Source organism: Xenopus tropicalis, chromosome 7 (assembly GCF_000004195.4).
Source record: "Xenopus tropicalis strain Nigerian chromosome 7, UCB_Xtro_10.0, whole genome shotgun sequence".
Taxonomy (NCBI): Eukaryota; Metazoa; Chordata; class Amphibia; order Anura; family Pipidae; genus Xenopus; species Xenopus tropicalis.
The window spans coordinates 9452401-9560123 of record NC_030683.2 but is presented as its reverse complement, the minus strand read 5'-3'; the positions used below and the strand labels follow the sequence as shown (position 1 = coordinate 9560123).

Here is a 107723-nt window from a genome sequence, read left to right as displayed (position 1 = left end):
CTGGGTGGGAAGATTATATGAGCTGCAGGAAGGCAGGTACAACCTTCCAGTGATAGCGGCAGCACCAAGCCAATAAATAATGGACACGCTATGTATTTTTAATAGATGGTTTCAGAGATTGTGCACTGATCATTTTTCTGTTTTTATCTGTTAGATCTAGATTCTAGAAGTCTTTGCTCTGCAGTTTTAGTCACAAATACTCTTCCACCATATATTTAATGCCTAGAAACTCATGACAGCAGAAGATATTTTACAACCATTTGCCCTCCCACTTGTCCACACTCGGGCAGATGAGATAAACGTTTTTTCTTTTGTACTGTGTGTACTCTTCTATGTCTCAGCTCCGATAGTTCTTTGAGCCCTAGACCGGATTTTTGGACGAATTTCGAGAAGCACAGTAGCAAAATTGGATCGCTACAATGGGTGAGTTCTATAGTCTTTTGTCTTATGCATTTTGCAGGTACTGACCTACAGTCTACAGTCCTACTGACCTACAGTCTATTCCGTCATTTCCTTCCTAAGGCTTGCTGAGACATAATAAAGTATATAAATTGCATAAAGACAGTGATATACAGTTCACTAAAATATGTGTTTGTACCCCATATAGCAGGGGTGCTTTTAAAATCCAAAGAAGCATACAGAGGTTTTAGGGGACCCTGTTACCTCTGCTATCACGGGTGACAAATATCCCTTGAATTCCTTCCCATCTCCAATAAAGTGAATCGCTGGTGGCAAGGCATCACTGCACTTCGTTTTCCAAAGTCCCCCTAAGTTTCCTGCGCAGGAACCATTGGGCGACTTTGGGAATCGAACCGCTGTGTGTGTTTTGCCATGGGCGATTCACCTTATCACTGGTGGGAAGGCATTCATGGGAGATTTGTCACCCATGGCAGCAGAGATTTAACCGCAGGCTACAAATCTCCCTATGTCCCACTGCCGCTAGCGTAGAGTTGGTGTTCTGCCCTGTTAACAGCAATACCAAAATACAGGTATAGGACCCATTATCCAGAATGCTCGGGACCATAATTTGGATCTCCATACCTTAAGTCTACTAAAAAATCAATAAAATATTAATTAAACCCCATAGGATTGTTTTGTATTCAATAAGGGGTAATTATATCTTAGTTGGGATCAAGTACAGGTACTGTTTTATTATTACAGAGAAAAGGGAATCATTTAACCATTAAATAAACCCAAAGGGCTGTTCTGCCTCCAATAAGGGGTAATTATATCTTAGTTGGGATCAAGTACAGGTACTGTTTTATTATTACAGAGAAAGGGGAATCATTTAACCATTAAATAAACCCAATAGGGCTGTTCTGCCCCCAATAAGGGGTAATTATATCATAGTTGGGATCAAGTACAGGTACTGTTTTATTATTACAGAGAAAAGGGAATAATTTAACCATTAAATAAACCCAATAAGGCTGTTCTGCCCCAATAAGGGGTAATTATATCTTAGTTGGGATCAAGTACAGGTACTGTCTTATTATTACAGAGAAAAGGGAATCATTTAACCATTAAATAAACCCAATAGGGCTGTTCTGCCCCCAATAAGGGGTAATTATATCTTAGTTGGGATCAAGTACAGGTACTGTTTATTATTACAGAGAAAAGGGAATCATTAACCATTAAATAAACCCAATAGGGCTGTTCTACCCCAATAAGGGGTAATTATATCTTAGTTGGGATTAAGTACAGGTACTGTTTTATTATTACAGAGAAAAGGGAGTCATTTAACGATTAAATAAACCCAATAGGGCTGTTCTGCCCCCAATAAGGGGTAATTATATCTTAGTTGGGATCAAGTATAGGTACTGTTTTATTATTACAGAGAAAAGGGAATCATTTAACCATTAAATAAACCCAATAGGGCTGTTCTGCCCCCAATAAGGGGTAATTATATCTTAGTTGGGATCAAGTACAGGTACTGTTTTATTATTACAGAGAAAAGGGAATCATTTAACCATTAAATAAACCCAATAGGGCTGTTCTGCCCCCAATAAGGGGTAATTATATCTTAGTTGGGATCAAGTACAGGTACTGTTTTGTTACTACAGAGAAAAAGGTAATCAGTTTTAAAATGTTATGTTATTTGATTAAAATGGAGTCTATGGGAGACTGGCTTTCCGTAATTCTGAGCTTTCTGGATAATATGAATTGATATGAATAAACTATGCCAATCTTTCATATATTTAAAGTGACGGTGCATCTTATTCAATCGTTACCCTATCCTTATTTAATCCATTGAGGGAGACAGGGTCGGATTGAGGGGGTGCAGGGCCACCAGTCCACCGATCTGTCATAGGAATTGTCCATTAGTTTTGGTGCCATTTAACTGAATAAAGATTCCTTGTCTTGTTCATTCTGCCTCTTCCTTAACAAAAATAGGAAAACACTAGCTAATTAAAGACCATTAGAATGTCCCTCTCAGTTGGTTCCACACAAACTATTAAATCAAAAGAGAATTTTTCCAGAAATATGTGGTTGAAGCTCTTGTGACGAATCAAGACAAATGGTTTTACCCCTTTAGTAGAATTGCAGCTTCCCAGGGGGCTTCAATTTCTGTGTTACTAATTGAGCCTAATAAAGTTCTTTAACTATGGGGTACATTTTATCTCTAAATGACACTGTTACACAACAAATAATTCCCTCTGCCATTTAACCTTTTATTCTTGTACCAACAAATGTATTTGTAGCTGTAATATTGGTGTGTAGGCGCCATCTCAGTGCATTGTGCCTGAGTCTGAGCTTTCAGCCAGCGCTACACATTAGAACTGCTTTCAGCTAACCTATTGTTTCTCCTACTCCCATGTAACTGGAGGAGTCCCAAGCCGGACTTGGATTTCTTACTATTGAGTGCTATTCTGATACCTACTGGGAGCTGCTATCTTGCTCCCTTCCCATTGTTCTGCTGATCGGCTGCTGGGGGGAGGGGGGATATCACTCCAACTTGCAGCGCAGCAGTAAAGTGTGCCTGAGTCTGAGCTTTCAGAAGGAGCCAGCGCTGCAAATTAGAACTGCTTTCAGCTAACCTATTGTTTTTCTACAGTCTCTTGAAGAGGGTCTTGTCTCGGGCAGAACTTTACCAGAAGCAGCAAAAAGTTACTTCTGGTAATTAATTTCCATTTATTAAGTGGAAATTTGCCTATTTTAAGGGCAGATTTATCAAAATGTGAGTAATAGGTAAAAACTCACCCACTCTCTATTCATTCCTATGGGATTTTTAGCAGTGTATTTATCAATGGGTGAAAGTTAGAGTTGACAATTTGATAAATACGCTTTGATTAATCCCATCGAAATGAAAAGAACGTGGGGAGTTTTTATTGGGCTTATTGATGAATTTTTCGAGTTTGTGAATTTTAGTTTGTTTTTCTAAATGGAATGAATTTGCATATCGAATGCTCGCTTATTTATTAATTAGGGAAAACTTATTTGAATAAAAAAAACTTCATGGTGAATTTATTACATTCGGGTTTTCACAAAACTCACATTTTGATAAATCTGCTCCTATTTCTGATAAAACTGAGATGTAATGTTAGGCACCCCCTAGTGATTGTAATCACTCACTGTCTGTAGCATCTGTCATCTGGCATTTGCCAGAACCTACAGACCGGGCCTGCTGTTGCTTTCCAGGGGGCCAAACTAGCAGTCTGTGGGTACTGGGAATGCCAGGGGGGCTGTAAGGTGCCACAGACAGTCACTATTAATTGGGCTGGGGGGGCTGTTTGTGCCTCTGGGTACTGGGAATGCCAGGGGGGCTGTAAGGTGCCACAGACAGTCACTATTTATTGGGCTGGGGGGGGGGGGCTGTTTGTGCCTCTGGGTACTGGGAATGCCAGGGGGGCTGTAAGGTGCCACAGACAGTCACTATTTATTGGGCTGGGGGGGCTGTTTGTGCCTCTGGGTACTGGGAATGCCAGGGGGGCTGTAAGGTGCCACAGACAGTCACTATTTATTGGGCTGTTTGTGCCTCTGGGTACTGGGAATGCCAGGGGGGCTGTAAGGTGCCACAGACAGTCACTATTTATTGGGCTGGGGGGGCTGTTTGTGCCTCTGGGTACTGGGAATGCCAGGGGGGCTGTAAGGTGCCACAGACACTCACTATTTATTGGGCTGGGGGGCTGTTTGTGCCTCTGGGTACTGGGAATGCCAGGGGGGCTGTAAGGTGCCACAGACAGTCACTATTTATTGGGCTGGGGGGCTGTTTGTGCCTCTGGGTACTGGGAATGCCAAGGGGGCTGTAAGGTGCCACAGACAGTCACTATTTATTGGGCTGGGGGGGCTGTTTGTTCCTCTGGGTACTGGGAATGCCAGGGGGCTGTAAGGTGCCACAGACAGTCACTATTTATTGGGCTGGGGGGGCTGTTTGTGCCTCTGGGTACTGGGAATGCCAGGGGGGCTGTAAGGTGCCACAGTCACTATTTATTGGGCTGGGGGGGGCTGTTTGTGCCTCTGGGTACTGGGAATGCCAGGGGGGCTGTAAGGTGCCACAGACAGTCACTATTTATTGGGCTGGGGGGTGCTGTTTGTGCCTCTGGGTACTGGGAATGCCAGGGGGGCTGTAAGGTGCCACAGACAGTCACTATTTATTGGGCTGGGGGGGGGGGGCTGTTTGTGCCTCTGGGTACTGGGAATGCCAGGGGGGCTGTAAGGTGCCACAGACAGTCACTATTTATTGGGCTGGGGGGGGGGTCTGTTTGTGCCTCTGGGTACTGGGAATGCCAGGGGGGCTGTAAGGTGCCACAGACAGTCACTATTTATTGGGCTGTGGGGGGGCTGTTTGTGCCTCTGGGTACTGGGAATGCCAGGGGGCTGTAAGGTGCCACAGACAGTCACTATTTATTGGGCTGGGGGGGGGGGTCTGTTTGTGCCTCTGGGTACTGGGAATGCCAGGGGGGCTGTAAGGTGCCACAGACAGTCACTATTTATTGGGCTGGGGGGGGGGGGCTGTTTGTGCCTCTGGGTACTGGGAATGCCAGGGGGCTGTAAGGTGCCACAGACAGTCACTATTTATTGGGCTGGGGGGCTGTTTGTGCCTCTGGGTACTGGGAATGCCAGGGGGGCTGTAAGGTGCCACAGACAGTCACTCTTTAATGGGCTGGGGCTGTTTGTGCTCCCATGTATTTGGGATGCCAGAGGGGCTGCTGTAAGGTGCCACAGACCAGCGGTTCTCAGCCTGTGGGTCGGGACCCCTTTGGGGGTGGAACGGCCCTGTCACAGGGGTCGCCTAAGACCATCAGAAAACACATATTTCCAATGGTCTTAGGAATAATTTTATGGTTGGGGGTCACCACAACATGAGGAACTGTAGTAAAGGGTCGCGGCATTAGGGAGGCTGAGAACCACTGCATAGACACTATTGGGCTGGGGGGGCATTTGGGCCTCTGTGTACTTGAAATGCAAGGGGCTATTTTGAATCTCAGACCTGACCTTCCAGGGTGGATATGGGGGTGGATATGCATACTTAAGCATTTCTGATACATATTACCTAACAGAACACATAAATCCAGTAATGGAAATACTACGTAGGGGCCATGTTGTGTAATGGCATCAGTATTGTATAAGATAAGTGGGTGACTTGTGAGAAAAAAAAATGAGGCGGTGCGATGAATTTATATACATGGTGGTGTCTTATCTTCTCATATTTGTAACCTACACATTATATATATATATATAAATAAATGTAAATGTGTGACGAACATACACCCTGTACTCAGCCCCAGCAGTGATCTCTCACACAAACCTGTGTCATACACACAAACTGAGGTTTATAAAATCTATACAAAATTCAGTTTATATGTATGACACAGGGGTTTGGGTGGGGATCACTGCTGGGAGTACAGGGTGTATGTTCTTTACACATTTACATTTATTTATTTATATATATAATGTGTAGGTTACAAATATGTGAAGATAAGGCACCACCATGTATATAAATCCAGCGCACCGCTTTATTTATTTCTCACAAGCCACCCACTAATCTTACGCAACCCTACTGCCAATACACAACATGGCCCCTGCGTGGCATTCCTGTCACTGGATGTGTGTGTTCAGCTAAGAGTGGCGCCTTTCTCTCAGGGATGCCATGCCCTTTCCCCACACATTACACCACACTGGCCAGTCCCAGTACAAAGCGCTTGCTGACGCAGTAAAGCCCTAACCAGCCGCGCATGCCCAGTGCTCGCTGCGCCTAGTGCGCCTGCGCGGTTTCGCCGCGCCTTCCACTCACCACAGAGACTGGGACCCAGGCTTGCAGATTGTCACAGGAAGCGGAAGCGGCATCTCATAGCTGTCCAGGAACCGCAGTCATGGGTGATGTGAAAGATGCTCTGCTCTCTGTGCTACCGACCATTCGGCTACCTCGGGCTGGGGACCGAGTGCACAAGGATGAGTGTGCATATACCTTCCATACTCCGGTAACTGCCCTACTCACTCTGTGGGGTGTCTTCATTGTCTCACACCGAGCATGTCCCCACTCCCAGTGAGCCTGCAGTGTACCCTTCATAGCCTTCCCTACAGGCCTTCTGTCTCCTTGTCTGCCTGTCACAGAATGGGGGATGCTGGGAGTTGTAGTTTTATAGGTTATTTTTTATTAGGTTATAATCACTGCCCTGGACAAGCTGATTCTCTGGCTAAGGCTTTGCTGGGAGCAAATGAGGTTCTGTATCTATTTTCCTGGCACTGTTCAGAATTAGATTTAGAATTGGGATGCAAAGGGCATTTGCTTTCAGCTTCACATTCACCCTTGGGGCCAGATTCACTAAAGTACCAATGCGGAAAGTTGCATGAAACATGAAGATTTCTGACGTGCGTTCATTTTGCGAAAAGTCGCGTCGTGGCTTGGACGCAAATATCGTGGCACGATCCGACAGTTACGAAATTTCGTATCCCAACGATCGCAAACGGCACAAAAACCTTTGCTATGGGAGGCTTCCAAAATCACGCACTCAAGGTTCAAAGTCGTTTACGATCGTTTTGCATCGTAAGTAGGAAGTCTTCGTATTCAAACGAATGGAATTTGTGTGACTTCAGATTTCGTGAAATCGGATTTCGTGATTCGGATTTGTACTTTAAAGGGACAGTAACACCAAAAAATGAAAGTGTATAAAAGTAACTAAAATATAATGTGCGGCTGCCCTGCACTGGTAAAAGTTGTGGGTTTACTATAGTTTATATAAATACCCCGCTGTGTAGCCCCGGGGGCAGCCATTCCTGCACTGGTACAGCTGGGGTGTTTGCTACAGAAACCCTACTATAGTTTATATAAATACCCCGCTGTGTAGCCCCGGGGGCAGCCATTCCTGCACTGGTACAGCTGGGGTGTTTGCTACAGAAACCCTACTATAGTTTATATAAATACCCCGCTGTGTAGCCCCGGGGCAGCCATTCCTGCACTGGTACAGCTGGGGTGTTTGCTACAGAAACCCTACTATAGTTTATATAAATACCCCGCTGTGTAGCCCCGGGGGCAGCCATTCCTGCACTGGTACAGCTGGGGTGTTTGCTACAGAAACCCTACTATAGTTTATATAAATACCCCGCTGTGTAGCCCCGGGGGCAGCCATTCCTGCACTGGTACAGCTGGGGTGTTTGCTACAGAAACCCTACTATAGTTTATATAAATACCCCGCTGTGTAGCCCCGGGGGCAGCCATTCCTGCACTGGTACAGCTGGGGTGTTTGCTACAGAAACCCTACTATAGTTTATATAAATACCCCGCTGTGTAGCCCCGGGGGCAGCCATTCCTGCACTGGTACAGCTGGGGTGTTTGCTACAGAAACCCTACTATAGTTTATATAAATACCCCGCTGTGTAGCCCCGGGGGCAGCCATTCCTGCACTGGTACAGCTGGGGTGTTTGCTACAGAAACCCTACTATAGTTTATATAAATACCCCGCTGTGTAGCCCCGGGGGCAGCCATTCCTGCACTGGTACAGCTGGGGTGTTTGCTACAGAAACCCTACTATAATTTATATAAATACCCCGCTGTGTAGCCCCGGGGGCAGCCGTTCCTGCACTGGTACAGCTGGGGTGTTTGCTACAGAAACCCTACTATAGTTTATATAAATACCCCGCTGTGTAGCCCCGGGGGCAGCCATTCAAAGGGGAAAAGGCACAGGCACATAGCAGATAACCGATAAAACACTATTGTATTCTACAGAGCTTATCTGTTATCTGCTATGTAACCTGTGCCTTTTCTCCTTTTTTCCAGCTTGAATGGCTGCCCCCGTGGCTACACAGCAGCTTATTATATAAATTATAGTAGTGTTATTGTAGCAAACACACCAGTTTTACCAGTGCAGGGCAACAGTGCATTATATTTTTATTACTTTAAAGCTCTTTCATTTTTTGGAGTTACTGTTCCTTTAATGAATCTGGCCCTAAGTATAGTAAGTGAGAAATGTAGTGATTTGCGTGGATATGAGCAGTCTGTAGGTTGCACTATCCCAGTTTAATGCACACACACATAGGAAGCTGGGTTAGTGGTTCTGACGGTACAGACTGGATCTGGGGCAGTGACTTCCAGCTGTTATGGGAAGCTGACAGTGGCAGTTCAGACAGAAGTCAAGTTGAATATCCCTGATAGTGACTGGACTTGGCTTCTTATCTGATGATAGGGATCCATAGGAGTCAGTGTACGAGGAAGCCTTTATTTTTGTGGGTGAGGAATAAGCCTTTATACATGCACGGGTCTGCTCAAAGGGAGCCCAAAAAGAATCCACCAATGAAACTTATTTGGCTTAATGTATCTGTTACTGCTGCTCAATACTTGGCTCTTATGAAAGTTAAACTTCATATTACTTTTAAAGGTTTTATTTACAATTTTTAATTACAATAACCTTAATAGCAGAAAAGAAGTACAGGAGAGAAGAAGGCCCATGCATTAGCATTGAATATAAAGCAGAGAGTGGTTTCCCATCTTTTCTCCTTTTCCTTGGTGTTTTTGAGTTGGAAATTGTATTATTCTTTCTACTTCATGCTACAAGTTTATTTTAAATAGATCTTCCCCTTTAATTTCCTTAATATTAAACCTAACCTAGTACAGAGGATTGGGGCTTCTCTTTCGAAAGAGGAGGACAATTAGTAGCTGAATGGGAGAACAGTAAAACATTCAGTATCCCTCCCATTGATTTAGGGCAATGGCACGAGTAGCAATTTCTTGTCCGTGGGAAATCACCCGTGGGTGACAAATCTCCCAAAAATAACTTGTCATATCTATTAGAATCGTCACATGTAAGGCTTTTTTCATGCAGCGGTTCCATTGGATCTGAATGACATTTATGTATGATTGCTGTTTTTTTGTGTTGTAGGAGACAGACAGCGGATTATATATTTGTATGAATACATTTTTGGGCTTTGGGAGGCCCTATGTTGAGCGGCAATACAACAAGACTGGGCAGAGAGCCTTTCTGCATCTTAAGAGGACTGCTAAAATGGTACAAGAGAAGGCTTTTTCACACACAAGACTCGGCATAGACGGCCACGGGGTTGGCCAGTCAGATTCTGGGAGACAGAGGTATTTGGGTAACATCATTATTTTTGTATTCCGCAGAAATCTGAGGAATCTAATTCCGGCACAGGAGACCCCCCACGCAAGAAGCCGACACGCTTAGCCATTGGTAGGTAGTGAGTCTTGCTTAATAGATGCTGTGAGATGTTCCGGGGGATTGTGGGGGATGTAGGGCTTTGCACAGTCTGAACCTGGGCACAAAGAGGAAGGGACTGAATCCACTTTGTATTAAAGGAGAAGGAAAGGCTAATAAAGAGTTAATCCCAAGCTGCAGGCATACCCTTAAGTCCCCCCACATTTCTCCTGTTCAGAAGATCAGAAGCCAAACAGGAAGAAAAAACAATGAGCTGTGTAAAGAAAGTTCCCATAATGCCTCACTCCTGCATCGAGACCCAAGACCGGTGTACTTGCTCAGTTAGTAAGACTATGAGGAAGCTTCCTGCTGATTGGCTCAGATCCACATTCCTAAGGGGGGGAGTTCTTAGCAATCTTGAGGGAGGGGGGAGCAGGAGAGAGAAGAGAGCTGCGTGTCTGTGGCAGAGGAAAACAGACACAACAAATCTTTTAAGAGAAAACTCAATGCAGCGTTTGTGTGAATGCTTATGGCTGTATTTACATAGACCGTACTGAGTTTTTACCTTTCTTTCTCCTTTAACAGCTTCACTGTTCTTTTATTTGCAACTGTTGCTTTGATTCCCCTTTTTCATTTTTTGTCATTCTTATGGTCCCTTCTGTGTGTCCATCTCTGTAGGAATGGAGGGCGGCTTTGACATGAGTGAGGAACAGTGTGAATATGAGGAGGTGGTGAAGTTGGTCATTCTGCCTGAGTTCCTAGAGATTCCACGGGATGGACTGTTGGGGCTCCCGGAGATGGTCAGGGATCGGGTGGGTAATGTGAGCTGTGTCTGTATCTTTATGTGCACACTTTATCTCTAAAATAGGAGATAAATAGAAGATAAATTTCCCAAAAAACCTTTCTAGCACCAGCCAACCATTCCACACCGGGCTGACTGCCTTCTCAGGCTGTACAGGAAACCTGGTGGAAATGGAGTTTATATTGTACAAATCTACATCTGGGCAGCCAACAGCTCTGTGGCTTGACGGAGAATTGCAGTTCACTTTCCCTGTTTCAGGGCAGATCTGTGATTGGCTGTCCACACCCTACTTCTACACTTGATAAATGGCTAGGCCCAAAACAGGTAGTGTGTGCCTCGGCCGTTTGAATTAAACTAAACAGTTAAAACACTGCTTATTGTGCTGTTTGGATCCCTACCTAATCTACTATATAAATGATTGCTGCAAGGTGCTACATAACCCCATTAGCACATACAGCCTACTAAAATTCAATTTTAAGATAACTGAGAGAGAAAGCCAGTTATCCATATGCTGTGCACATCCTACTTATGGAAAAGGACACGTAGGACATGCCCACTGCTGATTTGTAACACATGGAACAGAGGGGGTTTAAATCGGGCACCATATATATCATTGATTAGGGTGATTTGATAAAACACTCTATCACATATATGTGATAAAAGGCACTAAGTTTGCCCAGAAGCAGTAACCCATAGCAACCAATAAGATGCTTGCTTTTGCACAGCTCACCAGTAAATGCTACCTGCTGATTGGTTGCTATGGGTTACTGCTCCTGGGGAAACTCAGTGCCTTTAATTACCCGCTATGTCCCCTTTAAGGTTTATATGACACCGCAGATAACTCTATGCTGCTTTCTCTCAGGTGTCGTCTGCTATTGATGCCATACTGTCTGCTGACTCCGCCTCCCGGAAACAGGAAATTCAGGCCTGGGACGGGGAAGTGAGGCAGGTTTCCAAACATGCGTTCAACCTCCAGCAGCTTGAGGGGGTACCCCGTATCCCACCTTGGTAAGAGTCAGCACCCCTTCCATTATCTTGTTACAGATCCCCCTCTGTCTACAGCTGCCTTGTTTGTGTAAACACACAACCCACATTCTGGTCTCTGTCTCTCATATCCTTTCCCTACTCTCTCATTCTTATGCTCTGTCATTGAGTGTCTCACTCACTCTGTCTGTCTCGCTCCCTTTCCTGGGACTTTTTCTCACAGTGGATGGAAGTGCAGTGTCTGTGATCTGCGGGAGAATCTGTGGCTCAATATGACAGACGGCGCCATCCTCTGCGGAAGACGTTACTTTGATGGCAGCGGAGGGAATAACCACGCGTTACAGCACTACCAAGAAACAGGCTACCCGTTAGCAGTGAAACTGGGCACCATTACGCCAGATGGAGGCGGTCAGTTCTGCACCAAATAACTGCTGTCCTTACTTTGTCCTGTTTGCAGTGTTCTATTAGTGCTGCTAAATGAAGGGAAAATAAAGCCATCTTAGGAGAAATGAGCAACTTGCCTTTGATGGATTCTGGTTTTGAATAAAAATGAAACAGAAATCTGAACAAAAATGAACTTAAACAAAAGCATTTTTAATCATAAACATTTGCAGGAATTAAAAAATAATAACATTGACACGACGTGCAGAAAAAGAGTGTTTTTCAGGGATTAGAGGAGAAATACGTGGGGAAGAGGAGGTGGCAGTTAGTGTGAGTGCCAGACAGGCTCTCTTGTGTGTGCCCTGAAGGTGTTACACAGGGGGCACATTGTTTCTTTAACCCAATGGGACTGCAGTAGAAGTTCTCTTGGTATATGTAATATAGGGGCCATTCATAGAATAAATGAGCAGCCAAGCGAGTCTGTGAGTAGGCTGAATGGACTGAGTTATACAATGTTTTTGCACAAAAATCAGTAAGGGATAAATGTAAGCGTTAGAGTCTTCAGTGCTTTTCTGCTTCCTGTTCCAAGCCAAAAGTCCAGTCCCTGATTTCAGGGTAGATATCAATGGCTTGTGTCTAGGTGAAGAAGTAATTTCTTCTGTTCTTAAGGGAACACGTATAACCTCCCTGCAGAGAGCAGAATCCCATTTAATAATATATGGAATAACATTAACAATGGAGAAGCTTACTATTATAGCCGTTTTTATAAACATTTGACAGAATTTGTGTTTTTCTGCTGTTTTTATATTAGAAGGTTCCCTTTGTGCTTTTGCCACATCATAGAATTTGCAAACTTTGCACTCTTACATGAAGTTTTTGATAGGATGTGTGGAAGCTTTGTGTATCTGACAGAAGCTGTACCATTTGTGGGCTTTTATTATGGAACATTTGCCCTTTTTACTTCACTTCTTTTGATTGGGTGCGCCCTTTGTGCTTTGGCCATATCAAGGGATTTTTGTATTATTGCAACTTCTCTTGTATTTCCTAATACTTCTGCCAGAGAGAGAACATCTCCAGTATAGTGACTGTCTGCTCTTGCCTTGCAGATGTATATTCCTATGATGAGGATGATATGGTTCTGGACCCCAACCTGGCAGAGCATCTCTCACACTTTGGCATTGACATGATGAAGATGCAGAAGGTAAGTAAGAGGGTCAGGCAGCTATGCTTGTACAGTTTAATATTACTTTCCATCCACTATTACACATTTTTCTAAAGGTTGTGGCACTTAAACAGAAGCTGCAAATCACATGTAATAAGTGAACAGAAGTGTTGCAGCTGTTTTGCAAATGCAGCCCACAGATCTAGTAACTCTAATACTGACACTAGTGATTGGCCTGTACAGGTCCACAGGGTTAGACTGGGGGGTGCAGGGGCCCCCGCCACCTGGCCAACCCCCTCCCCTGAGGGCACATTAATTAAACTTACTTTCAGTGCGTTGGAGGTAGGGATGCACCAAATCCACTTTTTTCTTTTCGTGGGAGATTCGGCCGAATACCGAAGGCCAACTCTCGAATCGAATCCTGGATTCGGTGCATCCCTGGTTTGGGGAGGGAGATCTGCAGACTGGGGAGCTTCGGCAGGGATTGGGTCTGGGCCAGCAGGGCCCACAGGGTTTTTTCCCGGTGCCCCACTGGCCCAGTATGACCCTGCAGGTCTGTTTAATGCAATGTGCACCTGAACCTCCTTAGAGAATCCTTTTCACCATGTCTTTGGCTGTTAAAGTACTTAGTGCTAAGGTCCCACAGAGCAATCTAATTATGGTAACAGGTTGGAATAGTTTTCTGTTTTAAGAGAAAACATTTGGAACAAATTTTTGTGTATAATGTGTCCCCCTCCCCCATTGTTTTCTCTAGACGGATAAGACCATGACAGAACTGGAAATTGATATGAACCAACGAATCGGAGAGTGGGAGGTGATCCAGGAATCAGGTGTACAATTGCAGCCCCTCTATGGTTCGGGGTACACTGGCATCCAGAACCTCGGAAACAGCTGCTACCTCAATTCAACCATGCAAGTCATCTTCAGCATCCCGGCCTTCCAGCGCAAGTGAGTGCTTAGCATTAGTAGGACTGTGTCCTGGGGGGAGGTGGGAACCACATGGAAATCTTAAAGAAGCCATTTCATGCATTCTCTGTTTTTACATTTGGCAGATACGTAGAACGTATGGAGCAGATTTTCCAGAAATCACCTGCTGATCCAACGCAAGACTTCAACACCCAAGTGTAGGTGAAAATGCAGAACATTCCCTCTAGAGGCAGTTCTTATAATGGGCAGCCTTGTATGGATGGAAATGTGCCTTGCAGTTGTTGTACAAAGTTACACCTCAAAGGATGCTGGAAGTGTTTTAGCAGTGAATTCTGGGTTGTCAAGGGTGTGTTGACAACAGACATATATGACTTCCTAGTATGATAGAAAAGGGTTTTACTCCATTTAAATAGGAAAGTGAATGTTTTGGGCACAGTGCAAGGCAAGTACAATTAGGCATCAGGATGTAGGTACAGTGTGATAAGCAATACTTAATAAGGTCCCTAATGGGCATTGTACAAGAACTGTGCATAAATGTGCCGTACGTTTTTCTTGGGCGCTGTGATAAATGGTACTTATTTTCTGTCTCATCAGAGCCAAGCTTGGAAATGGCATGTTATCTGGGGAATACTCAAAGCCAGCTGTAGAAAAAGACAATGACACAGCTCCAGAACATAAGGTAACATTGGTGATACCCTTTGTTATTTCTATGGGAACAGATAAGCAGTAAATATTGTGTGTTCTGCCCTGATTCTCTTTCCTTTTTGTATGCTTACATATGTTTTTGTGTGACAAGTAACCCCCTTAGTACTTTCCTTCTCTGTGTGCAGGGTCTTCAGGATGGGATTGCTCCGAGAATGTTTAAGGCACTTGTTGGGAAGGGACACCCAGAGTTTTCCACCAACAGGCAGCAAGATGCTCAGGAATTCTTCCTGCACTTTATAAATATGGTTGAGGTAGGTTGTGAGCTGCCTGCATATTTTTGAAATATTCAAGCTCCCATGGGACCTATCTCAGTATTTACTCTGTCTCACTGTATTCTAGTGCAACTTATGACAGAATGGGGGTTCATTATTACACATGTATATATCCTTGGCACTGGGACACAATACACTTTGCAGGGACAGCAGGGATATATAGTGAATAACTTACCCCCTATTTTAAAGGATAGGAATATTATAAGTCACCGAGAAGTTGCTTATAATATATAGTGAATAAAGTGCCCCCTATTGTAACATATAGGGATATTATAAGCCACCGAGGAGTTCTTTATAATATATAGTGAATAAAGTACCCCCTATTGTAACATATAGGGATATTATAAGCCTCCGAGGGGTTCCTTATAATATATAGTGAATAAAGTACCCCCTATTGTAACATATAGGGATATTATAAGCCCCCGAGGAGTTCCTTATAATATATAGTGAATAAAGTACCCCCCTATTGTAACATATAGGGATATTATAAGTCCCCGAGGAGTTCCTTATAATATATAGTGAATAAAGTACCCCCTATTGTAACATATAGGGATATTATAAGTCACAGAGGAGTTCCTTATAATATATAGTGAATAAAGTACCCCCTATTGTAACATATAGGGATATTATAAGCCACCGAGGAGTTCCTTATAATATATAGTGAATAAAGTACCCCCTATTGTAACATATAGGGATATTATAAGCCACAGAGGAGTTCCTTATAATATATAGTGAATAAAGTACCCCCTATTGTAACATATAGGGATATTATAAGCCCCCGAGGAGTTCCTTATAATATATAGTGAATAAAGTACCCCCTATTGTAACATATAGGGATATTATAAGCCACCGAGGAGTTCCATGACCATATAAAGGGATGAGGCCAAAGGCTGAGAGTTTTTATACAGGTCATGGAACTCCTCGGTGACTTATAATATCCTCGTGTTTTACTACAGGGGGTGCTTTATTTATTTTAATATACAAGATTTAGTGAGTCATGTGACAGATCACTAAGCTCTGATTATAACTGAAGACATCACTAAGCACCGTTTGTAAGGATATTTTTTACAGTTTGGTTCCATAGGAAATCGAACAAACTGTATGTTATAATGCCAATAGATTGCAGTGTGGGTCAGTGGTAGAAGGCATCAGGGGTGAAGCTGGAGAGAAAACAAAATTTGGGAGGAGACGTGGCAATTACAGAGAGCATAATGAGAGGGACTGGGAAAAAGGATCCAACAACATTTTGACTATTTAATGGGCTTGGGCATCCCTGTTTTCTCACATATCCTTGTGCTCCAACAGAGGAACTGCCGCAGCTCATCCAACCCCAATGAAGTTTTCCGTTTCCTAGTGGAAGAGAAGATTAAGTGTCTGGTGTCTCAGAAAGTGAAGTATACACAGAGGGTTGAGTACATCCTGCAACTTCCTGTGCCCATGGAGGCTGCACTCAATAAGGGTGAGCTAGGGGTATGGAAAAGGCAGGAAATCATGATGTTTGGTCTGGGCTTTATTATAACATAAGTGCTGTGTAACTAAACGAATGAACAGTGAGATACACCAACGTGATATTTTTTGGGGGTAGAGAAAGCCTACTCCATTTCTGTGTGCGCTTTTCTCAGTGCCCAAAGCCAGACTTGATTAAAATCAGCCTTACATATTTATTTGTGGTTAGTTATGGAGCAATGAATTGACTCTGCTGGGTGTCCGTTAAACCCCAAGCTGAACAGGGTAGGGTTTGATCGTATGATAGGGGTTGGGTGTTGCATGGGGCCTTAGGTTCTGCTGCCTTATTAATGTTGTTTGTTGCACAGACGAGCTGTCTGCATATGAGCAATGCCGGCTCCAGGCTGAACGTGAGCATCGCCCCCCGCCAGAACTAGTCCGGGCACGGATCCCATTCACATCATGTTTGGAGGCATTTGCTGCCCCTGAGCAGCTCGATGAATTCTGGAGCGCCGCCCTTCAGGCCAAATCCAATGCACTTAAGTAAGTGAAATATGTCTATGAAGATTTTCATTCATCCAGGTCATGGTATATCTAGTATAAATAAATTTAAAGCAACTGGACTTGTTTGGTAATCATTGAAGACGTTTCACTACTCATCCGAGCAGCTTCTTCAGAGTATATATGCTGAGGACTTCCCATACCAGTCAGTGAACTGAAGAAGCTGCTCGGATGAGTAGTGAAACGTCTTCAATGATTACTAAACAAGTCCACTTGCTTTAAATTTATACTAGTTAAGTAAGTGAAGCGTTCTGGTCTAATCTTATAGACAGTGATATTGCAGATTGGGGTACTGTAGGTAACCAGGAAAGAAACTCGGGGCAGTGAAGGGAATGCCAGATAATAAATTGGATTTTCTTACTCTTAGTCTCAGAGGAAATATTTTGTCTGCATATTGTTTTCATTTTATGCAAGGGCAGATTTCCCTGATATCTTCACCAGTGTAGCAGTGGCCAAATGGTAGAGATACTGCTGGTTCCCTTGGCTTAATGAGCAAGAAAAGGATTTAATTGCTAAATCAGTCAGGTCCTTCAGGATCGGCATAGGAATATTGTTAAATAGCAAGGCAAGCTGTTCACTATCTCTCTCTTTTTTTCCATTGCAGGACGTCCCGCTTTGCCTCATTTCCAGATTACTTGGTCATTCAAATCAAGAAGTTTACTTTTGGCCTTGACTGGGTACCCAAGAAACTGGGTAAGGTGAACTATGGTGCACGGGTGGGAGTAAAGTCATAATGCAGGAGATGGTTACTTATATTCATGAGACAGTAGGGTTTTGATTCTTGCCTGTGGCAGCGCTTCTGGCATTTGACAGGATACCCAGATTGCCAGGCCTGGGCACAGTTTGGACACCAATAGGGGCTGACTAGGTGTCTTCCCAGACAACTTCTGTGGACCAGGACCATTGTAAAGCAGTTGCTGGAGAAAAAGTTCCCTCAATTGGCCAAAATAAATTTCTCAACTATTCTTCAAACTAGAAGAATGTACGAGATCCAAAGGGTTTATGCAGCTGGAAACTCACCCTAACTGGCTCCAAGTCGCATCCAACGGAGGTCAACCCCATGGTGATTGGCTTATACAAATCAAGGCAACCTTCCAACCAGATTCTTAACCAGGACCAAGCCCCCTTACTTGTACAGAGGATATAGAGCAGCCTAGGTACAGGAGGATCAGAACCCTCTACCTGGGTTTCATTTTATGTGGCATTAGGTTGAACCCCTGGGTTAGTCCAAAGTTAATGTTAAAGTGAACATATTCAGACTGAAATATAGTTCATAAAGAGAATTAACGGTCCAGAGGTTTAGTCGCAGGACTGTAGAATACTTTGATGGATTAGCCCCCCACTGGCCAGGTAAAGTAACTGCAGTGACTGAAGGCTTGTAGACCAACCTGTATGTAAAAAGGTAAGTCATTCCCTGTGAATAGTCCTGTAGCAAACATAGGCCCAGTTTTATCTTAGTATATTGGTAATTACTGATCTAATAAGGTCTCCTATTCCTTTAAACCAGGCACGGGTAAATAACAGCCCTCCAAATGTTGGTGAACTGCAAATCCCAGCGGAGTGTTGTGAGCTGTAGTTCAGTGACATGATGAGGGCAGCCCATCATTGCATGTAAAGGGGAATGAATAATCACTGGACGCAAATTCAGGTATGTTTGATTTAATTGTGTTTCTTCCTCCCTCTACACTTAGATGTCTCTATTGATGTCCCAGATGAATTGGATCTTTCTGAGTTTCGGGGTGGGGGGCTTCAAGGGGGGGAAGAGGAGCTCCCAGATGTTGCCCCCCCATTGGTCACACCCGATGAGCCCAAAGGTAGCCTTGGTTTCTATGGCCTCGACGATGACGACTCGTACTGCTCCCCTCACTTCTCCTCTCCGACATGTTAGTGTTTCCGCCTCTCGTGGGACCACATGTGATTGTTGTGTGTTCCCCGTGAGTGACTGATAAAGCCACGTGTGGCGACAGAATGGGCTGCAACAGAATACACTACATCTGCTTGTGCCCAGACACAGCACCTTGTGACCTAGTGTATGACCTGAACCCTCTGCTTGTGTCAGACATTCACCTTCCCATTGTAACGTTGTGAGCAACATCTCGCCTGTGTTTGTACCTACACATAGCCACATACCACCATGACCTACTGCACCCTCCTCTGCCTCCTGCTTGTGTCCAGTCTCTGTGCTTTCCTTCTTTACTTTGCACCCCAGCTTTGTATGGGTTTTAATATATATTCCATTTATTGTGTGCTGCACTTTCCTTCTGCATCCCACTGCCTCTGTCCGGTTGCTTCAGCACACTGCGTTACTGCTTGCCCTTGTGCTGTTCTGTTTGCCCCCATGGAATTGCCCCTGTACTGTATGATTCTACACACTAGCCTTGTTCTTGGAACCCCCATGCTCACTGCCTGTGCCCCCCGCTTGCTTCGGTACACTGCTGTTGTTTCCATCTCACACCCTATTTATCTGGGCAGAAGCAAGCCGCTGGCCCATTAGAGCTACCCTTATTTCCCTGCCTGTCCATGTTTTACCTGCAGAACCCTGTGCCGGTACCGTTTCTTTGCAGTATTATGGCAGTGTGCATGTGTGTGCTGCCTGGGCTATGGCCGGTATTGCTGCTGCTTTGCTGGTAACGGACACTATAGTGCATAACTGAGACAGTCTGTGTGTATATGATGCACCCTGGGAGTGGGACATGCTCTGAATGTTAATCTCCTATGTGTGCTGTTTGACATGTGTGCTGTGTGTATCCTCTCATATCCATAATCATTTGGGGAAGGGATCTCATTATGGGCCTTTGGGGAATGTTAATGAACCTCAATCTTTTTAACTCTTTGCTAGTACATGGGATCTGCCATTTCTGTGCTGTGTGGCCCCCGCTTTGTGCATCCCATATGTGTTCCCTGGGACCTCCCCCCCTGCACCATCAGTCTCTCCCCCTGGGGCAGCTTGTTGTTTTCTCTCTCTTTTAGTTATCATAGCACTCAGTGTTCTCTCTTCCTAAAAACCAATGTTATTTCCCATGTGTGTCACATTCCCTCTGCCATGCCACTGTATTGCTCACCCCCACAATGTGCCCCTGCTGTTGTCATTCACTTAGACTGGACTCCAGTCTCCGTTTGCCTCACAGCACTAAAAGGCTTTATCTTTTCTATGGGAGATTAAACCATTCTAACCCTTTAACATGTGCTTTAGTTGATTCTCTTTCCCCTGCAGAATATCATTGCCACTGCATTCCTTATCCCATGTGATGTGCCACAGCACTCCCTTTTGCCTACTGATGTGCCATTGCTGTTGTGTTGCTGCCTCTCTCCTATGGACATGCTAACTGCACTTTCCTTTCCCAGGACAACATGCCCCTGCACCCCCTTTTCTATGTCTCCCCTCTCACTTCCACTCAGTTCCCTTTACCTGCTTGCCATTCTGCTGCCCTGCTTCCATCCTCCCTTTGCCACTTTCCATTCCTTGTCCTAGATCTTCTTACATTTGTCTGTTGCTTCTTTCCCCTCCTTCAGGTGTTGATTTTCTTCTCTAAATAAGATGTTTGTCTCTAGCTCCAGTGCTGGACGAGTCAGTAGTCACGCAGTTGGTAGAGATGGGATTCCCAGCCGAGGCGTGCCGCAAAGCTGTGTATTATACGGGCAACAGCGGGGCAGAGGCTGCAATGACGTGGGTGATGTCGCACATGGATGACCCAGGTAATATCTGTAGGACACATGGGTCAGATCCACAAAAGGAAGTTATGGAGCATCTGATTCTAGAATGTTTAGGCAGAGGGAGCTGGGACCTGTTATTCCACAGGGAATGCCTTTGAATCTGAATTTGTTTTGTGCCTAAATATTGAAACGAATGCTATAAAAGGGAGTTACCTGCAATGTCATTGCAATTTTTTTTATTGATCCAGTTGGCTGAATGGTGTCAGTTACTTGTATCATTGACCTACAATTTAGCCCATAAAGTAAGGGGCACCGCTGTATTGCTTGATGCCTGAGGTCACTGGCTGTGGGCAGGGTCCGGTGATACTCCGACATCTTGACTGTGTTATCAGACCCTGCCCCTGGGTGCTGACATGAAGCAAATGGGGGTCTTGAAGAAGGCAGAAGTGCAGCTGAATAGAATCAGGGGTAAATGTGTGATCAATGAATGTGGCTCCTCTACACAGCACTTGTTATCTTTCTTTCTTTTCTTTCCTTTTTAGACTTTGCCTTGCCACTGTCTGGGGCCAGCGCACCCTCATCAGTTACTACCGGGGGGGATCCACCCTCTGAGGAACACGTAGCAACAATAATATCCATGGGCTTCTCCCAGGAGCAAGCAGTGAAAGCCCTCCGTGCCACTGTGAGTATCTTACCCTCTTACCCCTGCCAGGCCCACAAGCTCATTCCAGCAGACGCTCTCACTTGGTTTCCTTTCTTGTTATTTCACACATTTCTTCACAGAACAACAACTTGGAACGTGCTGTCGACTGGATCTTCTCTCACATTGATGATTTGGATGCTGAGGCTGCCATGGATTTATCTGAGGGTCGCTCTGCTGCAGAGTCTGTGTCTGAGAGTCTCCCTGCTGCGGGCCCTCGTGTGAGGGATGGAGCTGGGAGTGAGTGTCTCTGTAATGGCACATAATTGGGCTTTATATATTCTGCTCATAGTTGGGAGAGTAGGGATATAGGGACATGGGTTCCTTTTTGCAGATGTTTGAATGGAGGACACTGACCTTCCTGGAATACAAAACCGTAAAGAAGCTACAAGGTTTTACAGAGTTTCAACTCGGAAATTCTGGCTGGGCATTCCCAGCTACTGCTGTGGGGGGTCCCCTAGTCCCCAAATCCCTATTAGAACAAATATTAAGCTTTTTTGTACCTGTGCAGAGTATTATGCCCAGCCATCCTGTTACCCCTCTCTACACCAAAAGAGAACACTTTTGTCAGATATCTGTACCTTCATGGCCCGTTTATAATCAGTGCAGGGGGATAGATAGGAGGCTGTAAAAAGATGGCACCACTTTATATATATATATATATATATATATATATTATAATGTGGAAGGGGTGGTGCAGGGTGACACCCACAGTGATTTTGGGTTTCCTTTTTCTTTCAAGAGACAATGGCTTCATATTATTATTACTCTATTTCTCTTTCATTAATAGCATATTGTCTTTTGCAGGATATGAGCTTTTTGCCTTCATCAGTCACATGGGGACATCCACCATGTGCGGTCACTACGTGTGTCATATAAAGAAGGAGGGAAGGTGAGTGTTTGCTTTAAGGGCTGCTTGCTTTTCTTTATCTCCAAATATTCTCCAAATATCCTCCCTCCTTGCATTGCATCATGCAATATCCACAGTTAGTACTAGTGGTTGTATTTATAGTTTATGTATGTGAGTGTATAGATTGGTAGGTGTGGGTTAGGTGTGCTGGTTTTACTCGGATGGGTTGAACTTGATGGACACTGGTCTTTTTTCAACCCTATGTAACTATGTAACAATGCGTCATGGAGGTGCCCCCTCAGCATCTGCAGCTTAAAGGGATTCTGTCATGATTTTTATGGGGTACTTTTTATTTCTAAATGATGCAAATAATTCCCTCTGCCATTTAACCTTTTATTCTTGTACCAACAAATGTATTTGTAGCTGTAATATTGGCGTGTAGGCGCCATCTCAGTGCATTGTGCCTGAGTCTGAGCTTTCAGCCAGCGCTACACATTAGAACTGCTTTCAGCTAACCTATTGTTTCTCCTACTCCCATGTAACTGGAGGAGTCCCAAGCCGGACTTGGATTTCTTACTATTAAGTGCTATTCTGATACCTACTCCCTTCCCATTGTTCAGATTGGGCAAGGCATTGGCTCTTTGATTCAGTCCCCGAACCGACGGTGCCATTATGGGGCCAAAGGACTGAATTAACCCGATATCGTCCACCCGTAGGTGGGGATATCGGGAGAAGACCCACTCGCTTGGCAACCTTGCCAAGCAAGTAGATTTCACCGTGTACGGCCACCCTAACATGTTAAATCATTCGAAAGACACAAAGAATACTAAAGGCCAAGTTAATCCTTTTCCTCTTCTTTCTGTTGCAGGTGGGTGATCTACAATGACCAGAAAGTCTGCGCTTCAGAGAAGCCTCCCAAAGACCTGGGTTACATTTACTTCTACCAGCGTATACAGAGTTAATTCCCAGTTGCCCTGTCCCTGGTTGGCCCTCGCTGTGAGAGCAAATAGGATTGGAGCCTCATTTTGCAGTGTCTAGGCCCGTGTGGACTTTATTCATCATTAATCTGAGCAGCGTTTTATTTGCCATTTTCTCCCTCTCTGATGGGGCTGTAGGGCTTCCCTTCCTCCCCCTGTAAGTGCATTGCTTGACCTGCTGCAGGGGACCTAGCCTCCAAGTGGACCATGTTTCCATGCTGCGGCTGGGACCAGGCTCTGTAACCAGGACCGGGGTCTCATTTAATGGGCGGCTGCTGCTGCACGATCTGTAATTGCATTGGGCTTGGAGATCCGGCATATGGGGGGGGGATTGAAGGCTCTGGCTGTGTGCTAAGGTGGTTTGTGTCTATATTTAATCCCAGCGTTCACCCGTGTGAATAAAATTCTTTCCCATCCTTCAGACATGCCCTTTTATAAACACACAGCTCTCTGCTATTAAAGTTAAAAAATGTACATTAAACCCCAGCTATGAGCCTGTTTGCTTTCACTCACTAGGAGCCCTGGCCTATTGGTGCAGTCTCTTTTCCTCCATTCTCAGTGGATGGACCTTGTGCCCTGCGCTCTCTTAGGGACAGTAAGGCTGTCCCCTGTAGCTGTGACTGTGTGTAGTGCCCAAGTCTTCTGTCCAATGTGGCTTATGTCCTGTAAAGGGTCCCCTTTGACGTTGGGGGGAATACCCCTTCAGGTACAAAGTATAAGATGGAGGAGGTGGGGCCAAAACAGGGGGGGTCATTTACTATGCCCCTGGATAGGGGGACACCCCAATTCCCAGGCAGTGACCCCAATGTGGGCAGCTCTGTGTAAGAGCACTTACTGGGTGCACAGGCAATACAGGGGCAAATGCTGAATATCAAGGGAAATGCCCTTACAATGGGCAGCTGCTTCCTCTCCCTCCTGTCCTACTGTCCCTGCCTATGTATGATCCCATGGGGGGCAGCACCCCGATACCCCAAAGCCCTGACACCAAGCAATGTACCCGGTGCTGCCCACTCTCTGCGCTGCTTTACACTAATACACGGCTGGTACCTGAGCCCTGACTGAGTGTGCGGCGGCCATGATGTGTATCATTGTAGCCCAGGGCAAGTCTCAGCCGTTGGATAATATTTGGAAACACCTTTTGGGTATGATATTTTCAGTCTTTAGGTGAACCCTCCGTCAGGTTCCTGTATAGAGTTACTGAGGTAAGGGCGCCCAAGCAATGTAAAAAAAAAGTGTGTGTGTGTGTGTGAAAGGGTAGGGTGTTTGGGTGGATTATGGGCAGAGTTTTGGTATCCTTATGGTGGGGGGGTGAATGGGTGGGTCAGTGTTTTTTTTCATTGGGACCCATTGTATTTGTTGGCAGGGCCTTCTTCCAAGGTGACCAGTAAGTTAATATGGGTCCCCTGTGGGATGGGCCTGGTAACTTAGTAGTATGGGTATGTTCCATTCAACCTAACCTAACATCGGAGCCACACATACCAGCACCAGTTTTACGATCTTAACATGGTAAAACCACAATGTAGGTGCAGACGCCACGTGCACAGCTGTGCATATTCCCAGCGTTCATAGCAACGTGTACATGTGAATATACACACGGTAACACACACACGTATGTACCCGCCCACTCAGCCACGCACACAGTTAAGCACAAAGTACTCACGGATATGTTACACGCACATTTGCACCCACACAAATATATACACGGCCTAATGCGTGTGCGCTCAGATATGTACAAACATGCGTACTTGCAAATATATACAAAGTGCCAGAAGCACATGGTGATATACAGTGGTGTGAAAAACTATTTGCCCCCTTCCTGATTTCTTATTCTTTTGCATGTTTGTCACACTTAAATGTTTCTGCTCATCAAACACATTTAACTATTAGTCAAAGATAACACAAGTAAACACAAAATGCAGTTTTTAAATGAGGGTTTTTATTATTTAGGGAGAAAAAAAATCCAAACCTACATGGCCCTGTGTGAAAAAGTAATTGCCCCCTGAACCTAATAACTGGTTGGGCCACCCTTAGCAGCAATAACTGCAATCAAGCGTTTGCGATAACTTGCAGCGAGTCTTTTACAGCGCTCTGGAGGAATTTTGGCCCACTCATCTTTGCAGAATTGTTGTAATTCAGCTTTATTTGAGGGTTTTCTAGCATGAACCGCCTTTTTAAGGTCATGCCACAACATCTCAATAGGATTCAGGTCAGGACTTTGACTAGGCCACTCCAAAGTCTTCATTTTGTTTTTCTTCAGCCATTCAGAGGTGGATTTGCTGGTGTGTTTTGGGTCATTGTCCTGCTGCAGCACCCAAGATCGCTTCAGCTTGAGTTGATGAACAGATGGCCGGACATTCTCCTTCAGGATTTTTTGGTAGACAGTAGAATTCATGGTTCCATCTATCACAGCAAGCCTTCCAGGTCCTGAAGCAGCAAAACAACCCCAGACCATCACACTACCGCCACCATATTTTACTGTTGGTATGATGTTCTTTTTCTGAAATGCTGTGTTACTTTTACGCCAGATGTAACGGGACACGCACCTTCCAAAAAGTTCAACTTTTGTCTCGTCGGTCCACAAGATATTTTCCCAAAAGTCTTGGCAATCATTGAGATGTTTTTTAGCAAAATTGAGACGAGCCATAATGTTCTTTTTGCATAAAAGTGGTTTGCGCCTTGGAAATCTGCCATGCAGGCTGTTTTTGTCCAGTCTCTTTCTTATGGTGGAGTCGTGAACACTGACCTTAATTGAGGCAAGTGAGGCCTGCAGTTCTTTAGATGTTGTCCTGGGGTCTTTTGTGGCCTCTCGGATGAGTTGTCTCTGCGCTCTTGGGGTAATTTTGGTCGGCCGGCCACTCCTGGGAAGGTTCACCACTGTTCCATGTTTTTGCCATTTGTGGATAATGGCTCTCACTGTGGTTCGCTGGAGTCCCAAAGCTTTAGAAATGGCTTTATAACCTTTACCAGACTGATAGATCTCAATTACTTTTGTTCTCATTTGTTCCTGAATTTCTTTGGATCTTGGCATGATGTCTAGCTTTTGAGGTGCTTTTGGGCTACTTCTCTGTGTCAGGTAGCTCCTATTTAAGTGATTTCTTGATTGAAACAGGTGTGGCAGTAATCAGGCCTGGGGGTGACTACAGAAATTGATATTGAAATTGAAAATTGAAATTGATAAACCACAGTTAAGTTATTTTTTAACAAGGGGGGCAATCACTTTTTCACACAGGGCCATGTAGATTTGGAGTTTTTTTTCTCCCTTAATAATGTAAACCTTCATTTAAAAACTGCATTTTGTGTTCAATTATGTTATCTTTGACTAATAGTTAACGGTTTTTGATGATCAGAAACATTTAAGTGTGACAAACATGCAAAAGAATAAGAAATCAGGAAGGGGGCAAATAGTTTTTCACACCACTGTATACACGTACACGGATATTTACAGGTTTGTCGATGTGTATACACTGACACACCAGCTCACACCCACGGGCACTCGTGGCGCTGAACGTGCATAACCGCTATGAGGTCATAAGATTTATCCTAAAGGAAAAGTAACACAGACTCCCAACAACTATTTCCAAATGATAAAAATCCCAGAACAATCCCCTGCAAGATTCATCTTCCACAGGCAGCATAGGGCAGGCAGAGTATGGCACACACAGGCAGGGTAGGGGGTAGGGCAGGCAGAGTATGGCACACACAGGCAGGGTAGGGGGTAGGGCAGGCAGAGTATGGCACACACAGGCAGGGTAGGGGGTAGGGCAGGCAGAGTATGGCACACACACACAGGCAGGGTAGGGCAGGAAGATTATGGCACACACAGGCAGGGTAGGGGGTAGGGCAGGCAGAGTATGGCACACACACACAGGCAGGGTAGGGCAGGAAGATTATGGCACACACAGGCAGGGTAGGGGGTAGGGCAGGCAGAGTATGGCACACACAGGCAGGGTAGGGGGTAGGGCAGGCAGAGTATGGCACACACAGGCAGGGTAGGGCAGGAAGATTATGGCACACACAGGCAGGGTAGGGCAGGCAGAGTATGGCACACACAGGCAGGGTAGGGCAGGAAGATTATGGCACACACAGGCAGGGTAGGGCAGGCTGAGTATGGCACACACAGGCAGCATATTTCCAAATGATAAAAATCCCAGAACAATCCCCTGCAAGATTCATCTTCCACAGGCAACATAGGGCAGGGAGGGTATGGCACACACAGACAAGTACGACTTTTTCGTACTTTGCAACAAAATCACATTTGTCGCGCCTAGTAACCAGCAGGTTACTTGGGCCAGGTTGGAGCTGCAGAGTGCCATTGAGCCCTATGGGAGGCTTTCCTTGGGCCAGGTTGGAGCTGCAGAGTGCCATTGAGCCCTATGGGAGACTTTCCTTGGGCCGGGTTGGAGCTGCAGAGTGCCATTGAGCCCTATGGGAGACTTTCCTTGGGCCGGGTTGGAGCTGGAGAGTGCCATTGAGCCCTATGGGAGACTTTCCTTGGGCCGGGTTGGAGCTGCAGGGTGCCATTGAGCCCTATGGGAGACTTTCCTTGGGCCGGGTTGGAGCTGCAGGGTGCCATTGAGCCCTATGGGAGACTTTCCTTGGGCCGGGTTGGAGCTGCAGAGTGCCATTGAGCCCTATGGGAGGCTTTCCTTGGGCCAGGTTGGAGAGCCCAATCGTGCTTTTAATTGGCGAAAATTTGTGCTTTAATGAATGGGCCCCTTAGTACGTTATAGAATGGCCAAATCTAAGCAACTTCTCAATTGGTCTTCATTATGGATTTGTTATTGTTCTTTTTTTATTATTTACCTTCTTTCAACGTTTTGTAGTTTATAAATGGTCACTGACTCACTTGAGTCACTGACCCCGGCAGCCAAAAGACTATTGCTCTGTGAAGCTCCAGTTTTATTGAATTTCTTACTTTTTGTAACCGCATTTACTATTTAGGCCCTCTCCTATTCACATCAGTCTCTCACCCAAACAGCTCCCTGGTTGCTAAGGTAACTTGGACCCTAGCAACCAGATAGCTGCTGAAAAAAACTGAGAGCTCCTGAACTGAACTGAAAAAAATGCTGAAGAAACTCAAAGTAATAAGACGATCTGTGAGTTTAGCATCTAGAATGAAACCATTGTTATATATATATATATTTATAGTTCCATCCAGGATCTTAGAAAAGGACAAGCAGAAGAGCCACACTGCCTTCTCTATGATCTATGGCACAATTTGAGCGTATCACTTTATTATTTTTCAGTCATAAATCAGATGGTTAGCACATGTAAAAGTCTTCCACAAACTGGGGAGTCTTCTTAAATGAACCCAAACTCCACAAAACAATAAAAAAGTTGAAACAGGTATTTGCAAGCCCCCTGGATAGGATGACTGTCCTGCCATCAATCAAAATGGCGCCTCCCTTACACTGCACTAGGCGCGCAGGTGCTCACTATGGCAACGGGGGGGCGGGTCTGACGGAACGGTACGCTGACAGGAGTGGGCGTGTCCCTTGGGCGTATTTAAAGGGGCAGCAAGACCGCGGCGCTTGTCACTTCTGCCAGATTCGAACGGTATCGCCTAGGTGCAACACATACACTGTCAGACATGTCTTCCAGGAAATTTTTCGTCGGGGGAAATTGGAAGATGAATGGGGACAAGAAGAGCCTGACGGAGCTGATCAACACTCTAAACAGCGGCAAGATCAGTGCGGACACAGGTGGGGCGCTATAGGCGTCGGTGTGTTTGGGGTGCAGTGTGTGTGGGTAGGGGATGTTACCCATGTGCGATCCCGGGGAGTAAAACGTAACCTGCCTACAACTCCCAGCATCCCCCGGTAACCAGAAGGGTAACAGTGTAACTGTATGCACCTTATATTGGGTCGGGTTGCCCTTTACTGTTAGTGCCGGAGTCCTGCTGGTTAGTCTGGGCAGGTGTAGGTGCAAACTGCATACGTTTCTATATCCTGTCCCACCTCCCTGTAACTGTGGCCCCTGGGCAGGTGTAATCAGTGGCCCATTTCTGCTCTAAGTCCTAAGTCTGTCTCTATGGGGGCTACTCTGGCCTAACTATATATCTATTAGGGGCTGTATCCAGGCTTTATGGGGGTGCTCTGGCCTAACAATATATATTAGGGGCTGTATCCAGGCTTTATGGGGGTGCTCTGGCCTAACTATATATATTAGGGGCTGTATCCAGGCTTTATGGGGGTGCTCTGGCCTAACTATATATATATTAGGGGCTGTATCCAGGCTTTATGGAGGTGCTCTGGCCTAACTATATATCTATTAGGGGCTGTATCCAGGCTTTATGGGGGTGCTCTGGCCTAACTATATATCTATTAGGGGCTGTATCCAGGCTTTATGGGGGTGCTCTGGCCTAACAATATATATTAGGGGCTGTATCCAGGCTTTATGGGGGGCTGCTTTGGCCTAACTATATATATTAGGGGCTGTATCCAGGCTTTATGGGGGTGCTCTGGCCTAACAATATATATTAGGGGCTGTATCCAGGCTTTATGGGGGTGCTCTGGCCTAACAATATATATTAGGGGCTGTATCCAGGCTTTATGGGGGTGCTCTGGCCTAACTATATATATTAGGGGCTGTATCCAGGCTTTATGGGGGTGCTCTGGCCTAACAATATATATTAGGGGCTGTATCCAGGCTTTATGGAGGTGCTCTGGCCTAACTATATATATTAGGGGCTGTATCCAGGCTTTATGGGGGTGCTCTGGCCTAACAATATATATTAGGGGCTGTATCCAGGCTTTATGGGGGTGCTCTGGCCTAACTATATATATTAGGGGCTGTATCCAGGCTTTATGGGGGTGCTCTGGCCTAACAATATATATTAGGGGCTGTATCCAGGCTTTATGGGGGTGCTCTGGCCTAACTATATATATTAGGGGCTGTATCCAGGCTTTATGGGGGTGCTCTGGCCTAACTATATATATTAGGGGCTGTATCCAGGCTTTATGGGGGTGCTCTGGCCTAACAATATATATTAGGGGCTGTATCCAGGCTTTATGGGGGTGCTCTGGCCTAACTATATATATATTAGGGGCTGTATCCAGGCTTTATGGGGGTGCTCTGGCCTAACAATATATATTAGGGGCTGTATCCAGGCTTTATGGAGGTGCTCTGGCCTAACTATATATATTAGGGGCTGTATCCAGGCTTTATGGGGGTGCTCTGGCCTAACTATATATATATTAGGGGCTGTATCCAGGCTTTATGGGGGTGCTCTGGCCTAACTATATATATATTAGGGGTTGTATCCAGGCTTTATGGGGGTGCTCTGGCCTAACAATATATATTAGGGGCTGTATCCAGGCTTTATGGGGGTGCTCTGGCCTAACAATATATATTAGGGGTTGTATCCAGGCTTTAGGGGGGGCTGCTTTGGCCTAAGCATATCTATTAGGGGCTGTTATTGGGTTTGTGCTGTAAGGAAGGGGTTAAAATGGGGCAAGGGGTTTAAGGGTATGTGCAGCTGAGATAATGCACTTCTTTGCTAGCCCCATTTGAACTACCCCCTCTGGCAGCCTTCCCAGGTAGGTGGCCACACCCCTGCCAGTCCCCCAGCCTGAGGGCCAGTTAGTTGGATACAGTGGCCATACATGTGCAGGGGTGCTGCCATCTTGTATCTGCTGCTGCACCAATCACTGTGCCCCCACCCACATGGTGCAATGGCAGTCAGGCTGCAATACAATGGGATGCTCTGCCCACTCCGGCCCCCCCCCAGTCTGGTATAGGCGCCAGTGTGCTTGGTGTCTGCCTGACCGAATCTGGCCATGTGTTGCCTCCTAAGTGCTTAGTGTAGTTATTTGGCTGGGTTTATATAGCGTGGCCCTCTGCTGGGTAATATCCTGCACCCTGAGCGGCCAAAGTGTCCTTGCCCAACGTGTCACTTGCACAATTCTGTATATGAAATATATTCCCTGCCCTTCTGTTACGTGTGTCTGATATATACATAGAATTATTTCTAACCCATAATTGGCCCCTTTCAGTTCCTGATTGGCAGAGCTCGTTATGGAGCCTGGGGATGCTCTAAATCAAACCACAATCTCTCCGCATCCGCTGCTGTGACCTCTATGTCCTTCATATATAATAGCGTTCAGCCTGCCTGTAATGTGTGCAGTATCCCTGGCATCCCAGCATGCCTTGCACACAGGGCAGGAGTGGGTATGTGTTCATAACAGGATGTATCGAGTACAAGGAAAATAAAAAGGCCAATATATAAAGCTGGATGCTGTAAAATCCTTTGCTACATGGCAGCTCCGCAGGGGGGGGCAAGTGGCTTTAAAGCAACGGCTGCATCGCCTGAACCCAAGGGCAGGGAATTCAGGATTCAGGCCAGACCCCATTCATTCATTGGCACCTACACGCCTGACCCCACTTGATCCGTAAGACCCAGAATGCATTGCACCCAGCCGGAGTGTGCAGAGAGAAGGCCCAGAATGCATTGCTCATACAGCATGATGAAAGGCACACGACCCAGAATGCATTGCACGGGGGAGCGTTTAATTCAGTGGTTAATGTGTAGTTTTGGGGAAGAGGGGGCGGAGTCAGGTTTGGCATTAACAAAGGCAGGGGAAAGCTCTGAAATAAGAGGGGTTTCTGGGAGTTGTAGTAATGCAGAATCTTAGATACCCATGGGGCTTGCACAGTGTTGGGGCTGATAGCCCCCCCCCCCCCCCCGGGCACACGCATCCCTGGCTAGCGACCTGCCCCTGTCTCTCGGCAGCCGGGAGTCTGTGCTGTGAGTCACGTACAAACTGCAGTGTCAGCCTTAAAGAGACAGCGCCGGATGCCTCCTTACTGTATGTCTGCACTGTCCCTGGGGATAAGGTCACCCAGAATGAGCCAGAGACTGAAGGGCAAGTTCCAGCCATCGAGGTGCTTCCAGCGGGCAGGGCTGCGACAGCTGAGCGCCTCACACTTACTAAAAACAGCAGTGACCTTTTGGGCGGCTCTGTACTTGGGAGTGTGCGAAGGTCGTGACTTTTAACCTTTTACAGGAGCTCAAAATAAACGACCCCTGTGGCTACAAATAGCCGGGCACTTAATGCTACGTGGGATAGGGCGGCGCCAGCAGAAGGGCATCGCATGTATGGGGTGTACAGCTGGGCCATTAGCCATGATATCTAATGGGATTTATTCCGTGCTCAGAGCCTGTACTACTGGGGATTCATGCATTAATGAGACTATTTGCTTGCCCTATAAATGCCCATTTGATCACCTGTGAACTACAACTCCCAGTAGTACTCATTGCCCCTTTAATAAAAACTTCTAAAGAGAAGGAAGAACAGTTTATTGGACTCTTCACCAAGCAGCCAACCAGAATCTGTGTAGGGAGGGAGGCTAGTTAAGTTTTTTTAAAATGGGTTGATGGTATTTGGTAATGATTAGGGCTCTGCAGACAATGTTGTAGGGTAGGAATAGTGTGTCCTTAAGGCACCAAATAGTCATCTAGGTTAGTTGGTATAGTAGAGAATAATGGTGCCTATAGTAGCATTAGGATAATAGCCTCTGGGAAGGGACTGGGGCTGTGGGATAGCAGGTATAGTAGGGAGAGATGGTGCCTATAGTAGCAGTGGGGGGATAATAGCCTCTGGGAAGGGACTGGGGCTGTGGGATAGCAGGTATAGTAGGGAGAGATGGTGCCTATAGTAGCAGTGGGATAATAGCCTCTGGGAAGGGACTGGGGCTGTGGGATAGCAGGTATAGTAGGGAGAGATGGTGCCTATAGTAGCAGTGGGGGGATAATAGCCTCTGGGAAGGGACTGGGGCTGTGGGATAGCAGGTATAGTAGGGAGAGATGGTGCCTATAGTAGCAGTGGGGGGGATAATAGCCTCTGGGAAGGGACTGGGGCTGTGGGATAGCAGGTATAGTAGGGGAGATGGTGCCTATAGTAGCAGTGGGATAATAGCCTCTGGGAAGGGACTGGGGCTGTGGGATAGCAGGTATAGTAGGCAGAGATGGTGCCTATAGTAGCAGTGGGGGGATAATATCCTCTGGGAAGGGACTGGGGCTGTGGGATAGCAGGTATAGTAGGGAGAGATGGTGCCTATAGTAGCAGTGGGGGGATAATATCCTCTGGGAAGGGACTGGGGCTGTGGGATAGCAGGTATAGTAGGGAGAGATGGTGCCTATAGTAGCAGTGGGGGGATAATATCCTCTGGGAAGGGACTGGGGCTGTGGGATAGCAGTTATAGTAGGGAGAGATGGTGCCTATAGTAGCAGTGGGGGGATAATATCCTCTGGGAAGGGACTGGGGCTGTGGGATAGCAGGTATAGTAGGGAGAGATGGTGCCTATAGTAGCAGTGGGGGGATAATATCCTCTGGGAAGGGACTGGGGCTGTGGGATAGCAGGTATAGTAGGGAGAGATGGTGCCTATAGTAGCAGTGGGGGGATAATAGCCTCTGGGAAGGGACTGGGGCTGTGGGATAGCAGGTATAGTAGGGAGAGATGGTGCCTATAGTAGCAGTGGGATAATAGCCTCTGGGAAGGGACTGGGGCTGTGGGATAGCAGGTATAGTAGGGAGAGATGGTGCCTATAGTAGCAGTGGGGGGATAATAGCCTCTGGGAAGGGACTGGGGCTGTGGGATAGCAGGTATAGTAGGGAGAGATGGTGCCTATAGTAGCAGTGGGGATAATAGCCTCTGGGAAGGGACTGGGGCTGTGGGATAGCAGGTATAGTAGGGAGAGATGGTGCCTATAGTAGCAGTGGGGGGGATAATAGCCTCTGGGAAGGGACTGGGGCTGTGGGATAGCAGGTATAGTAGGGGAGATGGTGCCTATAGTAGCAGTGGGGGGGATAATAGCCTCTGGGAAGGGACTGGGGCTGTGGGATAGCAGGTATAGTAGGGAGAGATGGTGCCTATAGTACAGTGGGGGGATAATAGCCTCTGGGAAGGGACTGGGGCTGTGGGATAGCAGGTATAGTAGGGAGAGATGGTGCCTATAGTAACAGTGGGGGGATAATAGCCTCTGGGAAGGGACTGGGGCTGTGGGATAGCAGGTATAGTAGGGAGAGATGGTGCCTATAGTAGCAGTGGGGGGGATAATAGCCTCTGGGAAGGGACTGGGGCTGTGGGATAGCAGGTATAGTAGGGAGAGATGGTGCCTATAGTAGCAGTGGGGGGATAATAGCCTCTGGGAAGGGACTGGGGCTGTGGGATAGCAGGTATAGTAGGTAGAGATGGTGCCTATAGTAGCAGTGGGGGGATAATAGCCTCTGGGAAGGGACTGGGGCTGTGGGATAGCAGGTATAGTAGGGAGAGATGGTGCCTATAGTAACAGTGGGGGGATAATAGCCTCTGGGAAGGGACTGGGGCTGTGGGTTAGCAGGTATAGTAGGGAGAGATGGTGCCTATAGTAGCAGTGGGGGGATAATAGCCTCTGGGAAGGGACTGGGGCTGTGGGATAGCAGGTATAGTAGGGAGAGATGGTGCCTATAGTAGCAGTGGGGGGATAATAGCCTCTGGGAAGGGACTGGGGCTGTGGGATAGCAGGTATAGTAGGGAGAGATGGTGCCTATAGTAGCAGTGGGGGGATAATAGCCTCTGGGAAGGGACTGGGGCTGTGGGATAGCAGGTATAGTAGGGAGAGATGGTGCCTATAGTAGCAGTGGGATAATAGCCTCTGGGAAGGGACTGGGGCTGTGGGATAGCAGGTATAGTAGGGAGAGATGGTGCCTATAGTAGCAGTGGGAGGATAATAGCCTCTGGGAAGGGACTGGGGCTGTGGGATAGCAGGTATAGTAGGGAGAGATGGTGCCTATAGTAGCAGTGGGAGGATAATAGCCTCTGGGAAGGGACTGGGGCTGTGGGATAGCAGGTATAGTAGGGAGAGATGGTGCCTATAGTAGCAGTGGGGGGATATTGAAGAGTGCCAGTAACAACGTCACATTTAATGGTAATAAATTATTGGTACGGGGCTTAAGGTTTCTCATGAAAGCAATGTGGCTGTAATTTAAAGTTAAGTAGTAATGATGGATGAAGTTGGATCCCTTAATGTAGTAATGCATGTTACCCTGTTAACTAGCAATAGTAAATGTAATTAAGTTAGTTACATGCGCAGTATTGATCAGTCTGCCATTCCTACTGCAGTTTAGCACTTTGTCCACTAGAGGTAACGATTTTGCTAGAATGGGGGATAATGGCCAATATCAGGACCCAGAAAATGGCTCCTAAATATCCTGAAAGGACGACTGCTGCTTATTTGTAAATATACTGATAATTTAACTGATGTGCTAAATAATCACAAGCTAATGATTATCCCTTTGGCAGAGGTGGTGTGTGGCGCCCCAACCATCTATCTGGACTTTGCACGGCAAAAGCTTGATGCCAAATTTGCGGTTTCTGCACAGAATTGTTACAAAGTGGCCAAGGGAGCGTTCACCGGAGAGATCAGGTGGGTCAGTGTGTGGCTTGGTGCCTCAATAAAAGTTGAGTGGGCTGTGGGTATGTTCAAGCGTTTGTGGTGGGGATAGGAAGCCTCTAAAAATAAACTGCCTATGGCAAATCCTTACTGTTCTCTCCCTCCAGCCCAGCAATGATTAAAGACTGTGGTGCTACATGGGTAATTCTTGGGCACTCAGAGAGACGGCATGTGTTTGGCGAGTCTGACGAGGTAAGAAGGGAGCCCCTTAGCCCTGGTTCCATCCAATGAGAGTAAATGAGAAGTCATGCTGGTCCCGGTACCAGAGTTGGCAATGCAGCCCATAACAGTATATGCCTTAGCAGCCCTTTCCTTTCTTCCCCTGACAGCTAATTGGGCAAAAAGTGGCCCACGCACTTAGTGAGAATGTTGGCGTCATCGGCTGTATTGGTGAGAAGCTAGACCAGCGCGAGGCGGGCATCACCGAGAAGGTTGTGTTTGAGCAGACGAAGGCCATAGCAGGTGGGTATCCTCCATCTCCGCTCCCTGCATTGCTGTAGGTACCCCCTGCCCCCCCCCTTGGGTTGTGCTCGGTGCCGCTGTCTAATAACATTTCCTTCTCACAGATAATGTGAAGGACTGGAGCAAGGTGGTCTTGGCCTATGAGCCAGTCTGGGCTATTGGCACTGGCAAAACTGCCACACCTGAACAGGTAAGGCCTGGGCACTGGCATTTGTTCTACCTAATGTGTTCAATCTATTAGGGGTGCTCTAAATCCACTATTTCAGGATCTGGGCAAATCCTTTGTGAAAGATTTAGCTGAAATCTGAATCCTATGGGAAGGGTTAAAGAGAACTGCGTGGTGAAAAATGTTCAACTTCTGTTTGACAGTCACATAATTTATAAAATTTGCTGTAATTACTCAGGCCCAGGAAGTCCACAAGAAGCTCCGTGAGTGGCTGAAAACCAACGTATCTGAAGATGTTGCAAAGTCTGTTCGTATCATCTATGGAGGTAAGTGTGCCTTTAATCATCTCCTGTACTGCCTTATCCCACCCCGCTGATGCCATTCTGTTAGGTGATGAGAGGGCATCTTGTAAGGGCACTCACCCCTGTACAGTGAAATCCACTGGAGCGTGGCCAGCCAGTAACTTGCCAGTGGGGTCTGGGTTACCCGCACATACCTGTCGTGCCATAAGTTGTTCATGTGAGATGTATTGGCAAAGTTCTAATTTGCTGCCGTGACAGTGAAGCAGTGGGAGTTGTAGTTCAATAGCTTCAGTGGGCATTCTCAATATAAAGGCACCCCTGTGCTGAAATTGGTCCCCTTTCCCTGTCTCATTGTTTTTATATTTTTCTCTCCCCCTTCAGGTTCAGTAACAGGAGGCACATGCAAAGAGCTGGGAGCTCAGCCCGACATTGATGGCTTCTTGGTGGGAGGAGCTTCTCTGAAACCGGAGTTCATTGACATCATCAACGCCAAGCAATAACCAGCTCCCTGGCAGAACCTCTCATCCCTTTACACAAACGGTTTAGAATAAGTGACGCGGCCCACAAAGAACAAGCCAGTCAAGCTGAGGCCCATACTTGGTGCCTGCGGGTGGCCCACATGATGTAGTATAATTAATCTGTGCTGTCTGTGATAATTGTCTGTCGGTGTCAAACATCCCAGGCCTTGCAGGTCACTGCTTGTAATAAAATCCCCCGAAACTACCTGTTTCACTGCTGATTTTTCTACCGGGTCAGGCAGCTCCCATACACGGGCCAACAGGGCGCCAATGGGTCAGGAGTGGCCAAGTTAGATTAACATATTTTTTTTTCTTCTTTGTGCGGCTACTTTCCTCACCTATTTATCTTTAGTTTCTTATTAAACTGCATGGTTGCTGGGATAAATAGGTCCCTAACAACTAGAGGGCTGCTCAAAAAATGGCTAAACTGTAGAAACTGTAAAGTCAGGTTGTCTGTGCATATTGCCGTCGTATAAACGGTTCATTTAATTTACTGAGCTCTATACCCATGCTACACGGAGTAGGAAAATGGTGGCAAGCAAAATGTCTAGAAGCTGTCAGACCTATAGTGTGTACAGAGGTACCCGCTGAGACTGAATTGGTTCTGTAGCAGTTATGCAACATTTGCCAAGTACCCAACATGAGATATTGAAACTATTAATAAATGATGGGTTTATCTCTTTGGTGTGTTCCACTGGCTGGGCCTAGCTGATTCAGTGTCCCTATGGGGTACAGACACAGTGGCCAAAGGTTTTTCCCCAGATTTCCCATCTGTATATCCCCTGGCTATGGGTATGAGCAGGGCAGTGGGACACAGAACCACACTGGATTTCCAATCTGGGACTATTCATACTGACTGGGAATTCTTCAATGGATATTCATGGGATAGGGATGGATCGGCCCATAAGGTGAGGCAGCCTGTATCTGTCAGACAGGATGCTGGGTACTGCTTTGCTGTACTGGGAGGCAATCCTTCAGTGTAATAGAATATACAGTATATAATAAGTTAGAGCCAATGTGGCTTTCCCCACCATACTGGGCATTGCATTCTCACTGTTAGGGGGGTGCTTTGCTTTTAAGTTACCTGTTATAGAATGGCTGATCCTAAGCAACTTTTCAATATTCTATATTTTTTTTTAATTATTTGCCTTCCTCTACTGACTCCAGCTTTCAGCAGCTCAAACTATTACTCTGTGAGCTTACAATTTTCTTATTACTTATCAATCTATTCAAGCTTCTATTCATATACCAGTCTCTCATTCAAGCCACTCCCTGATTGCTTAGGAAATTTGGACCCTAGCAACCAGATAGCTGCTGAAATTCCAAACTGGGAGAGCTGCTGAGCAAAAAGCAAAATAATGTAAAAAAACACAATGAAAAATAAAGACCAATTTCAAATTGTCTTGTAATGTTACACTCTACATCAGGGTCCCCCAACCTTTCTTACTCGGGAGCCACAGTCAAATGTAAAAAGACTTGGGGAGGGGGGCGTGGTCTAGCGCTGATGTGAGCACACGTATTACCTGGAGCTCCGCAGAGGAACCCGGCAAAAACCCTGTTTTACCCGCACACACCCTACAAGCACGGAGCCGATTGAACCCCGCAGGGATCCCCTGTCACAGAGGGAACTAATGGGGCAGCACAAAGCGCAAAAGAGAACCACAGAAGCTGCGGCAAGGTTAGAAAAATTTGCCCGCGAAGCCAACCAAAATGGCGGCGCGGCAGAGAGACCTGCATCTGCACCCGGGTCCCCCGGGAAAAACAATCCAAACCCGGCAACTGGCTCGGTAAAACAGCGCCACGAAGAACCCCCAAACACCAGTGAGCCTACCCTACACGATATATTGGCAGAGATACGATCAGCAAATGACTCATGTACAACACTGATCAACAACAAAACTGACGAAATAAAAATCGATTTGTCGATTATTAAGGCTGACCTGCAGAAACTACGGGAGAGAACAACAGCAGTGGAATCCCGGGTGAGCAACCTCGAGGACTCCTGCAGAAACCTCCCAGAACAATACCAAAATGTACAGAAGCTAGTCACTGAATGCCAGCGCAAGTCAGACGACCTGGAAAACCGTTTGCGCCGCAGCAACCTAAGATTTGTAGGCTTTCCGGAGCAAACAGAAGGGAGCGCCCTAGAGGCATGGCTGAAAGAGATCTTCGGAGCAGAACAACTCACCAACACCTTCGCGATTGAAAGAGCTCATAGAGTTCCCACCAGACAAGCCCCGCCAGGAGCACCGCCAAGACCACTAATCGCTAAATTACTCAATGCAAAAGACCGGGACAAGATCCTAGGACTCGCCAGAACGCAAGGACCACTGAAACACCAAGCCGCAACCATATCAATATATGCCGACTACTCAGCAGAAGTCCTAAGACAGCGGGCAGGCTTCCTAAGCGGGAAAGGCCGCCTACGCACCGCAGGGCTAACCTACGCTATGATGTACCCTGCACGATTAAGAGTGCAAGCCGACGGCAAATCCTACTTCTTCACAACCCCCCAGGACTTACAATCCTGGATGGACGCCAGAGGCATACCTCCATAGGCCCCGAGACCCTCTGCTACACCACTAGTCGCTACTACACAAGCCCGTGAGTATGGCATACCCCCTGACTAATGCTCTGCAGCAAAAGCCAATCCATAGCTCTGCATTTAAAGTGTTTTAGGGGAAACCTTCTCTCGGGTACACTCTCGGTGGCTCCAGGCCTCCCTCCAGTGAGAACAAGGCTATCTGTATCCCAGTACACTGGGAGCACAACGTGCCCAACAAAGCGACACGACTCACCCCCGGAAAAGTATCTAAAAAGTTCTACTTAAGGGACAAATTCTACCCTAGGTTGGGGAATGGGTGGAAGGGGAGGGACACAGCGGGTTGGGAATCACCTTACTTGTACTATGTTTACGTACAATCTTTTCCTTTTTCTGTTAAGAATGTTAATGTTATATGCTCAAAAATACCATGATACAATGCAAGGTAAAGGGACTGTAACAGGCGTGGGATACTACCCAACCCAGCGGCGATATGTCTATACAACTCACTAGCTGGAACATAAGGGGACTTAACTGCCCCATTAAACGCAGGCTAGTCCTAGACTTCCTAAAAAAACATAACACCTCGATTGCTTTCCTGCAAGAAACCCATTTAACAGGCTCTAAAATACTAGCCCTCAAAAGGCCCTGGGTTGGGTGGTCATACCACGCTACTTACTCCACGCACTCATCCGGTGTTGCCATCCTTATCGTGAAAAAGGTCCCATTCAGGTTCGGGTCACTAAAAACAGACCCAAAGGGCAGGTATATATTCCTCCATTGTTACTTCTATGCCTGTGAACTACTCTTAGCCAACATTTATATACCACCACCATATGACCCAGAGATTCTATTGTTGCTGTCGGATCTAATGTCCCAATTCCCGCACGCCTTAGTCATAGTCGCTGGTGACTTCAATGAAGTCTTAGCCCCCAATATTGATAGAACCTGGAAACAACCAGATAAAGTGCCTCCCAAAACCACACCACTAACACGTTTGGCAGCCTCACTTGCGCTATTAGACCCCTGGAGAATTGCCAATCCCAATACGCGCCAATTCTCTTGCTTCTCTACTTCCTACCTATCCCTCTCCAGAATAGACCTAGTGCTAGTGAATGCTGCAATGATCCCCTATATAAACAAAGTTGAATATTTGCCGAGGGGCATATCGGACCATGCTCCGGTACAAATACAGTGGCAATTACCCTATAAAATTAAGAACTCCAGACCTGCTATTAACCCCATCTGGTTAAACATACTAGATAACTATAAGACCGTTGAAGCCAGTATCAAGGAGTTTGTAACACTAAACCAAAACGTAAACCCTATATTTCCCCTGTGGGATGCTCTGAAAATTTACCTCCGTGATTCCATATCGGCGGAAATATTAGCCCATAAGCACCAAGCTAAAGTTGCACATAAAGAGCTGGAAGACCAGCTATCTCACCTAGACAGGCAGGCCGCAAACCTCCAAAACCCTGAAACTCTAACTGAGCTGCGGGAAGCGCAAGAGAAATATGCAGAAAGCCTTAGGCAAAAAGCACTCCAAAAACACTACTTCTCCAAAATCAATATATATGAGTATGGAGAGCGCTCAGGCAAGATGCTGGCACACCTCGCCAAGACACACTCCACCCCTCCCCCCATTCCAGCACTAAAAGATGGCACAGGTACCCTATGCACAGTCCCCAGCGAAATTGAGAAGCTGCTGATAACATACTATAAAGACCTCTACGCAACCAAGCTGCAGGCCTCCCCTGAAGACATTAAAGCCTTCATAGAGCCTCTAAATCTGCCAACCCTGCCCCAAGAGTACAGGGAATTCCTAGAATCCAATATTACTAACACTGAAACACAGGAAGCCATAGATTCTTTTCCACAAGGTAAAGCACCAGGCTCAGATGGTATCCCAATAGAACTATATAAAAAGCACGCCAAGTCCCTGGCACCCCTGTTAACCAAAATGTATGAAGAAGCTCAACTGTCAGGCAGCCTACCAGAATCCCTATACGAAGCGGCTATAGTGTTGCTCCCTAAACCAGGCAAGGACCCCCAGCTCTGTGAGTCATTTAGACCCATTTCACTACTGACAGCTGATGTCAAAATATACGCCAAAATCCTAGCGCGGAGACTGGCTAGAGGTATAACTAAAGTAATCAGCCCAGACCAAATAGGTTTTATACCTACCAAAACGACAGTACTCAACACTAGGCGGCTCTACATGAACCTAACACTCACTCCCAACAACACAGGAAAAAGAGCAATTGCAGCCCTGGACATAGCCAAGGCATTTGACACGGTCGAATGGCCATACCTATGGTCCGTCCTGACGCAGCTAGGATTTGGCCCCAAATTTATACATATGGTCCAACTACTCTATAAATCCCCAAAGGCCTCTCTCCGAATTAACTCACTGTGTACCGACAGTTTTACCCTCTCCCGTGGTACAAGACAAGGGTGCCCACTATCCCCACTGCTCTTTGCCCTGGCAATTGAACCATTTGCTCAAGCTGTACGCAACCACCCACAGATCCGGGGATATGAGCAAAAAACAACAATAGAAAAAATACAGCTATATGCTGATGATACTTTGGTATACCTAGGAGACACAGGACAATCTTTAACATCTCTGATAGAACTCACCTCCAAATTTGGAGCAATCTCTGGTCTAAAAACTAACACATCTAAATCAGTACTGTACTATGTGGACGAGCAAAATGTAAACAAACCCTGCGGAATGTGCCCCCTACAAGTAGCAAGAAACTTCACTTACCTTGGTATCCAAGTAGCGTTACCCATCTCAAGGTACGCCGAGCTCAACCTAAACCCATTATTCCCCTGGTTGCTGGAAAAATTTAAAAACTGGGAATCTTTACCATTAGGCCCAGCAGGAAAAATCCATCTGATAAAAATGTTTATCCTGCCCAAACTACTATATATACTATGGCACTCCCCAACCCCAATCCCCAAAAAGATATTCTCCAAACTGCATTCCCACTTTACCAAATTCATATGGGGAACCTCTAGAGCAAGGCTCCGCCTTAGCACCCTAATGAGACCTAGGGACAAAGGGGGAATGGCCCTGCCTGATATCTATATGTACTACCTGGCTGCGCAGCTAACCCATATCTCCCCCATGATACATCATGAACTCTCCCTACCGCTTTTCCAACTCTGGGTACAAGCTACTGGCTACCCAGAGGCGCCCTGGTATGCTCTTCTTGTCAAACAGAAACCTAGCGAGCACTCCCCACTCATTGCGCTACAGCGCACGGTTTTAACTGCAGCCCATAAACTGATTAACTATATGGGACTCCCCCCCCCAAACCCCTATATGGCAGAATGCCCATTTTCCACAACTGGTGCAGTGTAACCCCCCGAATATATGGAGATCACTCGAACTTAACACTATCAGTGATGTATGGGAGAATGGCCAAACCATATCCTTAATGAATCTGCACAAAACCAGGCACCTACCACTGAATCAGTGGCTCACCCACCACAAAATTAAAAGCGCCCTCATAAAAGCTCTGCCTAACAATGGTCCCATGGTTAATAACTCCCCAGTCCTAGAGAGTCTTCTACTCTCCAACCAAAGAAGCAAACTCTCCATCCTATACAAACTTCTGAGTAAGCCAATGTACTCTGACACCGAGGTACCTGCAAAAGCACGGTGGGAGAAGGAACTGGGGACAACAATAACAGATGATCAATGGGAATGGGTACTGAACACCCCTCTAACAGTATCCTTCTCTCAGAGGCATAGATTACTACAGCTATACACGATACACCGGGCATATTATACGGTACAGAGACTCCATGCAACGAAGCTACTAAACTCCCCCTACTGTCCCAGGTGTAAAACCGAAATAGCCACACTGACACACACAATATGGGGCTGTTCACACCTGAAAGATTATTGGAACGGGGTGTGTGGATGGATAGAAAAAAAGATCCCGGAGTGGGGCCCCGGTGACGCCAGGAAATGCCTTCTGATGTTGGATATTAACACCTCATTGGACTTACATACCAAAACTTTTATTACAAAAGCTTTGTTTCAGGCCAAACGAATCCTGACTCTTCACTGGAAAGACACGGAACCCCCATCTATGCGGGAATGGGAAAAAGCAATGGACGACCTAGCATCACTGGAAAGAACCATTCTTGATAGTGTAGGGACCCATAGGGTTAAGCTCCCTATGGTGTTATCCCTTATCTTTATGTTATCTGTGTTGTAATAGGGCAGAGCCCTCTACACTCAGATTACAGTATTAGGCTACCCCCTATAGGTTTAGCCCAGGTTGACCACTCCCCTTGTGCAGACTATATAGTGTCTGGCACAAGGAAGTGTCTTCCTCTTTGGCTGCTGTTCTCTCAGGCTGCATGTCATCGGGCCTGAGACACACGGTCTCAGTAAAGAGAACTGCCAGTTTATAAGTCGGGGACAGGGCCCCGTGAATGAGAATTAGCCAGCACAGACAGTTTTACTTATAGCACCCTCTAGAAGTGGTGAGAGTAGTCAGATTATTTAGCAAGGGCAGTTAATAGCCCCAACCAGGAGTTGTAACAAAGGGTTTAGTCCACCCCGGCTCTGTAGTCGTTCTTTAGGGACCGGTTTTATTAGACGCCAGGTACCAGTGTTAGGAGCTCTCCCCTGGACCACAGTCGGCCGGAACACTCCCTTCTGAAAGGTCTATATCTCAGGTGTCAACTAATCCTCTGTGCATCCTCCAAGTGGGTTATTCTGTGCCTAAGTGTCACCTTTGTATTATCCACGGTGACTACACATTCTATACTGCTGTGTCTGTGAGTATACCCTGCTGCACTATCAAGTTGTGCCTTTCAATAAATTGTACCATAGTTCATGAGCAAGAACCTTTCTGGCGTCCATTATTCCATCTGCACCACACACGCTCTACCTAGTTGTAGTTCAACTACACCCTCAGCTCCATCAATACCTCCCATATAGCGGAGGCCCACTCCTGTGTATTAAGGTCGCATGTAACACATGCTCTATACCTATCACTAGCCTGGGTTTTGCCATATCATAGCCAAACAAGTGTTACAATAGAAAAGGACAAATGCTCAAATTCTTACAAATCTGGCGTCACTGGGTAGACTCTGTATAAAATTATATCTTCACCCTAACCTCTTCCACACCACAGATATTTCAGCCCAATCTAGCCCAACAATAATATAGTATGGTTCAACACCGGCCAAGGGTTAAAACCCTCTGTACTAGATAACTAAAATGTAATCCTCAGTAACTTGCATGCTTGTACACCTGATATGTTTAACTTCTTATTGTATGTACCTTGCATAATGTTCAATAAAAACAAATTTTTTGAGCAAAAAAAAAAAAAAAAAAAGACTTGGGGAGCAACACAAGCGTCATAAAAGTTCATGGAGGTGCCAAATAAGGGCTGTGATTGGCTATTGGGCAGCCTCTATGCACCCTATCAGCTTACAGGGGCTTTATTTGGTAGGAAATCTTGTTTTTATTCAACCAAAACTTGCCCCCAAGTCAGGAATTCAAACATAACTCCCTGGTTTGGGGGCACTGAGAGCAACATCCAAGGGGGTTGGGGAGCAACACTGTTACCCCCGAGCCACTGGTTGGGCATCACTGATCTACATCATCCTGAACATTAACTCAAAGATAAACCAACCCTTTCAAGGCTGTGGAGTTGGGAGTTGTAGTTCATATGCTGTGTGATCTACAGTGGCAGGGAGGTATATGTAATTAGACATGCTTATTATAGAAGTTGTAGATTATATATTTTGAACAAACATAGTAGTGCAAAACTGCTACAACTCCCTGACACCTTGTGTAGGATTACAGCAATCGGAATATATCAATCTATATCCATCTCTCAATTTGTATCTCTAGTTATCTCTCTCATATAGCTATAGCTATCTCTCAACTATCATTTCTCTATCTCTCTCTCATATAGCTATAGCTATCTCTCAACTATCATTTCTCTATCTCTCTCTCATATAGCTATAGCTATCTCTCAACTATCATTTCTCTATATCTCTCTCATATAGCTATAGCTATCTCTCAACTATCATTTCTCTATATCTCTCATATAGCTATAGCTATCTCTCAACTATCATTTCTCTATATCTCTCTCATATAGCTATAGCTATCTCTCAACTATCATTTCTCTATATCTCTCATATAGCTATAGCTATCTCTCAACTATCATTTCTCTATCATTCTCTCTCTCATATAGCTATCTCTCAACTATCATTTCTCTATCTCTCTCTCTCATATAGCTATAGCTGTCTCTCAGCTATCATTTCTCTATATCTCTCTCTCTCTCATATAGCTATCTCTCAGCTATCATTTCTCTATATCTCTCTCTCATATAGCTATAGCTATCTCTCAACTATAATTTCTCTATCTCTCTCTCTCTCTCATATAGCTATCTCTCAACTATCATTTCTCTCTCTCTCTCTCTCTCATATAGCTATAGCTATCTCTCAACTATCATTTCTCTATCTCTCTCTCTCTCATATAGCTATAGCTATCTCTCAGCTATCATTTCTCTATATCTCTCTCTCATATAGCTATAGCTATCTCTCAACTATCATTTCTCTATCTCTCTCTCTCTCATATAGCTATCTCTCAACTATCATTTCTCTGTCTCTCTCTCATATAGCTATAGCTATCTCTCAACTATCATTTCTCTCTCTCTCTCTCATATAGCTATAGCTATCTCTCAACTATCATTTCTCTATCTCTCTCTCATATAGCTATAGCTATCTCTCAACTATCATTTCTCTCTCTCTCTCTCATATAGCTATAGCTATCTCTCAACTATCATTTCTCTCTCTCTCTCTCATATAGCTATAGCTATCTCTCAACTATCATTTCTCTATCTCTCTCTCATATAGCTATAGCTATCTCTCAACTATCATTTCTCTATCTCTCTCTCATATAGCTATAGCTATCTCTCAACTATCATTTCTCTATCTCTCTCTCATATAGCTATAGCTATCTCTCAACTATCATTTCTCTCTCTCTCTCTCATATAGCTATAGCTATCTCTCAACTATCATTTCTCTATCTCTCTCTCATATAGCTATAGCTATCTCTCAACTATCATTTCTCTCTCTCTCTCTCATATAGCTATAGCTATCTCTCAACTATCATTTCTCTCTCTCTCTCTCATATAGCTATAGCTATCTCTCAACTATCATTTCTCTATCTCTCTCTCATATAGCTATAGCTATCTCTCAACTATCATTTCTCTCTCTCTCTCTCTCTCATATAGCTATAGCTATCTCTCAACTATCATTTCTCTCTCTCTCATATAGCTATAGCTATCTCTCAGCTATCATTTCTCTATCTCTCTCTCTCTCATATAGCTATTGCTATCTCTCAACTATAATTTCTCTATATCTCTCTTTCTCATATCTATCTATCTATATCTATCTATAGCTATCTCTCTCACATCTCTCCATCTCTCTGATCTATATATAAATATATATCTATCTCAACTATCTCTCTATAGCTATCTCTCTCATCTCTCTATATATCTATCTCTTTATATCTATCTCTCTGTCATATCTATATCTCTCTCTATATATCTATCCTGTGTGATTGCTGTAAGGCTATACAGGGTGTGAGGGAGTTGCAGTTGCAGTGGGTCGGGCCCTCACACACACAGTGACACATTTAGTTATAACAACATGGCGGCTGCATAAAGAGCGACAAAAAACCCCCAGGCTGTTCGGCTGCTTGTTGTTACGGCAACCAAAGTACACTTCCGGTTCGTCTCCAGGGCAACCAGGAACGCGTTTGAGCAGCAGGCTGCAATCGGGCAGCTACACACTGGGCTAAGGTGATACATTGAGGGTAAGTGGTGCCGGTACCGGGGACTATATATATATTATATTAGCTTTGGGTTGGCCGGTCTGTACTACCCTTCAGCTCTGGCAACTCTCAGGGAATCATGGGAGTTGTAGTCTGTGCAGTGCCCCCCTCCCCCCCGCTATAGGGACCACTGTGGTTTAACCCTTTAGTATTAGTGCGTTACCCACCATTAGCCTGGTGCCCAGCCAGCACCCCTACTGGCACTAATGGTGCCCTCCTTCCTTGTGTGAACTCTCACCCCGGGCACTGAATGTTAATAACATGGGGGGGGGGGGGGGGGGTATCCAGTTATACTGTAAGTATCTCTCATACTCAGGGGCTGTACCCCTATATCAGCCAACACCTACCCCCTTTCCCTCTAATCCCACTCTTCCCAGCAGCCTCTCTGCCTGCCCCTCTATTCCCCATGCTCCTCTCTGCCTTATACTCACATCCCTTCTCTCAGGAAATGTCAGACATGGAGGATGAAACGCTGGAGGATGGGCCGGAGGAGGAGGAGGAAGATGAGGAGGAAGGAACCGCCGAAGAGACCAACCAGGATGTGACCGAAAGGGACGAGGAAGAGGAGGCTGAAAAGGATGAGGAAGAAGATAAAGAGGAGGAAGAGGAAGCTGAAAAAGAAGAGGTGGCAAAATAATTTGGGGTGTATATACGGAATATATAGAATTGGGGGTAGAGTATACACATAGTGTATAGATACAATATTAGTGAGTCACATAGTGTGTAGATACAATATTAGTGGGTCACATAGTGTGTAGATACAATATTAGTGAGTCACATAGTGCGTAGATACAATATTAGTGGGTCACATAGTGTGTAGATACAATATTAGTGGGTCACATAGTGTGTAGATACAATATTAGTGGGTCACATAGTGTATAGATACAATATTAGTGAGTCACATAGTGTATAGATACAATATTAGTGGGTCACATAGTGCATAGATACAATATTAGTGAGTCACATAGTGCGTAGATACAATATTAGTGGGTCACATAGTGCGTAGATACAATATTAGTGGGTCACATAGTGCGTAGATACAATATTAGTGGGTCACATAGTGTGTAGATACAATATTAGTGGGTCACATAGTGTGTAGATACAATATTAGTGGGTCACATAGTGTATAGATACAATATTAGTGAGTCACATAGTGTGTAGATACAATATTAGTGGGTCACATAGTGCGTAGATACAATATTAGTGGGTCACATAGTGCGTAGATACAATATTAGTGGGTCACATAGTGCGTAGATACAATATTAGTGGGTCACATAGTGCGTAGATACAATATTAGTGGGTCACATAGTGTATAGATACAATATTAGTGGGTCACATAGTGTATAGATACAATATTAGTGGGTCACATAGTGTGTAGATACAATATTAGTGGGTCACATAGTGTGTAGATACAATATTAGTGGGTCACATAGTGTGTAGATACAATATTAGTGGGTCACATAGTGTATAGATACAATATTAGTGAGTCACATAGTGTGTAGATACAATATTAGTGGGTCACATAGTGCGTAGATACAATATTAGTGGGTCACATAGTGCGTAGATACAATATTAGTGGGTCACATAGTGCGTAGATACAATATTAGTGGGTCACATAGTGCGTAGATACAATATTAGTGGGTCACATAGTGTATAGATACAATATTAGTGGGTCACATAGTGTGTAGATACAATATTAGTGGGTCACATAGTGTGTAGATACAATATTAGTGGGTCACATAGTGTATAGATACAATATTAGTGGGTCACATAGTGCGTAGATACAATATTAGTGGGTCACATAGTGGTAGATACAATATTAGTGGGTCACATAGTGCGTAGATACAATATTAGTGGGTCACATAGTGCGTAGATACAATATTAGTGGGTCACATAGTGCGTAGATACAATATTAGTGGGTCACATAGTGTGTAGATACAATATTAGTGGGTCACATAGTGCGTAGATACAATATTAGTGGGTCACATAGTGCGTAGATACAATATTAGTGGTCACATAGTGCGTAGATACAATATTAGTGGGTCACTATAGTGCGTAGATACAATATTAGTGGGCTCACTTAGGTGTATAGCATACAATATTTAGTGGGTCACTATAGTGTGATAGATTACAATATAGTGGGTCACATAGTGTGTAGTAATTTAGTGGTGGTCACATTAGGTGTATAGATACAATACTTAGTGGGTCACATAGTCTGTAGATCACAATATTAGTGGGTCAACATAGTGTATAGATACAATATTAGTGGGTCACATAGTGTATAGATACAATATTAGTGGTCACATAGTGTGTAGATACAATATTAGTGAGGTCCACATAGTGTGTAGATACATATATTAGTGGTCACCATAGTGGTATAGATTACAATATTAGTGGGTCACATAGTGTGTAGATACTATTATTAGTAAGGGTTCACATAGTGTGTAGATACAACTATTGAGTGGGTTCACATAGTGTATATGATACAAATATTATGTGGGGTCACATAGTGTGTAGATACAATATTAGTGGGTCACATAGTGTATAGATACAATATTAGTGGGTCACATAGTGTGTAGATACAATATTAGTGGGTCACATAGTGTGTAGATACAATATTAGTGGGTCACATAGTGTGTAGATACAATTTAGTGGGTCACATAGTGTGTAGATACAATATTAGTGGTCACAAAGCCGTATTAGATACAAATATTAGTGGGTCACATAGTGTAATAGATACAATATTAGTGGGTCACATAGTGTGTAGATACAATATTAGTGGGTCACATAGTGTATAGATACAATATTAGTGGGTCACATAGTGTATAGATACAATATTAGTGGGTCACATAGTGCGTAGATACAATATTAGTGGGTCACATAGTGTATAGATACAATATTAGTGGGTCACATAGTGTATAGATACAATATTAGTGGGTCACATAGTGTATAGATACAATATTAGTGGGTCACTTCGAAGTGCAGATGTGCCCAATGTTAGTAAATAAGCCCCAGTGTGTACAAAAGGCAGATGGTATTTTACAAACCACCCAGCCGCTTGATTGGTTCCCTGGGGAACGGGATCATCACGTGGTTATTTTTAAACCTTAATTACTTTTTTTTTACGTTTCAGGAAGTTGTTATTTAGGTTTTATCTGCAACTATAATGAATTGTGTAACAACAGCGCCACCTGCTGGTCAGTTCCTGTAACTGTACAGGCAAAGAGTTATCCCTTTAGAAGGGAAACAGAGAAGGGTTCTGATGTTGCTCAGGAAGGAGATGGGAAAGGGCTCTGAGACTTCTGATCTCCATCCTGAGCAGAACAACATCAGAACCCTCCTCTGTTTCCCTTCTGAAGGGAAATCTCTCTGTACAGTTACAGGAACTGACTGGTTTAATATTGGCAATTAAGACCTTAAATAGCTTTGAAACAGCAAAAAATAAACAACTATAATAAAACTGCAAAAGGTTTACTTATCCTTTAAATTACCTTTAGAAGTTCACTGTGTTTAGAGACCTTTTTTAAATGTGTCTTTTTTTCAATCTCCTCACAGCCCCCGCCTCATATGCCGTTATCAGAGGAGATGCTGAGAGATGGACTCTCCCTGCTCTGTAAGACAGGGAATGGCTTAGCTCATGCCTACGTTAAACTGGAGGTCAAAGAGAGGTAAGAACCTGTTGGATATTTCCTGTTCTTGGGCTGCTCTCTTTCCCATGGGCTGTTGGATATTTTCTGTTTCTGGGCTGCTCTCTTTCCCATGGGCTGTTGGATATTTCCTGTTCTTGGGCTGCTCTCTTTCCCATGGGCTGTTGGATATTTCCTGTTCTTGGGCTGCTCTCTCTCCCATGGGCTGTTGGATATTTCCTGTTCTTGGGCTGCTCTCTTTCCCATGGGCTGTTGGATATTTCCTGTTCTTGGGCTGCTCTCTTTCCCATGGGCTGTTGGATATTTCCTGCTCTTGGGCTGCTCTCTTTCCCATGGGCTGTTGGATATTTCCTGCTCTTGGGCTGCTCTCTTTCCCATGGGCTGGCAGAAGGAAAGGCTTGGTTCTGGTCTGAGCATATTTCCATTTTACGGTGGCATTGGGTGAAGGTATTGACAGAGTTTGACCACTAGGGGGAAGCCTTGTTCTATCAGCTTCTCCTCGCTCACTCAGTTCACTCCCAGAATTCCTTTTGTTTTTTTCAAAGCAGTTTGAACCTCGGTGGGGCCTGTTAGTGGGGTTCAGTCACTCCCCCCACTCCCCCCCACTTGCCCATGAGAGAGAGAAGCATATAAAGTAGAGGGAGTCAGACACCTCAGTGAGAGAATATGATCCTTACTGAGCTGTACATTTTTCCTACACTGCTCATTGTAACCCTTGAATCATATTAAATATGGCGCCCATAGGTCTGTGTATCAACCAATAATATCTCTTCTTGCAGAGAGCTAACAGACATCTCAGTTCTGCAGTCCTTCATACACCTGCGCTATGTGGACTTGTCCCAGAATTCCCTGCAGGACCTGTCTCCCTTGGGAGCCCTCACCCATCTCCTGAGTTTGCGGGCTGATCACAACCAGCTGGTCAGTGTGAGCGGCCTGGGCGAGCTCCCCTACCTGCAAGTGGCCAGCTTTGCGCAGAACCGGATAAAGTCGCTGCAAGGATTCGGGCATCCGCGGCTTGAAACTCTCAACCTGATAGGTCAGTGCTGCTGCGCTTTTACCTTGCGTCACACTCATGTACACATCCCCAGTCCCACCAGGCCGGGCTACTAATGTACTCCCAGGTCCTCTCCACCAACCAGGGCTAGTAAGCAGGGCTGGCACCTCTTTCCCCTTCTCTTCCCAAGTAATACCGCCATTTCATGGAATAGTAACATATTGAAAATGTATTAAACCAAATAAAATGTAATGTACTGTAGCCCTGGACTGGAAAAAGTTGTGTGTTTGCTACAGAAACCTGTGTAACAATAACAATAAAATCATAGAGCAATCATTTGTGGCTGCCGGGGTCAGTGACTCCCATGTAGAAGCTGGAAAGAGTCACAAGAAGAAGGCAAATAATTTAAAAACTACAGGTATGGGATCCCTTATCTGGAAACCAGTTATCCAGAAAGTTCTGAATTACGGAAAGACTCCATTATAAGCAAATAATTCTAATTTTTAAAAATGATTCACTTTTTCTCTGTAATAATAAAACAGTACCTGTACTTGATCCCAACTAAGATATAATTACCCCTTATTGGGGCAGAACAGCCCTATTGGGTTTATTTCATGGTTAAATGATTCCCTTTTCTCTGTAATAATAAAACAGTACCTGTACTTGATCCCAACTAAGATATAATTACCCCTTATTGGGGGCAGAACAGCCCTATTGGGTTTATTTAATGGTTAAATGATTCCCTTTTCTCTGTAATAATAAAACAGTACCTGTACTTGATCCCAACTAAGGTATAATTACCCCTTATTGGGGGCAGAACAGCCCTATTGGGTTTATTTCATGGTTAAATGATTCCCTTTTCTCTGTAATAATAAAACAGTACCTGTACTTGATCCCAACTAAGATATAATTACCCCTTATTGGGGCAGAACAGCCCTATTGGGTTTATTTCATGGTTAAATGATTCCCTTTTCTCGCAGGGTTAATGCCCCAGTGCCGGGGGGTTAGTAACTTGCCCGGATACATAGAATACCTGTATAGTAAGGAGGGGACGGCGCCCCGCTCGGGCCGGTGTATGAGTTGCATCTGTTTGTGAGTCCGTAATGTTCCCGAGCACATTTAGCCAATTATCCCCAGTATATTCACATCTCAGTAGAGTTTCTAATTAATTAAGCTGTTTAATGGTTTTTCTATTTATTTCTGGGAAATACAAGTCTCACTATATCACTATATCCAGCAATGACATTACCCCGCCATACATTACTGCGCAGCGGCTCTAATGGCTGCAATCAATAACGTGCAACATTTAAAATGCATAAACAAACATCCATCTTCTTTATACTCAGTCCCCGATCATTTCTCAGGATAAAACTCGCATCTCAAAGATCCGCATGAAACAATAACAATTAGATAACTGATAGGCCCTGCGCTTAAACAATTACAATTTTATTTATTTGTATTAGGGTAATGAAAAATACATTTGTGTGCATGAAAAGCTTAAATACAGCTGTACTGCTATGTATATATATCATCTGATTGGTGGGTTTTACTCTTGTATGCTTAGAGTTATAGGGTCCCATCTACTCACAGACAGAGGGAGATTTGTGTGAGTGGGGGGCTAATTCTACACACAGAATCCTTCCCAGTATCCCAAAGCCAATTCCATGTATAATACCCCAGAACCCACAGCAGGATAAATACAGTGCCAATTCCATGTATAATACCCCAGAACCCACAGCGGGATAAATACAGTGCCAATTCCATGTATAATACCCCAGAACCCACAGCGGGATAAATACAGTGCCAATTCCATGTATAATACCCCAGAACCCACAGCGGGATAAATACAGTGCCAATTCCATGTATAATACCCCAGAACCCACAGCGGGATAAATACAGTGCCAATTCCATGTATAATACCCCAGAACCCACAGCGGGATAAATTACAGTGCCAATTCCATGTATAATACCCCAGAACCCACAGCGGGATAAATACAGTGCCAATTCCATGTATAATACCCCAGAACCCACAGCGGGATAAATACAGTGCCAATTCCATGTATAATACCCCAGAACCCACAGCGGGATAAATACAGTGCCAATTCCATGTATAATACCCCAGAACCCACAGCGGGATAAATACAGTGCCAATTCCATGTATAATACCCCAGAACCCACAGCAGGATAAATACAGTGCCAATTCCATGTATAATACCCCAGAACCCACAGCGGGATAAATACAGTGCCAATTCCATGTATAATACCCCAGAACCCACAGCAGGATAAATACAGTGCCAATTCCATGTATAATACCCCAGAACCCACAGAGGGATAAATACAGTGCCAATTCCATGTATAATACCCCAGAACTCACAGCAGGATAAATACAGTGCCAATTCCATGTATAATACCCCAGAACTCACAGCAGGATAAATACAGTGCCAATTCCATGTATAATACCCCAGAACTCACAGCAGGATAAATACAGTGCCAATTCCATGTATAATACCCCAGAACTCACAGCAGGATAAATACAGTGCCAATTCCATGTATAATACCCCAGAACCCACATCAGATAAATACAGTGCCAATTCCATGTATAATACCCCAGAACCCACAGCAGGATAAATACAGTGCCAATTCCATGTATAATACCCCAGAACCCACATCAGATAAATACAGTGCCAATTCCATGTATAATACCCCATAACCCACAGCGGGATAAATACAGTGCCAATTCCATGTATAATACCCCATAACCCACAGCGGGATAAATACAGTGCCAATTCCATGTATAATACCCCAGAACCCATAGCAGGATAAATACAGTACTGATTCCATGTATAATACCCCAGAACCCACAGCGGGATAAATACAGTGCCAATTCCATGTATAATACCCCAGAACCCACAGCAGGATAAATACAGTGCCAATTCCATGTATAATACCCCAGAACCCACAGCAGGATAAATACAGTGCCAATTCCATGTATAATACCCCAGAACCCACAGCAGGATAAATACAGTGCCAATTCCATGTATAATACCCCAGAACCCACAGCAGGATAAATACAGTGCCAATTCCATGTATAATACCCCAGAACCCACAGCGGGATAAATACAGTGCCAATTCCATGTATAATACCCCAGAACCCACAGCGGGATAAATACAGTGCCAATTCCATGTATAATACCCCAGAACCCACAGCGGGATAAATACAGTGCCAATTCCATGTATAATACCCCAGAACCCACAGCGGGATAAATACAGTGCCAATTCCATGTATAATACCCCAGAACCCACAGCGGGATAAATACAGTGCCAATTCCATGTATAATACCCCAGAACCCACAGCGGGATAAATACAGTGCCAATTCCATGTATAATACCCCAGAACACACAGCGGGATAAATACAGTGCCAATTCCATGTATAATACCCCAGAACCCACAGCAGGATAATACAGTGCCAATTCCATGTATAATACCCCAGAACCCACAGCAGGATAAATACAGTGCCAATTCCATGTATAATACCCCAGAACCCACAGCAGGATAAATACAGTGCCAATTCCATGTATAATACCCCAGAACCCACAGCAGGATAAATACAGTGCCAATTCCATGTATAATACCCCAGAACCCACAGCAGGATAAATACAGTGCCAATTCCATGTATAATACCCCAGAACCCACAGCAGGATAAATACAGTGCCAATTCCATGTATAATACCCCAGAACCCACAGCAGATAAATACAGTGCCAATTCCATGTATAATACCCCAGAACCCACAGCAGATAAATACAGTGCCAATTCCATGTATAATACCCCAGAACCCACAGCGGGATAAATACAGTGCCAATTCCATGTATAATACCCCAGAACCCACAGCAGGATAAATACAGTGCCGATTCCATGTATAATACCCCAGAACCCACAGCGGGATAAATACAGTGCCAATTCCATGTATAATACCCCAGAACCCACAGCGGGATAAATACATTGCCAATTCCATGTATAATACCCCAGAACCCACAGTGGGATAAATACAGTGCCATTCCATATATAATACTCCAGAACCCACAGCAGGATAAATACAGTGCCAATTCCATGTATAATACCCCAGAACCCACAGCGGGATAAATACAGTGCCAATTCCATGTATAATACCCCAGAACCCACAGCGGGATAAATACAGTGCCAATTCCATGTATAATACCCCAGAACCCCACAGCGGGATAAATACAGTGCCAATTCCATGTATAATACCCCAGAACCCACAGCGGGATAATACAGTGCCAATTCCATGTATAATACCCCAGAACCCACAGCAGGATAAATACAGTGCCAATTCCATGTATAATACCCCAGAACCCACAGCAGGATAAATACAGTGCCAATTCCATGTATAATACCCCAGAACCCACAGCAGGATAAATACAGTGCCAATTCCATGTATAATACCCCAGAACCCACAGCAGGATAAATACAGTGCCAATTCCATGTATAATACCCCAGAACCCACAGCAGGATAAATACAGTGCCAATTCCATGTATAATACCCCAGAACCCACAGCAGGATAAATACAGTGCCAATTCCATGTATAATACCCCAGAACCCACAGCAGGATAAATACAGTGCCAATTCCATGTATAATACCCCAGAACCCACAGCAGGATAAATACAGTGCCAATTCCATGTATAATACCCCAGAACCCACAGCAGATAAATACAGTGCCAATTCCATGTATAATACCCCAGAACCCACAGCAGGATAAATACAGTGCCAATTCCATGTATAATACCCCAGAACCCACAGCAGGATAAATACAGTGCCAATTCCATGTATAATACCCCAGAACCCACAGCAGGATAAATACAGTGCCAATTAACAATTATAATAATAATAATTTAAATTAAATTAATTTGGCTCTGTGGCATTCATGGTTGATGGTGGTGGGGCCCTTACAGTTTTTCTAGTTAGGGGCCCTATGCTGACTGCACTTTTATATGACATACATGTTGCCCCCAAGAGCTTACTAAGTCTGCCATTGGCACAACATGAGTTCACCCTGATGCAATACACAGGTACGGGTGTACAGCCAATCATATTCTCCTCCATAAATGAAGTACACACGAGGCTAGCCAATCATTGCAGCAGTCTGGCTCCACTTGTGTAGCTTAGTGTATAGAGTGCCAGCCGACCCAGACTTTGCCCCCTGCGGGTGGATAAAGCACATTATATGGATGGTGGAAGGGTGTGTAGCACAGAGGGCAGAGCTGGCGCCTAAGCAGCTGATTATACAGGAGAATAGCGCTGTAGTACAATAGCACAGCGGGACAATAAAACCGTTTATGATACTCGGCGCATTCATTTCATTGGCTCATAAAGGCACAATGATGCTTGTATTGCTGTCAGAACAAGGAATCCCCCCCCCCTCTCTCTATGGCGAGACCTACATTAATCCCCCCCCTCTCTCTCTATGGCGAGACCTACATTAATCCCCCCCCTCTCTCTCTATGGCGAGACCTACGTTAGCTTGTAACTTTATAGAGAGAGGGGCAATAAAAGTCAGATAAAGTGAAGTCCTATTGCACTCACATTAGCACAGCCAGCTTCCCCCCAGTACTTTCCCATTTCCCATTGCCTGCAGCTTGCACCCATACTCCCATTAACCTTGCCAGCAGAGCTCACACTCACTGTTTCTTTGGACTTATTTGCAGGAAATGAATTGCGGGATCTGGAGGGCTTAGAGTGCAGCAATCTGAGCAGCCTTCATACCTTGGAGCTGCGCAGTAACCAGTTACTCAGCACTGCCGGACTCAACCTACCCAGCCTGCGGGAGCTCTACCTGGTGAGTTACTCACAACTATATGTCTGGCCCAGAATGGCAATCTGTGGGTTCTGTGAGAGACCAGTGATCCCCAACCAGTGGCTCGGGGGTAAAATGTTGATTACCAACCCCTTGGGTGTTGCTCCCAGTGGCCTCAAAGTAGGTGCTCAAGTGTTGATTGTATAAAACCCAGTGTATAGCCAAACAGAGCCTTCTATAGGCTGCCAGTCCCCATAGGGGCTACCAAATAGCCAATTATATCTCATATATGCACCCTCAGGAACTTTTTCCATGCTTGTGTTGCTCCCCAACACTTTTTCCATTTGATAGTGGCTTACGGGTATAAAAGATTGGGGATCCCTGCCATAGACAGTCACTAATATTGGGCTGGGGGGGGGCTGTTTGTGCCTCTGGGTACTGGGAATGCCAAGGGGGCTGTAAGGTGTCACAGACAGTCACTATTGATTGGGCTGGGGGGGGCTGTTTGTGCCTCTGGGTACTGGGAATGCCAGGGGGGCTGTAAGGTGCCATAGACAGTCACTAATATTGGGCTGGGGGGGGGCTGTTTGTGCCTCTGGGTACTGGGAATGCCAGGGGGGCTGTAAGGTGCCACAGACAGTCACTATTTATTGGGCTGGGGGGGCTGTTTGTGCCTCTGGGTACTGGGAATGCCAGGGGGGCTGTAAGGTGCCACAGACAGTCACTATTTATTGGGCTGGGGGGCTGTTTGTGCCTCTGGGTACTGGGAATGCCAGGGGGGCTGTAAGGTGCCACAGACACTCACTATTTATTGGGCTGGGGGGGCTGTTTGTGCCTCTGGGTACTGGGAATGCCAGGGGGGCTATAAGGTGCCACAGACAGTCACTATTTATTGGGCTGGGGGGGCTGTTTGTGCCTCTGGGTACTGGGAATGCCAGGGGGGCTGTAAGGTGCCACAGACAGTCACTATTTATTGGGCTGGGGGGCTGTTTGTGCCTCTGGGTACTGGGAATGCCAGGGGGGCTGTAAGGTGCCACAGACAGTCACTATTTATTGGGCTGGGGGGGGGCTGTTTGTGCCTCTGGGTACTGGGAATGCCAGGGGGGCTGTAAGGTGCCACAGACAGTCACTATTTATTGGGCTGGGGGGCTGTTTGTGCCTCTGGGTACTGGGAATGCCGGGGGGGCTGTAAGGTGCCACAGACACTCACTATTTATTGGGCTGGGGGGGGCTGTTTGTGCCTCTGGGTACTGGGAATGCCAGGGGGGCTGTAAGGTGCCATAGACAGTCACTATTTATTAGGCTGGGGGGCTGTTTGTGCCTCTGGGTACTGGGAATGCCAGGGGGGCTGTAAGGTGCCACAGACACTCACTATTTATTGGGCTGGGGGGGCTGTTTGTGCCTCTGGGTACTGGGAATGCCAGGGGGGCTGTAAGGTGCCATAGACAGTCACTATTTATTGGGCTGGGGGGGGCTGTTTGTGCCTCTGGGTACTGGGAATGCCAGGGGGGCTGTAAGGTGCCACAGACAGTCACTATTTATTGGGCTGGGGGGGGGGCTTTTTGGGCTTCTGGGTAATTGAAATGCCAGGGGCTATTTTAACTCCCAGTCTGGACCTGGCCTGCCCAATCAATATCTGGCAGCTTTTGGCCAGGTATCTACAGTATATAGCAGGTATGAGAATCCTATTGGGTGAAGACCTGTATGGTCAGGCCAGCCTGACAGCCATCAGTATAAGTTTGCATGGGTAAGACAGACTTATTATGATTGGCTGCTTCTAAACTAGATAAAAATCAGTTAATCTGAGTGCAATAAAGTCACTAAAAGAGGCCATACACGGTAAGATCCGCTTGCTTGGCGAGGTGTATGGCCACCTTAACCCCTTTAATGTATATTTACAGATGGGAAAGTTGCTTTTCTTTCATTGTCCAAAAAAAACCCAGTTTTTGGATGGAGTTCCAAATATAATTGAAGAACTTCCATCTAGGACCATAGGTAGTTCCAAAGGTCTCACTGTAGGTAACAATCTTTCTTGCTTTCCCAGGGACAAAATAACATAAGTCGCCTGGAGGGTCTGGAGGCTCTTGTCAATCTCACCACCCTCCATCTTAGAGACAACCAGCTGGAGAGCTTAGATGGCTTCTCAGAACATCTGCAGGCCCTCCAGTACTTAAATCTCAGGTACATTTCTTCCCTCGCCCCTACCTGTCTGGTACCCTATCTGAGGGGGACTTTCTTTCTGCCGCTGTGTCATAGAGTAGTCATCTATAAACCTCTTCTCCTGCTCAGGTCCAACATGGTGGCTAAGCTGTGTCATAGAGTAGTCATCTATAAACCTCTTCTCCTGCTCAGGTCCAACATGGTGGCTAAGCTGTGTCATAGAGTAGTCATCTATAAACCTCTTCTGCTCAGGTCCAACATGGTGGCTAAGCTGTGTCATAGAGTAGTCATCTATAAACCTCTTCTGCTCAGGTCCAACATGGTGGCTAAGTTGTGTCATAGAGTAGTCATCTATAAACCTCTTCTCCTGCTCAGGTCCAACATGGTGGCTAAGCTGTGTCATAGAGTAGTCATCTATAAACCTCTTCTCCTGCTCAGGTCCAACATGGTGGCTAAGCTGTGTCATAGAGTAGTCATCTATAAACCTCTTCTCCTGCTCAGGTCCAACATGGTGGCTAAGCTGTGTCATAGAGTAGTCATCTATAAACCTCTTCTCCTGCTCAGGTCCAACATGGTGGCTAAGTTGTGTCATAGAGTAGTCATCTATAAACCTCTTCTCCTGCTCAGGTCCAACATGGTGGCTAAGCTGTGTCATAGAGTAGTCATCTATAAACCTCTTCTCCTGCTCAGGTCCAACATGGTGGCGAAGCTGTGCCATAGAGTAGTCATCTATAAACCTCTTCTCCTGCTCAGGTCCAACATGGTGGCTAAGCTGTGTCATAGAGTAGTCATCTATAAACCTCTTCTCCTGCTCAGGTCTAACATGGTGGCTAAGCTGTGTCATAGAGTAGTCATCTATAAACCTCTTCTCCTGCTCAGGTCCAACATGGTGGCTAAGTTGTGTCATAGAGTAGTCATCTATAAACCTCTTCTCCTGCTCAGGTCCAACATGGTGGCTAAGCTGTGTCATAGAGTAGTCATCTATAAACCTCTTCTCCTGCTCAGGTCCAACATGGTGGCGAAGCTGTGCCATAGAGTAGTCATCTATAAACCTCTTCTCCTGCTCAGGTTCAACATGGTGGCTAAGCTGTGTCATAGAGTAGTCATCTATAAACCTCTTCTGCTCAGGTCCAACATGGTGGCTAAGCTGTGTCATAGAGTAGTTATCTATAAACCTCTTCTCCTGCTCAGGTCCAACATGGTGGCGAAGCTCCAGGAGGTTCAGAAGCTCTATTGTTTGCCCAGGTTACGGGCACTTGTTTTGCGGGAGAATCCTTGTGAAGAGGAGGAGGGTTATCGCATGGAGACTCTAATCGCCCTACCCCAGCTAGAGCGCCTCGATAAGGATTTTTTTGAAGAGGAGGAGAAAAGGGAGGCCGCAGAGACCAAGAAAGCAAGGGAGGAGGAGGAGGTAAAAGGGTTGGTGACTGAGGGCAAACATGTTTGCTGGAGGAGTACCTGCAGCCTTCCAAACATTGCACAACTACAACTTCCTGCATCCCTCAGGCAGTGCTACAATGTATCTTTCTGGGCATTGGGTTTGTCTGAGACCTGCCGTAAAGGGGAACTCTACCCAAACACAAGTTAAGTTTTTGTCCCCTGTTCCCCTGCTGATCTGGCTGACTACTTTGTGACTCCAATAAAATGTAACAGTAGTCGCCTGTCCTCAGCCTGCCTCCTCCCAATCCCACAATTCCCTGCTGCACACGTGATATCAATAAGGAAAGGAACATCCCAGTGCAGTGCATTGTGGGTTATGTAGTTCCTGCATGCTGTCTGTAAGCTGTGGGGAAGTTGTTACAATTTGTAACATCAATGTTTTAGTCCCTCCTCCCCTGCCAGGATTTCAAATGATGCAGAAAGAGAAGAACTGTTTTGCAGCTGGATTTCAGCATATAAATGGGATTTATTCCTACTGTGTGAAGGAACAGATTACAGGGATATTAGGGGTTTCTGTGCTGGGTGGGGCTCTTTAATGTGTAGGGGAGGAAGCTGGGCGCTAAGGGGCCGGGGGAAGGTTACACTGTAGGAGTCAGTGCAGCAGGTATGTATATGTGGCTGAAGCCATGGGTAATTGCTGAGACATAGGGTCAGTGAGTGTTCCTACACGGCGGCTGATATTTCTGTTCATTATTACATATCTCTGTTGCAGATGGCTGAGCCTGGAGAGAAGGGAAACTAACGGAGCGCCGGGCCACGCTGGCTGAGCGTGTAACCGTGCTGCGCGGGATGCAGAGTCTATGCAGTGGGACCAACTCGATAGCAACCGCTAATTCTGTAGAACTGGGAACTTGGCGCCATTTAGGTACCACTCACATTGCCTGGTTTTATAACTGAACTCACTGGCGCTAAAAGGTGCAGCCGTAGCGGGACACTTGCCATTCTACAGACTGAGGCGCTGGGCAGGAGCGCCGGATATTGAGCCCCAGTTTTTCTTTACAGGACCACGTTGGTCATTGTGCCGCCTGTGCCGCGAGAGGGGTAAATACAGCAAATAAACCACCTCCAATGTGTTTATAAAGCTCTCCGGTTCTCTGGTGTCTTTATGCAGTGGGGCTGATTTTGAGGTTATCAGACTGCGGGGCTGGTCCCTTGAAGAACCTTGGGCCCCGAACTGTGCAAACAAACAAAGATAGGAAAGCCGGAATGTTTAGGAAAGGTGTGTGCCCTAGGCCTAAGGGCTGTGCCAGATGGGAAGATCAGTCACCGCGTGACAAATCTCCCTTGTCCTGGGCGACTAATCTCCCCGAAATGCCATCCCACTGGCTAGAATGTAAAGCGCCGGTGGGATGGCACACGCGCTGCTGAAAACGCCGAAGTTTCCTCTCAAGGCAATTTAAGCAATTTCAGCTAATTGCAGCACCGTGTGTGCCATCCCACTGGCAATTTACATTCTAGCCAGTGGGATGGCATTTCGGGGAGATTAGTCGCCCGCAACAAGGGAGATTGTTGCACGGCGACTGATCTTCCATCTGGCACAGCCCTTATTTCCAGTGCTCAAAGAGAACAAGTCCTAAGAAAAGCAACTAAGCTGATAAAGGGGATGGAAGGCCTCAGTTAAGGGCGAAGTTACACAGAGCTACTTAATAGCAGCTACTTGTCACGGCTACTAAAGGCCAGAAAATCCCCTGCCATACACAATACTGAGAATTGCCTCTGCTAAAACACACGGAGAGACTGTTCTCAGTAAATGATCAGCATTGTCTGTTTTAGTAGCCACGACAAGTAGCTGCTACTAGTAGCTCTGTGTGACTTCACCCTAAGGGTAAAGGCTGGCCAAAGTGGGCTTATTTTTTTTAAAAAAGGTTTTTATTTTTATCTATTGGTTCATCAGTTCTGTAACTTAAGGTGGCCATACACAGGCCAATTGTAGCTGCCAATATCTTGGCCCTTAGATCAATTCAGCAGCTTATTGGCCCGTGTATGGGCACTAAGGACGGGTCTGCTCGACCGATATCTGGCCTGAAATCGGGCAGGTTTGAAAATTAGTTGGATCAGAGACCACGTTGGCTCGTTGATGCTGGCCTATACCCCTTGTTCTAATTCGATTGTTTGGCCCCAGGGCCAGATGGCCGAATTAGCCCGATATAGCCCACCCATAGGTGAGCGTGTATGGCCTCCTTTAGTAAGTATTACAGTGTGTAATAGCAGTACAGTCACATACCCAATAGTTTCCCCTGGCTTGTCTTTATTCAGTGTTGGTCTTCAGTGTTAGAGCAGCGGGCACCTTGGTACTGTATCGGGGAGCGCTTAAGAGTCTTTAGTATTTATTACAAGGGGGTTCTCATGGGGGACCTTATCTACTGGACCCAGAGCCAGTAGGCAAATACCTCCCAGTCATCCTCATAGGTGGAGGTTGTTTACACTGGAGAAGAGGTGTGAAGGGGGATAGGGTTGCTATGTATAAATATGTAAGGGGACCTTATAATGCTTTATTCAGCAGTGGGTTCTCCCAGCACACTCAAGGGATCCACTCAGGAAGGAGGTTTCATCTTAAAGGAGAACTAAACCTCTAAAAATGGCTGGAAATGTCATATTTTATATCTAAACTTATTGAACCAGCCTAAAGGTCCAGCATCTCTATAATTAGTATGATTTAGTACTTCAAAGTTGCCATAGAAGATCACCATACTAGATTTGCTGCCTTCTTCTGACTCCCCCCAGCACAGGGGTCACTGACCCCCAGAATACAATAAAAGAATAACTGAGGGGAATTAGATAGGGATGCACCGAATCCAGGATTTGTTTGATCTGTGAGGCTACAATTTTATTATTGTTACTTTTTATTGTTTATCTTTCTATTTAAGCCCTCACTTATTTATATTCCTTTCTTCCAAATCACTGCCCGGTTGCTATGTTAAATTGCACCCTAGCAACCAGATAGCTGCTGAAATGCCAACTTGGAGAGCTGCTGAACAAAAAGCTAAATAATTCCAAAACCACACATAATACAAAATAAAGACCAATTGCAAATTGTCTCAGAATAGCATCTATATCATACTAACAGTTATTGTAAAGGTTCAAGGAGGTTTTATTTAGACAAAAAGGGTAAATGGGTGTCAATTTTTAACGTAATCTCTGCTATGGGCCTACGGGTCAGGCTGGTTATGTATCTAGAGGTGCATTTTGTGACCCCGAGAGCAGCCAAATTCTGGGGGGATCTTCGTCATTCCCCTTCACTCGATCTCGCGTTTGTGCTCATTTTTCACTGGTTCACTTAATTATACGGCTGGTAATTAAACACACTATCAAACAGATCTGGATATTTATGCTATAATCATACAGCAATTTACAAGCAGTGTAATTAGAAGAGTTCCACGCGGAGTCATTTATTGTTTAACAATTGTCTGTTGGAAAACAAATTCCGGCAGTAAAATGGGAGCAGGGAGGCTCGTTTTGGGGGGCACCGGGGAAGTGCAGTCTCTCTTATAATACAACTTCCTGCCCACGCCGAAAGGGGCGGGATTGGTCCTGGCTAGGGTTGCCCCCCCACCCCTTTAATACGGCCACATATCTTGCATGGCTAATTAGCAATTAATTAAGATGCATGCTGCAGACTGAACTGATTTATGTGCAGCCATGCATCTATATTAACTGCTAACGAGCCATGACGGATGTGGGTTCAATATGCAGCCGGTATTAAAGGGGTGAGGTGGCAACTCTAGTCCTAACAGGTCCGAGGGAGTTGCCCGTGGTGGGAACAGGGATTGGGCTTAAATGGGACGGTCAGTGGGGCAATAGCACCACCCTGGTCCTGACTGGAGACTGAGCAGTTGGGCCGGCGACCCTAGGGCAGTAGTGGGAATTGGGAAATGGATAAGGGCTAAGAGCTTATTATTGTTAACCTGAAACATGAAGTCAAGTGGGCTTCCCATAGGGTCACTTTTGGGGTAACACCTTAGATTTTTGATGATTTCTATAGCGCTGGTGGTGTCCCATGTTTAGGTGGGTTGAGCGGTTCTGTTTGTTTGTGTAACTAGCACATTATCCATGGATTTTGGGCCAGAACGGCACACCCGGACCCTGTGCGGACATTGGTGGGCACAGAAAACGCCTGTGATCTACTTGATCAACCCCCAGATCTATATAAAAAAAAACAAATCTGGGCCCACAGAAGAGCCTGCTGGCATCCAGGGCCCAGTCTCATGATATATAGATGGAGACAGTGCCATATGTTATATAGGCTTAGGGCAAAACAAGGAAAGGGTGCATGAGACGTGCCCCACACTGGGGCTAATGATAGCCTGGGCCTGCTGGGAAAGGTACCCCGTGGGTCAGTCCGACGTTGGCCAAGTCACACACTGTACAATGTTTGCTGAATGCAGGTGATGGCTTTTCTCCAACAGTCGGGGCGGAACTACTAACGGATCATCCTGAGATCCTGATCCGGCTAAATCTTGACCCATTCCCTGGATTCTGTGAGTCCCACTTAATTTGACCCTCCAGCCAATCATTGCTCATTGCATGGGGAACCGTAGATATTCCAGTTGCCTGGGAGCATGTTTGACTGCACAACTCAGTGGTTGCCCCCCAGGGACCAAATGAGCCCCATAATTCCTCCTACGCCCCGTGACCTTCATGTGCCCTCTCATGATTATAACATGTAATCTGCTCAGGCAACACGCTAAGGTTTTACTCATCATAGAGGCTTATTTAGTGCTTGGGCTGCTGCCTTTCTCTTAATCCTCTGCACCTGGATTAGTACTTGGGCTGCCCCAGGGCGATCTGCATAGGTTTCCTAATTAGCAATTAGCCGCCACCGCATCCTTACACGGGCAGTGTTAGCCGGGCAGTGAGTACATGGGCAGTGTTAGCCGGGCAGTGAGTACATGGGCAGTGTTAGCCGGGCAGTGTTAGCCGGGCAGTGAGTACATGGGCAGTGTTAGCCGGGCAGTGAGTACATGGGCAGTGTTAGCCGGGCAGTGTTAGCCGGGCAGTGAGTACATGGGCAGTGTTAGCCGGGCAGTGTTAGCCGGGCAGTGAGTACACGGGCAGTGTTAGCCGGGCAGTGAGTACATGGGCAGTGTTAGCCGGGCAGTGAGTACATGGGCAGTGTTAGCCGGGCAGTGAGTACATGGGCAGTGTTAGCCGGGCAGTGAGTACATGGGCAGTGTTAGCCGGGCAGTGAGTACACGGGCAGTGTTAGCCGGGCAGTGTTAGCTGGGCAGTGAGTACATGGTCAGTGTTAGCCAGGCAGTGTTAGCTGGGCAGTGAGTACACGGGCAGTGTTAGCCGGGCAGTGAGTACACGGGCAGTGTTAGCTGGGCAATGAGTACATGGTCAGTGTTAGCCGGGCAGTGTTAGCTGGGCAATGAGTACATGGGCAGTGTTAGCCGGGCAGTGTTAGCTGGGCAATGAGTACATGGGCAGTGTTAGCCAGGCAGTGTTAGCTGGGCAATGAGTACATGGTCAGTGTTAGCCGGGCAGTGTTAGCTGGGCAATGAGTACATGGGCAGTGTTAGCCGGGCAGTTAGGTGGGTGCTGCTTACACTGTTGAGTGTTTGTATTAGTGAAAGGCTCTGAATGATGGAACAGTGCATAACTCTCTGCAGTTTTCCTCCATTCCAGCAGGGGGCACTGATGCTCACAGATGCGCCAACATTCAGGCTCAGTGATGCCTGTTTAAAACCAGCCAGCAGTTTGCATCTAGCCTCTAATTCATGTACTGTAACCTACCCACTCGTGCGCTGATCCAGTCCCACGCAGGCCCCTACCTGTTCATTCCTACCCACTCGTGCGCTGATCCAGTCCCACGCAGGACCCTACCTGTTCATTCCTACCCACTCGTGCGCTGATCCAGTCCCACGCAGGCCCCTACCTGTTCATTCCTACCCACTCATGCGCTGATCCAGTCCCACGCAGGACCCTACCTGTTCATTCCTACCCACTCATGCGCTGATCCAGTCCCACGCAGGACCCTACCTGTTCATTCCTACCCACTCCTGCGCTGATCCAGTCCCACCCAGGCCCCCTACCTGTTCATTCCTACCCACTCATGCGCTGATCCAGTCCCACCCAGGCCCCCTACCTGTTCATTCCTACCCACTCATGCGCTGATCCAGTCCCACGCAGGACCCTACCTGTTCATTCCTACCCACTCCTGCGCTGATCCAGTCCCACCCAGGCCCCCTACCTGTTCATTCCTACCCACTCATGCGCTGATCCAGTCCCACGCAGGACCCTACCTGTTCATTCCTACCCACTCCTGCGCTGATCCAGTCCCACCCAGGCCCCCTACCTGTTCATTCCTACCCACTCATGCGCTGATCCAGTCCCACGCAGGCCCCTACCTGTTCATTCCTACCCACTCATGCGCTGATCCAGTCCCACCCAGGCCCCTACCTGTTCATTCCTACCCACTCATGCGCTGATCCAGTCCCACGCAGGCCCCTACCTGTTCATTCCTACCCACTCGTGCGCTGATCCAGTCCCACGCAGGCCCCTACCTGTTCATTCCTACCCACTCGTGCGCTGATCCAGTCCCACGCAGGCCCCTACCTGTTCATTCCTACCCACTCGTGCGCTGATCCAGTCCCACCCAGGCCCCTACCTGTTCATTCCTACCCACTCGTGCGCTGATCCAGTCCCACGCAGGCCCCTACCTGTTCATTCCTACCCACTCGTGCGCTGATCCAGTCCCACGCAGGCCCCTACCTGTTCATTCCTACCCACTCGTGCGCTGATCCAGTCCCACGCAGGACCCTACCTGTTCATTCCTACCCACTCGTGCGCTGATCCAGTCCCACGCAGGCCCCTACCTGTTCATTCCTACCCACTCCTGCGCTGATCCAGTCCCACGCAGGCCCCTACCTGTTCATTCCTACCCACTCGTGCGCTGATCCAGTCCCAGGCAGGCCCCTACCTGTTCATTCCTACCACTCATGCGCTGATCCAGTCCCATGCAGGACCCTACCTGTTCATTCCTACCCACTCATGCGCTGATCCAGTCCCACGCAGGCCCCTACCTGTTCATTCCTACCCACTCCTGCGCTGATCCAGTCCCACCCAGGCCCCTACCTGTTCATTCCTACCCACTCGTGCGCTGATCCAGTCCCACGCAGGCCCCTACCTGTTCATTCCTACCCACTCATGCGCTGATCCAGTCCCACGCAGGCCCCTACCTGTTCATTCCTACCCACTCGTGCGCTGATCCAGTCCCACGCAGGCCCCTACCTGTTCATTCCTACCCACTCGTGCGCTGATCCAGTCCCACGCAGGCCCCTACCTGTTCATTCCTACCCACTCGTGCGCTGATCCAGTCCCACGCAGGCCCCCTACCTGTTCATTCCTACCCACTCATGCGCTGATCCAGTCCCACGCAGGCCCCTACCTGTTCATTCCTACCCACTCATGCGCTGATCCAGTCCCACGCAGGCCCCTACCTGTTCATTCCTACCCACTCATGCGCTGATCCAGTCCCACGCAGGACCCTACCTGTTCATTCCTACCCACTCGTGCGCCGATCCAGTCCCCACGCAGGCCCCCTACCTGTTCATTCCTACCCACTCGTTGCGCTGATCCAGTCCCACGCAGGCCCCTACCTGTTCATTCCTACCCACTCGTGCGCTGATCCAGTCCCACGCAGGCCCCTACCTGTTCATTCCTACCCACTCGTGCGCTGATCCAGTCCCACGCAGGCCCCTACCTGTTCATTCCTACCCACTCGTGCGCTGATCCAGTCCCACGCAGGCCCCCTACCTGTTCATTCCTACCCACTCGTGCGCTGATCCAGTCCCACGCAGGACCCTACCTGTTCATTCCTACCCACTCGTGCGCTGATCCAGTCCCACGCAGGACCCTACCTGTTCATTCCTACCCACTCGTGCTGATGCAGACACTGGGCAGTTAGTAGTTACTGGAATGAATGAGAGAATGATAGCTGCTACTGTTATTAATAGGCAAAGATGAGACGGCTGTTTCTGTAACTCCCCCCCCCCCCCCCGGGCCAGAACCTGCCATTCATATTCCCATGTGTACAGTAACCCCCAGCGCTTGGTACCAACTGGAACAGTCACAGGGCACTCACTGACCTGCACCCACATGCACACTGTCATACACTCACACACACACACACACACACACATACATACATACACACGAAGACATACAAAGGTACATACAGAGACACGTAGACACAAAAAGATACACACACGCAGGCACATACAAAGATACACACACGCAGGCACATACAAAGATACACACACACAGGCACATACAAAGATACACACGCAGGCACATACAAAGATACACACACACAGGCACATACAAAGATACACACGCAGGCACATACAAAGATACACACACACAGGCACATACAAAGATACACACACACAGGCACATACAAAGATACACACACACAGGCACATACAAAGATACACACACACAGGCACATACAAAGATACACACGCAGGCACATACAAAGATACACACACACAGGCACATACAAAGATACACACACACAGGCACATACAAAGATACACACACACAGGCACATACAAAGATACACACGCAGGCACATACAAAGATACACACACACAGGCACATACAAAGATACACACGCAGGCACATACAAAGATACACACACACAGGCACATACAAAGATACACACACACAGGCACATACAAAGATACACACACACAGGCACATACAAAGATACACACACACAGGCACATACAAAGATACACACGCAGGCACATACAAAGATACACACACACAGGCACATACAAAGATACACACACACAGGCACATACAAAGATACACACACGCAGGCACATACAAAGATACACACACACAGGCACATACAAAGATACACACACGCAGGCACATACAAAGATACACACACACAGGCACATACAAAGATACACACACACAGGCACATACAAAGATACACACGCAGGCACATACAAAGATACACACACACAGGCACATACAAAGATACACACACACAGGCACATACAAAGATACACACACACAGGCACATACAAAGATACACACGCAGGCACATACAAAGATACACACACACAGGCACATACAAAGATACACACACACAGGCACATACAAAGATACACACACACAGGCACATACAAAGATACACACACACAGGCACATACAAAGATACACACAGGCACATACAAAGATACACACGCAGGCACATACAAAGATACACACACACAGGCACATACAAAGATACACACACACAGGCACATACAAAGATACACACGCAGGCACATACAAAGATACACACGCAGGCACATACAAAGATACACACGCAGGCACATACAAAGATACACACACGAGTGTTGTGCCATGAGCTATTGATCCAAGCAGCGATTCCTTTTATTGGCTGATTTAGCAGCTTATGAAGTGCAAGCTTTCCAGACACACACGCGAGAGGCCTACCTCATTAACTTTTATATACAAACACACACACTCACAGTCTTGCCCATTCTGCTAAACAAACACACACATATATGTACCCAGTCACAGCCATTCCCTGTATGTACAGGGACACGTGCACACACAGTTCACTTGTATATACAAGCACACTTATAATTACACGCACAACTTATTCACTTATACAAGCACACATATGTACACACAATCAGGCATACTACCTTCACACATACACACATGCACACACAACTACAGACATTTCTCATTCACTATGTACAAGCTCAGTCACAGGTACTGACTCACTTGTATGTACCAACACACACACGCAAACTCATGTACTTCTTTATGTTAGTGCACACATACGATTCACTCCTAGAGACACACACATACAGTTACATACTCACAAGCTGAAACACAGACACACACACTCTTACACAAATACACACATACCGTTACAAACATACAGACATATAGTTATACACATACCATTACATACAGCTACACACACAGTTGTACAATCACATACATAGACATATAGTTACACACATACCGTTACATACAAACATACAGTTACACACACACAGTTGTACACTCACACACATATAGTTACACACACACACATACAGTTACACAGACACAGTTACACACACACATACAGACATATAGTTACACACATATCGTTACATACAGTTACACACACACACACACAGTTACATACACTTATACACACACATAGTTACACACACACATACATATATATACACACACACACACACACACACCGTTACATAGTTACACACACACAGACATATAGTTACACACACACACCGTTACATACAGACATACAGTTATACACACAGTTACAGAGACACATTTACACACACAGTTACATACAGACATACACTTATACACACACATAGTTACACACACATACATATATATATATACACACACACACACACAGTTACACAGACACAGTTACACACACACATACAGACATATAGTTACACACATACCGTTACATACAGACATAGTTACACACACACAGTTACATACAGACATACACTTATACACACACATAGTTACACACACATACATATATATATATACACACACACACACACAGTTACACAGACACAGTTACACACACACATACAGACATATAGTTACACACATACCGTTACATACAGACATAGTTACACACACACAGTTACATACAGACATACACTTATACACACACATAGTTACACACACACATATATATATATATATATATATACACACACACACACCCCGTTACATACAGACATACAGTTATACACACAGTTACAGAGACACATTTACACACACACAGTTACATACACTTATACACACAGTTACACACACACAGACATAGTTACACACACATAGTTACACAGACAGTTACACACACACACACCCATACAGTTACACACACCCATACAGACACACACATACAGTTACACACACCCATACAGACACACACATACAGTTACACACACCCATACAGACACACACATACAGTTACACACACCCATACAGTTACACACACCCATACAGACACAAACATAGTTACACACACCCATACAGACACACACATACAGTTACACACACCCATACAGACACACACACATACAGTTACACACACCCATACAGACACACACATACAGTTACACACACCCATACAGACACACACATACAGTTACACACACACCCATACAGTTACACACACCCATACAGACACACACACCCATACAGTTACACACACCTACAGACCACACACCCATACAGAACACCATACAGTTACACACACCCATACATAAGACACACACATACAACAGACACACACACATACATACAGACACACACATACAGTTACACACACCCATACAGACACACACATACAGTTACACACACCCATACATACAGACACACACACATACATACAGACACACACACATACAGTTACACACACCCATACAGACACACACATACAGTTACACACACCCATACAGACACACACATACAGTTACACACACCCATACAGACACACACATACAGTTACACACACCCATACAGACACACACATACAGTTACACACACCCATACAGACACACACATACAGTTACACACACACAGAGACTTTCTGTGCCTCTCCAGTCCTGCAGATAAATCCAGCCTCCCCCTTTGTGCTAGAAATTACAGGAAGAGAAGGGGGAGAGCAGGGAGGGAGGGAGAGAGGCGGCTGGGAGAGAGAGACACCTCTGTCACTCTCGTGTCTCCGCCCTGTTCGTTCTCTCTCTGTCTCTCATACACACACACACACACACGGCCACATAGGCTGGGGGAGCCATTTGCACACACACAGGGCCACATAGGCTGGGGGAGCCATTTGCACAGATACAGGGCCACATAGGCTGGGGGAGCCATTTGCACACACACAGGGCCACATAGGCTGGGGGAGCCATTTGCACAGATACAGGGCCACATAGGCTGGGGGAGCCATTTGCACAGATACAGGGCCACATAGGCTGGGGGAGCCATTTGCACAGATACAGGGCCACATAGGCTGGGGGAGCCATTTGCACAGATACAGGGCCACATAGGCTGGGGGAGCCATTTGCACACACACAGGGCCACATAGGCTGGGGGAGCCATTTGCACAGATACAGGGCCACATAGGCTGGGGGAGCCATTTGCACAGATACAGGGCCACATAGGCTGGGGGAGCCATTTGCACACACACACAGGGCCACATAGGCTGGGGGAGCCATTTGCACACACACAGGGCCACATAGGCTGGGGGAGCCATTTGCACACACACAGGGCCACATAGGGGGGATTTGCACAGATACAGGGCCACATAGGCTGGGGCGAGCCATTTGCACACACACAGGGCCACATAGGCTGGGGGAGCCATTTGCACACACACAGGGCCCACATTAGGCTGGGGGAGCCATTTGCACACACACAGGGCCACATAGGCTGGGGGAGCCATTTGCACAGATACAGGGCCACATAGGCTGGGGGAGCCATTTGCACAGATACAGGGCCACATAGGTTGGGGGAGCCATTTGCACACACACACAGGGCCACATAGGCTGGGGGGGAGCCATTTGCACACACACACAGGGCCACATAGGCTGGGGGAGCCATTTGCACACACACACAGGGCCACATAGGCTGGGGGAGCCATTTGCACAGATTACAGGGCCACATAGGCTGGGGGAGCCATTTTGCACAGATACAGGGCCACATAGGCTGGGGAGCCATTTGCACACACACACAGGGCCACATAGGCTGGGGGAGCCATTTGCACACACACACAGGGCCACATAGGCTGGGGGAGCCATTTGCACAGATACAGGGCCACATAGGCTGGGGGAGCCATTTGCACACACACACAGGGCCACATAGGCTGGGGGAGCCATTTGCACAGATACAGGGCCACATAGGCTAGGGGAGCCATTTGCACAGATACAGGGCCACATAGACTGGGGGAGCCATTTGCACACACACACAGGGGCCACATAGGCTGGGGGAGCCATTTGCACACACACAGGGCCACATAGGCTGGGGGAGCCATTTGCACAGATACAGGGCCACATATTCTGGGGAGCCATTTGCACAGATACAGGGCCACATAGGCTGGGGGAGCCATTTGCACACACACAGGGCCACATATTCTGGGGGAGCCATTTGCACACACACAGGGCCACATAGGCTGGGGGAGCCATTTGCACACACACAGGGCCACATAGGCTGGGGGAGCCATTTGCACACACACAGGGCCACATAGGCTGGGGGAGCCATTTGCACACACACAGGGCCACATAGGCTGGGGGAGCCATTTGCACACACAGAGCTGAGGGAGAACTTTCCCCACCAGCTATGAAATCGCTCAGAAGTCTGTCTCCTACCCCCTCCCCCCCTCACTCTCTCTCCCTTTCTGACTGTCTGGCTCTCTCTCCCCCCTCACATCTAATGGGAAGAGCAGGAGAGGGAGGAATGAGAGAGAGAGGAGGGAAGGGACAGACAGAGGCAAGAGAGGGCGGTGCCCGGGGAGGGGGAGGAGCCAGCAGGAGGGGGAGGGAGGGAGCAGTGCAGGAGGGAGGGGGGCAGAGGAGGTAAAAAATTTTCCTCTTTTGTAGGATTTTCTCTGCACAACGGATTAAAAAAAAAGAGAAAAAGAAAAAAAATCTTATTTCCCCCCTTGTCGCCTGTTCGGCTGTGCGGCCGCTTCCCCCCCCCTCTATTCCCCCCTATTCCCCCCCTCGCCCTGAGGCACAATGCTCCGCTCCGGCTTCCCTACCCGTCTGCCGCCGCCGCCTGGCCCCGGACTGACAGCCTCTCCCCGCCTGCCTCTCTAACGCACCTACCGGAGACTTACGGGACCGGACTCCCTCCCTTGTTAGGTGGGTGACTCCGCGCTGCATCGCGATCCTTCTGCTACACAATCGCACAGACTCACACGGATGTACCCACACACGTATGCACTCACTCTCACACTCACTCACACACTCACTCACACACTCACATGCGTGTATATGCTCCCTGCCGGGAACTGACAGTGTGACATGGGCGCCTATACCTACTGATCATGCACTCACACTCATACTCACTCACATACACTCACACTCATACTCACTCACATACACTCACACTCATACTCACATTCACTCACATACACACTCACTCACATACACACTCACTCACATACACACTCACTCACATACACACTCACTCACATACACATACACACACTCACATACACACTCACATACACACTCACATACACATACACATACACACTCACATACACATACACTCACTCACATACACACTCACTCACATACACATACACATACACACTCACATACACACTCACTCACATACACATACACACTCACATACACACACACTCACATACACACACACACACTCACATACACACATACACACACTCATACACACACTCACATACACACACTCACATACACACACTCACATACACACACTCACACACACACACACACACACACACACACACACACACACACACACACTCACACACACTCACATACACACACTCACATACACACACACTCACACACACTCACATACACACACACACACACACACACACTCACACACACTCACATACACACACTCACATACACACACACTCACATACACATACACTCACATACACACACTCACTCACATACACATACACTCACACTCACACCCCCCCTCCTGTGGGGATGACTTGCCCCCCTGTAGCGCTAACATACCCAGCTGCGCAGTACAGAGAGGGAGAAGGGGAGGCTGGGGAGGGATAGAGCAATGAGCCAGATGTGGCCCCTAACCCCCAGAGCTTGCACTTCAGTGTGTGGGTAGGAGGCTGAATGTCTAACCTGTGGAGCTTGCACTTAATTCACTGAAACCTATTGGCAGAAACTTTGTGTGACTCTGCTGTGTTAGTATTGATGGCAAAATGTCAAGCTGTCAGTCCTGGCGCTGATGTGAACTACAACCCCCAGCATTGTCATCCCCCCCAGTGATGCTAGCAGCTGCTGTGAACTACAACTCCCAGCAACCTCAGCCTCCCCCTCAGGGATGCTAGCAGCTGCTGCTAACTACAACTCCCAGCAACCTCAGCCCCCCCGAGGGATATTAGCTGCTGCTGTGAACTACAACTCCCAGCAACCTCAGCCCCCCCGAGGGATATTAGCTGCTGCTGTGAACTACAACTCCCAGCAACCTCAGCCCCCCCTCAGGGATGCTAGCAGCTGCTATGACCTACAACTCCCAGCAACCTCAGCCCCCCCAGTGATGCTAGCAGCTGCTATGACCTACAACTCCCAGCAACCTCAGCCCCCCAGTGATGCTAGCTGCTGCTGTGAACTACAACTCCCAGCAACCTCAGCCCCCCCCTCAGGGATGCTAGCAGCTGCTGTGAATTACAACTCCCAGCAACCTCAGCCCCCCCGAGGGATATTAGCTGCTGCTGTGAACTACAACTCCCAGCAACCTCAGCCCCCCCTCAGGGATGCTAGCAGCTGCTGTGAACTACAACTCCCAGAAACCTCAGCCCCCCCCCTCAGGGATGCTAGCAGCTGCTGTGAATTACAACTCCCAGCAACCTCAGCCCCCCCAAGGGATATTAGCTGCTGCTGTGAACCACAACTCCCAGCAACCTCAGCCCCCCCGAGGGATATTAGCTGCTGCTGTGAACTACAACTCCCAGCAACCTCAGCCCCCCCGAGGGATATTCACTGCTGCTGTGAACTACAACTCCCAGCAACCTCAGCGCCCCCCCCCCCCCAGTGATGCTAGCTGCTGCTGTGAACTACAACTCCCAGCATCGTCATCCCAGCACCCTCACTGAGGGGATGCTAGAAGTTGTAGCCCTTGGCTTCTGGAAGGCACAAGTGGGCCCAGTGTGGGGATTCTGAGATGCTGTTGGAGTACGATGAAGACATTGTTGGGGGTTCTCCTTGCTATTTGGGGGTTCTGATGCGTCCAGTGGGGGGGGACTGGTGTGGGTTATTTTGTGCTGGTTCTGCTGCATCGCTTCTGGCCATGGTGGGGGAGTCGTGCTGTTACATATGGATATAGTGGTGCCCGCTGGTGGGTGCAGATGGGTATTTATTGGGCAGCACTGGAGCTTTGCTGGGGGGGGACAGTATTACTAACAGTATTACTAACACTATATATAACATTATGCTTTAATATGCCACTAGCTCTGGGCATTGCAATGATATGCAGTAGGGCAGGGTGCCCATGTGTAGGTGCTACAGTGCCAGAGGGCAGTACCTGTGCAGGTGAGGTGCCAGTCTGCGCATGGAAGTGGCACACTGAGAGGCCCGTACGTGCCGGCGTGACAAACAATGGTATATTTAGGCGGCGTATTCCCTGCCGTACGGCCTGGGAGAATTACACAAGTCACCGAGGAGTTCCCTGACTCAATTGCAGGCCCGGTGCCTTTCTATACAGCTCACAGGGCTCCAAGGTGACTTCTAATATCCTTTATCATGTTCAGTAGGGGGTGTGTGTCGCGCACGGGAGGCCGATTTGGCCAAAGCAAAGTGGATTTATTAGTAATGTGAGACTTTTTATGGAATTCTGGGGCCACATGATAGGACTAGGCCTGGAGCCGTATCCCTCTGTACCCCCCCCCATGTATGTGGTTATTTAGGCTGATTGGGTGAAAGTCTTTACATTTCTACAAATTTGTATAAAGGAAAAGGTTTCAGTGGGCTGGGCCTAAAGGCAATGGCAACCGGGCCGGCTCTGCGCAAGAAAATCCTCATCATACTAACAATAACTGTTAGTATGATATAGAGGATGCTATTCTGAGACAAGTTGCAATTGGTCTGTATTTTGTATTATTTGCGGTTTTGGAATTATTTAGCTTCTTGTTCAGCCGCTCTCCAGTTTGGAATTTCAGCAGCTATCTGGTTGCTAGGGTCCAATTTAACCTAGCAACCAGGCAGTGATTTGTAAGAAAGACAGGAATATAAATAGGTGAGGGCCTGAATAGAAAGATAAATAATAACTAGTAACAATAACATTGTAGCCTCACAGATCAATGGTGTTTTTGACTGCCGGGGTCAGTGACCCCCATATGAAAGCTGGAGAGAGTCAGAAGAAGAAGGCAAATAATTCAAAAACTATACAGGATAAGAAATGGCACAGTAAACGGGCCATACACAGGCCAATAAACCTGCAGAGACTACAGAGAGGCATTGCCTTCACCCCTCACCCAGCCCAAAACTGGTGGGGCTGATACCTACTGTAACTGCCCCAGAATGATCACACGTGGGAAAGGGATTCTCTTAGAACTATATATGGGCCAATAGGTAGAGAGGGGCAGATTTGGTCTGTCTGTGTATGGGCACCTTTAGTAGATCCCACACAAGCAACCAAGAATTCTAATGAACTGTATACAGGTATGGGATCTATTATCCAGAATTCTTGGAACTTGGGAATAAGGGATAATGTACCCCCTACTGTAAATGATAAGGATATTAGCAGTCACTGAGGGGTTCTGTGCCCCCCATATAAAGGCACAAGGCTGCAGGCTGAGTTATACAGGGAACTCTGAGTATCACTCATGTATTATAAGGGATAATGTACCCCCTACTGTAAATGATAAGGATATTAGCAGTCACTGAGGGGTTCTGTGCCCCCCATATAAAGGCACAAGGCTGCAGGCTGAGTTATACAGGGAACTCTGAGTATCACTCATGTATTATAAGGGGTAATGTACCCCCTACTGTAAATGATAAGGATATTTGCAGTCACTGAGGGGTTCTGTGCCCATATAAAGGCACAAGGCTGCAGGCTGAGTTATACAGGGAACTCTGAGTATCACTCATGTATTATAAGGGATAATGTACCCCCTACTGTAAATGATAAGGATATTAGCAGTCACTGAGGGGTTCTGTGCCCATATAAAGGCACAAGGCTGCAGGCTGAGTTATACAGGGAACTCTGAGTATCACTCATGTATTATAAGGGATAATGTACCCCCTACTGTAAATGATAAGGATATTAGCAGTCACTGAGGGGTTCTGTGCCCATATAAAGGCACAAGGCTGCAGGCTGAGTTATACAGGGAACTCTGAGTATCACTCATGTATTATAAGGGATAATGTACCCCCTACTGTAAATGATAAGGATATTAGCAGTCACTGAGGGGTTCTGTGCCCATATAAAGGCACAAGGCTGCAGGCTGAGTTATACAGGGAACTCTGAGTATCACTCATGTATTATAAGGGATAATGTACCCCCTACTGTAAATGATAAGGATATTAGCAGTCACTGAGGGGTTCTGTGCCCATATAAAGGCACAAGGCTGCAGGCTGAGTTATACAGGGAACTCTGAGTATCACTCATGTATTATAAGGGATAATGTACCCCCTACTGTAAATGATAAGGATATTAGCAGTCACTGAGGGGTTCTGTGCCCCCCATATAAAGGCACAAGGCTGCAGGCTGAGTTATACAGGGAACTCTGAGTATCACTCATGTATTATAAGGGATAATGTACCCCCTACTGTAAATGATAAGGATATTAGCAGTCACTGAGGGGTTCTGTGCCCATATAAAGGCACAAGGCTGCAGGCTGAGTTATACAGGGAACTCTGAGTATCACTCATGTATTATAAGGGATAATGTACCCCCTACTGTAAATGATAAGGATATTAGCAGTAACTTTTTACTTGTATATTCTGCCTGTATACGGTCAGCTTTGCCAATTAAAAGTATGTACTTAGAGAGTGTGTGCTATATAGCAATTAATTAGCCTGGTGTGATCCATCAGGTCCCTTAATCAAAATTGCTTACCCTCTCAGACATGCATTCAAACATGTCCCCATGACAACAATCCCTAAAAAAAAGCAGGATTGCAGGCCAGGCCCCCCCTGAAGATAGCGCCCCCATGCGTTCAGTGGAACTTACCTATCTTCGTGATCCTCCAGCGATGCCGCTTCTGTTGGGTACTGACGTCATGTACGCTCGGGGCGCTCGTGCGTACGGACACCGGTATTGGGGTATGCAAAAAATTGACATCATTTTTTTTTTAAAAAAACGGTATTCGGTATGAGGCGGTATACCAAATCACGTGACACAGGTGTCATTACCATATAATATGACCACGTTATGTAGCGCCTCTGGGCCATTGCTCAATAGCAGAATAATACTGTATATGAGATGCTGAATGGGCACAAAGGCCCCTCCCCGAACTCCCATTCTGTTGAGTTGTCTGTATTTATAGCCGCACACCTTACCCCGCCCATCTCTGATGTCACCCAAGGGGGCGGAGCAGACTATAAATACAGACAGCTGGGGAGGAAGTGGGGCATATTAAGGTTGCAAAGGATGAAGTAATATTTAGGGGTCCCACAGAAACCATTGATTTCTGAATTGTAACCTGCGCTTCATTATATATATATATATATGAGTATTAAAGTTAATGGTGATATTTATCATCTCAATTTTTAGACATGACGTGACTTTGTCATGTGTCTTGATAGATTGACTTATATGTGTTTTAAAATTATATTTCACTATGAGTTTTGCCATGTGGCTTACTACACTGATATATATGGGATATGTCTTAGTCTATGTATTAGCATGAGTTTAGATGAGTATTGAAGTTAATGGTGATATTTATAAACTCAATTTTTAGATATGACATGTGACTTTGTCATGTGTCCTGATAGATTGACTTATATGTGTTTTAAAATTATATTTCACTATGAGCTTTGCCATGTGGCTTACTACATTGATATATATGGGATATGCCCTAGTTTATGTATTATCATGAGTCTAGATGTTTGATAATTATTTTATTTTTGATCATATGGGGATTTTTTAAGTGCCTGGTATTTGATTACACTTAGCACATGTTATTGAATGGGTTCATGTTGTATAAACACTGATTGGATACTGCGGGTTTTTAACCTGGCACTTCACTTCCTGTTTATCATCCTGATGACGATCCTGTGGTGATCGAAACGCGTTGATGGTATGCTGAAATAAATCACTGACCTGATTGATGCTGTAGCTGTGAGTGCTTTCTACTGTTGAGTTTGAGATATATATATATATATATATATATATATAAATATATATGTGGGATGAAAACCTCACTGCCTGTGATTTCTTACTGAACAAAGCCAATAGCAGGGCAGGCACCAAGCAGCACGAGGCCTTTGGCCCCCAATTAAACCTGGAATATGCTCTAGAACTGATCCCCTAGTAACAGTACGGATTGTTCCCCATGCTAAGTACCCCAGCACCGAGCAGACTCTCGCGCTAGCTGGCCTGAGTTATAGCCAATATTAGCATTTGTTTTTAAAAATTGCACGTTTTTCGGCACTGATTTAGGCCATTTACATAATCGACTATAAATCTCCTAAGTGTCAGTGCAAACGAGCGCACTAATAATTTCATGTAAAATAGTATTTATCACTATGAATGTATTGTTAATGTAATTATGGCCAATGAATTAATCAGTAATTATTTTTTACATGATATAAATTCTCAATAAACACTGACAATTCATTTCTAAGTATCATTACTTACTGCTCATGTTACACCAATTACGCCAATTTAAGGGTTTAATAGAAACACAGCGGTTTTGTTTTTTGTGTGTTATAAAATGGCAAATTCTAAGCAACTTTTCAATTGGTCTTCATTATTTATTTCTTATAGTTCCTTGATTGTAAGCTCTTTTGGGCAGGGCTCTCTTCCCCTCTTGTATCGGTTATTGATTGCTTTATATGTTACTCTGTATGTCCCATGTATGTAACCCACTTATTGTACAGCGCTGCGGGATATGTTGGCGCTTTATAAATAAATGTTAATAATAATAGTTTTTGAATTATTTGCCTACTCTTTGTAGCCGAAGAACTATTGCTCAGTGAGGCTACAATGTTATTATTATTATGACTTTATATAACTTTCTTTACTATTCAGCCCCTCTCCTATTCATATACCAGTCTCTCATCCAAACCACTCTGTGGTTGCTAAGGTAACTTGGACCCTAGCAACCAAATAGCTGCTGAAACTCCATACTGGAGAGCTTCTGAACTGAAAATGAAATAACTAAAGAACTACAAATAATAAAAAATGAAGACCAATCGCAAATTGTCTCAGAATATTACTCTCTACATCATACTCAAAGCTAATTTTAATGTGAACAACCCGTTTAAGATTTGTTACATGAAAGGCGAGGGACTGTTTCCCTAGGCTGGCATAGCTTGGCATCCCCCAACTGCCTCTTATCTCTGTGGAGGATCTGATGGCTGCCATTTTATTATAGGTAACATTGAAAGCTGGAAAGAGTCAAAAGGCAAATAATTAGAAAATAATGAATAATGAAGACCAATTGAAAAGTTGCTTAGACCTGGCCATTGTATAACATACTAAAAGTTAACTCAAAGGTGAACAACCCCTTTAGTGTACAGGCACTTTGTTGGAGTCCATGTAACGTCTGGCTATTTGCCGGGTAATCACTTCCCATCATAGCTCATGTAATCTCTGTGTTTAATATACTTATATTATCTTACATCAGCCCCATGATAGAAAAATAAGCACCTCTCATACAGAACACTTTATGGCCAAACCAGACTTGCTGATAAGATTTCCTCCTCACCCCGGTACATGTATGGGACCTGTTATCCAGAATGTTCGGGAGCTGGGGTTTTCCGGATAAGGGATCTTTCTGTAACTTGGATCTCGATACTTTATATACTAAAAAATCATTTAAAAATGAAATAAACCCAATAGGACTGTTCTGCCCCCAATAAGGGGTAATTATATCTTAGTTGGGATCAAGTACAGGTACTGTTTTATTATTACAGAGAAAAGGGAATCATTTAACCATTAAATAAACCCAATAGGGCTGTTCTGCCCCAATAAGGGGTAATTATATCTTAGTTGGGATCAAGTACAGGTACTGTTTTATTATTACAGAGAAAAGGGAATCATTTAACCATTAAATAAACCCAATAGGGCTGTTCTGCCCTAATAAGGGGTAATTATATCTTAGTTGGGATCAAGTACAGGTACTGTTTTATTATTACAGAGAAAAGGGAATCATTTAACCATTAAATAAACCCAATAGGGCTGTTCTGCCCCAATAAGGGGTAATTATATCTTAGTTGGGATCAAGTACAGGTACTGTTTTATTATTACAGAGAAAAGGGAATCATTTAACCATTAAATAAACCCAATAGGAATCATTTAACCAAATCCAAAACCTTCTGAAAAAGGCTGAATCTTGACCAAATACCGAACTGAATCCTGGATTCAGTGCATCCCTAAAATAAAATACCCCCTGTTGTAAAAAAAATGAGGATATTAGAAGTCACCTTGGAATTCCATGAACTGTACAAAACCACTCCGCCTTCGGTCTTGTATGTTTATACGGTCATGGGACTCCTCTGTGACTATTTTACAATAGAAGGTACTTTATTCACTATATAATATACAGTTTGGTAATTTCCCTGTGAAATCAATCTGTAAATTATATCCTCATAAACGGTGCTTAGTGATGTCATCAGTTATAATCGGACTCGCTAAAACTTGTGTATTATCATAAGTAATGCCTTCGGCCTTGTGCTTTTATATGGCCATGGAACTTCTCGGTGGCTTATAATATCCCTATATGTTACAATAGGGGGTACTTTATTCACTATATATTATAAGGAACTCTTCGGGGGCTTATAATATCCCTATATGTTACAATAGGGGGCACTTTATTCACTATATATTATAAGGAACTCCTCGGTGGCTTATAATATCCCTATATGTTACAATAGGGGGCACTTTATTCACTATATATTATAAGGAACTCCTCGGGGGATATAATATCCCTATATGTTACAATAGGGGGTACTTTATTCACTATATATTATAAGGAACTCCTCGGGGGCTTATAATATCCCTATATGTTACAATAGGGGGTACTTTATTCACTATATATTATAAGGAACTCCTCGGGGGATATAATATCCCTATATGTTACAATAGGGGGCACTTTATTCACTATATATTATAAGGAACTCCTCGGTGGCTTATAATATCCCTATATGTTACAATAGGGGGCACTTTATTCACTATATATTATAAGGAACTCCTCGGGGGATATAATATCCCTATATGTTACAATAGGGGGCACTTTATTCACTATATATTATAAGGAACTCCTCGGTGGCTTATAATATCCCTATATGTTACAATAGGGGGCACTTTATTCACTATATATTATAAGGAACTCCTCGGGGGATATAATATCCCTATATGTTACAATAGGGGGTACTTTATTCACTATATATTATAAGGAACTCCTCGGGGGCTTATAATATCCCTATATGTTACAATAGGGGGTACTTTATTCACTATATATTATAAGGAACTCCTCTGTGACTTATAATATCCCTATATGTTACAATAGGGGGCACTTTATTCACTATATATTATAAGGAACTCCTCGGGGGCTTATAATATCCCTATATGTTACAATAGGGGGTACTTTATTCACTATATATTATAAGGAACTCCTCTGTGACTTATAATATCCCTATATGTTACAATAGGGGGTACTTTATTCACTATATATTATAAGGAACTCCTCGGGGGCTTATAATATCCCTATATGTTACACTAGGGGGTACTTTATTCTCTATATAATGGAGTCTATGGGAGATGACCTCTCTGTAATTTAGACTTCTGGATAATGGATCCTTTACCTGTATAACAAACTATCATCCGGCTAACTGTAAGGCCCCGGCACATCTGCAGTCAGAACAAGCACCGCAGAGCCACAGAATAGCACAGCGCACTAGTGCATTGCACCGCAACTTCATACAAGTCTATAGGTGTGAGTTCTTTGTGTCCCACAAGCCCTTGCACCCCAGTTTATATTGGAGCAGTTGTTCCCACTGCAGTAGTGTATAAATGCATATAGGCAGGAGTCCCAATTCATTGCTAATTAACCTAACCCAGAATGCGGAGTTAATATGTGCCAGGTTTGTGCCGGGGTGAGGTGCCAACTGTAGATGCTGAAAAGGCAGATTTTTCCCACCCTCCGTCTGCCCGGCGGCTAAGTATTGTCAGCTGTCAGTGAGAAAACTGCCCCCTCTGTTTCACCCTCGCAGTTTAAGCCTCTGAGGTTAAAAATCAACCCAGGGGTCAAATGTGCAGGGCCTTGTGCCATTTACTCAGGGGCCACAGAAGCTTTATTATTCCTACACACCCGGGCTGCTCTGGGTGTCTTCGCCTCCCTACTCTCCCTACTCCATAGAAACTGCACAAAACTACTATTAATTCCTGAACTTTGCTCCTTGGTTCATACATACATAGGGTGATTAAAGCTCCAAAATAACATTGCTTGAAGCACTAGCATTGTGTGTCGGGGCTGCTGTACAGCTTCATATGGCCATAGATATTTATGAGAGAGAAACCCCCATTTCTCCTGCTGTACATTTGTGTTTTGACCAGACTTGCGTCCAGGTACATAAATTAGTACAGGTATCGGACCCCCATATCCGGAAACCCATTATCCAGAAAGTTCCGAATTACAGAAAGGCCATCTCCCATAGACTCCATTTGAATCAAATAATTCACATTTTTAAAAATGATTCCTTTTTCTCTGTAATAATAAAACAGTACCTGTACTTGATCCCAACTAAGATATAATTACCCCTTATTGGGGGCAGAACAGCGCTATTGGGTTTATTTCATGGTTAAATGATTCCCTTTTCTCTGTAATAATAAAACAGTACCTGTACTTGATCCCAACTAAGATATAATTACCCCTTATTGGGGGCAGAACAGCCCTATTGGGTTTATTTAATGGTTAAATGATTCCCTTTTCTCTGTAATAATAAAACAGTACCTGTACTTGATCCCAACTAAGATATAATTACCCCTTATTGGGGCAGAACAGCCCTATTGGGTTTATTTCATGGTTAAATGGTTCCCTTTTCTCTGTAATAATAAAACAGTACCTGTACTTGATCCCAACTAAGATATAATTACCCCTTATTGGGGGCAGAACAGTCCTATTGGGTTTATTTCATGGTTAAATGGTTCCCTTTTCTCTGTAATAATAAAACAGTACCTGTACTTGATCCCAACTAAGATATAATTACCCCTTATTGGGGCAGAACAGTCCTATTGGGTTTATTTCATGGTTAAATGATTCCCTTTTCTCTGTAATAATAAAACAGTACCTGTACTTGATCCCAACTAAGATATAATTACCCCTTATTGGGGGCAGAACAGTCCTATTGGGTTTATTGGGTCTCCCACAGGAGACTGAACATAGCTCCATGCCCATAGTTGGGGTGCACTCTAAATATAATGTAAGGTCTAGTGCTCCCTGCAGGGGTCCCCTGTATGATCCCCAGACATATTACAGGAATATAAAGTAATTGCAGGAAACTTGGGTTTTAGATAAAAAACGTATACACATCAAAATAAACCCAACGCGTTTCAACCCTGCAAAATCAATGGGGTCTTCATCAGGGGCGCAAGAAAAAAGCAGGCCTGCTTTTTCTTGTGCCCCTGACGGAGACCCCCTTGATCTTGCAGGGTTGAAACTTGATGGAGAACATAGCTAGTAACTGCTCAGAGCATGCTGGTTTAGCCATAAGGGACACTGCTGTTCATAAATAAATACTGTAGGGAATAGTTATAAATATACACAGGTCATTTTGCATCCAAAAAACTCTCCGTTTTGTGTATGTAAAGGCTCTGGGGCGCCGTATACAGGTGGGACTGTGTAATATACTTGTATCCTGAGAAGGGTTTTGTTGCTACTTCTCCATACTATGTGCTGTATATTAGCCCACATATTTATTATAAATGGAAATGTGTTTCTATTTAACGCTTCCGTTGCCGAGTTTACATCCTTTTACAGAGGATTCGGGGGTTCAGTGGAACCCAAAAATAGTGGATTTGGTGCATCCCTACTTACAATCTAAAGGGGGTGGAGATAAGCGAGACACAAGGTTGGGGAAATATTACGTACAGGATTTTTAATAGAGATACTTTGGTTGGTGTGTAGGTTGGAGGAAGCAGTGGATTCTGAGGAACATTTGAAACCCCACAAAGTGTGTGTTGTTACCACAGGTGAAGTTCTGTAAGGTCATTGGAGGACCAAAGTGGTCTATTTGGCGAGTACCGGGAAATAAGGTATTGTAAGAGTATTAATAAAGCGAGATTTGTGTAGCGCGATGTGCGATAGTGTTGTTTACAGTACCCGGCAGGGTGGGGCACGTGTGGCGACTTTCCATAGGATACAGCAGGGAGACAGCTGGGTGCTTGAGATGTGGGAGAGGGGGAAAAATTAGCGCAGGAGATATGGGTTTGAAGAAGAAGGTGCTGGAGAGTTTGCTCCTTATATTGAGAAGAATAGGGGTCCCGGGTCTGAGCCATGAGGGACCTCAACAGAGATCTCCTCTTCCCACATGTGGGCGCCACTTAATTCGCATACGAAGCAGTGGGGAGAGGATGCGCTAAAGTCCCCATTACTCTGTATGGGAGCAAGATTTCATTGCGGGTGGGTGGCACGCCACCCCTAAATTTGTTCAGCCCTAGGCCCGGGCCTTTGTGGCCTGCCGATGATCATGATAAAAAGCTTTTGGTTGTGCCTGAACCCACTGCATCGGCCCAGTTGCAGACCCACATGGTGAAGTTTGGCACAAAACTGCTTGTGTATGCTTTTGTTCAAGTGTAGGGGCGGAATCTCCACCTGCATTTATCTGTGTGGCACTGGCCTGTCACCTAGATGCTAGGGTCAAGGGGATTAGTTTGGAGAACTGGCCAAACAGATGGTCATTGGAGATGATAAACAGTTAAGATTGCTGGCCCCCAAATTGAATCCAGATATCTGGGGGCCTCACTATAGCAGCTAGGGGCTAAATAGGAGTCATGAGCAGACTAAGGGCAACTAGAGGCGGCTCGAACCCTTTGTAGCCCATCAGCTCTAAGTAAATATTCATTCTGCACCTCTGGTGGGGGAAACCATTTGGGGGTGATAAGTGCCCTGTAAACATGTTCTATGTATAGTTAGTACCCCCTATAATCATTTTATTGGCCCTACAAAGAACATTTAGTCATGGCAATTCCAACATATGTCTCTTTGTGAAAGCAGTGGCCTCGACTTCCCAATGGCGCACAAAAGGGCAGAGGTTATCACACAGGTATCTGAAGGGCATAGAATGGCTCTAGTATGCCGGACACTGCAGATAAATCCAGGCACGGCATTCAGAAAGGGATAGGCGGCATTCAGTAAGGGATAGGCGGCATTCAGAAAGGGATAGGCGGCATTCAGTAAGGGATAGGCGTATGTTTCCACTTCTGGACGGTTATGTTCTGGTTTTGTACCATGTATTTTCCAGGATTCTGTAATCAACTAAGGCTAAACAAAGCAGCTAGCAGATTATCTGCAGCGGCAACATCATTATAGCCCATGGGCGGAGCCAAGGGAAGCACACCAAATCAATTGGCTGGTTACATTCTAGTTAGGAGCAGCCAATCAATTTAAATCTGCTCAGGATATTTGCTGTTGCACACTGATGGCTTATAGTAGTATGATGTAGAGACTAATATTCTTAGACAGTTTGCAATTGGTCTTCATCTTCTATTTATTTGCAGGATTTCACTTTTTGTTCAGCAACTCTCCAGTTTGGAATTTCAGCAGTTATCTGGTTACTAGGGTTCAAATTACCGTAGCAACCAGGGAGTGGTTTGAATGAGAAACTGGTATATAAAAAGGATCTGAATAGAAAATAAGAAAAAAAAAGTAACAATGAAAATAAAATTGTAGCCTCAGAGAGCAATGGTTATTTGGCTGCCAGGGTCAGTGACCCCCATTTGAAAGTTGGAATGAGGCAGTCGATGGCAACTATTTAGAAAACTATAAATAATGAAGACCAATTGCAAAGTTGCTTACAATTGGCCATTCAATAACATACTAAATGTTATCTTAAACGTGAACCACCCCTTTAACTGCCCACGCCATCTCTGACTATTCCGTGTCATTAGCCATAACTGATAGTGCCGCATCGTGGCAGCAAGTTGCACATCGCTATTACTACTATTCTGGCTTTTCAGGTTGGTTGTACATTTCCCGGCAGAGTGTGTTTCCACGTTGCTCCTGTGTGTATTTTTCACGCCCTTCCATAGTTAATCCGCACCCTGATGAGACAGCCCTGGGCACCGTGGGCGACTTTTTAGGAAATAAGGATAATGTAGGGTGAGGGCAGATTCACACAGCAGAAGTAAATGTAGGGTCAGACTGGGGGGTGCAGGGCCCAGGCTTTGGTCTCAGGGGCCCCTGCACCCCCCAATGGCCCCCGCTGCCTTCACCCCCCCTCCCACTTCCCCCGCAGAGGCCCCCAACACCCTCCGACCCTTTCCCCCGAGCATTCCTCCAGCATGTCAGGGGAGGGAGACAGCGGATTGTGGGAGCGCCCTGGGGGGGATCCACACCTTGTGTCTCAACCCTTGTAGATTGTAAGCTCTTTTGGGCAGGGCTCTCTTCACCTCTTGTATCGGTTATTGGTTGCTTTATATGTTACTCTGTATGTCCAATGTATGTAACCCACTTATTGTACAGCGCTGCGGGATATGTTGGCGCTTTATAAATAAATGCTAATAATAATAATGGGATCTGGGCCGCCTGGGCCCACTGGGTTTTTTCCTGGTAACCCGGCGGCCCAGTCCGACGCTGAGTAAATGCCATTGTCAGGCTGGAATATGCCCATCCATAATGCCTGACACAGTAGGGCTGGCCTCCCTAGTGGGACTCGGAGCCTTAGCTGGGGGCCCAGCCTGAGGGTTAAATTAAGGAAAGATTTAGGTACAAAGCTTATTTTCTATTTTTTTTTTTCTGTCCTAGATATTCTTGGAACTCTGCCTGTTAGGCCGATACAGCAATGTTTCATATGTGTTTGTAACACTGTTACACCCTGCCAAATGGTGGGCCTCAAAGGGAATCTTAAAGGAATACTGACATGGGAAAACATGTTTTTTTCTGCAAACCCATCAGTTAATAGAGCTTCTCCAGCAGAATCCTGCATTGTAATCTGTTTTTCCCATGGGGTTAGCCATATTCTTCATTTCCTAGGGTGCCACAGCCATGTGACCTGTGCTGATAAACTTCAGGCACACTTTACTGCTGCGCTGCAAGTTGGAGTGATATCCCCCCTCCTGTCACCTCCAGCAGCCGATCAGCAGAACAATGAAAAAGGAGTAAGATAGCAGCTCCCAGTAGGTATCAGAATAGCACTCAATAGTAAGAAATCCAAGTCCGGCTTGGGACTCCTCCAGTTACATGGGAGTAGGAGAAACAATAGGTTAGCTGGAAGCAGTTCTAATGTGTAGCGCTGGCTCCTTCTGAAAGCTCAGACTCAGGCACACTTTACTGCTGTGCTGCAAGTTGGAGTGATATCCCCCCCTCGCCCCCAGCCGATCAGCAGAACAATGGGAAGGGAGCAAGATAGCAGCTCCCAGTAGGTATCAGAATAGCACTCAATAGTAAGAAATCCAAGTCCGGCTTGGGACTCCTCCAGTTACATGGGAGTAGGAGAAACAATAGGTTAGCTGAAAGCAGTTCTAATGTGTAGCGCTGGCTGAAAGCTCAGACTCAGGCACAATGCACTGAGATGGCGCCCACACACCAATATTGCAGAGGGCTAAGTGGGTTTATGATGCCTGGAGGCAACTGGAGGACTAAAGGCGTGCAGCTTATGTTATATCACTTGATTGGCCCAAATTTTACTCTGGGGGCCACTAGTGTGACCTGCCTCTATTTGCCATTAGCTAATAATTTTGTCAAAAAGTCTTAAGGGCAGTGGCACACAGGGCCCAAAACTGCTCATATAGATGCCACTCCACTACTACAGTGGTAGCCAGAGTTATCCAAATGATAGCTTAGGGTATGCCACATGAATTGTAGTATTTTTTATGGAGCATCAAGGCATAAGAAATTATAGTCCACCCTTAGAGAGGCCGTCACAGGTTTGTAAACCAGCTCTGGGAATGTTTTTGGCTTTATTTCTGGCTCTGGAGCCTCACAGAGCAATAGCTTTTTGGCTCGGAAGTCAGTGACCCCCATTTGAAAGCTGCAAAGGGTTAGACGAAGAGGGCAAATAATACAAAAACTATGAAAAACAAATAATTTATTTAGTTTTTCAGTGGTCCGTGGTTTCCCCTGAATATGTACATGTAACTAGCAGGCCGTTACAGTGCATTACTTTGTGGCATGGGTGCACCTGGAAAATGCGAAATAAAAAAAAGAATAGTTACCCGAACTTTTTTCATGCTTGTGTTGCTCCCCAACATTTTTTATATTTAAATGTTGCTCACAAGTAAAAAAGGTTGGGGACCCCTGATGTAGAGCATGGTTCTGAGACAATATAAAAAGAACAAGCCATTTTGCACGAGGTATTTTAGAAACGGTTTCTGCTTCCTGTCTAGCAGTCACAGCAGTCCTACCGTGTTTTATGTTAGGGTTGGATATTCACACAGAATTGGTTCAATTTAATATCTGAAAGGCTCATTTACATTATACAGGTATGGGATCCCTTATCCGGAATCCCGATATCCAGAAAGCTCCGAATTAGGAAAGGCCGTCTTCCATAGACTCCATTTTAATCAAATAATTCAGAATTTTAAAATTGATTTCCTTTTTCTCTGTAATAATAAAACAGTGCTTTGTATTTGATCCCAACTAAGATATAATTACCCCTTATTGGGGGCAGAACAGCCCTATTGGGTTTATTTAATGGTTAAATGATTCCCTTTTCTCTGTAATAATAAAAAAGTACCTGTACTTGATCCCAACTAAGACATAATTACCCCTTATTGGGGCAGAACAGCCCTATTGGGTTTATTTCATGGTTAAATGATTCCCTTTTCTCTGTAATAATAAAACAGTACCTGTACTTGATCCCAACTAAGATATAATTACCCCTTATTGGGGGCAGAACAATCCTATTGGGTTTATTTAATGGTTAAATGATTCCCTTTTCTCTGTAATAATAAAACAGTACCTGTACTTGATCCCAACTAAGATATAATTACCCTTATTGGGGGCAGAACAGCCCTATTGGGTTTATTTCATGGTTAAATGATTCCCTTTTCTCTGTAATAATAAAACAGTGTTTTGTATTTCATCCCAACTAAGATATAATGAATCCTTACTGGATGCAAAATAATCCTGTTGGGTTTAATTAATGTTTTATTGATTTTTTTTTAGTAGACTTAAGGTATGGAGATCCAAATTACGGAAAGACCCCTTATCCGGAATACCCTTGGTCCCCAGCATTCTGGATAACGGGTCCTATACCTGTACCACACTGCGGCAGTGGAAGTCTTACAGTAGGCTAATGTCACACTTGGCTTTTTTGCGCCATTTTGATTCAATCCGCAGTATCTGCCTGTCAGTGCTACATGTGAGCAGCACAAAATGTCATTTTTCCACAGCAAGAACTTTGTTATTGCCACCAGCGATTCAGGAGGCATATATACACATTAGTTAAAGTTCCTTTTTATATCTTTTGACTTGAACCACTCTTTTGTGATGCTCTCTGTGCTCCCTCACACATTCCCTGACAGGAAAACACGCAGGCCCTAACTGTAACTGGAAGTAGTGTGGGAGTGTAGGCCTCTGCCAGAGGGACTGACTATAAAATGGTGGTGTTTTAATATGGGATTATCCACTGGCACATACTTTTAGAAATATATACTGTTTATAAAAGAAAAAAAAAGGATTTATTGATATGAAATAGTGACTGTATTATGTGATTGAGTCTTTGGAGTAAGGTGGTGAGGAAAAAAGAGCTGCCCTTTGGGGTTAGATTCCCCTTCCATCCCCCCTTTAGGCTAACACCACCTTTGTGAATAAACTCCTAGTTTCCAAGAAAACTTAAAATACTGAATATGTGCAGCTTCAAACAACTGCTCCAGCACAGCAGGCAGCCTGGGGCCCTGTCAGTGGGGATGCTGAGTGTTGTAGTTCAGTAACATCTGGGAGCCATTCCTCTCCAGATGCTAATACTGAGGAGAAGACTGCTACCAGGAGTGGGTGGGAGCCTCTAACACATCGTTATTCTTAGTGATTCGGGTGCAGGTTTTACATTGGAGCTGCAGAGCTGCCACCTGTATTGGGAAATCAGCGTGCTGAGTGGTATGTATGTGTGTGGATCATCCCCCATTTTGTCTCTTTGCCTCAGTGTCCATCAGAACCGTTCTGCTGGTAAAGAGCTGGTTCACCTTTGAATTAACCTTTAGTTTGTTATAGATTGGACAATTCTAAGCAACTTTCCAAGTAGTCTATTTAGTTTAGTTTTTGAATTATTTGCCTTCTTTCAAAATGGTCAAATGGGGATCACTGACCCCAGAAGCCAAAAAACTATTGCTCTTTGTGGCTACAATTTTATTATTGTTGTTACTTATTATAATATTTTATTATTCAGGTCCTCTTCTATATATATATTAGTCTCTCTTTCAAACAACTCCCTGGTTGCTAAGGAAAGTTGCACCCTAGCAACCAGATAACTACGAAAACTCCAAACTGGAAAGCTGCTAAACAGAAATTCAAACAATTAAAAAAACTACAAATTATTAAAAAATGAAGCAGGTTTTGTTAGTAGCACATCCGATTCATACTAAGGTACTAAGAGAGGCTTATGGGAGTTGAGATCAGAGCAGTTTCCTTGCTCCGGCTTAGCCTCCATTGTGCAACTGACTGAAATCTTATATCACCCGCCTGTGTCTGCCAGGGAGGGGGCAGCAAGGGAACAGTCTGCTCAGTCCTACAATGGTGCCCAGGTGTCCCTTTCCTTCCAGGGTTGGGGGGGCCTAAGAAACACCGACATATTGGCCAATCAGAGAGAGCGCTGCCTCAGCAGGCAAGGGGACCTTTGTTACTGCACTGGCACACAGCAGGCAATGGGACTGCACTTAAAGGAACAGGAACTATTAAAAGTGCAGGGTGTAAAGGATGCTGGGAAAGTCTTAGCATGCTCACCAGTGCCCCTGATTCTTCTTTCACGGCATGGAAATGTAAGTGTTCATTGGTCTCGGCCTGCCCAGGGCACCTATGGGAGTAATCGGCACTGAACAAGAACAAAACAAGACTAACTTTGATAGTGTTCAGTGTTGATATCCTCTCCTGGTGGTCCTCAGGCGCAGGGCAAAGGCCGGGGGTGTGTGCACCCCCAACGAGACAAGGCAAGGTGCCTCAAGCCAAAACTAGAACTTGGCTTTATGGCTGAGATTCTAGCTATCTGTATAACAGAGCATTCTGTCACAGTGGCACAGATCCTATCTGATCCCCCCCCATTGTAAGCAGCAGTCCTGCCCTGCTTTATGGCTGAGATTCTAGCTATCTGTATAACAGAGCATTCTGTCACAGTGGCACAGATCCTATCTGACCCCCCCCCCCCCATTGTAAGCAGCAGTCCTGCCCTGCTTTATGGCTGAGATTCTAGCTATCTGTATAACAGAGCATTCTGTCACAGTGACACAGATCCTATCTGATCCCCCCATTGTAAGCAGCAGTCCTGCTCTGCTTTATGGCTGAGATTCTAGCTATCGGTATAACAGAGCATTCTGTCACAGTGGCACAGATCCTATCTGACCCCCCCCCCCATTGTAAGCAGCAGTCCTGCCCTGCTTTATGGCTGAGATTCTAGCTATCTGTATAACAGAGCATTCTGTCACAGTGGCACAGATCCTATCTGATCCTCCCCCCCATTGTAAGCAGCAGTCCTACCCTGCTTTATGGCTGAGATTCTAGCTATCTGTATAACAGAGCATTCTGTCACAGTGGCACAGATCCTATCTGATCCCCCCATTGTAAGCAGCAGTCCTGCCCTGCTTTATGGCTGAGATTCTAGCTATCTGTATAACAGAGCATTCTGTCACAGTGGCACAGATCCTATCTGATCCCCCCATTGTAAGCAGCAGTCCTGCTCTGCTTTATGGCTGAGATTCTAGCTATCTGTATAACAGAGCATTCTGTCTAAAACCCAGTGTTTTTACATCACTGCAAAGCTCTTACCCTTACCAGGATTAATTACCAAGTGATAAATATAAGAGCCCATACACATAGGAATTTTTTATGCATTTAATATGTGTTTGAGACAGAGCTTTGACTGCACCAAAGTGAATGCACTAATTGATTCCATATTGTTCTTGCTCGCTGTACCAATGAGTGCCCTAATGAAACAAACTGCATTTGGTGAAACTAAATGCACGTTTAAAGCGTATTAATGCTGAGAAATACAATTGAAACTCCCCAAAACACCCCCCTGCTATAATAAAACATGTAAACAAAATGTTAATGGGCTTACTTATGAATTTTCGAGTTTGTAAATTCGAGTTTGTTGTTCTGAATCGAATAAACCGACATATCGAATGCTTAGTTATGTATTAATAAGGAAAACTTGTTTGAATAAAAAACTCGAATATGTCGAAATTTTCAAGTTTATGAGCTCTAAAAATTCAAAAAATTGGAGAATTCAGCTTTACTCTGTCTGGGGAAACTCCCATTGACTTTTATAGCAACTCGCAAGCTTTTAGATGGTCAATTTTTACATTCAAGTTTTTGGGTTTTCTGCACTTAAAAAATACAGGTATGGGATCCCTTATCCGGAAACCCATTATCCACAAATCTCTGAATTACGGAAAGCCAATCTCCCATAGACTCCATTTTAAGTAAATAATTCAGAATTTTAAAACTGATTTCCTTTTTCTCTGTAATAATAAAACAGTACCTGTACTTGATCCCAACTAAGATATAATTACCCCTTATTGGGGGCAGAACAGCCCTATTGGGTTTATTTCATGGTTAAATGATTCCCTTTTCTCTGTAATAATAAAACAGTACCTGTACTTGATCCCAACTAAGATATAATTACCCCTTATTGGGGGCAGAACAGCCCTATTGGGTTTATTTAATGGTTAAATGATTCCCTTTTCTCTGTAATAATAAAACAGTACCTGTACTTGATCCCAACTAAGATATAATTACCCCTTATTGGGGGCAGAACAGTCCTATTGGGTTTATTTAATGGTTAAATGATTCCCTTTTCTCTGTAATAATAAAACAGTACCTGTACTTGATCCCAACTAAGATATAATTACCCCTTATTGGGGGCAGAACAGCCCTATTGGGTTTATTTAATGGTTAAATGATTCCCTTTTCTCTGTAATAATAAAACAGTACCTGTACTTGATCCCAACTAAGATATAATTACCCCTTATTGGGGGCAAAACAATCCTATTGGGTTTAATTAATGTTTTATTTTTAGTAGACTTAGGGTATGGAGATCCAAATTATGGAAAGACCCCTTATCCAGAATACCCTTGGTACCGAGCATTCTAGATAACGGGTCCTATATCTGTACCAGACACTCGAGTATTCAAACCATAACTTGAATTTAACTTTTTTAAGTGCAAAAGAGACTCAAATGGAGGGAAAAAATAAGACTTGAGCGTTTAATAAATCTGCCCCTAAGCGTTTGTGCATTTCAGTAGACGGTGTGTAAGGGCCTTCAGAAAGCTTAGCAAATAAGCAAAAAAAAGTAAATTTTTTAAATCTGGAAGTGAGAGAATCCAGTGTACGACTCCAATAAATAATTCCTGAATCTCTGTGTTCTCCCATAGGATTCCTGTGACTGGATATTCCGGAGCTGGGACCAGCGTGGCGTCCCCCCCACTCAGCCAGCGCAGCGAGGGATAGTGGGGGAGTTTATGTTCTCAGATGCCTGCAGGGGAAATGGGGCCTCAGCTCCCTGCAATATGAAAACTCGTCAGAACAAAGACTCAGTGAGTGGATTGGTTTCTCTTATTCTGGAATAAAATAAGAATCATTGCAACAGATTCAAATAAGACTTTTTCTTCTGCTGTGGTAGCTATGTACATACAGGATGTTTGTTTTGTAAAATATATATATATATTATATATGTGTGTGTGTGGAATTACTTTACTTCCTGTTCTACCCCCTGCTCACCTATTGTCTAGGGTAAGTGATGGATTCTGGGACTTGAAATCCCTCTGCTTTCCATGGGGGTTGGTGTACAGATTCAGGTTCACCTTTAGTATGTTATAGAATGGCCTGTTCCTAGCAACTTTGCATTGCTTTCCATTATTTCTTTTTTATAGTTATTGAATTATTTGCCTTTCTCTTCTGCCTCTTTCCAGCTTTCAAATGGGGGTCACTGACCCCGGCAGCCAAAAACTATTGCTCTGAAAAAACCATAAAAAATTATGACCAATTGCAATCTCAGAATATCAATGTCTACATCATATTAAAAGTTCATCTAAAGGTGAAGGACCGGAATTACTGCAACATGGAACAATGTTTTACATTGATTATTTTTTTCAGATTTTGGGGTATTTAAATTTTTATTAACTGCCGAAATAATGGATTTTGTACCAACAGCGCCACCTGTTGGTCAGTAACTGTACAGGCAAAGAGATATATGATCAGAAGGAAAACAGAGAAGGGTTCTGATGTTGCTCAGGAAGGAGATGGGAAAGGGCGTCTGAGGCTTCTGATCTCTTTCCTGAGAAGAACAACATCAGGACACTTCTCTGTTTCCCTTCTGAACATATATCTCTTTGACTGAACATTTACTGACCAACAGGTGGCACTGTTGGTACAAAATCCATTTTATCGGCAGTTAATAAAAACTGAAACCCCTAAAACATGCAAACATCATTAGTAAAGCACTTTGAGCAATTTCACAATATTTTTGTAAGGTATACTTATCCTTTAACCCCAAATGAATGATCTGTCTAAAAGAGTTGTGGACTTGGCCAGTGTTAGAAGACCTTACAGATCATCCATAAAGAGGGCGGAGGTAGTTTTCCCAGACAAAAACACATTAGATATGTATGTAATATCCATAATTCTCTCCCCATTAAGATGTCGATGAGGAGTGGAAGGAAAAAGGAGAGTGTGGGCCCAAGGGAAGAGCGCAGAGCAAGGGGGAGAGCCTCCCCAGGTGCCATCAGCACCTCGAGCAGCGACAGCAAGAGTGAGAAGGGGCGGCCGAGCGGAAAGGTAAGAGCAGAGAACTGTCCCGAACTCCCCCAGAACAGTTTAAAGCAACAGAAAAAACCTGATAAACCTAATGGGGTGCAGAACCAGATTATATAGAATCCCAGCAACGCCCATATTGGAGAGGGAAGTAGGCTGCATGTTTGTATTATTGTAATTCTTTAAAGGGGAACTCCACCCAAACATAACCTAAGCTTTCTGAAAAGTAAACATAATAGCCCAGCCCTGTTTTGAGAACACAGGGATAGTAAGATTGGTAGAGAACTAAGCTCTTTTGTTATTTCTCTCTCCAGAAGGGAAGAATGGAAGATTCTGTCCCAAAAAACAGCAAGCGGGAGCGAGTAAAGGATTCCTCTGAGAGTGAGGGGGAGGCCGGGAAAACCCAGAAGAAAGCCAAGATGGAGGTGAGAAGTGTTGGCAAATCAGAATTCGCCACTAGCTGATACTGGCTTTTGTAACGTTTGTCATTAAAGGCAAATAATGTCACATTCAGCACAGTACCACCTTGCCAAGTGAGCGGATCTTCTCCCAATATCCCCATCTACGGGTGGGCGATATCGGGTGGATTTAGGCTAATTTGGTTGTTTGGCCCTGGGGCCAAACGATGGTAATGGGCGCAGTTGGTTTGGCTTGTTGATGCGGTCCCCGATCCGACTAAATTTTTTAAACTGCCCGATTTCTGGCCAGATATCGGTTGGGCAGGCCCGTCATTGGTGCCCTACATGAGCCGATAAGCTGCCGAATCGGTCTAAGGGACTGATATCGGCAGCTACAATCACCCCGTGTATGGCCACTTTTAGACTCAGGGCCAAACGATCAAATTAAAACGCCGTTAATGGGCGCAGTCGGTTCAGGGACCGCATCAACAATCAATGCGGTCCCCGATCCGACTACATTTTTTAACCTGCCTGATATCTGCCCGATTTCAGGCCAGATATCGGTCGGGCAGGCCGTCATTGGTGCCCCTACACGGGCTGATAAGCAGCCGAATCGGTCTAAGGGACGGATATCAGCAGCTAGAATCGGCCCGTGTATGGCCACTTTTAGACTCATTTGTGGTTGCCACAGAAATACCTGGGGTGACATAAAGGTGTGGGGTTATAGTGTAAAAAAAAACAGAAAAAAATGGGACAGATCAGGGGCATGTGGTCTGATCAATCAGGGGAAGCTGGCAGGCATTGGCTAGGATATGGGTGGCATAAGGTGGCCAGATCAGGGGCCTTACAAGACACTGAGGAGAAAGTCAAAATGGGCCTGCAGTTGCATTTTTAATAGCGGCCTGGCCTTGTCCCTGTCTTACCAGCTAGGCTGGGGCAGTACAAGCTGAGTGGGAAACCTTTACTTACCCATATTTGCCTTCTGATTGATAAAACCTGTGCCAGTAAGCCTGTGTGGGAGACTGAGGGGGCACTGCTAGCACACAGCCTACGTCAGCTCCCTGCAATATGATGGGAATTACAGGTAAAAGGTATTTGACAGGTTAGAAAGTCCCATTGGGCAAGGCACAAGTCAGTGTGTTGTTCCTCTCCTGATGCCTAGACCTCTATAGGATCTGATTGTTGGCCCAAGGGCCAAACGGTTGGCCCAGCATGCAGATAACCAGATCAGGAAAGGAAAGGCCCAAGGGCCAAATGGTTGGGTGGTCCTAGTTGGCCCAGCATGCAGATGGCCAGATCAGGAAAGGAAAGGCCCAAGGGCCAAACAGTTGGGTGGTCCTAGTTAGCCCAGCATGCAGATGGCCAGATCAGGAAAGGAAAGGCCCAAGGGCCAAACAGTTGGGTGGTCCTAGTTAGCCCAGCATGCAGATGGCCAGATCAGGAAAGGAAAGGCCCAAGGGCCAAACAGTTGGGTGGTCCTAGTTAGCCCAGCATGCAGATGGCCAGATCAGGAAAGGAAAGGCCCAAGGGCCAAACGGTTGGGTGGTCCTAGTTGGTCCAGCATGCAGATGGCCAGATCAGGATAGTAAAGGCCCAAGGGCCAAACGGTTGGGTAGTCCTAGTAGGCCCAGCATGCAGATAACCAGATCAGGAAAGGAAAGGAAAGGCCCAAGGGCCAAACAGTTTGGTGGTCCTAATTGGCCCAGCATGCAGATAACCAGATCGGGAAAGGATCTGCTTGTTTTTGGACCTTGCCAACTGAGGGAATCTGTGTATGTACAGCTTTAAATCTAAATCAGTGCAAAAAACAGGAGTAGCATTTAATATTCTTTGGTCTCTGTTTTATTACAATGACTACATTCTCCTTCTTGTGTCTCTAGTCTCCTGAGGTCCCGCGTCCTCCCCCAGATGACGAAAGCCTCGATGGTCAGAGTGGCAATGAGGATGGCGGCAGTGACCCACGTGACATTGACCAGGATAACCGCAGCACTTCCCCAAGCCTACACAGTGGAGATAGCGAAAGTGATGCTTCCTCTGTTCCATCCCCCAAATCTTTCCCTCTTTACCGAGGCTCCTCTCCCCCACGACCTTCTTCCTCACCTATTTCTGAGCCCACAGTTCTACCGCCCCCATCTCAAGCTCCACAAACAGCAACCCAGATTGAGCCACAGGCACCACGACCGTACCAACCGACGCATCTTCCACAACTGTATCCAAGTAATGGTGGACTAGTCAAGGCGGGGCCTCCTCAGCCTGCCCAGGTCAAGCCTCCACCCACCACTCCAATAGCAGGACTGGGCTCCCCCAGACCATTAGGCTCCCCCACAGCCCCAGCTTCTGCACCTACCAATTGTTCCTCCTCTGCATCTTATCCTCATGTGTCTCACAATTTGCCACCACCCCCGGCTCTTCGTCCACTCAATGCATCACCTGGACTTCAATCTCAAGTGGCAGAAAAGGTTGGCCAGCCACTCCCACCTACATCTGCTTCACTTCGTTATCCCCCTTATCCTGGGCAATATCCATCCAATTATCCTCACCCATACCCTACACAGGGCAAGTATAACCAACCACAGCCTGGCCCCCATTCTTCCTGGGGACAGAGTGGTCTAAACTATGGGCGTGGGGGAGGAGGCCCCTCGTATCCACAGCCACCCCCCCAAAATGGACAAGCAGCAGGTGGAGGGCAGAATATTGCTGGGGGATTTCCACCCCCCCACCATGGAAGCGCAAGGGCTCAGTCCCCTCTAAATAACCACCCACCTCATCCTCACCCCACTACTGGTGGAATTCAGTCTCCAGCCTCCCAAATCAGTGTTCTCCACTCTCACGGAGGGGCATCGGGCACTAGAGGGCAGTCTCCTAACCACCCTCTGAATAATGCCCATCACCCTCACATTCTACCAAACAGGGGGCGCTCACCTACCCCGCAGAGCAACCTGACTCCTGGGAGCACACCTCAGTCAGGCCACCAGCCAGCTCACATCTTACCGGGTGGAATTATTTCTCCAAATCCTCCCCCTCAGAACAATACCCAGCTGACATCTTCAACAGGAGGAAGTGCGAGGGGACAGTCGCCTGCACCTACAAATACCCCTCACCTCCTTCCCCAATCCAATTCATCAAGTGGGAGCATGGCTTATCCTGCGCCAGCGGAGCCCTCAAACCCACCATCTACACACCCTGTCTACCAGCCTCATTCTTCTCCATCTGTGTGCCAGTACCCCCCCAGCTCTCAGACGTATCCCAACTATCCCTTTCAGGGCTACAAAGGTGCACCTCCAGCTGCTCCACCTTATAAAACTGCCCCACCACCACCTTATAAGCCAGGATCTTTCCCTGCCTCCACACCTCCTCCTCCTTCCCAGGGATTCAAGGAGGCATCTCCTCCGGCAACGGCTCCTGCCCCTCAACCCGTCCCTCAACCTGTCCCTCAACCACCAGCCCCTGCTCCTGTTCAGATAAAACAAGAACCTCCCGAAGAGGTTGAAGGTGAAGGAGAAAGTCCAGTTCCTCCTGTCAGCAGCCCCTCACCGCCCCCAAAACTTGTGGATACACCAAGCCATGCCAGTCAATCAGCTAGGTATATAAGTATATGCACATAGCAATGCATGAGTGGGATCTTGGTGGGATACTGGTCTAATTGTATACAGAGTAATGGGCAAATGGGTGGAGCTATCAGAAGGGAAGAGAGGCAGAGGGCCCTGGTGTAAAGGGGGGAGGCCATATAAGAAATGGGTGGGTCTTCCTACAGATTTGGTGCATAAAGCAGTTCAGTGGCGTGAGCAGACCCGTGGTACCTTATGGCAGGAACCAATAGCAAATAATATATATGCACTAATATATATATATGCACTGATACTCATAACTGTGTTTAAGCTTGACTGATGGGTAAGTGGGTGGGGCCAGATATGAGATGATCATCACCGTGGTGGAATGATCATGAATGTTAATAATGCTTTGATATTGACAGAGGGCAGAGAAATGACAGTACAGTAGTGAGGTTATTATAATTGATTACTTACCCCAGTACACTTTGCCAATGGCTGGCACATACTATACTCTGCTCAATAACCCCCCCCCCCCCCCCGCTCTTATTGATACAGATTCTCTCTCTCTGCCATTACTCTCTGTGACCCAGGTTTAACAAGCACCTTGACCGAGGGTACAACTCTTGCTGTCGCACTGACCTTTACTTTGTGCCTCTGGAAGGCTCCAAACTCTCCAAGAAGAGGTCTGAGCAGATAGAGAGAGCTCGGAGAGAGAGCGAGCAGAGAGCACGCGAGGAGCGAGAAAGAGAAAGAGAGAGGGAACGTGAGCTGGAGAGAAACACGGTACGGCAGTCACTCCCCAGAGATCTTCCCTTCATGTTGCATAGCTGTCCATGGCGGATCTAGTGGGGCTCATACAGTCCCCGTTCTCCCCATACCTGCTATCTTCTACCATATGCTGCTTTATACATGGGTTCCTATTGTATTTACTTGTTATAAATTACTTAGGACATAGAAATACTTCAATCCTGTTTGTGGGTGGGTTCCTCAAGGGTGTGTCGTTAGCATCTAACTGCAGGAAGCCAAATGGATATGTCTTACATTGTATTATAAGGGGTACATGTATTATAAGGGATAATGTACCCCCTACTGTAAATGATAAGGATATTAGCAGTCACTGAGGGGTTCTGTGCCCATATAAAGGCACAAGGCTGCAGGCTGAGTTATACAGGGAACTCTGAGTATCACTCATGTATTATAAGGGATAATGTACCCCCTACTGTAAATGATAAGGATATTAGCAGTCACTGAGGGGTTCTGTGCCCATATAAAGGCACAAGGCTGCACTGCAGTTATACAAGGAACTCTATATAATAATATAATATCTGAGCTCTTATATAATACAGGAATAAATATTTTACTTTCTCTTTATCTGCTTTTTTGTTTTTAGAAGTTGGATTCCCGCTCCCATGACTGCCCCCAGCTCTGTACTCAGCCCCCTTCTCACCACCCATCCTTGGCTTTGCCCTCCCCTTCCTCTGCTGCCAACCGACCACCCCATTTTGAGCCCCCCGGGGCAGTGGCGGCAGTGCCACCCTACCTGGGACCTGACACTCCAGCCTTGCGCACCTTAAGTGAATATGCCCGCCCTCATGTACTCTCGCCGGCAGGGCGAGCTCAGCCCCCAGGGCACCCCCCGCACCACCCTTTTTATCTGCCCCTTGGAGATCCCTTGCTTGCCTACAACCTGCCTGCCGTGTTTGCCAGCGACCCAGCTCGTGCAGAGAGGGAGCTGCGGGAGAGGCTGAAGCCCGGCTATGAAGTAAAACCCGGAGAACTGGATCCCCTGCACCCATCTTCCATTCCCCTCCCACCTCCTCCTCCACACCACCATGCCCCTCATCAGCCCCCTCCCTCGGCTGCTGGGGTCCCTCCACAGATGGCACTGCACCCTGCCTTCCCCTATCATCATGGGCAACATGCACATGCCCACGCCCTTGAGCGGGAAAGATTGGCATTGGGTGCTGCGGCCGCAGGGCCAGGGGGTGCCCAAGGAGCAACAGCGGCAGCTGGGGCAGGACGGGGGGAACTGTCCTATGCAGAGCGTTTGGCTGCAGAGCGGCAGCATGCAGAGAGAGTGGCGGCACTGAGTGGGGACCCACTGGCAAGACTCCAGATGTTAAATGTGACCCCTCATCATCACCAGCACTCACATATCCACTCACACCTCCACCTACATCAGCAGGATGCCATCCATGCAGGTAAGAAACGTACGGTGGGTATATGAGAGGGGGGTTATGTTACGTTTGCTCCACTCCTGCAACCCATTGCAGTCTGGGAACATTTAGCCAGTCTGAACAATGAAAGCTATCATCTGATTGGTTGTTTGGGGTCCCTAGGTTAAGGAAAGCTTCCATTGTGTTTCCTTAACAAATTCTTGTACCTTTTCCCCTCAGCTTCTGCTGCTGTGCACCCCCTCATGGATCCCCTGGCATCTGGTTCCCACCTCACGCGGATCCCGTACCCAGCGACGACTCTGCCAAACACTTTAATTCCCCACGCCCTGCACGACAGTGATGTTCTCCGGCAGCAAATATTCGGTGAGCAAACAGGGAATAGACAACAACAGATTTAGGGTAAATATCTTCTATCCAGGTGCAATGTAAGGGGGGGGGCGTAGATCGTACCATTCCAGCTGTAATTAGGATGGGCCTGAAAAGAGGCAGGACTTAATCCAAAAGTGGGCAGGGTTTAGGAACAGCTGGGTGATCATGGTTTTCCATTCAGGAGAGGAAGAAGTTATCGGCAATGGCGGAAAGCTGCACTAATGCTTATTTCAAGCATGTTCAATGTGTTACTACTAGCGCCCCCTACTGGCCATTCATAGAGTTGAACAATAGATGTAGCATCACTGGCTGTACATTGCTTGTGTATTCAAAGATATTGGCAAACTGTTAGGGATACTGAGGTTAGAATGCAATAGGAAACATTGTAAAGTAGTGATTAAGGTTACTTTCTCTCCCTTTATGGGAAACAGCAGCAGGCCTGACTTGCTTTACGGTACATATTGTAGATATTCACTCAGAATTAAAGATATAAATGATGATTACCGAGAAAACATGATTCTTTAGCTGTTAATGCTTTTGCACATGAATCTAGTGTATAAATAAATACTCCCTACAGTATTACAAGGCACATGAATGGGACAGTAACCCTTTATGTTAAGGTTTATATGTAGTGTTGCTGCCTGGAGAGGCCTGACTGCTGTAATTGGGCCAAGAACATAGAGCAGAATCATTCTATAACAACTGGTAGGGCAGTATGGATTAATATGAGGGTAACATACATGTGCAAAGCGTTGGCTAAAATGTCACTGCCATTTTTTCTCCCACTCAGCTTCCCCCTACCGGGATCTCCCATCCGCACTCTCGGCTCCTCTGTCGGCCGCTCACCAGCTGCAGGCCATGCATGCCCAGTCGGCCGAGTTACAGCGCCTTGCCCTGGAACAGCAGCACTGGCTGCAAACTCATCATCCCTTGCAAGGTGTCCCTCTCCCTGGACAGGAAGACTACTACAGGTAAGCGGATCTCAGGATAGCGACCCATCGGGCCAGTCATACGGGCCCTTGAGCTGACAATCTATCATCTGATCTTGTCTTCTTTTTGTTTTTATTCCAACAGTCATTTGAAGAAAGAAACAGATAAATCTCTGTAACATCCGCTGGGACCACACAGGGACCAGAGTCCATCTCACTGCTCGCAGGCTTCTGACTGGCCGAGACCACGTCCTAAGTCCAGAGGTGATAGGTCAGAGTGCAGCCTGTTCTACAGATAGAGAATGGCTCTCCAGCAGCGCGTTGCACTGTGACAATGAATTACCCCTACACAGAAGATCATTTTAAATAAATACCCCATTGCAGAGACCCAAACCCTTCGACAGAGAGCGCGACACGCTGTGAGACCCCCGCTGGCATCCTGGGCCTGAGCAGACAGAGACTCTAATGCGGAGATGGTGTGCAATACAGAGGGGCCCATAGAGACAGAGATTATTCATTAGCCAGCAGCAGATAATGGAAATGAAGGTGTTAAGGCCAACAGGTAGGGGTAAGACTGCCTATAGGAGGCGACAGTGAGACAGCCACTCTTTGACAAACGCTCGCTACATTAATTGGTCTTCTTTGCTCAGTCAGGGATGTCCAACATGCAGTGTTTGTAGAACTACATCTTCTAACATTCATCCCCACCGGGAATGATGGGAACAGTAGTTTAAAATAAGCTGCAGGAATGCTAGTTGGATATTACTGTCCTTTATTGGTTTGTTCACTTATATGGATGAAAAGCACTTCCAGTTCTGACACCCATAGGGGAGTCCCATCTGTAGAGTTGGATTCGAGTAAAAAAAATGTGCAATGCTGTCTGGTTGCTAAGCTCACTGACCCTAGCAACCAGGAATCTGACTTAGCACAAGGCTTAATATTTATTATTTTTATGTTAACTTATTCTAGTCAGGTCCTGTCCTACTGCAGTTCCAGTCTGTTGTTTGGCCTGCCTTTGCTTAAAGGGCAAGCTGGAACGCTCCAAAAAAAAAAAAAAAAGCAGAAATTGTTTGAAGTAATGTAGAAGGAAATTTACCGAAACAAATTAATTTAAGTGGACCTTTCCCTTTCATGGGGCAAATATGGAAGAGCTTCCAGTTTGAAGGTGGTAAAATGATAGGAGTAGCACTTTGCAGCTACCAGAAGGTATGGGGCCCCCTGTGGCCTTCCAGGTGTTACTAGGCAACAACTCCCAGCACCTCTAACAGGCACTATCAGTGAGATGCGGGGGTTCTAGTTTAGGAGCAACATATGAAGGCCTGAAGGTTGCCTGTGCCTGCCCTGCTGCAACAAGATCGGGGAGAGCCAATCAATTCCTCCGACACAGTAACCTTAGAACAGGGCTGTAGGGTGTAAGCACCATGGCAGGTCCTGTGCCCCAGAACCAGTGGTAGGAAGGTGGCATGGAGTTAGCAGAGATGGTTATAGTCGGTGAGACAGCCCAAGGCTGAGAAGTGGGGACAGAGACACTTTGGGGCCAGAGTCCCACCTGGGAGCCCAGTGACTGTGAGAGACAACATGGAGCTGTGTCACTACTGGGACAACATGCGGCAAGGAAAAGACTTTACCCAACAGCAAGGATAGGCACAGCCAAGGGCAAGCGAGACAGACTGCGTGCGAGTGAGAAGGCAAGAGGAATCCCAGGATGCCCCTCAGACAGCCTGCGACCGACGGCGCGCTCTCATGCCCTGTCACAGACTATTTGTCACCTTTCCTCGACATCCCTTGGACACCATTGATTTGTTTTGTATTGTATATTCCCAAATGTGTGTCTGTATGGTGGCAGCACTGCACCCGTCCCCCCCCCACCCTGCTGATCCT

General features: G+C 45.9%; 4 protein-coding genes across 8 annotated transcripts; all 4 read left to right on the top strand.

Annotated features, from left to right (window-relative positions):
• The first annotated feature begins 6215 nt into the window (after window positions 1-6215).
• Window positions 6216-23494, top strand: usp5 (ubiquitin specific peptidase 5). 2 transcript variants are annotated; one of them, XM_012966040.3, is made up of 20 exons: window positions 6216-6419; window positions 9315-9440; window positions 9557-9623; window positions 10266-10399; window positions 11252-11397; window positions 11597-11781; window positions 12861-12955; window positions 13671-13864; window positions 13969-14040; window positions 14438-14522; window positions 14674-14799; window positions 16126-16279; window positions 16635-16809; window positions 17432-17520; window positions 18519-18710; window positions 20380-20523; window positions 21024-21163; window positions 21265-21421; window positions 21989-22073; window positions 22900-23494. In XM_012966040.3, the coding sequence occupies exons 1-20, from the start codon at window positions 6312-6314 to the stop codon at window positions 22991-22993; spliced, it is 2568 nt and encodes an 855-aa protein (XP_012821494.1). In that variant the 5' UTR covers window positions 6216-6311; the 3' UTR covers window positions 22994-23494.
• A 5067-nt stretch (window positions 23495-28561) lies between these two features.
• tpi1 (triosephosphate isomerase 1) lies at window positions 28562-37094 on the top strand. Its single transcript, NM_001114234.1, is given in 7 exon segments — window positions 28562-28710; window positions 35291-35414; window positions 35549-35633; window positions 35771-35903; window positions 36008-36093; window positions 36308-36395; window positions 36753-37094. Coding segments are annotated over 7 exon segments (747 nt in total). The 5' UTR covers window positions 28562-28598; the 3' UTR covers window positions 36872-37094.
• A 10042-nt stretch (window positions 37095-47136) lies between these two features.
• Window positions 47137-62451, top strand: lrrc23 (leucine rich repeat containing 23). 3 transcript variants are annotated; one of them, XM_031905088.1, is made up of 8 exons: window positions 47137-47281; window positions 47759-47938; window positions 50869-50981; window positions 51740-51996; window positions 57679-57809; window positions 59812-59948; window positions 61119-61338; window positions 62080-62451. In XM_031905088.1, the coding sequence occupies exons 2-8, from the start codon at window positions 47762-47764 to the stop codon at window positions 62107-62109; spliced, it is 1065 nt and encodes a 354-aa protein (XP_031760948.1). In that variant the 5' UTR covers window positions 47137-47281; window positions 47759-47761; the 3' UTR covers window positions 62110-62451.
• A 12489-nt stretch (window positions 62452-74940) lies between these two features.
• Window positions 74941-106901, top strand: atn1 (atrophin 1). 2 transcript variants are annotated; one of them, XM_002941218.5, is made up of 10 exons: window positions 74941-75253; window positions 97041-97202; window positions 98305-98442; window positions 98733-98843; window positions 100697-102399; window positions 102958-103150; window positions 103758-104568; window positions 104764-104907; window positions 105704-105884; window positions 105988-106901. In XM_002941218.5, the coding sequence occupies exons 2-10, from the start codon at window positions 97128-97130 to the stop codon at window positions 106019-106021; spliced, it is 3390 nt and encodes a 1129-aa protein (XP_002941264.2). In that variant the 5' UTR covers window positions 74941-75253; window positions 97041-97127; the 3' UTR covers window positions 106022-106901. The 2 variants fall into 2 exon arrangements, with proteins under 2 accessions (XP_002941264.2, XP_031761300.1); XM_031905440.1 differs by lacking the exon at window positions 105988-106901 and having other exon boundaries at window positions 104764-104943; window positions 105704-105792.
• Window positions 106902-107723: the final 822 nt, after the last annotated feature.

Bases quoted from the DNA above. Each gene is read 5' to 3' on its own strand.
- atn1 (XM_002941218.5), top strand. From the start codon at position 97,128: ATGTTCTCAGATGCCTGCAGGGGAAATGGGGCCTCAGCTCCCTGCAAT. The intron at 104,569-104,763 runs GTAAGAAACGTA...TTTTCCCCTCAG, and splicing joins GCAGGATGCCATCCATGCAG to CTTCTGCTGCTGTGCACCCC. The intron at 104,908-105,703 runs GTGAGCAAACAG...TCTCCCACTCAG, and splicing joins TCTCCGGCAGCAAATATTCG to CTTCCCCCTACCGGGATCTC.
- usp5 (XM_012966040.3), top strand. From the start codon at position 6,312: ATGGGTGATGTGAAAGATGCTCTGCTCTCTGTGCTACCGACCATTCGG. The intron at 16,280-16,634 runs GTGAGCTAGGGG...TTTGTTGCACAG, and splicing joins GGAGGCTGCACTCAATAAGG to ACGAGCTGTCTGCATATGAG. The intron at 20,524-21,023 runs GTAATATCTGTA...TTTCCTTTTTAG, and splicing joins GTCGCACATGGATGACCCAG to ACTTTGCCTTGCCACTGTCT.
- lrrc23 (XM_031905088.1), top strand. From the start codon at position 47,762: ATGTCAGACATGGAGGATGAAACGCTGGAGGATGGGCCGGAGGAGGAG. The intron at 51,997-57,678 runs GTCAGTGCTGCT...ACTTATTTGCAG, and splicing joins TGAAACTCTCAACCTGATAG to GAAATGAATTGCGGGATCTG. The intron at 59,949-61,118 runs GTACATTTCTTC...TCTCCTGCTCAG, and splicing joins CTCCAGTACTTAAATCTCAG to GTCCAACATGGTGGCGAAGC.